General features: G+C 37.6%; 7 protein-coding genes, 2 long non-coding RNA genes and 1 pseudogene across 9 annotated transcripts; 2 read left to right on the plus strand and 8 right to left on the minus strand.

Annotated features, from left to right (window-relative positions):
- LOC126611842 (uncharacterized) overlaps window positions 1-924 on the minus strand; it is a 3,121-nt pseudogene extending 2,197 nt beyond the window's left edge.
- A 22,285-nt stretch (window positions 925-23,209) lies between these two features.
- Window positions 23,210-24,504, minus strand: LOC126611843 (uncharacterized). The gene is made up of 2 exons (XM_050280180.1): window positions 24,315-24,504; window positions 23,210-23,856 (listed from the first exon to the last, which is right to left on the minus strand). The coding sequence occupies exons 1-2, from the start codon at window positions 24,502-24,504 to the stop codon at window positions 23,210-23,212; spliced, it is 837 nt and encodes a 278-aa protein (XP_050136137.1).
- Window positions 24,505-38,806: 14,302 nt separating this feature from the next.
- LOC126610200 (uncharacterized) lies at window positions 38,807-40,383 on the minus strand. The gene is made up of 2 exons (XM_050278193.1): window positions 39,854-40,383; window positions 38,807-39,649 (listed from the first exon to the last, which is right to left on the minus strand). The coding sequence occupies exons 1-2, from the start codon at window positions 40,091-40,093 to the stop codon at window positions 38,969-38,971; spliced, it is 921 nt and encodes a 306-aa protein (XP_050134150.1). The 5' UTR covers window positions 40,094-40,383; the 3' UTR covers window positions 38,807-38,968.
- Window positions 40,384-41,269: 886 nt separating this feature from the next.
- Window positions 41,270-42,390, minus strand: LOC126610201 (jasmonate ZIM domain-containing protein 1-like). Its single transcript, XM_050278194.1, has 2 exons — window positions 41,671-42,390; window positions 41,270-41,557 (listed from the first exon to the last, which is right to left on the minus strand). Exons 1-2 carry the CDS (start codon window positions 42,318-42,320, stop codon window positions 41,434-41,436), a joined length of 774 nt encoding a protein of 257 aa, XP_050134151.1. The 5' UTR covers window positions 42,321-42,390; the 3' UTR covers window positions 41,270-41,433.
- Window positions 42,391-55,023: 12,633 nt separating this feature from the next.
- Window positions 55,024-56,878, plus strand: LOC126611844 (uncharacterized). Its single transcript, XM_050280181.1, has 3 exons — window positions 55,024-55,350; window positions 56,563-56,581; window positions 56,811-56,878. Exons 1-3 carry the CDS (start codon window positions 55,024-55,026, stop codon window positions 56,876-56,878), a joined length of 414 nt encoding a protein of 137 aa, XP_050136138.1.
- Window positions 56,879-74,466: 17,588 nt separating this feature from the next.
- On the plus strand, window positions 74,467-77,619 carry LOC126610199 (exocyst complex component EXO70A1-like). Its single transcript, XM_050278192.1, has 2 exons — window positions 74,467-76,835; window positions 77,313-77,619. The coding sequence occupies exon 1, from the start codon at window positions 74,711-74,713 to the stop codon at window positions 76,592-76,594; it is 1,884 nt and encodes a 627-aa protein (XP_050134149.1). The 5' UTR covers window positions 74,467-74,710; the 3' UTR covers window positions 76,595-76,835; window positions 77,313-77,619.
- Window positions 77,620-77,627: 8 nt separating this feature from the next.
- On the minus strand, window positions 77,628-80,941 carry LOC126611845 (uncharacterized). The gene is made up of 6 exons (XM_050280182.1): window positions 80,936-80,941; window positions 80,608-80,815; window positions 79,467-80,326; window positions 78,510-78,605; window positions 78,230-78,366; window positions 77,628-78,076 (listed from the first exon to the last, which is right to left on the minus strand). The coding sequence occupies exons 1-6, from the start codon at window positions 80,939-80,941 to the stop codon at window positions 77,905-77,907; spliced, it is 1,479 nt and encodes a 492-aa protein (XP_050136139.1). The 3' UTR covers window positions 77,628-77,904.
- A 1,239-nt stretch (window positions 80,942-82,180) lies between these two features.
- Window positions 82,181-89,394, minus strand: LOC126610202 (sm-like protein LSM1B). Its single transcript, XM_050278195.1, has 5 exons — window positions 88,989-89,394; window positions 88,506-88,574; window positions 88,301-88,416; window positions 88,152-88,214; window positions 82,181-82,591 (listed from the first exon to the last, which is right to left on the minus strand). Exons 1-5 carry the CDS (start codon window positions 89,047-89,049, stop codon window positions 82,514-82,516), a joined length of 387 nt encoding a protein of 128 aa, XP_050134152.1. The 5' UTR covers window positions 89,050-89,394; the 3' UTR covers window positions 82,181-82,513.
- Window positions 89,395-112,547: 23,153 nt separating this feature from the next.
- LOC126610126 (uncharacterized) lies at window positions 112,548-114,151 on the minus strand. Its single transcript, XR_007618375.1, has 2 exons — window positions 113,807-114,151; window positions 112,548-113,717 (listed from the first exon to the last, which is right to left on the minus strand). It is a non-coding gene; the product is annotated as an uncharacterized LOC126610126 (long non-coding RNA).
- Window positions 114,152-120,745: 6,594 nt separating this feature from the next.
- LOC126612117 (uncharacterized) lies at window positions 120,746-122,260 on the minus strand. Its single transcript, XR_007618967.1, has 2 exons — window positions 121,884-122,260; window positions 120,746-120,955 (listed from the first exon to the last, which is right to left on the minus strand). It is a non-coding gene; the product is annotated as an uncharacterized LOC126612117 (long non-coding RNA).
- Window positions 122,261-144,179: the final 21,919 nt, after the last annotated feature.

Below are 144,179 nucleotides of genomic sequence, written 5' to 3' on the forward strand. Positions count from 1 at the left end.
TAAAGCTAGTAATTTGTAGAGTTTTAATCAGTCATTGTGGTTCGACACCCTTACTTGTGCCATTATACTATCCTTACATTTGCACTTGAAAGGAATACAACATTATGTATTCACCATATTGAACTTCTTATGTATTTCACTTTTCCTTATTTTTGCTCCAGAATACGAGAGTTCTATACAATAAATACATGCCCCTATATGAGGGGTGCCCTATATATATTCATGCCGTTTTGTGTGTGTGTGTGTGTGTGTATGTATGTAAATATAGGGAATTGTTATTAGCACTACAAAAATCTCATTCTACACTCCAAACTTTCTATATTTGGAAAGAAAAATACACTTGCAAGGAGTATAGAATGAGATTTTTAGAGTGGCAATAACACTTCCCGTAAATATATACATACACAATATACATACTTCTGCACTAGTTCTTCAAACGACTTCCAGTTTCCTTGATCCACCAGGAGTATTGGAGTGATACGGGACTTTGACTGCCCTTGGCAATCTCCATCATGTCGTTCCTGAATTCGGAAGCTTTTCTTGCCAGCTCTAATTCCTTATTGGTCAGAACATCATCCAGGTGAGCAGGAAGGCCATCGACATGCTCTCCAATACTGTTTACGTAGTCCATTCACACATGAAAGTTGCGCACGAACTGGAGTGGATGGTTGGCAGCGTTTACAATAGAAGCCCGATCTTGTCGTCGTTATTATACCAAGGCTCCAACTTAGTGTCATTATCCATAAGCCTTATCACCGATTCGTAACAAGCTTTGCAATGCCGGAGGTATTTCACGAGTTTGGCTTCGTATTCGAACTGGATATTCTTAATGGCCTCAGCTTCTTGGTAGTAAAGTATACGAGCAATTTTGCGCAATTGCTCAGGACTGAGATAGGTAGAGTAATTAAAGTCCACCTGAGCCATAATGATAGTGGAGGAGGAGGAAGATGTACAACGACGGTGTGGTGGTGGTGGTGGTAGTCGATGTAGGGCGACATAAGTACATACTTTTTAGCTTCTTACAAATACATTCGTGTTTAATAATGTTTGTTATTTTTGTTTGATTTATTCGATTTAATGACCATAACTAAAGAGAAGCATGTGAGAAGCTTAATATTTGTTTCTTGCTTTTGTGGATGCCAACGTTAAGGAGGCTTAATTAGCTATATGGGGAAGGGAAGTTTTATTTGAACCCATCTAACCTATCTTTACACCCAACTTAAATTTTAAATGTGATTTGTGTTTTTATTCTATTGCATAATTACCATTAAGTACAAAATGAAATTAACAATAAAACAAAAGTTTATCAACAAACCCATACCCAATCATCAAACCTATTCTCACCGATTCTTCATCCTCTGTTCATTCTAGCTAAATCTCAAAGACATTCTCATAGAGAAAGACAAGCTTTTTTTGAACGATGGATAATGATTTTGAAGTTTTGAATCCTCCAACTAAGGTATGAATCGATTTATGCAAAATTTTTTTCATGTGATTTCACAATCAACCCTTTTTTCAAAGCATAATTACTTGCAGAAACATATATGGGATTTAAAATTTTAAAGTTTAGCTACTTGTGTGAATGTCACGCTTTCTTTTCATTTCATTCGTGAAGAGCGGAGGCTATACTTTGCTTGTAATTTTGATGGCAGTGCATAGCAGCAATATAGCAACTATCCTTAAATTTGAAGTTGTTGAGTTCCTTCTATATGGTTAAGCAAATGTATGTTAGTATGTAATCTCCAAAAGCTTCCTCGTCTTCCTCTTGTTTGAATCAGTCATAATTTAATTCGGTTGTTGGATGTCAAAAATGTTTCAATTTCATGAAAATATAGGGATGTGAGGTTCAAGTAGGTTCGTAGAATAGAAAAACATGCCTTCAATTTCATAGGTGAATTTTTTATCTTGATTATGATAACTAAAATATAATCTTGGTTTAGTTACAAGATTATTACGTACCCTTATCGTCATGTGATGGGAAGATGGCGTGCCTCTACTTCTCTGCAAATTCATGTAGGCCTTGCAAGGCTCTTACTTCTCAGATGGTGAGACTTTATGAAATGCTTTGAGTGGAAGGGCAAAGAGTTTGAGATAATTTTTTTCTCCTTCGACTGTTATGAGGAAAAATTCAATGAACACTTCAAGTGCATGTCGTGGCTGACAGTGCCGTTCAATGCTAATCTTCATAAAAGATTAAGTGACATGTACTGTGATAGTCCGTCCCTAATTTTAAGAATTTTTAAAGTTTTAATAAAGAATTTTATAAAAATGCATGTTGAGGTACGTGCATTATTCGAGGTTAATCGTTGTGTCGTGCCATCTAAGATTTGTTTTCTTGACATATCCTCATAGTACTCGTCACTACGGAAGCATGGGCGCAGACGGTTCGTGATTTGGAGTTATAACGAAAAAGATTTTAAAGTTTGAAGTTTGGGCATTTTATAAATTTTATTATTAAAATTTGGATGGCCCAGATTAAAGGAATTTGAAATGGATGGTTGGGATGAGAGAAAGAAAGTTTTGTATGTGTGTGTGCGTGAGAGGAAAAAGAAAACAGAGAGAATGAGAGATTGGGCAAAGCTGCCCAATCGGAGAAGAAGAAGGAGAGGCCGAATGGGGAGAGGAGAGAAGAAGCTGACTGGCCAACCAGAGGAAGGAAAGGAGGAAAGGAGAGAGGGCGAGAAGCGGAGGAGAGAAGGAAGAAACGGGTATTCCCCAACCCGTGTACCCGCGCGACCCGCCGGTGTTCTTCACCCATTTCCGTCGAAATTTCGTCATTTTTCCTGTGAGTTACATCAATCCATCACTTGGAAAACCCTCTATGATCTTCCCTCTTCCTATTACACCCCAAAAATCAAGGAGTTTGACCTTGAAATTTGATTAAAACCGTGAGGGGTGTGCGGTAGCTTAGTGTAAAATTTCTTCAAAACTTGAAACGTTTTCTTTCAATTTCTAACACCCATAGCATCCCCTTAGGACCTGGAACACAGCCCAAGCATTGAAGTGGACGGTGGAGTTGATTTGAAGGTCGAATTGAAAACACCCAATTCTAGGGTTCTTCACGGTTTTGGTGAAATTGAAGTGCTTCCAAGCCAAATTGGCCTTGGCTTCAGGTATAAAGTTTACTCTACTCATTGAGATCTTCAATTCTGTATTTTTTGAGAATTTTTGGAAATAGTTGGATTTTCCGGCGAGCCGGGGCGGCCAACCGCCACCCGCAGCGGCCCGTGCGGCGGCGCGTGGCCAATGGACTGCCAATGTCATTCTTAGCATGTTTTTAAGGTTCTAGGTTCAGTTTTGATAATTGATGGACGTAAATTGAGTAATTGAACCTAAGTTCGTCTCTATTCGTGGTTAGGTGAAAATGTGAATTGACGATCCGACCGTTGGATCGTCACCAAACTTTGATACATTGTAATACGTAATATTTGAGGATTATAGGAACTTACGGATCGGGAATCCAATTTACGGATCTTTCAGAATTGGAGTTGTAAGTTCATAAAATAGAATGTTATCCGTCACTTGGTTTTGGAAATTGACGGAGATCCGACCGTTGGATGGTAATGAAATTTTAGGATGATGTCCTAGAGGTATATTGTGGACCTCTGGAAGTTATGGATTTGAAATTTGAGTTGCAGATCTCCCGGATTGAACTACGTAGGGACGTGTTTTATATAAGTTATATATTCTATCGATATGATTTCTGAGGTTGGATTTGATTATTGTTCTAGGCGGCGATCGTCATGACGCCTTGATGTGTTGTGCTAGGGAGTTGTAGGGCGAACTCAAGGTGAGTGGGCAGTATTTTCTGTTTATACCTATATGCTATTGAAATTCCCAGAAATTGAGTTTTAATGAAAGTATGTTTCTAAAATGCCATGCATGCATGATATGAATGATATGAGTTATATGAATTGATAATTGATGCATATATATATATATGTGAATTGGTGCTGTGGACGCACAGGTAAGTATCAGGTGAGTTTTATATTATTCATGTGAATCATTGATGATGTATATTATGTTGATAGCTCATAACCTGCAATCATGGTATTAGTGCTTATATTATTCACCTCGCACCACACGCTCACCTTGGATCCAAGTAGGTGCATGTCGTACAGACCATGAGAGGGTTCCGACATGTCGTATAGACCATGAGAGGGTTCCGACTGATAGGTGACCTTAGATTATGTGCACAGATGATTGATTAGAGAAGCACTAGAGCGTATTATTACACCATTCATGTCGTACAGACTACTTTAGGTAGTTCCGACTTATATGCAGTGTAGTGCCGTACAGGTCACCGAGGTGACTCCGGTTGGATGTTGAGCTATAGAATTAACCGTACAAGACCAACTGCAGGTCTCCGGTTAATTTACCATTTCACCTGTTACATTGATGCATCATTCATTCTGTTTTTGAAATTATAACATGGCATACTTTCTGGTTTTTGAGAAAAATTGATGATTTGAGATTTATGAAAAGTATTATGCTGTTATGCTATTTTCTGGGAAAGTATACAGGTTTTATAGCGAGGGGTTAGAAATGTTTTAAATGAAAAGTTTTCGAAAAACTTTGTTTTACTGACCCACTCAATTTTGTTTTGCGCCCCTCCAGGTTCTAATTAGCAGAGCTTTGATGGCCACGAGGAATCCAGCGGTGTTCTGACAGAATTCACAAAAGTAGGACTCACCCTCGGGTGTTTCATCTTGGTAATTGTATTTTTTTAAAGCTTCCGAACTGTGTAAATGGTTACGTTACACTCACGTGACGGCCAGCATGCCCTCCTTCGGGATGGGGTGCGTCATGTACCGTATAGAATGAGCTTTGATACATTGATTTTGAGTTTTTATTTTCTAAATGGGTGTAAAGATAAACTTATATATTAGATTGGGTTTGTGAGGATAGTTTAGGTCGTAAATTGGGTTTAAAAGATATTAAGAATTCAATTAAAAGTAATATGGGTGTGGAGAGTAAGTTGGGTATAGAAAGAAATTATATGGGTTCAAATAAAATTTTCATATGGGGAATCCTGAGTATCTACATTTACTTGTCATGCATTTACTTGTATTTTGCTATATCTAAATTATTTTAATGGTGATAAATTAGGTTCATATCTCTCATTTTACTTTCTCATTAATTGAAACCTTATTTCTTTTTCATTTTTTTAATCAAGGTCTTTTGACTTTTCTTCACATCATTATTTCACTATTAAATAATTTATGACACACCCCGACCCGGAATGTCCATAGGACTCCGAATCAAGCTTTGCTGACCGTCACCAAGAGGGTGACGAAGCCATTAAGTGTAGTGATGTGGAAAATGTAAATAAATTTAAACCTAAAAGTGCCTAAATATAAGAGTGCGCTTGTGAGTGAGAATGAACTCATTTCACATGTGATGTCAGAGTATAAGTAAAGTACAGTCAAGTAGGATGAGAATTATAACATCGATGATAACCACCTATACCAAGATTTGCCAAGAATCATCGTCGACACGAAAGCTTAGCACTAAAACCTGGAATGGCGAAAAACAAGGGTGAGTGGGTCTGAAAATAAAGCTTTGTAAAACCTTTTCGAAAAGATAATAACCACTCGCCGTAAAAACAAGTATAGTTTCCACATAACATACTAGGTATAGTATGAAAATACTTACTATAGCCAGCAATACCTTGAAAATGCAATACTTCACAGTAATTCGTAAATAAGCATAATACTTCCGGTAATCACAATATCTCGCAGAAATAAACATATCATATTGAGTGCTTATCGACATATGCTGACACACGAGTTCATGCAGAGATATTATGACATGAACATGAATGTGGTTAATAATGATTTACTCTGTAGTACTACAATCGCGTGAAGACTGGTTCTATGAGCTTTACATATGAGTCCTAATTGCCTATCGCAATCTAGGACATGACTAACACCTACAATGGATCCAAAGTGAGCGTACGATTCGATGTGAACATATATGTAAAGCCTCTGGCCCTAGCCCAGGTGAGTACTAACACCTAAAGGTGGGCATGGGTTGGGCTGGGCCTAAATTTCGAGGAACCGGACCTAACCCATTTTAAACTGCAATAGGGTGGGTCGGGATGGGTACAAATATTTTGAGTTTTGGAACCGGACATAACCCAACCCATTTGAAATGGGCCGGTTTGGGGCGGGTCCACGGGTCCAATTACTCTTTTTTTGAACAGATTATTTGGAAACATAGAAAGAAGGCAAAACTCAGAACTTTTTCGACCTCCCTTTTTTTGCTTCGCTGCACTCAAGCACTAAGGCACACCACCACAACGAACCTCACTGTTCTTGTGAGGCATATCAATATATATATATATATATATATATATATATATATATATATATAGTTATGGACTAGTTTTCTTTTTCGATGAACTGAATGGTTTAATAATAAGTTTGATAAGAATTAAACAGCGAGACTACAAACAAATGGAAACTGTGGACCAAAATGGTAAGACAACAGCTAAAGAGTGATGGTGCTGACCATGATTCTCAGGCAAGCTTTGACTTCCAAAACTCAACCTACCTTTGCCAATGTTTTCAATACACATAATGTTTATTATAGGCTTCCATAGACAACAAATTTATAGAGACCAAAATTATTCATACACATAAATCATGGCATCGTTGATTTAACATCATGGCATCAATGATTCAAAATCAACAAAGGGATATGGGTTTATACCTTTCCAATTTTAGACTCAAAATCAACGAGTATTGCTATACAGTTCCATCTGTCGTTGGTCGAGTTACCCTCTGACTCCAAAATCAATAAAAGGATCTGGGTTTATAGCCTTCGATTGCAAGATCCCTACACAGATAACAACTTGCATGAGACTGAAATTTAGCTTTGGGAAGTGAGTGGAGAGATTTTGTGGCATGTGAGAGTGTTTGAAGGACATAGAATTTTAAAAATTTGTGAGAAATGGTCGACGCTGCGTGTTGTTTTAGCAAACGGGTTAGTTTGGGGGCTCGTGAAACTAAAGTTTTGAAACCGCCCCCCGTAAATATCCATGGCCCACTCTGCCACGCCCGTTCCTTCTCTACTAAAATCAGACCCGCCCCGTACCTGTCCCGAACCGACTGTACCTGGGCCGCCTTCGGGTTCTATACCCGTTTGCCCTCCCTTACTACCACCAGTGTAGTACACGACGAGCAGATAGTGTAAATATGTTCATATGATGGTAAATTGATAATTCTAATCAATAATACTATTTATGACCGTAAATATATTTAAGGCATTCCATTATAGTACGCTTACCCGTGCGTCCCATAGAATGTAGAACAATTTCATGAATTTTGTTGATGCATTAATTTTTATAAACGTTAACCTAATCTAGATGTGCATAGGAAATTCGTTATAAAATATATAAGCGGAAACTAAATAAATATATAATATTTAAAAGCAAAGACTCACACACAAATCATGTTGTCGGGTCGATCTTGCCTATGATCCTTGCAATGCGTTTCACCTAGAAAGGAAATCACTTGCGTAAATACGTATGGCTAATAAAGAAACTATTTTAAAAAGATTGAATTTCAAAAAATGGAAGGCGGATTCAGGTACGGCACATCGAGAAACCTATGGAGGGACCTCAGGCTCCTCCATGCCCCGGAGCATACACCGAGCATAGTAGCGCCACCCACGTGCGCCCACGTGCCGCGAGTACCACAATACTTGCCTTCTTCTCGAAGACCTACGTTTTGTAGGTTGAACAGCCTACTTCCAAAGCTCATTTCGAGCTCGATTCTCAACCAAATTCAGTGATTCAAGCACCCATTTAAAGTTAGGAATATATGGAATTGATCTATACCCATTTGAGGCTATGCCATAATCGGAGTTTGCCGAAAAAGTGGTCTGAAATTGGCTCGACGACCACAGTTCATTCCTTAAAAAAATCTGGAGAAATCTGCCCCGACTTGTTTTCTGCACTAAATCACCCCCAATCATAATTTTAAGGTTAAAAAAAAACAATATAAGGCTTCGAAATAAGAAGGATGTGAAGGTCTTGAGGCTCACCATGGTTGGGAAAGAGAATGAACAATGATACGGCCATTGTACATTGCAGATTCCATGGTTGGGTTGTGTTCATAGCTTAAAGTTCTAGTTTTTGGGTTGATAAGCTCACAGATTTCGTCAGGGTATAAAGTTAGCAGTGGTGATGGTATTGCTGGACCACCCAATCAGTGTTTGTAGAGAAAAATGAGGAGTGAGAGATGAAGGGGTAAGGTTAGAAAGGTTGAACTCACCTGGGTTGATGTCAAGTGGTGTATGGCGGGGGTGTGCATCTTGGCCTCTTAATGTTGTACACATATAGAAGAGAGTTTGAGAAGGATGACGAATCTACGAGTGACAGAGAATAGAGAAGAAAAATAATGAGAGAGTCAGAAATATGAAAGAGTTAGAAGAATAGAGGTCCGAGAAAGTTTGAGAGAAACTGAGAGGAGACACAGGAGTGAGGGGATGAGTGGTGTGGGCCCCACTTGGTAGACAGCTCAAAGTCACCAATGAAGAAACATAAAAATGTCTCCCGTAACGTGAATTTACCAAAACACCCATCACGCTCCTTAGTTTGTGAAATCTTCATGGTAACTCTAAATTTAGTTCCGCTTGCCCCTATGTATTCGTGCCATCGAGTGCTTCGAGAATACGGTAAAATAATAGCTCACACGCGCCACGAAGAGACGGTTATAGAAAGTTAACAATCTCTCTTCTAAGGACATTTTGGTTAACTCACACTTTTAAAATTTATAAAATCGTAAAATTAGGGATGGGTTGTTACAGTCTACCCATAAGTTTCTATACTTAAAATAGTGAAAAGATAGAAGAAAAATATACATAAAGAATATATCAAGTTTGAGTGGTTTCATAAAAGAGAATGTCAATCTGCTGTGATCGGATTGCAATGATTTTTCTTTCATGCCTCCAAACTCATATTTTCCTTCTCATTTAGTACAAAACTGTAATACAATACTTTTATAAAACAGAAAGTCAAAATAGGTATATAATAACATAATGCCAAAATACGTATATAATAACGTAAGATCTAAAATACTTGTACTTAAATCAAAACTGAACATAGAAATGATTTTTCACCTACGCACTCGTAGCGTCATGTACTTCGAAGATAAGTGTGTAGTATCTTTGGGTCAAGCCTAACCAATGAATAACTAATTAAATAAACAAATACAAATGTTAATGTACACAACCTATTTGTCCACTTGCTTAACGAATCAAACAAATAAGTTATCAATATTACGGTCTACAGCCCGTAATACCGACAATGCAATGTCGTCTCGATAACTAAGTAACAGATTCCCCAGGGTGCAATATTACCATCATGCCCCTCATTGGCAAAATACACTTAAATCATCCGATTAACCCCTCGATCGTGCTCACGGACTACTTTCTCGGGCAACGTTATCAATATTATACAATTTCCTATATCATAATCTCGATCATTCAAATACATGTTCGCAATACTCTTCTGTCAATCATTTACTGTGTGTAAAAGCTCTATACATTGCCTCAAATAGTACCATAGCCAAACCGAAATTGAAACTGTAGTTACATTCAACTGTAACAAAAATAAGTGTCAATTACAACCAAACTAAAACTGTAGAACAGATAAAACGCAACACGTCCACTAAGGTTTGGATAGTTCATTTAGACTAGTCGTTAGTCTGAAGGTGAAATGTGGTATTGGAAAAAAACTTAGTATTCATAGCCTTCAAGAAAGTTTCCAAAGTCTTGGGAGTAAAGCGCGCATCATAGTGAGATACAGTAGTGACATGCACACCATGTAGGCGAACAATGTATTTCATAGCGCCTTAGGGAGCAGATTCATATTGAATTTCTCCTGGATTTCGCGAAAACTAATCAAGAAGGCTAAAAGAACACTCAAGAATTTGAGAGTCAAAACAAGTCCATCGAATCTAGAATACAAGGTAACCAGATTAAATGTATAACATCTCGCTATAACGGTAACTTCCAAAATATTCACTCATCAATGATAATGATTCGTTCAGCAGAGTATTTGTTGGGTGATTGAAGAATTAATGATCACAACTAAAATTTCAAGGTCCGATCGATTACTCCTAGACAATCTGTCTGCTTAAAAAATAATTAGAAGTCCAGTAGGGTAGACACGTACCCATGGTTGATTGAAATGCTTTCCAGCACAAGAAGATGAATGTGGAGCCACAGTCAAAGTAGATGTTGATCAAAAATGAGAAATTTTACCAAGTGGTCTAAAATGTGGTCTCTCTGGACCAATGAAAAGTGAGCTGACTTGTTAAGTCGGTCAATAATTACTGAAACATCATCATAATCTCCACATGTACAAGATAACTTGTACATGGAGCTTATGGTGCTATTTCCCCATCTCTATTTGAATACAAGAAATGATTATAACACTCGAACGATTTCTTGATGATTGTAAGTAACATCATATCAATACTCGTGAATTCCAATTGAAATGGAATAGAACATGCTGAAAATGTTCAAGGGCATATATGTCTTTTGGTGTGGTAAACAGTAATTACGTTTACATAATCGGGAAATACACGATAGTGCATTCGTAGACATTGATTTAGATCTTCCATTGTCGCTGTCATAAATTAAACTCGTTTCAAATGAAGATGTATTTAAGAAGTCTAAGGTTGGTAAAGATTCAGGACACGTTTCTCCACAGAAAGTATCATCTGGTTTTCAAGTAAGGATGATAATTGTTGACTCTAAGTCATGATTAAGATGGTTCATTTCATACGGTTCCAAATGCGGGGGAACAAATGCGATACTCCATCATGTTGCATCTACACAGCCAAAACATCCAAAGAAAACGTCATCGTGGATTTCCAAAATTATTGACGTCATCAAAATGTATAAGAATAAAGCTCGAGAAGAGACAACACTTCAGTTGACAAAAATTTTATTCATAATCAACATCACAATTTCAACTAACTTTCTTCAGTCAACTTGGAAGGAAAATGCTACAGCTGAAAAATCGCTAACAAACTGCCGATAAAAATCGATAAGGTTAAAGATATCTCGCATATCACAACACTTGGTGAGAATTTCAACTTTTTTCCGCTACAACATTTTGGGAAAAAGAAAAGAATATCGTCCACTGAGATGACATGTCCAAGGAAAAGTACCCATTTAAACAAAGCTAACATTTGAGGAATTTGGTATAAAGCTAACTGTCAGTCTTTAGAGAATTCGTCAAGCTATGAAATAAAACTAGGGCTCAAGAAGTTTATCAGAAAGACCAACAATTCAAAGTATGGGTTAACGGTTTTAATCATCACCCGATTGTGTAGCTAAAATCTAGGTACGATCCTAAGATTCAGTCTTTCGCCTTCGCGGATAGGTTTGAGGTTCCCTAGATATGGTGTTTGGTTGGATAAATTCCTAATCTGTAAGCTTTTGTAACTAGGTTCTCTCAATGATGTAGGAGTTGTTCAAAAAGAAGCAAGGAAAACTGGTGTAGTACGAGAAAGTAAATCAATGGTGTACTTCACTTCACCATTTGGTGATATCCCAGGTAAAATTTTGAGAAATGATGCCAAAGGTATACGTCCTCGAAACGTACTATACTACTTCCTTTCTCTATTACACGTACTAATAGGTCTTCACTACTTTGTCGATACTCAATTCGCTCTTACAGCAGGAATTAACTTGTGCCCCAATTCTAATGTTTGTATGTGAAAGTGACCTCAGAGATAATTGGTCAAGAATGTTCGGGTTACCTAAATGGGTAATGTGGTTAAAACAACTACGAGTTTACTATCCTCCTACAAGGCTTGCCCTTAAGTTTCCACGATTTTAATTTCTTCGGCTTAGATAGTCACTGTTAACCGATCTATCAATCGCGTCGCTAATTAATGCACATATGATATTTTGATATTGTTTGCTACCCTGAAAATGTGAACCGGCATTCAAGCATAAAGGTATTTGTAGACATCGAAATTTCACTGAAATAAATGTATCAATGCATTAAAATTACAACCTCTACTCATTTCACCTACATCATCCACTTATTTCACCTACAAACTCCACTCATTTCACCTACACCATCCACTTACTTCACACAAAAAATGATGGTGGTGATTCATTTTCAAAGCCTATAAATAGGCTTCTCCATCAAGGGATCAAGAGACCAATTCACATATACATTTCTCTATTAAAGCTATGAAACTCTAAAGCTTTCAAGCATCCAACCTCCCAAATTCCCAAGAATCCTGTAGGATCAAGAAAGCTCTATTCGTTATTCGTCAAATCCTTGAAGAAATCCACACAACTGTTCATCAAGATCAAGCCCAAATGCCCTTGAAGATCCGTTCATCCTCGTTCATCAAGATCAAGCCCAAAAACCATTGAAGATTTGTTCATCCTCATTCATCAAGATTAAGCCCAAAGGCCCTCGAAGATCCTTTCATCCTTGTTCATCAAGGTCAAGCCCAACGGCCCCTTGAAGAAATCCACGCAACTGTTCATCAAGATCAAGCCCTAACAGCCTTTTGGATCAACAACATTAACAAATTCGCACCACTGTTCGTCCCTAGACCAAGCCCCGACGACCCTTTGGATCAACAACCCCTCCATAGATCTACACCTTACGAAGATAGAATCAGATGATCAAATTGTAAAAGAGATTGTAACCTCAAAATTAATACAAAATATTATTTTGTACACGTGTTATTGTCTCATTCATCGCAAGAAAATTCGTATTTACAGCATCACTCCCAGATACTAGTACCTGTGTCCGGTATCAGAAATCATATCGCCTGAATACTGGTTGATAGTTCATGGATATTAGACAGTATCGTCAATTAGTAGCGCCACCGTAGGCTTCTTACAGGTTAGAGTCCGCTCGAGTAGATGATTTCAAATGATTGGTAAGAAACTAATCATGGGCTTGTACTCACATGCCAATACTTATCAAGATGACGAGTACATCATTGAAAGAAATGCTAGGAACTAGTGTTGGTTGAAATATCCTAAGGCCAAAAAAAGAATTTGCTAATAATCTACTTTGAAATGGGATTTAACGAAAAAGAATCTTACCCTGAAGATCTGGAATTATAACTAGTGCATTTGAGAAGATTAGTGCTATCAGGGACCAAATGTGATTGTCCGCCCAAATGTTCTTCCGTTGAGTGCTACCACTTTAGCACCACATTGTCACTTGAGACATTTTTGGAAATTTCGACGAAAGGAAGAATAGTAATGGGATTGATTGGTAAATCTCTGATGATATACAACTATCGATACACTAGTCGGGCTTCAGGGCCAAAAATTCATTCTAAACCGGGATTTTCCTTGCTAAGGAGGTTCTTCATTTAAAGTCTAGCAACGTTCACCAAAATGATCATCTAGAATGTTGAAAAGTTGTCTAAATTGTCCAAAATGCTTACATCATGCATGTGATGAATGAAATATTGCCCAAACTTATGCTCTAATACCAAACTAACACACCCCAACCTGGAATGTCCACCTGGACTCCAAATCAAGTTGTGCTGGCCGTCACCAGAAGGGTGACGAAGCTATAAAGTGTAGTGATGTGAAAAATGTAAATAAATTTAAACCTAAAAGTGCCTAAATATAAGAGTACACTTGTGAGCAGGAATGAACCCATTTACACGTGATGTCAGAGCATAAGTAAAGTATAGTAAAGTAGAATGAGAATTATACCATCGAATGTAACCATCTATACCAAGATTTTCCAAGAATCCTCATCGACACGAAAGCTTAGCACTAAAACTGGGAGGGGAAAAAACAAGGATGTGTGGGCTTGAAAATAAAGCTTTGTAAAACCTTTTTGAAAACATAATAACCCCTCGCCATAAAACAAATATAGTTTCCACATAACATACTACGTATAGTATACCATAGCCAGCAATACCTTGAAAATGCAATACTTCACAGTAATTAGTAAATAAGCATAATACTTCCGGTAATCACAATATCTCACAGAAATAAACATATCATATCGAGTGCTCATCAACATATCCTGACACACGAGTTTATGTAGAGATATTCTGACATAAACAGGACTGGGTGTAATAATGATTTAAGCTCTAGTATTACAATCGCGTGAAGACAGGCGCTATGCGCATCATATACGAGTCCTAATTGCTTATCGCAATCTAGGATAAGGAATGGCACCTACAATGGATCCAAAGTGAGCATACGGTGGGATGTGAACATGCACGGGAAGCCTGGCCCTAGCCCGGGTGAGTACTAACACCAGTGTAGCACACGATGAACAGATAGTGTAAGTATGGTCATATGGCGGTAAATAGATAATTCTAATCAACAATACTATTCATGATCGTAAATATATTTAAGGCATCCCATTGTAGTATGCTTACCGATACATCTCGTAGAATGTAAAACAATGTCATGAATTCCGTCGATGCATTAATTTTTATAAATGTTAACCTAATCTAAATGTGCATAGGAAATTCATTATAAAATATATAAGTGGAAACTAAATAAATATATAATATTTAAAAGCAAAGACACACTCACAAATCATGTTGTCGGGTCAACTCGCCTCGCGGGCATCGATGATCCTTGCAATGCGTTTCACCTAGAAACGAAATCACTTAATATATAGCGTATTAACGTATTTTTCGTACAAAGTATGGCTAATAAAGAAACTATTTTAAAACGGTCAAATTTCCAAAAACGAATGGCGGATTCGGGTTCGGCATGTCGAAAAACCTAAGGGGGGACTTTGAGCTCATCCACGTGCCACCACAATGTGGCTGCACAGGCAGCCAAGCTCCCACACACTGAGCATAATGGCGCCATGTGACAGCCCATCCCTAATTATACAACTTTATAAATTTTAAATGAGTTAATTGACGAAAATGCCCTAGAGGGGAGATTAGTTGACTGTTAGTTTGTAATGCATATGGGCCATTACTTTACCGTATCCTCGAAGTACTCGATGCTACAAACGCGTTGGCGCAAATGGAATCAAAATTGGAGCTATGACAAAGATTTTACAGAACTGCAAATTCGAAAAGTACTTTTGTAAAGATTACTAATTATTATTTTATATATCTCTCAAAATTATTATATTATTATTTTAATATTATTTTGTTATTATATTATTATTCTAATATTATTTGAGAGATATTTCCACATTTTGGACCACACTTGCGTTGACACGTGGCAAGTTCTCCCCCTATTTCTCGAGTGTCCCCTTATTTCCTGAGCTCTCCCATGCTCTCTTGCCTATCATCCCTCACATCCCTCTCTCTGAGAACTACTCACAGTGACCATCATCATCGGCGAGCACTTTACTCTTGTCCCTTATCCCTCACATCCCTTTCTCCGAGAACTACTCACCGTGACCATCATCACTGGTAGAGGTCATCACCTCTTCTCTTTACCTGCACAGTGGCACTGCCATTGTTCGAAAAGATCTCCGGTGAATTCTCGTCGTTACCAACAAAGGTAAGCTTCTAAAACCCTTCAAACCTTCATAGATCATGTTTTCGAGTATGGTTAGAGCAATTTACAAAGTTTATGGTGATGTTTGAACAGTGAACCATATCGGGGGAGAACTCCCCAGTTTTCTGGCGGGATTTCAAAGTTTTGCAGGCCATTCCCAGCCAACTCTGGCCACGGCTCCATGCCTCCTTGGTATATATCGAACCCTTACCTCTTAAGCTTCATTTTGGCTTTTGAATTTCTAATTTTAGTTGAGAAATGAACTAGTTATGGCGTTTAGAATTTTCTCGGCCACCATCGGAGAAGAAAAAGAAAAGAAAAAAGGCCTTAGGCCCAAAACCTGATCCAACTCAACATGCCCAATCCTTTGGGCCCTTATAACCAGTTGGCCCGGTCTAATTCTAATTGGGTTGGGTTTGGAATATTCTTGGAATATCCTTTAGAATATTCTTTGGAATGCTTAGAATATTCCTTATGTTGGCTTTTTGGAATTTTCTCGAGAACACTCCTAGGCTAATTTCGACGCCCCGAGTTCGTTTTTGATGTCTATTTAGTGGAATTCCAAAGTTTTATTATAGTTGACCATCGGGGTGTCTCGGTTGACTTTTAGGGTTGACCGTTGACTTTTTACTAAATTTTCTGGGGACCCTCCTTAGCATATTTCAACGCCTTGATTTCAAATTTGTCATATGTTTTTCGAAATTCAACCATTTTAAGATAGTTCCTTTATTAGCCGCACTTTGTATGAAAAACACGTTTATTTGTAATACGTTATACATAATTACATAATGGTTTCGATTCTAGGTGAAATGCATTGCAAGGATCTTCGAAGCCCGTGAGGCGGGTTCGATTCGATGACATGTTATGTAAGTGGGTCTTTTCTTTGATATATATATATATATATATATGTATATATGTTTGTTTAGTTTCCGTATATGCATCAAATGATGAATTTGTTATATGAATGCCATGGTTAAATAACGTTATAAGAAATATTATACTGTTACTAAATATGCTACATCCTACGAGAAGCACAGGTAAGTTTATTATGTTGACTAGAATTATTGAATCGGTATGGCATGCTTATATTTATATAGTCTGCTCATCATTACTGCACTCTGGTATTAGAGCTCACCTAGGGCCAGGGCTAGTCTTTCACGTGTATGTTTACCTCCGCACTGCATGCTTTCCTTGGATCCAAGTAGGTGCCAGTCATGTTGTACAGGTTGCATTAGGCAACTCCGACTCATAGGTGACAGCGAATAGCGCTAGTCTTCATATGATTGTAGCACTAGAGCGTATATTATGATTACACCCAATCCTGTCGTACAGGTTACATTAGGTAACTCTGACTTGTGTGCTAGCATAGATTGATGAGAATCAATTTAGTTGTACATGTCGCATTAGGCGACTCCGACTTGTGTGCTAGTATAGATTGATTGAACATTTGATTTTACTGATATTGCTGTTGAGATATTGTGATGTGGCATACTTCTGGATTTATTGTTGTTTTGCATTTGATTTCATACCTATACGTAGTATGATTTTCGGGAAACTATACTTGTTTTACGGCGAGGGGTTATAACGTTTTCAAAAGGTTTTTATTAAAACTTTATTTTCAAGCCTAATCACCCTTGTTTTTTGCCCCTCCATGTTTTAGTAGCTGAGCATTCTTATTGACGATGATTCTTGGCAAATCTTGGTGCAAACGAATACCTTTGATGGTATAATTCTCACCCTATTTTATTGTACTATACTTATGCTCTGACATCACATGTGAAATGGGTTCATTCTCGCTCACAGCGCACTCTTGTATTTAGGCACTTTTAGGTTTAAATTTATTCACATTTTCCACATCACTACACTTTATGGCTTCGTCACCTTCCAAGTGTCGGCCAGCACAGCTCAATTTGGAGTCTTAGTGGAAATTTCGGGTCGGGGTGTGTCACATCACCCACGTGCTGCGAGTACCATGGTATTCGCCTTTCTTGCAACCTATATTTTGCAAGTTGAATTGCTAACTTCCAGAGCTCATTTCGAGCTCAATTCTCAACCAAATTCAGTGATTCAAACACCCATGTAAAGTTATGAACATAGGGAATCGATCTGTACCAATTTGAGGCTGTGCCATAATCAGAGTTCGTTGAAAAAGTGATATGAAAGTAGCTCGACGACCACAATTAATTCCTTCTAAAAATCTAGAGAAATCTCCCCTGACTTGTTTTCTGCACTAAATCACCCCCAATCATAATTAAGGTTCAAAGAACAATATAAGGCTTTGAAAGAAGAAGGATGTGAAGGTCTTGAGGCTCACCACAGAAAATGAACAGTGATACGACCACTGTACAGTGCAGATTCCATGGTTGGGTTGCGTTCATAGCTTAAAGTCCTAGGTTTTGGGCTGCGAAGCTCACAGATTTCGTTGGGGTACAAAGTTCGCCGTGGTGATGGTATTGTTGGACCACTCAATCGATGTTTGCAGAGAAAAATGAGGAATGAGATATGAGGGAGTGAAGTTGCAGAGGTCGAACTCACTTAGGTTGATGTCAAGTGGTGTATGGTGGAGGTGTGCATCTCAGCCTCATAGTGTTGTACACATATAGAAGAGAGTTTAAGAGGGATGGAGAGTCTGCGAGTGACAGAGAATAGAGAAGAAAAATAATGAGAGAGTTAGAGGGATAGAGGTCCGAGAGAGTTGGAGAGAAACTGAGATGAGACATAAGAGTGAAGGAGGAGTGGTGAGGGACACACTTGGCACACAGCTCAAAGTCACCAATGATGAAACAGAAAAATGTCTCCCGTAACGTGAATTTACCAAACGGCCCATCACGCTCCGTAGTTTGTAAAATCTTCGTTGTAACTCCAAATTCAATTTCGCATACGCCTATGCGTTTGTACCATCAAGTACTTCAAGAATACAATAAAATAATAGCTCATACATGTCACGAAGAGACGGTCAAAGAAACTCAACAATCTCTCTTCTAAGGGTATTTTGGTCAACTCACACATTTAAAATTTATAAAATCGTGAAATTAGGGACGGATTGTTACAATTTACATTACAACATATTTCAATTTTAAAATTAAATACTTATTTAATCATTTCTAAATATACTCTTTTAGTATTTTTCATGTATTTCTTTTTTAATTTGTACCCATTTTTTTATTTTTTACCAATTTCCCTTTAATTTTAATTACTACCCATATGTTTTAATTTTTTTTGTGCCCGTATTTTTTTATTTAAATGTTGATTTGTACCCCATAATTTTAATTTTTAATATGTTTTTTTTTAATTTAATTTGTAACCATATATATTTGGGAACTTTAACGAAAAGCACCCGGTACTGTTCACTTTAACGAAAAACCACATTTTTACACTAAAAAGTCAATCTTGGTACTATTCACTTTACCCTTTATTTTGTCATTATCATTAAAACTCAAAGTTTTCAAACCCTTTCCATTAGTTTTCCTTATATATTTTTGCCGAATGTATCCATGCTAACGTAGATTATTAAAATGGTTATTTTGGTTCCAGTCTTTAGTCAACCCATTTGTTACACTGAAAGTATGTTTGTTTAAAATGTTTTAGTCGAAGTCCTTAGCATCATTGTAACTCTTGCATTTATGAATTCGATATCTCACAAATTATGATATTTTAAAAAATTCAAATAAGAGTAAATAATAGTGTTATATAAGAATTACTTAAAATCAATAATAGAGTAATGTTCTTCTTCTCATAGTTGCAAAAATTAATAATAATAATAATGTACCATGCAATTATTAATATTAAAAAATAACTATTGGTATATTTTAAAATATAAAATAAAAATAACCATTTTAATAGTCTAACGATTTAAAACATACATACACGTAACTACATAGTGTACTGCTTGGGCTGTAGTCCAACCTAGCTTAGTCAGTCATCTGCGGTATTCCACCACCACCACCCCCACCTTCTTCATCTCCTCCTCCCCCATTTATTTTCATATTTTAGATTGATGGCTATGTTGAGTTTTCTTCTTCTTATTCGGTTTGAAATGATTGATTGGGGAGAAATATGTTTAAATAATACTAGGTACACTAAATGATGCGACACCAAATGTGAGTTTGTCAGTTATCATGAATTTGGTGTAGAAGCGTAATTTGATAGATTCCACTGCCAAATGTGGGCTTTTCCTTTTTATTTTAGGGAAAGAGATCCTCTCCGGATGTTTTCCTCCAAAGCCCACGGATCAAGTGATCTGGGCCTTTAAAATTTGATCTAACGGCTAAAAATAGAGAAATTAGAAAAAACTTTTATAAGTCATAATAATTTTTGGCCGTTGGATCAAATTTCAAGAGCCCGAATCACTTGATCCGTGGGCTTTGGAAGAATAGATCCGGAGAGGATCTCTTTCCTTATTTTAGAACTACCTTAGGACTTAGGAGTGAGATTAACATAGAATTTCGTTTTAAGGTGACAAATGTTTGATGACTCACTTCCTCCTAATGTATTATTTAGAGAATCTAATGCCTCTGAAATGCTCCTACTCAATTTATTCTAATAAGAAGTCAATAGTGTGCATTACTATTTCAGCAGTGCAACATTTTTCACTTAGATAATAAGTGGATTTTAACAATAAGAGTTTGGGTTAGCTCCTGTTTACTTTTGGTAAGCTAGATGCTAATTATTTTAGGACCTTTGGTTGACGCTTAAACAGAAAAATGAAGATCACTTGTTTGGGTATTTAGAGGCAATAAAGTTCATTAAGAAAAACGTTAACCAGTGCTATTTAGGTAGTAACTTGACCTGCTTTTGATATGAATATTTAAGGTTAGAAGCCACCTGTTGGTGGCAAAGATTTCTCTGGAGAATGATCTTCGGACCTTAGCACAGCTCCCCAAGGGATTGGCACTTTGGATGTGTAGTCGAGCTCTTACTTGTTGATGTGATACAAGAAGAGGACAAAGTTACTTCTAAAATGTGCCTTTGTGGGGCCTTAGGTGTAGGCTTTGAGGCTCTTAATCAAAACAAACTAAGTGTTAGGTGTGCCACTGCTATCTCAGTATAGCTGATGTAGAACAAGTGTATTTTAAGTCGATTATGCACCCCAAGTTACTCAGGCTTCTTGTAATCAAAGGATTGGTAAGTCCACATTAAGTTCTTTTCTTGCCTTGTGAATAAGAAATTTTAGTTCATAGTCTTGTATGTTCGAATGAAGGGAGTCCAGATCCTCTTAAGTCATTTGTTTGGTCCTAGATTACTTTTAACGAAAACATATCCATGAAACTAACCGAATCCAGATGCAAATATGACTCTTAAAATAGGAAAACAAATGGAAATAACTTGAATACATGCTGGAGAATGTATTAAGCAATAAATTTACTAATTAAGCAAACAAACAAAGAGTTTCGGGCAAGATTTCACCTTGTCTGTCAAGGTTGAACTTTCTTGCGGTCACTTCTCTTTGAATTTACAAGGTTTATATGCTAAAAGGGGATTGATGGTAAACAAGTTTTACATAAGGGAATCGATACTACACCACTAAGGGAAATAACAGAGCTTTTAAACTAGACAAAATATAGCTTTTGTAAGGAATTATCCTGAAAATGACTGGGATTAAGGCTGATTACAGCTTTTGCTAAAAGATCTGAGATCTAGGATGATTACAGCTTTTTGGTTGCAAATCAGGCTTGAAAGCAAAGTTTGTATGTTTGTTGGTTTGATTGGTTGAGTGTCCTTGTCTCTAGGGCCTCTTATTCCTTTTATAGGCCAATTAGCCGAACTGTTGTGACTTTGCTTTTGCCCGAAAACATCTGAAGGGTAGTGAGCCATCAACTTTTTACTTGGAATGCCATTAGAAAGTGTTTTTTGGCTGGTAGTAGGTTAGTCTTCATTACTTGTCACTCAATGGTAAACACGTGGCTTGTATCTTGGCTGAAAAGGCTTCACTTTGCCTTTGGGTTTGGTTCTGGGCTTCGGGCAAGTCCCCTCTTAGTTGACATCCTTGGGATTTCTTTCATCTAGGTCCAATGTTCAAATATTAACCCAAATAGTGCCCTTTTTAATCATTATTGAGTCTGCAACCCAAAATGCTAATAATGATTAAATAGTCGTCGCAATCATTTACACGAGACTTATACCATTTAAAACAATCGTTGGTTAACTAAAACTCTTGCACTGACCCATGAATTCCATCGTTAATTAACCACTTACTATATAATCCTCAATTAAACTCCTCGGCAAAGTACCTTAGCCATTTCGTGCCTTCAAATTCCCAGAACTCTCAGAACTTTCATAAACTTCTCTTATTCTTCAGTTCTTGCCCCCTAATTCCAACTTTCTTCCCATTTTTTCCTCAAAATCATCCAATGGCACACAAAGTTGCTCGAACTCAATCCCTCTGTGAGACTGGTGAGGGAATTACTATCATGTGCCTCTTACTTAACGACCTTCATCGCCCTCGGGCAGGCCTGCATACTGAACTTTTCTTCGAAGAGGAAGAAGTACATTTCTTGGGGCCTGCATGGACTTCTCAGGTCCCTGTAATAGTAGAAAGCAACATACCCAAGGAGAAATGGTTCACTCCCAACCCATTTCAGGCTAAGTTGGGCATTTCGTCTTCTAAATGGTCAAACCACCATCGTGGCTTCCCAGTCATGAAAGATGAGGCATGGACACAATGGGTTAACAAGCTCAAGCCCACTTTCAAGTGGAAGTGGATGAACAACAGAATTTAAGAGCTGATAATGCTTTCCAAGACCACGGTTATTGCCAAGCCTGAGCTACTGACAACTGCACTTCTCTTATGGAACTCGAGCACCAACACTTTTGACTTTAGGATGGGCTCCATGTCTCCTACCATCCTTAACATGGTGCAAGTCTTCGGGCAGGTTGTAGATGTTACTTATGATTGGTCATTGGCTTTTACAGTATCCTCAGAAAGGCACACTGCGTCCAGCTTCTGTTTCAAGACTTCTTTGGCATTAAGGAGTAGCCAAGTAGCTTTAATCGCACCGGTAAATTCCACTTGTGAATATAAAGCTATCTTCCCTTGCATTGATATCAACAAGCCCAAACTTCCCCATAGCTTCTGCTTTCTTGATCATTTCATCATCATAGGTGTATGCTTCGAGATCCAATACCACGACCTTGTTGGTTTTGGGATCAATGTCAAAAACTTTGGTAGGACGTGTAGAAGAATGCTCTACTATGGAGGTAAGGATTACAGAGGTGTCTTCTGAAATTAAGAGGTTAAATGAGCAACTATATGTACTTAAGGCTAAACAAGTAACCTTAACCGACCAGCCTCACCAGAGGATTGAAAAGGTCAAGAAAGTAAATGTTGAAGTTGAAGATGTTGAAGCACAGTTAGCTAATATTAACATTGCTTTGGAGGAGCCGGGTATAATCTTCACTGTCATGCAGACATACCATTCTATGATAGCTGCCCTAGCTAAGGATGTAAAACTATTGAGATGATTCTTATGTAACTTCAACATTCAATGAAATATAAATGACTTCTTTAATCCACTTTAGCTTGCATTTCCTCCTTGAAACTCAACTATGATGAGCATATAAGTTGACTTTTGGGATCTCTTACAATGTCTAAACTTCTTCAATGTAACAATCCTTAACATCCCACAAGGTTGGGTGATATTTCTTCAAAAACTAAGCATTAATTGGATGCCTCTGTAAGCTTCCTTCCATAACGGCTAAGTAATATCCTCCCTTATCCAGTGCTTGGTTGATAATGAAATGACCATCCCAAGTCAGACTCCACTTCCCAAAGCCTCTGATTTGAGCTCCCAAAGGTAGCACTGCTTTCCATACTAATTCCCCCTCCTTGAAGGTTTTTATTTTTACTTTTTTTGTTGTATGCTCGGGCAACAACCCTCTTCCCATCTTGAATTTTATCTAGAGCTTCAATTCGGGCTACATCTAGATTTTCAACTCTTTGACACATAGCCTGAATGTATTCTTCACTATGCAACCCAAACTGGTTTTGAATCCTAACATAACTCACATTAATCTCCATGAGGAATATAACATCATGCCCAAAGGTTAAGGCATAAGGAGTAGTTCCAGTTCTTGCCCTTTTGGAAGTTCTGTAAGCCCACAAAGTCTCTCCTAATTTCTCATGCCACTCCTCTGGATTATTTGTCACCATATTTTTAATGATGTTCACCAAGATCGTGTTGCTGGCTTCTGCTTGACCATTTGATTGGGGGTAGCAAGGACTAGATTGAATTATCTTTATCTTGAACTTACTTGCAAACTTATCTACTTCCCTTGAAATAAAAGATGGCCCGCAGTCTGTGACAATTGTCTCGGGCACCCTAAATCTGTGTAACATTTTGGTTTCAATGAACTTCTTGACTGCAGTTGAAGTAATGGTCTTCCTAGTTGAAACTTTTACCCACTTAGTGAAGTAATATGTTGCCACGATTAGAATGTATGTCCCTTGCTAGAAGCTGGATAAATTTTCCCAATGAAGTCCATTGCCCACCTTTTAAAGGGCCAAAGCTTGACAACAGGGTTCAAGGGTACTGAGGGCATATGTTGGAGAGGTCCATGTCTTTGGCATTCTTCATACCCTCGGGTATAAGCTTTGCAGTCTTTCTCTATCTCAGGCCAGAAATAGCCATATCTTCTAAGCAACCATCTCATCTTAGTTCCAGCTTAATGTGCCCCACAGATTCCTTCATGTACTTCGGCCATTACCCTCATTGATTCTTCCTGGCCGAAGCACTTCAGCAGAAGTCCATCTGGAGTCTTTCTTAACATAGCTTTATTCCACAAAACATACTTAGTTGCTTGTCATCTATTTTTCTTACTTGTAGGGCAGGATGGATCTTTCAAATACTGAACAATAGGTGTCATCCAATCCTCTATCTCCATTTCTTCAGTCATCGCATCTAGGCTGAATCCCCTTTCAAAGATAGAAGGGAGATTTCTTTTCTGAACTTCTATATCCCCTTCAAACCTCATTTCTTGGATCTGTGCTCCAGAAGACAATTGTGCCATCTCATTGGCAATTGCGTTTGACTTTTTAGGGATATGGCTTACTGATATTTCAGTGCCTAAATAGCTCAATAGTTGTATGCCAAATAGTAACTTGCCATGGTGATGTGTCTGCACTTTTATGGGTAAATTACATAGTAGCCCCTCAGGTTTGAGGTCTATTGCAATCTTATACAACATCTTTAAAACATTTCACTTTCATACCTCAAGTACTATTTTATTTCAATTTCATACAACCGTTACATTTTCCATCCATGGATCTGTTAAATGCTGACGTGGCTGCCACATATATACCACGTGGTTGCCAAATGTCTGCCACGTGGCAAATAAAATAATTTTTTAATTTTTTTTTAAAACCTGAATTTTCTCAACCAAAAAAAAAATTGAAACCCACTGCAAGAAGAAGAAGAGGAAGAAGAGATTGGGGTGGGGGGAGGGTTGCTGGGTGCGGGGGGGGGGGGACGGGAGGAGGGTCGTCGGATGAAGAAAAAAAAAAAAAAACCCAGATCTGCAAGAAGAAGAAGAAGAAGGAGAAGAGGGAGGAAGGGAGCTGGGTCGAGGTGGGGGGCGGGGGGGGGACGGGAGGAGGGTCGTCGGATGAAGAAAAAAAATAAAAAAAAAAGAAACCAGATCTGCAAGAAGAAGAAGAGGGAGGAAGGGAGCTGGGCGCGGGGGGAAGAAGAAGAGGGAGGAAGGAAGCTGGGTCGGGGTGGGGGCATGGGGAGACGGGAGGAGGGTCGTCGGAGGAAGAAAATCAAAAAAAAAAAAAAAAAAAGAAACCCAGATCTGCAAGAAAAAGAAGAAGAAAAAGAAGAAGAGGGAGGAAATGAGCTGGGTCGGGGTGGGGGGAGGGTCGGTTGGGGGGGGACGGGAGGGGGGAGGGAGCTGGGTCGGGGTGGGGGGAGGGTCGCTGGGCGCGGGGGGGGGGGGGGGGGGACGGGACGGGAGGAAGGAAGCTGGGGTCGGGGTGGAGGGAGGGCCGCTGGGCGCAGGGGGGACGGGAAGGGGTTCTTCTTCTTCTTGTCGCTGGGGAGGGACTTTTTCTTTCTTTTCTTCCTTTTCCTCTTTCTTCTTCTCCTTCTTTTCCTCATTCTGATCGCTGGTTGCAGATGTGGGTTTCTTTTTTTTTTTTTTTTGGTTGAGAAAATTCAGGTTTTTAAAAAAAAATTAAAAAATTATTTTATTTCCATGTGGCAGACATTTGGCAGCCACGTGGCATATATGTGGCAGCCACGTCAGCATTTAACAGATCCATGGATGGAAAATGTAACGGTTGTATGAAATTGAAATAAAATAGTACTTGAGGTATGAAAATGAAATGTTTTAAAGATGTTGTATAATATTGCAATAGACCTCAAACCTGAGGGGCTACTATGTAATTTACTCCACTTTTATTCTCCATTTAACTGATTGATCACCAAATCTGAATCACCAAACACCTCAACTTCAATTGCCCCCAACTCTATTAAGATTTCTAGGCCAATTATCAATGTCTCATACTCTGCCCGATTGTTAGTAGTCTCTTGATAATCCAGGAGGAATGAATAACAATGGTGAGTACCTTTAAGATCAATGATGACAATCCCAGCTTGAACAGCATTTTGAGTGCAAGAACCATCAAAATACAATCTCTAAGGAGTGATCTAGAGGCTAGTTATTCTTTTTATCTCTTGCTGGATCCATTCTTCTTTGCCTGAGAAGGCTTTGCTTGGTGGGATCCACACACTGGCCACTTCTAGAGTTCTTGGGATGTTTATAATCTCCTATTGAGACTATTGGTGCTCAGCTACAAAGTCTGTAATTTCTTGTCCCTTGATCGCTCTTTGAAGCACATATTGAAAGCTGAACTCTGATAGTGCTAGAATCCACTTTCCAATTCTCCCAGTTAGCATTAGTTTTGACATCACATCAGTCGTGGCAATAATGTGGATGTGGTAAGGCAACATATAATGCCTTAGCTTGTAGGCAATGAAGTATAGAGCTAAACACAACCTTTCTACTGGAGTATATCTTGTTTCTACCTCAGTAAGGATTCTACTGAGGTAGTAAATTGCTTGTTCCTTCCCACCTTCATTATTTTGGGCCAGAAAGCTTCCCATTGACTTTTCAATGGCATAAATATAAAGCTTTAAAAGCTTCCCTCTCTGAGGTGGCTTGAGCACTGGTGGAGAGGCTAAGTAAGCCTTTATTCTGTCAAAAGCTTCTTGGTATGGTGGGCCTCACTCAAATTCTTCCTTGTTTTTCAATCTTAACAAAGGAGTTAGTGGCTGAATCTTGCCCGCCAAGTTAGTAATGAATCTCCTTAAGAAGTTGATCTTCCTCAGCAGCCTTTATAATTGCACTTTATTGGTGGAAAGAGGTGATTCCATTATTGCCTGAGCTTTATTTTGTCGACTTCGACCCCTCTTTGATGAGTAAGGAATCCCAAAAAGTTGCCCGACCTTACCCCAAAAGCATATTTCTTAGTGTTCATTCTCAGCTTATGGCCTTTAACACAGGTACAATGTTGGCCAACCACTCAACATATTTGGCAGGCCTAATAAATTTAGCCTCTCAATCTCTTATTTGACTTTTTCTTCAATTTCTTTTGACATCCTCCTTGGTGCTTGCTTCACACATTTATATCCTTCCTTAATAAGCATTATGTGCTCTATTAAGGTTGAATCTAAACCTGGCATCTCAGTGCAATGCCAAGCAAAATAGTCTTTAAACTCATGTAGAAGACCGACTATCTTTGCCCGAACTTTAACTTCCAACAGGCCACTGATCTGTATAGGCCTTGGATCTTCCTTAGTCCCAAAATCAATGGTTTCTAAGGGGTCTTGAACCTCTGGTGGTGGCTTGTCAAGCTCTATAAAAATTTGACTAACTTTGGACTCTCGGGTAAGTTTTCTGGCCCATCCAAGTCATCTATACATTCAGCCATTAGATAGTTGCTTCCAACTCCTTTCCAAAAAACTCTTTTTCACTTTTGTTCTGGTTGCTTAAAGCTTCTTCCTCTTGTTCTTCTGCCAAGTTCTCCCTTACCTGCTTCATCTCTCTTCCATACACCAACAGTCTTTTGATTAAGAATCTGATTGCAACTACTTAGTCATTTCTTCTTTGTTTTGACATCACTGGTGTTGGGGAGTTAGGACAATATGGGGCCTATCCCATTCTTCCTTAGTGAGGAATAATCCTTATTCCAGAAGCTTTTGGCCATCACCTTAGTCGGGCGGCTGTTCTAATCAGCTCTTAAGCATTAGAGAATCCCAATACTAGGATTATAAAAGCTAGCTTCTGGCACATCAGTAATGGGGATGAATGGTCGTGACTTGGCCTCTACCATTTCCCAAAATCCTAGTCATACGACTCATTCCTCATAGTAAACTACTACTTGTTGGTGTAGGGTGGAAGGTACAGAGAGACTCTGATGAATCCAATCTCGGCCTAGTAAAGCTCTATAGGTAGAAGTACTATCCACAATGAAGAAGGCTAGCATGATTTGCTTGGAGCCCAAGTCAACCACCAGGGGCAATTTCCCATAAGTTCTAGTGATAGCTCCAGATAAACTGGAAACTGTTAGATTCGTGGGGATGATATCCCCCTCATTTCTACACACCCTTTTCATAGACTTATATGGTAACACATTGACCGCAACCCCTCTATCAATCAACTTGAAGGGCACTCCCTCTAGATGAGCAATTACATTAATAGGCTTGAGATAATTGGCTAGGGTCAAACTCGGGTGACTGAAGACCATTCTGTCTAAGTACACTCTATCAGGCTCTTTTTTTGTGAGCTTGGGTAAACCTATTATGGCCGATTCCTCTTTTCCCGCTTCTTCAACACTAACATATGTCATCATAGGTTCTTTTGCCAAGTAATCATCCTCCATTATGGCAGTTTGAGCGTGCTTGGGACAAAACTTGGCAGATAGAACAAATGTCATGTTTATATGGAAGCTGCTAGGTTTAGGTAAGTCCTCATTCTTGCCCCCAATGTGGTCCATAAATTCATCTAACCAGACATGTGCTTCTTTTGGCAACATCAGCTCGGGGAACCTTTGTTTCGAAGTTATGCCAAAGTTTTGTGCTTGCACTAGGTTCTCACAAAGAGTATCAACCAGCAACGGTGGGGCCATTCTTTTCTCAGGAGAGATAGTTCCAAAACATATTGGCTTCGGGCTCCATCTTGGTGTTGGTATCATTATTATGTCCTCTTGAGCTCTCCTTAGGATTCTGTACTTCCCAGGGTGAGGGCTTTGTGGCACATGGTCTCCTTCTCCCTCAGTCTTGCTATTTGCCTTTTCTACTTCCTTTTTGCTTCTCCAATGAAGTCGATTTGTTCCCCCATGAGGTATTTTCTCAAACTTCACATTTTCAAAGGTTTCTGAGGCAGTAGGGACTTTTATTGAGTTCATGTGGGCTTTGTGCTACTCCTGAACTCTTCTGATCATAGAGGTTCCCATTTCTTTGACAGGCCTCCCATATTTTCCTACTACGTACCATTTCCGCACGAGTCGGGCAAAATCTTTCTTAGTGAATGGGGATATAATGCTCTTTGTTCTTCCATTCATTCTGACATCATTATAACTTGGTTAGGGAAGCCTTACATCCACCTATTTTGGTATTTTGGCTTCTCTGTCCTCCACCTCTTCAGAGGCTTCATAATTTCTGATAATTTCTGAATGCCTCTGATAAGCCCTTTGGTTAAGAATCTTTTCCCAACTTTTGGAAAACATTTTTGGAGGTCTCTTTCTTAACTGCCTGCATAATACTTCTGCGGGCTTCTTGTTCATTTTTCTCCTTTCTTTTGATCAATAATGGCTCTTGGTGCTGGTACTTCTAACTCACATTCGCCATGGCACATACTACACAACACTAGTCCTTTAATTATGGTTGCTTTGGGTTTCTCAGGTAGCTTAATAATTTCTTCTATTGGTTTGTCAACTTGCCTCTTTTCTGCTTTCACTTCCCAAGTAGCTTTCCCTTTCCCTTTTTCCGCCCAAGTCCAGTTGATCATGTTTATTGGGGCTTTTGGGAAGGGATCTATGTCAATCATCATATTGGCTTATGGTTTTTCCAACAACAAGTTTCCCTTCACTATGAGGTCTTGTATCCAATCCCTAAACTGGACACAGTTGGTTATGGAGTGATTGAAGGTATAGTGCAGCTTGCAATACTTCTTTCCTGTTAGCACTTCTGGCTTAGGCATCTTTTTGGTGATATCGGGCACGATCACTCTTGCGCGCACCAACGCTTCAAAAACCTCTGAGGCCTTAGTTAAATCAAAAGAATAACTTTGGTATTTAGAGGGTTTCATAGGGACAAATCCACCATCATTCATCACCACTTTCTGATCCTTGATTAGTTGGACTAACCCCTTCACTATTAAAGGTTTAAAAAGGGTAGTCATCTCTACCGCACACATGTCTATCCATTCTCTTCCATGGCCATCATTATGTTCTGGCTCAAGCAACATCTTTTCGTACTTTGTGGCAGCAATTACCAACTCTTATAACTCATTAAATTGTACATCATAAAACTTTTTCTTCAAAGGTAGCCTCAAAGCCTTCTGAGCAATAGATATGAGTTGGGCATGATTGATAGGGAATTGGCACCTCATTCTTATCCTTCTGAACCTCATCATGAAGTCTTCTGTAAACTCATGTTCGTATTGCTTTACCTTCACTAAATCATTTATAGACATCTTGAGCTCCATCTTATAGAACTGCTCATGGAAAACCATCTCTAGTTGCCCCTAGTTAGCAATAGAATTTTTTTTTGGGGAGGGGGGACAGAGAATACCATTGAGATGCTAGGCCAACCAATGAGTTCCCAAACAATCTTAACTTATAATTAGGATTGTCTTCGAATGCCACGCAATGGTTGGAGAACTTGAATATGTGATCTCTAGAGGATACATTGCCATCATCCCCATTAAAAGTAGGAAACGCGGGCATCTTGAAGTTGAGTGGAAAAGGATTTTGCTCATCAATATACTTCGGGTAGGGCTTCTGGTAGGTGATCTTGAATAACGGGCGAGCTTGAAGTTGAGCATTCTGGGCCACCATCATTCTTAACTAAGCTAACTCATCTTTGAGCTACTAGTTAGTTGTATTGTTGTATGGGGTAAGTGGGGCTCCTTATTTCGGGCTGCAATCATTGCCTGATAAGGTTTCCTTCTTTGGGTCGGGCTGTCTCAACTTGGCATCCCCTCCCTTACTGGCCAATAGTAGGGGCTCTATAAGAAGGAGGCTTATCTGCCTTGGTAGGCTCGCCTTTTCCACTAGATTCTCCTATTAACTGGGGCATCCCATATTTCTTTCTTTCTTGCCCGCTCTGCCCTCTACTATCTAGTGAAAATAATAGGGGGTCGGGTAACTCCGTTTCTAGGATCTCCTTCAACACTGGTTGACTAGCTCCAGATCATTCCTTGTTTTTTCCTTTATCCCTCTTTTCCTCAAGCAAAGGAAATAGGGGGGATAACTGGTTCTTTCTCAAGACTAGCCTCTCTCATCACTTCCCAGGCATAACCATTTTTTGAAGTAGAGTACTCTAAATCTAATCTTATTTTCAAACTCCCTATTAAAGAACAAAGTCTGCTTACTTCTTTTCTAGTTTCCAGAGTGATATTCTTCATACTTTTCAGCACTTCTACCATGGTGGCTTGCAAATCTTCATTGGTCACCTTTCCTTTTGACTTCTCAGATGAAGTTGGGCTCTCTAGAATAGCTGGTCCTTGCAGTGAAGGAAAATCTTCTGGATGATTTGTCATGCTCGATCTTGGTAGACACTAGGGTGGCCCGTATTATATGTTCCGCCTGAAGGTTTTCTCCTTTCTCCTTTTTCTTGGCATACAAGACTAATGAATATCCCACCGGGCATGCTAAAAACCATGTTGGTGGCAAAGATTTCTCTAGAGAAGGATCCTTGGATCTCAGCATAGCTCCCTAAGGGATTGGCACTTTGGATGTGTAGTCGGCTCTTACTTGTTGATGTGTTACAAGAAGTGGACAAAGTTAGTTCTTAAATATGCCTTTATAAGGCCTTAGGGCCTAAGTGCTAGGCATGCCATTGCTATCTCAGTATAGCAGATGTAGAACAAGTGTGTTTTAAGTCGATTACTTATGCCCTAAGTTTCTCGGACTTCTTGTGGACGGTTAAGTCCACATTAAGTTCTTTTCTTGCCTTTTGAACAAGGACTTTTAGTTCATAGTCTTGTATGTTCGAATGAAGGGAGTCCAGATCCTCTTAAGTCATTTGTTTGGTCTTAGATTGCTTTTATTGAAAATATATCCATTAAACTAATGGGATCCAGATCAAATGAGACTCTTAATATAGGAAAACAGATGGAAATAACTTGAATACACGATGAAGAATGCATTAAGCAATAGATCTACTAATTTAGCAAACAAACAAAGAGCTTTGGGCAAGATTTCACCTTGTCTATCAAGGTTGAACTTTCTTGCAGTCACTTCTCTTTGAATTTACAAGGTTTATATGCTAAAAAGGGATGGGTGGTAAACAAGTTTTACACAAGGGAATCGATACTACACCACTAAAGGAAATAGCAGAGCTTTTAAACTAGACAAAAGATAGCTTTTGTAGGGAATTATCCTGAAAATGACTGGGATCGGGGTTGATTACAGCTTTTTGGTTGCAAATCTGGCTTTAGAGCAGAGTTTGTATGTTTGTTTGTTTGATTAGTTGAGTGTCCTTGTCTCTGGGGCCTCTTCTTCCTTTTATAGGCCAATTAGCCCGACTGCTGTGACTTTGCTCTTACCCGAAAGCATCTGAAGGGTAGTGAGTCATCAACTTTTTGCTTGGAATGCCACTAAAAAGTGTTCTTTGGCTGGTAGTAGGTTAGTCTTCATCACTTGTCACTTCAATGGTAAGCACGTGGCTTGTATCTTGGCTGAGAAGGCTTCACTTTGCCTTTGGGCTTGGTGCTGGGCTTCAGGCAAGTCCCCTTTTAGTTGGCATCCTTGAACTTTCCTTCATCTAGGTCCAATGTTCAAATATTAACTCAAACACCACAATTGGCAAATAAGCCACAACTTCTTTACAGCCGTCATAATCTATAATCCACCACTGGCCATGTATAAAAATTGTTGCCAAATAAGCCACATCTATAAACACAATCCTAATATTGCTAGATCCATGTACACAATTAAATATCATTCAAGGGGAAAACAGTAAACCCTAAGCCTAATTAGTCATATTGATTGATACACCCTCACCTTCACAGCTGTCATAATCCATTTTGTCATAATTTTACAAGCCTTCATCAAAATCCCCTAAACCATCATTGTAGTCTTCAATCATGACCGTTGTGCTCTCCACCGTAACCAAAATCATCACGTTGGAGTATTCTTCGATGTTAGCCATGTCACAAAACAAAATTAGAACGAGATGTGAAGAGAAAGATGATCTAAAGAGCACAATTGCAGACCAAGAAGAACAAACGCATGCACGTACGACAAAATCTGGAGAAGTTGGCATCAAATGTGGGAACTCGATTTGGAGATGAAGAAACAATTTATTGGTTATAACTGGTGAATTTGACGCACAAAAAAAAAAACGGACATAAAATGCCACATAGGTATCTCGTCTATAAAAAATAAAAAAATTAAACAATGATATAAGATAATTCATTGAGCTTAATCTTTGGTCTAAGATAATTGTTAACGTTTAATGTTTACGGTTTACGTAATTTCTTTAACCTAATCAATCGTCTGAGATAATCTTCAAATTTTTATTAGGCTTTTTATCCAAAATGGCCTCTAAGATTGGTACAACTCTTCACTTTGGTCCCTAAGAAATGGAAATGGTTCCTGAGTTTGTACATTATCAATCATTTCGGTCATTCCTTGAAAATCTCCATTAAACAAGGATAGAATGACAAAATACCCTCAATTTGGTCATTGTTTATTGAGGGTATTGTGGATGCAAATTTCTTCCTCCTTGATCTTGGACGATTTTGCACCTACAAAACAATTAACACCTTAGGTTAAGGCCAAGAGCCTCACGCGCCCACGATGAATGGGGGGGGGCTTTGGCCGAAGAACCTCCGATGCCAAAGTTAGAATTTAAAGAGAAATAGTGTTTAGAGAATTTTGGGATTTTTGCCAAAGTGTTGGAATTAGCTTTTTGGTGAGAATGGGAGTATATTTATAGGGATAGAAGGTGGCTAGGGTTTTTAGGTTTAATTAGCCAATTTATTTGGCTATTAAACATAAAATGAATGTTTTGGTGGTTTTTTGTATAATTGGCTAATAAAAAGGAAGAAATGGTGGGAAAAGGTAGAAAAAAGGTAATGGATTAGGTTTTGAATGGGATAGCCGGCCCTCTTGTGTTTTTAGGTTTGAGTGGATGTTTCAAATTGACAATTAAGGGATTGATTAGGTAATTAATCCCTTAATTAGTCAATTATTATGATTTTATGAAATATGAAAGGAATAAGTATATTATTTAGCTAATTGATTAGCTAAATAATGAAATGGGAAATATATGAATAAATTAGGTTTTAAGTTGATACCTATTTTGGGCACTTTTGACTTGGTTGAAAAAATGATTCTCTACTGCTCGCGTGTAGGAAACCCGGTATGCCTCGAGGGTATTTTTGTCCTCTTTTGTCCAAAAGTCCACGTGTCGCCTAGTGAATATTTTTGGCTCCACAAATGCCCCCACACCTGTTGGGCTGCTCGCAAAAAAGGGCAGCAGGTGTAGAGATCTTCTTGCTTTAGGAAACTTAAGACTGCTTCCTATTTTGATGTTGATTCTCTCTTTAATAGGAAATTAGATCCTTCTAGGAAAGGGAAATAAATTTCTCTCAAAGCCTATTTAAGTCCACCTTAAGTGGGTTATTAAATCAACTTTGGAGAGCGATTTATTCTACCCTACAAGAGAGAGATAGCTTAGAGGATATTTGTTCCCCCTCCTCTAGCAATCTTCTACATCTTGCCCGTGCAAAGGACCGTCTTTCGTTGCTTTCTTCGTCTTCTTCGTGCCGCACCGATGTAAGAAAAATTTAATTTTTCTTGCCTTATTCTTGGATAGTGCTATTGCGGGGCAGCCGTCGAGGTGGTGCGGCACATCGGCTGGCAGGGGCCAGGAGTTGGCTCGGCATGGGCCGAGGAGATGTTGTGGCAGGGACCACTGCTTGGGCATCTTGGCTTGGCTTGAGCCAAAAGGCAGCTTGTGCAACTAGGGTCGCGGATTGTGGCGCTGGGGCGCAGTGCTAGGCGAGCCGCATGGCTCATGTCCTTTGGGCTCTTGGACCTGACTCGGGCCAGGCTGGTGATTGGGAGAAATAAGGAGATTGCGGGTCTCATGGGCTGCTGGAATGTTGGGCATGCAGGCCTCCTGCCTGCTGGAATGCTGGGTTGAGCTCCCCTGCTGAGTACCATGAATGTCGTTGGCTACTTAGTCCTCTTTGCTGAAAGAAAGGTGGGCTGCTCCAGAAAGAGGAGGTAAAGAGGATCAAGGCGGATGCATTGGCTCGTCTGATCGCTGTCGTGGAGCTTACTATGAATGAAGATGGAAAGAAGAGATCTTCCCCGCCTGCTCATGAGATGCCAGTTAAGAAAAAAAAACTGAAGACTTCTTCTGCTGCTCATGAGGGTCCGCTTGCTACCGAGAGGTATGTGATTGACATGATTTTCCAATGGGAAGAAATGTAAGGCTGCTAGATCTGAGCATGTGGCGTCTTCCATGTTGAGAATGGCTAGTACAATTGTGGATAAGATTACTCAGCGTAAAGGTTTTATCATGCCCCCAGTGCCGAAGTCTGTACCAGGACGTTCTTTGGGAGCCAAGTCCGGTTCACCTTTGTAGAGACTTGCTATTATGAAGAGTGGTAAGGTGGACTCTGCTGCTAAAGTGGCGCCAAAGCCTGCTCCCTTTGCTTCTGAGATTGATTCGCCTCAGATTCAAGATCTTAAGCTTGCAATTTCTGAGCTTCGTTTCGCTACTTATGCTAAGAAGAGAGTGGATAAGCTTCTCTATTTCTCCGGAAGACTTGCTTGCTTTTACTTTTAAGGCTTCCATTGGTGAAGTAGTTGGAGAAGTTAGTGCCCAGACTGGGGCAGCCAGGGGTGAAGCGTCGGATGATGCCGCTGCTAAGAGCGTTACGGCTGTTGAAGGTGTGGCAACCGAGTAGTCGTGGGATGTCCAAGCTGCTGTAATGTAGTATTTTAGGTAGCCTTTAGGATTTTCTTTGTTTTTCCTTGTAGCTTTTGTTTTGCTTGAATTCTTTCGGCCTTTGCTAGTTGTTTATAAACATGTTTTCCTTCGTTTTTCTTCATCTTCACTTCTTTTGTTCATGCCCTAACCTTTAGACTTGATAGACCAGTGGCAGGCATGCTACTTTTTTATAAGCAGACAAACTCGCGTAGCCTATGCAGCCGTAGGTGTTGGTGTAGAACTTTGCAAAGTTGTTAGCCATAGGGTTGGCAGCCGGATGCCTTACTTACAGAAGCAGACAAGTCAGCGTAACCACTAGGCTGTTAACCTTGACTTTCTTCAATTCCGTAGGTTGCGTAGCAAGTATCACAACACTTTAGGACTTGGTGTAGGTTGTTCCGCGCTTGGCAGAGGTGAAGCTTATCGACTACGTAGCATGTCGGCAGTGGATAAAACTTCGTATATGCGCGCTAGCTTGTTTAACCTTTCACAAGAATGTGCGGTTGTATAAGTCTAGTGCGGCTTCACTGCTCGAAGGGCAAGCCGTAGGCAGTCTTCCGGAATCCGTAGGCTACCTTAGTGCACTCGGTAGCAGCTTTAGGATTCCAGGGCAGCCGTCCATTGGATGTACTGCGTAATGTGCCCTCTCCGTCTCTAGGGCCCGGTTCCCCACGAATTAGGCCAAGAGACCCAAAATCCTTCAGTTAGCTAAGCCTTGAAAAAGACCATTGCGGCTACTTCTAGGAATCCCGGCGCAAGCCATCGTGCATCTAGTTATACTAGGGCAGCCAGGCTCATCCACGTCTGGATATTCGGAGTGTAAAGTTTATCCTCCCGTCTTGGAGAGCTGACCCATATGGGTGTCGGAGAATTGGTTTACCCTCTCGCACTGGAGAGCATGGTTGGTCCCTCGGGGGGCGCAATTCCTGCGATGAGTCTCTAAGAAGGGCGCAATCTTCTTTTGAAGTGCAGGAGTGATTAGTTGTTGTAAGCATGCAGCCAAGCCAAGTTGTGATTACTTCTAAATTCCTCATTGAAAAACGAGTGAAACGAACGAGAACTTTAGCTGTAAGGTAGGAACTGCATAACAACTGGATAGTCCTCAGCTTGTGAGGTGGTGCCCGTCGAGCTTATTGAGTCTTCGGGTTTTGATGTAGCGGGAGGTCACACATGGTACTTCTTCAGATTGTAGGCCATCCATTTCTTTTCAATCTTTTTTCCGCTTCATGGTGGTGATGGTGTAATTACTCTTACTCCCTACTCTGCTGATCTTGTACGGACCTTCCCAGATGGGATCCATCTTTTTGGAGCCTTCTCTGCCGGCAGTGATGAAGGCTTTTCTGCGTCGTCGACATGCAAATGCCAGAAGTCTCCATCGGGTGGAGTAGGCGCAGCTAGAGTGTGCTCGGCTACTTCTGAGGCATCGTTGGGCCGCTCTGTTGCGTCACCTAGGCTCGGCGTGAAGACGCAGTAGGGAGCTGTGGAGATGTGGCCATGTCATACGCAACAGGAGATGCTCAACTGCCGGTATTGGGCCACTCTAGAGTTGAATCATTGAGCAAGGGTCGGCTAGGGCCGTGTGATGCGCAGCAAGAAATGGTACTCAACTGCCGGTACATGTTGCTCCTATGTAGAATCTTTCAGGGTGACGAGGACAAAACTTGCTTTCGAGTGTGTCATTCCAGTGTTGCGTTCGTCAGAAAACTTTACATTCGCCAGGGTCTACGCCTTTATCGTCGCGCGTCTGGATTGGGCAGAATAGTACGTCATTAGGATGATTGCATGCGTTTGAAAGTAAAACTTGTGCTTCTGGGTTGCAACAACTATCGCCAAAGTTAGCTTTTGAATTTTTAATAACATCGAGGAGAGCTTTTGAACTGTAGAATACAGGTAACTATGGAATACAGGTAGTCGGGCCCCCATTTCTTCTCGCATGATGGTAGAGCTTATTGCTACTTTAGATACCGTCAAACATGTGAATAAGTCATCTGCTGCTTCTAGGGAGGTGATGTCGGGTACTTCTTCAAGTCCTTGAATGTGCATTGGCGAGCCTCATCCCAAAGTGCATACTTCTCTGCCAAAGCAAAAGAGTCTGCCAGAGTTAGATCATCTTTCATGATCAATTTTCCGAATAGCGGGTGGTCTGCTGGAAGTCCTTTTTGGAAGGCTGCTCTAGCTATCGAGTCGTTGCATCCGACTATTTTTGCCTTCTCTACTTTGAACCTCCTCACATAGTCGCGAAATGACTCATTTGGGTTCTTCTTGACGTTGAACAAATGATCAGATTTCTTTTTGATCGAGCGATAGGATGAATATTCTTTGGTGAAAACCAAAGAAAGTTCGTAGAAATTCCGGATGGATTGTGGCGGCAGGGTGTAGAACCAATCTTGCGCCTCGCCTTGTAGAGTGGTGGTGAATATCTTGCACATAAGCTCATCGTTGTTTCGATAAAGGATCATTGCTCTTCGGTAGCGCTTTAAGTGTCTCTCCGGGTCTTCATCCCCTTTGAAAGATGTGAAATGTGGGATGCTGAACTCTCGTGGAGGCTCTGCCTCCTCGATCTCCTCCGTGAAGGGTGACCTGCTTATGTTGATTATGTTCCGTCGTAGTGCCTCGTCGGTGACCTCGTTGCGTTGGAAATCATGCAATCGCTTGGTCAAGAGTCTCTCTACTTCTTCCTGAATTTGCCTTTGTTGGGGTAGCGGAGCTCTCGGCTGCCCCCAGTCATGACTTGCTGGTCTAGGCTGCTCTTCCATGTGTTTGGCTCGTCTATGCCGCGGATGCAGTGCATGTGGTGCGTTCCTAGTAGGCGAGCGAGTTCTTTGCAGACTGCTGGTTGAACTTGAGCTGGATTGAGTGACTGCTTCTCTCTGTCCGTCGTGCTGCCTACTCTGATGTGAGGTGGATGACACTCCTTGTGGGCTTAGCTGCGAATAGACACTTTGCCCGGAAGGTTGCTCATGTTGACTATCGGAGTATGACCCCAACCGTGAATGTATGCTTATCTGTGGGCCTAGTCGATAGTGCATGCTCCTTCGCACTCTAAGACGGGAATGTACACTGCCAAAACGTTCGGCTCATGGCTGGTCGAGTGACTGCTTACCGGGACGCTGCTGGAAATGTTCGTCTGCCCTTGTCCTACTTCGGGATACCTCGTTCGGGGCACGTTGGATCCCGATACGTTGCAAAAGTTGATTCACCAAGGTTTTCTGTTGTGCAAGGGCGCTCGTCAACTCTATGACTTGTCGAGACAAGTGTTGTTCGCCATTTGGATTGGAAGAGCTTGGAAGGAATGCGCCTCATTGGGCAGTGGAAAGGTGGTAGACTCCGGGCGCGAGATTTGAGTTGGGAAATGTCAAATCCGCGAAAAAATGTGGTGAGAATGCCCCCGGCTCGATGGTAGGTCCGGATGGTTGAGATAGTCTTGGGCCGACTTGGGTTGCTTGGAAAGCCACGGGAGCAGGCTGGGCCGTGAGAGTGGGCTGCTCGAAAGAAGCAGGCTGGACCACGGGAGTGGGTTGCTCGTCGGGAGCAGGCTGGGTCACGAGAGCAGGCTGCTTGGCAGGAGCAGGCTGGGCCACGGGAGTGGGCTGCTTGGCAGGAGCAGGCTGGGCCACCGGAGTGGGCTGCTCGACGAAAGCAGGCTGGGCCACGGGAGTAGGTTGCTCGTCGGGAGCAGGCTGGGTCACGAGAGCAGGCTGCTTGGCAGGAGCAGGCTGGGCCACGGGAGTGGGCTGCTCGTCGGGAGCAGGCTGGGTCACGAGAGCAGGCTGCTCGGCAGGAGCAGGTTGGGCCGTGAGAGTGGGTTGCTTGACGGAAGCAGGCTGGATCACGGAAGCAGGCTGCTCAATGCGCGGTGCATGTGAATGCGAGGCTTGGGCTTGGGTCCACGTAAACTTGGATGGCACGGCTTGGATCGTGGTCTTGGTACCGTGAGCCTTGGATGGCACGGCTCGGGCCGTGGTGAAGGCTCCATGGACCTCGCCACGAGTGGCTACCTAAGTAGCCACCGTGGTGGTTCCCATGGTGGCCGTGGTGAATGCACCATGGACCTCGCCGTGGGTGGCTACCGAGGTAGCCACCGCGGTGGTTCCCATGGTGGAAACTCGTGGTGGTGATGCCGCTCCCCTTATTGTCGCATTTTGCCTCACGGATCTCCGGGCCGTGGTGAAGGCTCCATGGACCTCGCCACGAGTGGCTACCGAAGTAGCCACCGCGGTGGTTCCCATGGTGGCCGTGGTGGAGGCACCATGGACCTCGCCGCGGGTGGCTACCGAGGTAGCCACCACGGTGGTTCCCATGGTGGAAGCTCGTGATGATGATGCCGCTCCCCTTATTGTCGCATTTAGCCTCACGGATCTCCGCAATCCCATTTCTTGAACATTAGAATTTTCACTTGTGGAATTTTCTAAATTTCTAGCCATTATATTTTGCTTATACGTTTTATCAAAGAACCTTTGCAAGTAAAAAATTCTAATAATAAGAACGTATGAAAAATATTCAAATGGACTAGAAAATAAAGAAAAAACCTTTTTGTGCGAGAGTCTTCTACGAGTATGGATTTCAACTCTCAATAAAAGCACCAATTTGTGGATGCAAATTTCTTCCTCCTTGATCTTGGACGATTTTGCACCTACAAAACAATTAACACCTTAGGTTAAGGCCAAGAGCCTCACGCGCCCACGATGAATGGGGGGGGCTTTGGCCGAAGAACCTCCGATGCCAAAGTTAGAATTTAAAGAGAAATAGTGTTTAGAGAATTTTGGGATTTTTGCCAAAGTGTTGGAATTAGCTTTTTGGTGAGAATGGGAGTATATTTATAGGGATAGAAGGTGGCTAGGGTTTTTAGGTTTAATTAGCCAATTTATTTGGCTATTAAACATAAAATGAATGTTTTGGTGGTTTTTTGTATAATTGGCTAATAAAAAGGAAGAAATGGTGGGAAAAGGTAGAAAAAAGGTAATGGATTAGGTTTTGAATGGGATAGCCGGCCCTCTTGTGTTTTTAGGTTTGAGTGGATGTTTCAAATTGACAATTAAGGGATTGATTAGGTAATTAATCCCTTAATTAGTCAATTATTATGATTTTATGAAATATGAAAGGAATAAGTATATTATTTAGCTAATTGATTAGCTAAATAATGAAATGGGAAATATATGAATAAATTAGGTTTTAGTTGATACCTATTTTGGGCACTTTTGACTTGGTTGAAAAAATGATTCTCTACTGCTCGCGTGTAGGAAACCCGGTATGCCTCGAGGGTATTTTTGTCCTCTTTTGTCCAAAAGTCCACGTGTCGCCTAGTGAATATTTTTGGCTCCACAGGTATTTTTGTCATTTTGATCATTATTTAACAATTTGTTTTGAAGAATGACCAAAATAATTAACAATAGACAAACTCAGAAATCAATATGATAGAATCTCAAGAATCATTTTAACTAGAAGCCTTTTTATTAATAAAAAAATTGTATCTAACCGTCAAGATCATTCATCGAACTTAATCAATAATTTAAGATAATTTTAAAAAATTATTAAAGGCTATCGATACATTATTTTTTAACACGGTACCGTAGAATCCTCCTTACTGATTACTGGCAATATGCAGAAATGGATTATGGATCCAAATCTCATTGATAGAAATAATAATTACAAAATTTAAGATGGAAGAATAAGTTTTGCGCATAAGGACAGGAAATCATAAGCCTCCACCCTATATATAATAGTAAACTCAAAATCTAATAAAAACTGCGAGCCAATTATATCTCTATAGCCTGAGCTCAAGCTGCTTTGAACTTTGGTCTTCTGCCCTCGAACTCGTTTGCTCGTCACTTTTGGCAGGAGATGATGCTCTCTGGTTGTTCAGTTGATATGGTGCTATTGCTGCCACCCTGAAAAATTAAAATAACCTAATTAGGTAAATATTCAACCATGCATGCATGATTTGATTCGCTTTTTGCTCAAAAATTTTCAGAAAATAAATAATTTTGGAAAGTAGCTTCACCTTTCTTTTCTCTTAGCCAAGAACTTGTGAAGCGAAGCTCTTCTAGCAATAGGCAAATCTGACGCAGCTGCTTGGGGTTGCACCTTCTGAATTTCCTGGTAATTATTTTTAGCGACAACATTCGACTGATTCCCAGAAGCCAATTTCTCCACAAACCGACCAGAACTCTTGGAGCTTCCAATTGTAGCCAAATCCATAATCTCTTTTGCCTTCTCAGCCTGCAGATCATTGAAAACCAGCACCTGCCCACCGAAAAAAATAGTCATCGGGGCAGCAGATCCAGGCTGCTGATCTCCCAAAACCGCTTCTGGGCCTTTGGTGAAGTGCTGAAACAATTCCATATTGGGTTTTGATGATGGAGTCTGAGCCGCCTGATGGGCTGGGTTCGAATCAGCAGCCTCCATGGTCGTCAGCAAGTTCATTGTTGTGGGAGGGACGACTTGCAGGGTTCTCTTCTCCCTCAAGAATTGGCTCAGCAGGTTGCATGTCTGTGAAAAATTCAACTTTTCAGCTGCCATATCTGATATCTTTTGCGACGGAAATTTTCGATGAAAAAAATTGAGAGCGAGATTTGATGAAACACCTTGGTGATCGTTGCTTAATGGTGGGATTAGAGGGGTGGGAGGAGGAGAGGAATATATATCATACATGGGGAAGTCAAGTAAGGCTGCCTCACAATTTTCTTTGAATCTTTACAACCACCATTGTCTTTGAATATAATAAGGATTTAATTGGCTAATGGGTTTCGTTTTGGTTTTTTTTATTGGGGGTTTTTCAAGCACGTTTTTTAGGCATTACAAAATTTGGAGGAAAGAACATGGTAAAAGGATAGGATGATAGTAGACAGGATTCAAACACGTGGAATAGGCGGTCAGACCTTCTATATGTTTTTTTTACGAAAAAGCCCTTTAAACTATATTTCATAATAAAAATAAGGGTATATATTTACAACTTCGACTCTGAGTCGTGCAATAAACTCATACCTCATCTTTGGACATTGTAATGTTATATATTAATTTATGAATTCGTTACAATGTCAGACCTCCCTCTCAAGTTGTTAGTTTTCTGTTATCTGCCTACATGGACATTGCGAAACCACAATATTAGTGCCACGTGAATAAATATCAAAACTAAAAATATCCATTTAAAAAAAAGTGTGGATAATAATAAAAATAAATTTAAAAGATTTTTAAAATTTTACAAACCAAAAGATTTAAAAAAAAAAGGATTTCTGTTTGGCAACGACCTCACCGTTGAAGTGGGTCACCACTCTGTCATCTAATACGAGCTCCGCACCACTCAGAAACACTATTTTCGCTGTCTTTACTCCAATGATCCTCTTGCCCTAAAATGACCTAACCTAATAAGAAAATCTCAATTCATTGGGTCTTTTTAGGGGTGGGTTCAGAAAACCGAAAACCGAAAAAAACCGAAAACCAAACCGAACCGAAACCGAAAAAACCGAACCGAATTGAAAAAACTGAACCGAACCGAATTCTTTTGGTTCGGTTCGGTTTTAGTGATCTAGAAACCGAACCAAACCGAACCGAACCGAATTAATTAAATTAATTTTTTTATTTAATTATTTGTTTTGGATATTATTTTCTAAACCCAATTTGTAAGTTAAAATATGCTAAACCCAATGTGTTGCCAAACTTTAAGCTCAAAATATTAAAAAAAAGTCCTATAAAAACTTTAAACCCTAACCTATTATTTATCCCCCATATAAGGTTCCGGAGCCAAACCTCATCCTGAAGTACTTACATCCATCTCCATAGCACTGTCTACTTTTGTCTCAGCTTTCTTTTCCAAATCTACTCTCATATAACATGTAACAGAATCTATAAACATTTATTTCGGGTAGATTACTTAGGGAATTTGTGATGGAAAAGAATCCAACACACACTAAATAAATCCACCCACGCATTTCTTTTACTAATCAAGTTGTCAACATGCAGTTACAAGCAACACAACCCTGATCTTTGAACAACATCATACAATTTAACTTTTCTAAATCATTTGTACGATTTTTGTGTTGTGATGTTGTTAGTTTGGACTTTGGAAGACTTGATTGATGATTTTAGTTCAACTTTAAATGTTTATTTTCATTGTCTTTGATTATAGTTAGAATGCTTGTGTTATGATTGTGTTGGATACGTTAAAATTTAAAATTTCAATGTTTTTCATTTTTTGAAAGAAAAAAAAAACAAAAAACCGAAACCGAACCGAAAAAAACCGAACCGAAAAAAAACCGAACCGAAAAAAACCGAAAAAAAAATGAACCGAACCGAACCGAACCGAAATTTCGGTTTGGTTTCGGTTTTGGCAAAAAACCGAACCGAATTAAACCGAACCCACCCCTAGGTATTTTGATACATTCAAATAGAAAGCTCAAGGGCGCAATATGCTTGGAGCAAAAACTATATGATCAAATAAATTATCCTCTCTCTCTTTCCTTTTTTATGCCCTCACATCACCACACGGAAGCGACATGAGAACGTAAAAAATAGGATCCTATCAACTTGTTCAAACTTAGGATAATAAGCTCATGAGCTTAGTCTTACTTCACCGTCGAGAAACGAAATAAGACTTCCATCTCCAATTTAACTCAAATGTGTGATTTGATCAAAATTTTGTTTTTATTGATTTTGATTGAGAAATTGTCGTCCCATTCAATCAAATTGGGATTCCCTAGATCTAACATGTATCTTAGTAGGAGGAAAAGTAACATGAAACTCATAATTCTTGACATATTTAGTTATTCCAGCCAATATCGAGTCAACAGCTACCATCCCAGCCCACCCCACCCACGACCTCGACTTCTTCGTCACCCTAGCCAAATGCAACTATCAGGTCGAATATGTGACCCAACTTAGTATGCATCTCCTCCTAGACTCGATTTTGAATCGAAATCCCATCTTATTCTTCATCCATTGAATCTCTGATTCAAAAGTTTTAGTTTTGTTAGAAGAAAGAACATATTATTTTGCATCAGAGGCGCTTTCATTCTTAAATCGGTTGAAATCTGATTTTGAGGAGGTTAGTAGAAGTAGGCCGATCTTGATTCGGGATAATTTGCCTCCAGCTGCTTGTGAGTTCAGTTTGATTCGCTTATTATAAAGTAATGGCCTTGGACTTGCCCAATTTGCTTGCAGCAAGGAATCTACGCTTGGGTGCGAGTAAAAGGAAGAAAATGGTGCTGAAACAGCTGCTTGGGAAGAAGTCGAGCGAAGGGTTGAAAAGCCACTAGTACAACAGTTTGGTGATATACTTATGCACTTGTAAGTAAGACATGTTAAGTCAAAATCATAATTCCATTTTATTATAGCTAGCTAATTGTGCAATTTAGCCTAAATTCATCTCTAGGTAGTAAAATAATATCGTTTTACCAAAAAAAGTACAAGACTAGGTTGTTATTGCGCTACAAATGAATGATTTATTTTCTAATTATAAGTACGGATAATGATAGGTAAACTAAAATTTTAAATCAAATTTTGTAACCAAATGATGTAATTGCTGATAATTGGAATATTACTTAAGAATTGATTAACGTGCTTATTCCTTATTTGTGATACGTCATTTGATTTGCAAATTTAGTTTGAAAATTTGATGTACATAGCATTATCCTTCTAAGTATATTGAGAAGTGGTTCCACTGAAATAAAATTAAATTTAGTTAATCAAAAGCATTTTTAATTATTTAAAAGAGATAAATCCAGAGTAAATAAATTTTACTTCAACACTAGGACCAATTCAATTACAATATAACGGTCTAGTGCGGTTCAAACCAAACCACATATAGATAACAAAAGGAATTTAAAAAAACAATGGCAATTTTTGTAGCTCTAGGAAAATGTGGGGTATATCGGTCATTTCATCACAAACAAGGGTTTGGTGGAGACGGAGAGTTCGGTTCCTCGTTTCTGTGCCGACAGCGACCGACATGTTGGGGGGACCACGCGTGACAACTGAGCGCTGGGGCTGTTCCTCTTCCTCGAGATTCGAGACTTAGGCTCTCCTCCAGCAGCACGTGATGCAAAGACAGTTTTAAATTCAATTCGGGTTTTTGCGCAGTTTAGTCAGGTTACCATAGTGGCGCATCGCGGTTGCCACGTGTCGAAATAGGACAACATTCGGCGGATGGTCGCAACCTAGTTGGTAGTGGTCCTGCTTTCACGTCGTCGCAGATTTTTCAGTGTGACCGGTACACGGGATAATACATCACATGTTACTATATAAATGGTGTGATATATGTGTAAAAAAGTTAATAACTTAAAAAATAAAATTTTTCATTACTTCTATTAAAGCACATGGTGTACCACTTATGTTCCCATCATAATGAAAAATTTCTCTACAATATGAAATTGTGATTATAATAAGATAGAAATTGCTACTTGCAATGAAAGACGACCCCGATTCTGTTTTGTCTACGAAAGCTACATGAAGAGTTCAATTTTGGCTCAAGATAAATGTTGGCAGCATTACCTAACACATGCAAGTTGGACAGAAAATGGTGTCTTCAGTGGCAAACGGGTGAGTAATGCGTAAGAACCTGCCATTGGAAAGGACAACATTAGGAAACACGTAAAATAGTTTAGAAAAAAATTTATTTAAACCCATGTAACCTTTTTTTACACTCAACTTAAATTTTAAATGTAAATTATCTTTTTTGTCCTATTGCATAATTACCATCAAGTACAAAATGAAATTTATAATAAAATTAAAATTTATCAATAAACCCACACTATAATTAAATTTTACTATCACTCATTGTTTATCCTGTGTTCATTATGACTAAAACCCTAATAGCTTTTATAGAGAAAAATAAGTTTTTGTTTTATTAATGGATGGTGATTTTTAAATTTTAAATTCTCCAAAAAAGATATGACTCGATTTATGGAAATTTTTGCTCATCTTATTTCAATTTTTTTTAGAACGTAGAAAATGAATATTTGGGTTTCAATTCTTTTTTCGTCAACAGGGCTGCACATAACTTGTTAAACTTTCTACAATAGTCGTAGTGAAAGTATTGATATACAAGACCTTTTTGTATCAAAAGTAGAATTATTTGTAATTTGTTTGGGAAATTTGGAAAAGTAACCAAATTTTGGACCTTAAATAGAATTCTAGCCCCTTTTTAAATTTATGATAATTATAACCAGAGTTGATATGAAAGTACTAATACACCATTCAAATAAAGTTTTCTCAAAAAAAAAAAAAAAGTCATCCATGGAAATTAAACAAAGCAAGATTCAATTAAGATCAGGAGATTCGAATTAGAATTGAATAAGTTCAAAGCCACCTGTGCTCCTTGAAGTTCCTTAAACAACCCAAAACCTCAATTCAATCGTACAAGAAAACAAAATCCAAAGTTCAACCTTTGGAGAAAATGAGAGAAAAAGAGAAGGGACCATCGCATTTTGGGCTTTTCACCAACGATTTGGTTTTGGAGCTGATCTTAGAAGTGGAGGTCCTAATTGAGGGGCTGAGATGTTGAAGAAGGGCAGTGGACACTGAAGTGAGTGAATACCTCGTTGTAAGCTTGGTGGTGCAAGTGCTCGAACTCAAGGATTACATCGTCATAGTTGAAAATTAGAAATTGAAGAGCAGAGGAGGAAGCTGACCGAGATTGAGAGTGGAGTCGTCTTCATGTGGAGGAGGTCGAAAAAATTTTGGGGATTTGGAACTAAACGAAGGTTGTGTGGGAGAGTATAAAAGAGGAAGAGAAGAAGGAAGATAGAGGGATCGTGTTGCATGCCATGGCTGGTTGTGCTTGGGTTGGATTTATGTGGTTTTGGATTATCGTCTAGAAATGACAAAGATGATGGTAAAAGATAGTCGAACCTTTTGTTTTTTGGTTTTTTTTTTAGAAAACTTTATTTTAAGGGTGTATTAGTATTTTCATATCAACTTTTAGTTATAATTATTAAAAATTTAAAATGATGGTTAGAATTCTATTTGGGATCCGAAATTTGGTTATTTTTCCAAATTTCCCAATTTGTTTGGCTTTGGCATATCAGAAAGCGAAAGTTGTTGCCATGCTAGTCTGTCCTCCTATACAAAACCCTTCACTTCAACTTCATATTACAATTTGTTGTCGTTCTGGTTAACATTTGTTATCCTTCTAATAAATTGCTTGGGATATTGCATGTTAGTGAGTGCAGGTTTGATGAATTTCTTTCATCAAATAAAATTCAATAATTGCAGCAGAAAAACAAACACACAAACACCGAAACACACATAAACAAAAACAGCAGCCATGAAAAAATGATATAATGCTATACGCGGCTCCAGTAGAAATTTGAAACTTTACCAAAAAATCAAGTAAAATGCAGTGAAGCAAAAAATTGCAGAGAGACATTTGAAAAACAAAAAGCTCAGTTTCTAAAGAGCTCAAGGGGGAGACAAAGGACTCAAAAGTTCTTTTACTTTCAAGTTTCTTCGAGATTTTATTTTATAATGGGTGTAAAGATAAATATACTTTTTAATTGGGTTTGATAGGATACTTTATGTAATAAGGTTTAAAGAGATATTAATTCTTTAGTTAAAAATAATATAAGTATAGAGAGTAAGTTGGATGTAGAAAGATGTTAGATGGGTTCAAATAAAATTTCCCAATAGTTTATATCTTTTATTTTTGTCCAACACGTAAAATAGTTTAATTAAATGTTTATTTGTTTGCTTCTTTGTAACCACAATACATTTAATTAAACCTATATAACCACACAACATTTCATTAAAATAGTTATATAGGTTTGTCTTTTTGTACAAACGGTAGTACCTACGCTATGGGGATGGAGACTGAGTTAAATCTTACAATGGGATTGGTTCAACTTCGCTTTTAGTGAGAATTATACCTAAAACTTCTTACTTACATGTAAAGAGGAATGTCACTAGACCATAATACTAAGTTACAGATTTACCTTTTTCTACGTAAATTACAATGTTCATTTCATGTTTTATTTGTTGGATTTGGTGTTCACGAAATTTGGTTTAACCACATAGTAGAAATACGTATTTTTATTCTCTCTTGAAAAGTCAATCATCCTAATACTCATTTGTTTTGAGTTATATGATTTCAAGAGAAACTTAAAGCATTATTCTCTAGATTTTGGTCTATTGGGAACTTTGGTTGTAAACTAAAACTTAGTAAGTATTGGTCATGACTTTGTTACAATGTTGAGAGTAATGGTAATTTTAAGCAACGCCATTACAAATTTCAATCAAAGTAAAGTAATTAAAGGAACAAAAAAAATGAAAGAAAATTCCAACAGAATTAGTTATAAGGATCATTACTACACATTGTAATAAGTTGAAAGAATTAATACTTAATGATGTTTAGTTCAGGGACCAAAACATTCAGAGACTATTGCTCCATTAACACTTCAATTAACCATTTCATACAACTTTTCTTTTTATTATTTAAAAAAGACGATGAGTTAGTGGCTTCATCATGGTAGTCCACCATTTCGGGGGTCATGATGACTCAAATAGGCATTTCAGCCTCTTCCTGACCATCATCGTGCGATTCACTGTTACCAAGAATCGAACCCAAGATGTGTTGTGTGTAATAGTGACTTGGACTTCGTTCTCAACTACTAAACCATCCCGTGGTGGTAAGAATTTCATACAATTTAACAACGGAAAAAACACAAACACAATAAAACATGACGTGTGTACATATTTACTTTGTCTTTTGTACATTTTAGTCCATTGGGTCTATCCGGTTGATTATCTTTGAAGTTTCTTCGAATATTCATCACCAACCATTTCTTCCTAAGAGGAAGTTTCCCGTATGCTTAGACTTAATCACTTAATCAAAAGCCTATTTCAATTTTCTAACCACACCATTTGACTGGTTTAAAGTATGATTTTTAAATTAACTCACCTTATTTTCTTCATGCATATTAAAAAAATGGATTATCCACACCATTGGACTGGTTTGAGGTATGATTTTCAATCAAAATCCTATTTCAATTTTCTAAACCCTATATATTGTGATTATTTCTTAACAAATCACATCAAAATAATGGTAACTCTACTAATGGTTGTCCACAAGCTCCTGTTTCATACAACTTCATATCCTTTCACTACAACCAAAAGAGTAAATCAAGCAATTACATTGACTACTGAATGTGGATAGAGAAAATATTTTGAGAGCTTGAAGCAAAACAATCTAATCATTGTTCTAAAAATCGGCTTAGGCGGACATCTAGACCGTGAACGAACGATGAGGTTTTGGCTAAAACGTGTAGAAAGACTAGGCCTGACTACGCATCCTAGGCAGTAGCTAGGTGGTTCATTGTTTAGGGGACTTGGATTCTCTGCCCTCCCAATTCGGTGCCCTCTCTGTGCCCTCCTGTTTTTGTGGTCACGGTTAAGCCACGTCAATATTTTATATTACTATTTTTTTTTTGTCTTATTATTTTTATAAAAAACAATATAAAATGTTAGCATGGATTAACTGTGACCACACAAAACAGGAGGGCACGAGGAGGGCACCGAAATGGGAGGGCAGAGAATCCAAGTCCTTGTTTAGGGTTCCATTGGTTTTTATTGTTTTAGTTTAATTAAGTTATGAGTTTTTTAGGAACCTACCCAAAAAGAAACCATATTTCTCTCGCCATTTCGTATTTCTTTTCTCCATTCTCTCCGCATGATTCCATTTACATATATTGATTCATTGAATCATTGATTAATATGTGATGCAAGATTATCTCAATTTAGATTATGAATTATTGAATTATTGAATTTTGTTTTGGGTTTTGGTTTTTATCTTACTTTGTGTTGCATAGTCTCTGATAATGCCAATGTGAGGTGTATTAAAAACATAATTTTCTTTTTAAAATATTATGTGGCATAAATAGTCATTATATATTTGGGTACATAAGTTATTTAACAATACAATATGTGAAGGAAACTGTTATTAGCACTTCCTAAATCTCATTTTATACTCCTCACAAATGTATTTTTCTTTCTAATTATGAAAATTTTGTGTCAAATGAGATTTTTAAAGTGACTATAATCTCTATGTGAAACCTCTAATAAAACCCAAAAAAACAAAATTATCTAAAACTTGCAACGTAGTATGTTGTTGGATTTGGATCCCATCCAGATTCAAATTGTGAGGATTCTAAGGATCTTCACATCTTAATCATTTATCATATATAGTGCAATCAGAAATCATTTAATTTTTTTATTTAAAATTAAATACATATAATATTTAACGAAAACTACATATACGTTATACGATAAAAGATTAGAGTCTAGAGATTCTTAGAATCCCCGTAAAGTAAATTCGGAGAGAATCCTCTCACCAGTCTTTTAATTAAATGGCCTAATTTCCATGTTCATGCATGTTGATCGACATTGACAATTCGGGCCAAAGAAAAAAGAGAATATAAAACTTAAAACGTCACGTAATTCCACAGTTTTCTCTTTGCCGAGTAATTGGAATATTATGGACAGGTATTGTTATAATTCATTTGAATTATAAAACATGTATTTATGATTTTGTTGTTATAAATAAATAATATTATCTATATTACTGAGAGATGGATGTAGTCTCGTAATTGACTAATAATAATATGATTTAAATTTATCTTTGTCAAGAATCAAGTTAAAGACCTCTTACTTACAACTGAGAAGAAATACCGCTAAACCGTAATACAAAATGATTATTTTTAAAAACACATTAATTTACATATATTTATTCTTTTATTTATTAGATTTTAAAAAGACACATTAATTTTAATGTTTATTTATCTTATAACCCGAAAAGTTATCAGGCATTCTAAATACATGCAATTTTTTTTCTAAATACATAAAAAAGTTTCACCTCCTGAACGTTTGTACGTATTATTATTAAGTAGTATTATTTGGACACATATTTTTTCTTTTTGTATATTCTTCTTAATTTTTAACGTCAAATCAAACGAATTAAATAATACTAATGCTTAACAAAAAAATATAAAAAGTAAAATTTAGCAACAAAGTAGCAGCCATGCATATTATAAACGTGGTACCTTTCATATCATTGTTTAGTCTTTGTTGGAAGGTCAGGTCACCCATCACCATAAATAATGCTGAAAAGGTAAAGAAATATGTTAATTTTTTAGTTGGGAGAATGTGGTGGTAGGACAGAGAAGGATGGACTAATGGTAACGGGGAATCATTCAATTTAGAGTAGACAGGTCAAAAAAGTTGAGAGTTTGACTGTTTGAGGGCCCATGATAAATGTTTCCTTGTTTGTCTTTGTACTAGTGTTATTTATTTATTTACTTATTGGCAATTATTTAGTGCCCGTATCAGCCAGCAGGCATGAATAATTGGATACTGGTATGGTTGGTTAGTGGGAACTTGCCCGAAATTTACGTCGTCGTATATTATAGGGGTGGACTTGGTATGATTCGGTGTGATTTCGAGTAAAATTGTAACAGAAATTGAATTTTTTTTTGCAATGCAGTCCGGTGCAGTTTTGAAACCAAAACCGAAATGAAACAAAACTGCTCGGTGCGGTTTCAAATGGTTTCGATTTGGTTTTTGAGAAAAAAAATGTACAATTGAAACTATACACTTATTTACACATAAGAGGGTCATATTTTCTTCATATATTAATTAATAAACCTGCAGCAAAAACAACAACAATAATGCAGCAAAACTGCAGCAAAAACAGCTGCAAAATTGCAACAAAAAATAGCATCAAAACAACATAAAAAATGCAGCAAAACTATAGAAAAATAGCAGCAAATGACAACTACTAAAATTAAGACAACATCCAATACATCAATTAGTTTAAATCCTTACGCATCACATCTACTAAAATTCAACTTGATCACCAATCACAATACTTTACTACAACTCAATTGAAAAGTTAAGTTTGCTATAATACAACTAAAGTTCAAACTTCAAAGTTTCAAACAAAGTTCAATGTCAAAATGTCTTATGGCATTAGTACAACAAAAAAATAAATAAATGATTCATGGAATTCAACAAAGTCTTGGTTTTCAACTTACTTTGCATCGTTCAAGTTTCAAATTTTTGCCTTTCATTTTCCTTTTGGACACTTATTCTTCGAAGATTTATGAGGCATTTGAGCTTGTAAACGGCCTTGAGAAGGCACTACTTGTGAAGTTGCACCTTGTAAACGCAAAAAATGGAGGTTTTTGTGAACTAGAACCTTGAGATTGCTTTGGAGCTTGTTGTGGTTGCGGATCAAGAGTAAGAGAGGCAATGCTTGAAGTCGAATTGGCCAACTCTACAAAATACAAAACACAAAAAATATAATTGATGTTTAGTTGAAAAAAAAAGAAAACGAAGAAAGTTCTTTTACTTCAAATGATATACTTACCTGATTCAACACTTTCATAGAATTCAATGTGGTCAATCGAAGGTGCATCATCCTTCAAAGTAATAATGTTATCGCCCCTCAACCAATTTTGCATGCATATCAAGGCCTCCACCGATTTAGGAGTTAAAGAACTCCTAAAATCCGAAATCACTCGACCACCGGTGCTAAAAGCACTCTCTGATGCCACGGTCGAAACTTGAATTGCAAGAATATCTTTTGCAATTGCGGCCAAGATAGGATACTTGTTACCATTCACCTTCCACCATACGATTCAATACTTACCCAATTTGTCTAACCATATGCAACAGTAGCACCAATCTACAACACAAGCATTAAAGAAAGTATATATGTATACATCTTTCATAATGCACAATTTGTTTAAGTTATATATCAAGATAAGCATTGTTAAGCTCCTAGCACATCTATTTCCTTAAATTATTGACAGGTCATGCACTCATACAGATTCTATCATGTGTTTAAGAATACTTGCAGATTTTAAATATACTACATTTTAATTACGATACTTGGCAAACTCCAAAGAAGACAATTTTGAACCACATCAAGGCAATATAGTACAATACGAACTGGTATGAGGATGTGAATAAATAAAGAAAACAAAATCCAAAAAGAAGCAGTTGAAGACAGTGGAGGGTGGTTCCTAAAAAAAATTAATAATTTAGAACTTAAATTGATACTTGGGTGGTTCCTAATCTAGTTCCCCTTTTGATTCACAAACCCTATCCCTAAAATTAATTATAAACCCTAACCCAGTTCCCCTTTTGAATCTTTGATTCAAACGAACCCTAACTCTAAAATTAATTTAATTAAAATTTATTAACTAAACTAACTGATACAAGTTCTAAGTTCTTACCATATTAGTTGGAATGAAGAGTGGGTGAATGATTTGCCAAGTCTGTTTTGCAAAGCTTTTGATTTGCAGAGTTCAGGGCTTAAGGGGATCTGAGGATGCAATGTCACATCCTAGCCTGGGGTCCACCACATCCTGGGCCCACTCCACCACCGTAGCACGATATTGTCCGCTTTGGGCCCTGACTACACCCTCACGGTTTTGTTTATGGGAACTCATACGACAACTTCCCAGTGTGTCACCTATCATGGGATTGCTCTCGCGCACTACTCGCTTAACTTCGGAGTTCCGATGGAACCCGAAGCCAGTGAGCTCCTAAAATGCCTTATGCTAGGTAGGGATGAGAATATACATATAAGGATCACTCCCCTGGGCGATGTGGGATCTTACAATCCACCCCCCTTAAGGGGCCCGACGACCTCGTAGGCACACCATGGCCAGGGTTAGGCTCTGATATCAATCTGACATGTCCCGACCCAGATATTCCCCGAATACCCGGATAGGCACATGTTGGCCAACACCTGAGGGTGACGAAAGCCATTTGTTGAATACAAGAGTAATGATTAGGAGGAAAATACACATGAATGATCATTAGAATCTAAAGGTAATAAACATAGTTTAAGGAAATGTCTAGAGTGCACATAATATGTTCAAATTTAAGATCACAAAAGGAAAGATCATTATAAGATATCACACAAATGAGTGATAGACGGTTACTGGTAGGGGAATACCTCGTATGTCGTGTCGTAGTCCTCATTTCTAAGACCTGAATGAGGGCACAAAACAAAGGTGAGTGGACCAAGTTCATAAATAAAATAATAATAAAACAGTTATCAAGATACTAATCCCCACAGTTTATATAAAAAAAACTACTAGCATAATAAGTGATAGTTTTACTGAAAACTCTAGCATGCCAAAAATATCTCAACAGACATATCATGGAAAACAAAATATCAAACGTCTCACAGATTGTCTCGTAGCGTGATGTACTGCTAGTAACATCACTGAATAAATATAACTCCCGGCCCTATGCCAGCATCGTGGTCTCTACGCCCGTAGCCAGAGATTACCAACTCCCGGCCCAAGACAGACATAAAAGAATTGCAGACAAACACTCCAAGGATCGTGAGTTTACAATGGGCGACTTTGTATTCTTGAAGTTGTCTCCCTGGAAGGGTGTTATTCATTTTGGTAAGAGAAGGAAGCTGAGTCCTCGATATGTCGGTCCCTATCAGATTATTGAGAGAATTTGTGCAGTTGCTTATAGGTTAGAGTTACCATCGGAGTTGTCACTGATCCATAACGTTTTCCATGTTTCCATGCTTCGAAAATATGTACCAGATCCTTCTCATATCATTCAGTTAGAGCCATTGGAAGTAAATCTGGATGCTAGCTATGTAGAAGAACCAGTGGCTATCCTTGAGAGACAGGATAAGGTGTTGCGGAACAAAGTTATTCCTTTGGTAAAGTTACTGTGGAGGCCATGCGGTTGAAGAAATTTCTGTAAGGGGGTAAATTGTTACACCCACCCCTACATTTTAATTATATTTCTATTTCCTCCTTGAAACTTGTTTAAATCTATTAATTTAATCCCTTATCTCATTTAATCCTAGCCGTTGATCTAGATTCCTCATTTATCCTAAACTGCGAAGTGGCAACTCTCTAACTCTTTTCTCTTTTCTCTCTTGTCGAACCCTCCATCTCAGACGTCTCTCTCTCTCTCCTCTAACATCTGCAACTCACCCTCACTATTTCTAACTTACCGAGAACATCTCCCTTACCACCCTTAAATTCAACCAAATTAGAACTCTAATATTAAGAAATCTTTCTTCACCATGACTTGGGAAACCCAATGGTGATCTTGCATGTCGGGTTTGGAGTTAGGATGATACTGCATGGAGAACACCATGGTTTCCAGTGAGCTGGGGATGGAACTTGATGTTCCAGTCCTTATTTCAACCTATCAACCCTTCCATTCAATCTCTAGTAACGTTTTCATGCCCTGCATGTTAAAGTTCAGGTCGAATTTGAGGGTTGTAATCTCTATACTATTTATGCTCTCTGTACCAGCTCTGGCAAGGAAATCAGGTGAAGTTTAACGAAATCTGAGATGGGTTCGACTTGAGTTCGCCCATTTGGTGTGCTGGTGAGCTATCTAAAACTTATGATGTGATTTTTGGGTTAAGTTTCAAAGTCAAATTGAGGCTCTAACCTCTACTGGTGCTCTGTGCGTTTTTTCCCAGAAAAAGCCATGACCTTTGAGGGTTTTTTCGAACACTCACGGTTGTTCACGGTGAAGCTAGGGTATGAAAATACTCCATTCTCTTCTCTCTTCATTTTAGTACATGGTTTCGGTGTTGGATTACGTGTTCACCGTTGACCGGAGCTATAGCAGCTCCTGTGTTTTTCCCCGACACCCCACATGCCATCAGGCCATTTCAAAACACCCACGGGCCTTAGCCCATATTTGGACCAGCCCAGTTTTCTTTCTTGGTTAATTGACCTGCGGGCCGTGCCTTCCATGGCCTGATTGTATGTGTGGTGTGTGTGTGTTATGTCGTGCGTGTGTGTGGGTGTGTGCGTGTACGTGTATATGTGTATTGTGCTGTGTGTGAATGTGTGTGGTGCACATGTGTGTGTGTGTGTTTGTGATGTGTGTCCATATGTGTGTGCAGGTGTATGCTGTGCAAGCATGTGTGTATGTGTGCTGACGTGTGTGTGTGTGTGTTATGGGGGTTTGGGCTCAAGCCTAAACCACCCCTTTTGTTCCTAAATTATTCAAACCCTAAAACCCAATAGGTCCTAACCCTATTTAACCTAAACCTTAATCCGGATCCAAACCCAAGACCCATTTCCATTTCTTGAAATTCTATAGTTGGGTTGTTGTTGGGTTGTTTGATAAACTGTACATTTTTGTGTTTAGGTGCAGTTGCTAGTGGGGATTTCTTTAATCCTTTTCCGCATAACTCTGCTGCTACGGAGTATCTGTGAGTGGACCCCTTCTAAAATTTGCATAATGTTATAGTTTATTTGCATAAATGAAATGCATGCCTTACGAGTTTATGAATTGATTTTATGTTAAGCATGTTTACTGAAATGTTGATTATCGTCTCGTTATTTTGTAAAGAATTTATTGTTGGCCTATATTGAGCTATATTTTAATATATATCGTATTTTCTATCAAAACCATGAACTGGTAAACTATCTAATGGATGACGATAGGATGCTAGAACATGTTTTAGAAACCCTTCTTTATAGTATAGATGATGGATGACTTTATACTATGTAGTGGTTATTTATGAGAGGCGTACCTATTTGTGCGTACCTAGTGGACACTATGCTGCCTAGGGCGAGGATCTGATGTTGGCAAATAGGCAGGGAGAAATAATACCTAGCTACAGACTGAGGGACACGGAGCAGGCATTGGGCCCGGAGTTGGTAATCTCTGGCTACAGGCGCAGAGACCACGGTGCTGGCATAGGGCCGAAAGTTATATTTATTCAATGATGTTATTAGCAGTACATCGCGCTACGAGACGATCTGTGAGACGTTCGATAGTTTGTTTTCCATGATATGTCTTTTGAGATATTTTTGGCATGCTAGGGTTTTTAGTAAAACTATCACTTATTACGCTAGTAGTTTTCTTTATATAAACTATGGGGGTTAGTATCTTGATAACTGTTTTATTATTATTGTATTTATGAACTTGGTCCACTCACCTTTGTTTTGCGCCCCCATTCAGGTCTTAGAAACGAGGACTGCGACATGACGTACGAGGCATTCCCCTACCAGTAACCGTCTATCACTCATTTGTGTGATATCTTGTAATGATCTTTCCTTTTGTGATCTTAAATTTGAACGTATTCTGTGCACTCTAGACATTTCCTTAAACTTTGTTTATTACCTTTAGATTCTAATGATCATTCATGTGTATTTTCCTCTTAATCATTACTCTTGTATTCAACAAATGGCTTTCGTCACCCTCAAGTGTCGGCCAACACGTGCCTATCTGGGTATTCAGGGAATATCGGGGTCGAGACATGTCATGCAAGCACCGAGGGTACTGATGTCGATTGTGGAAGAGATGAAGATGAGTTTTGAGAAAGAGAGAGACAGGCTGATGTATCATGTATGGACTCAAATAATGGTGCAAAATTGGATTACTAGTGTAGTTGAACTAATTAAAACATAACATTCAATATATGGTGCGGATTCTACGGCTCCAATGCTATTAAGACTACTTGAGGTGTCGCCGATTGTCAACCACAGTGTTGTTAAGACTAACTGAAGATGTGCTTGACGAAGTTAGAAAGGTCAGTGGTTTCTTAAAAATGAGAGGGTTTCGCGTAGAACGAGAGTTTGTGCAAGGCAGAGATAGAATCCTACTAGGACTAGATTTCCTAGGCATATTTTTCTTCATACAGATTGAACTCGACTACTCCTACTAGTCTGGGTATTCTGAACTGTCTGTCTTCCAATATCCAATCCATTTCTTTATTTTTACCAAACTCTCGAGAATTCAAAGAATATTATCAATTGTCTTGCTTATCGAGGACTCCTAGTGGAATCAAACCTTGATCGAACCCATCTAGAAAATCCAAGTATCCTTTATTAACTCGGACTCGACCATAATATTCTGGACTAGGCTGAGATATCTAATCATGGGCCGAGCATATAACTCACTCAGCCCAAATTTATTAATTTGGGCCCAAACAAAAGCTAAATATAAACAAAACCATTCTTTAGTCTAGAAATGCATTCTGGCTTATGGGACTGTTGTCTTTAAGGGTGGGCACTTGAAACCGAAACACAAATCAAATTGGACCGCATAAAATAGTTTGGTTTTATGGTTTTGAAACAGTTCGGTTAGGAAAACGATTTGGTTTCGGTTTGGCTTTTGAAAACTGCACCAAAGCTGAACTGCACTGCAAATATAATAAACATTTAATTAAATATCCATATTAGATGTCATGTTTTAATTAGTTGTTTGTTAGGTCCATACATTTAGGTGGACTCAACCACACTAGCATATTATAATTAATCATTTGCTGCAAGTTTGCTATTGTCCTAATTTTAGATGAAAAATAATTATCAAAATATCCTCACTCAACGCACTAATTGTTGACATGGGTTCATTAACTAATGTATTGTGTAGAAAATGAGACCGTCTTGTGCTTAGATAAGTGTATAGTGTCAACTGTACAATTTTTCTTAAGAACCGAACCACAAACCTTAGCCAATATACGAAAACGATAGATTCAGCCTTCGATCGCCGCAGCAATCCAAGAGCTCTATTGCCTGGCTGAGCTCCTCGAGCATTGCCAACAACATGGAATTAATGAAGTCACCGAGAATGATGTGGCTTAGTGGACAATTTTTCTATTCGGTGAGTTCTCATTCTGGTCAAAAGTCATAATTGAGTTCTTCAAGTTACAGTCATGTGACATCAAAGGCAGTCAAAGGCATTAAATTTTGGACCGTGATCGAAGCTCACCCATTAAAATATCCAAAGTCCAAAGCTTATGTCTCGATTTTATGAATGCTACTATGGTGGATCCATTGAAGGGTTATAAGGCATAATTTCCTCAACCATTCGGCTTACGGGCCGAAGTTCAAGAAAATTGGGGGCAATGTTTGGATCCGATTTTTTTTTTATCGGCCCAAGCAATCGAGATCGTTGAGTGAGTAGAGTTCTAGAGGATGAAAAATTAAGATAATCTTGTTATTTTAAGAGACAATATTATGGTTTTTTAATCATAAATTATCTTTTAATATTAATTATCTTGACATTTTCTTCTACAAGATAAGTGGGATGCAAAATATATATCTAACTGGGAAGCAAGCAGTATAGGGTTGTGTTTCCACGTTTATATGCCTATGGTGCATATTTTTTAAGAAAAACTAATAAAAAGAACTTTAAAACTTTGCATTTTAACCAAAAACCACCTAATTACTTTATTTAATGATAAGTGTGACGACCTGTCCCTAATTTTCCTATGTAATTTCTCCCCTAGTATGTGTATTGACGGTAATACCCTTATTGGCAAGTGACATGGACATATTCATATCGCTTTTATTTTATTTCTTGCTATCGCATTTAAATTGTACACGTTGTTATGAGTGTACGTAAACTTTATCAGTGTGAAAACACTATTCTGGATAGATTTTCGATACTTTTTTCTGTACAAAATCCAAAACCCTATCCCTAGCTTTTATTTAGCCCATCCCGTGCACCCTCCTCCATTATTTTACTTTCTCACCAATCCCATCCATTCCTTCATTTCTGTCCCCCAATCAGAAAAAGAGAAAATGAACTCTTTCTCTCTCTTCTTTCTCTCTCTCCCGTATACTCTCTTCTTCTCTGCAAACCCTCAAACGAGCTTCAAAGCTCGCAGATTGAACCCAATAATCTCATTTTCATGTTCATCTCATCCTCACGAACATAACCATGTTCTTGAAACCTGAAATGGATGAGTTTTCAATGTCGAACTTGTGAGGTCCGAACTCGGGCAAACTGAGTTCAACGTGTTTTTGAGCGAGTTAGGAAGTTTTGAAGCTTGGGGAAGCTTCTACGCAACTCCTCGAGGCTCCTACAACAATTTAGGAGAAATTTGGAAGTGAAACGACCGAGTTTCGAAGAGTTCATTTTTGGCCAGAACTTTCGAGGCTTTTTTTCAGTGATCTTCGTCCACTTTTTGGACTCCAAACAGGTATAACGCGATTCTACTCTTCATGAGCTTAAAATCCATATAAAGTGCGTAAAAAATGGTTGAGAAATGAATGAGAATAGTGAGTTTGAAAATTTTCCAAAAATCCAGCGAAAAACCAAGTTTCAGATGGCGGTGGACGGCGGCGACGGCGAGGAGAACCGGAGAAGGAGACAGAATATTCCGTCAGAGTTGATGGAATCCTGACGGCTTCAGGTAACGCCGTTAACTTCTGTTAACTTTTATCGAAATATTCCTGGCAGCGTCAGGCTAACTGACGGCACTGGCCAGCTCGTAGGGGCACGTTGGCCGTGCCATTACTGGTGTGTGGGGTGTGTGAGCCGTCCAAAAATTAATTTAAAATTTTGATGATGTTCATGACGTCGAGTAGGTCACGATGGTATATTTAAACCCTAGGTTTGAGCAAACTATGGGGGTTTTATTTAGGTTTTCGTATATGTGCTTTAATTAATTATATTTTAGTTATTTCACATATAGGGGAAACGTATCGCGAGGACGTTCGAGGCCAAGCTAGACTTGAGGGTTACGACCCAGCGACGTACTTGTGAGTGGGCAGTTTGTTTTTATACCTATACATAATTATAGTTTCCATAAATGCGTATCTACTTCACTTTTACACTTATATTGCCAAAAAATGATAACTGCAATATAATTGTGATAAATGCTACTATATAGTTGAGATATTACTGTCATGACATTCATACATATTTGTACATGCTCATATTGCTGCATCGGTGTTAGTAATCGCCCTAGGGCCAGAGTCAGTCCTTCACGTGTATGTTCACATCGCACCGTTTGCTCTCCTTGGATCCAAGTTCGGTGCCAGTCCTGTCGGGTAGATTGCATTAGGCAATTCGACTTGTATGTGACATGCCTTTGCACCAGTCTTCACATGATCGCAGTACTATAGCATATTGATTACACCCAGTCATGTTCGTGTCAGAAATTATCTGTTTGAACTCGTGTGTCAGCTTAGATGGATGAGCACTTAGTTATGCTTGTTTATCACATGATTATATTATTGTGGCATTCGATACATCATAACTTGACATATTTCTGGTTATAATATTATTACAATGCTGTTGATTTATTGTTTACATACCTACGTAGTATGTTTTAAGGAAACTATACCTGTTTTAAGGCGAGGGGTTAGTATATTCGAAAATAAAGGATTTCGTAGAAGCATTGTTTTGTTGACCCACTCAACTTTGTTTTTCGCCCCTCCAAGACCTAGATAGCTGTACTCTTTGTGGCACTCGAGGAATCACGGTAGTTCTGACATTCTCTTCTGTTTAAACGTACGAACTTATCACAGTTATGTAACAAGTGTACTTAGTTGTTTTGACTACTCTTATGTAGTCTCAATATCTATTACGCTCTGAATAATTGTAGTAGGTTCTTCCCACGATTGCGCACTCTTTCACCATTTAGTATAATTAGTTTCCATTAGTCTTGAAATTATTTACTTTTACATCACTTACCCTTATGGTTACGTCACCTCACGGTGATGGCCAGCATGCTTCGACCTACCTAGGTCAGGGTGTGCCAATAAGGACTAGAGAATTTAAAATTGAAAAAAAAAAAAAAAAACATTGGCCCAGCACCTCCCACCAATGCACCCCCTTCCCCTTCCCCCCCCCCCCCCCACCAAACCAAAAACCTTCCTTCCTCGTCATTGCAGTGATCAAATCTTTGATAAAAATCAAATATGATTAGTAAAGATGATACTCCCCACCACAAATGATGATCAAATATCTACATCAATCTCTAAGAAATTGGCTTGCTTCACATATTACAGGATACAAACTTCCTCAGTGGGCAAGCTTTTATTCCAACATCATGGGCGCTTGACCATCTAATATCCTTCAACAATACTTGGAATTAACTTTAATCTTGCATTGCCAAACATGTCACTTCCATTCACAAACTTAGCCTTTGACAAAGCAAATAACACAAACACACGTCTAGTACTATAATCTCGTAAGGTGTATTTTCATGTGTATAATAAATAATATATATATATATGTAGATTTCACTCGTACCTACTTAAGGCAAAAGAAATAATATATGTATATACATAGTGTAGTACCGTTAAGTTTCATAAACAGTGCAGTACTGTTAAGGTTCATAAACAGTGTCGTTAAGTTTCATAAACAGTATAGTACCGTTAAGTTTTATAAACAATGAAGTAAATTTCATAAACATCAGTTTTTTTTTATAAATTTTTTTATTAAAATAAACTTAGCCCAATCCTTTTTCATGAAGTTTCCCTATTTTGTATGGAGCTGAAAGATAGGTTTGTGTAGAATTATTAGAGAGATGGGCCAAATGCCAACTTCCAACAACACCGATATTGTCTCCAACTTGGTGGTAAGATATGTTTGTGTAGAATTATCAGAGAAATAGGCCAAAGGCCTACTTCCAACAACGCCGATATTGTCTTCAACTTGGTAATTACCACTTGTACAATCCTTTAGGTGTAGGGTTTTATCACAAAATGTCTCAGTATTAGTTAGAGCGAGATTAATATATTTAAACTCTTCTTTTCTCAAATCTACGGTCGATGTGGGACATTTCAACAATTTGTTCCCTCTTTGGCTTTGTCATTTGACAAAGATGGCAAGTGATTGGATTGAAGAAATCATGGAATTAGTGCATGCATAAATGTAGGGCTGGGCACGGGCCGGGCCGGGCCCATTTTTGAAGGGACCGGACCGGACCCGGAATTAAAGGAGACGGGGCGGGCCGGGCCGGGCATTACAATTCTGAAAATAGGAACCGGACCTTACCCGGCCCAGTTGAAACGGGCCGGTTCGGTCCGGGTACACCGGTCCTTTTTTATTTTTATTTATTTTTCCTGTTTAAAAATGTTTGCTGCACACAGATTGCAGTTTGAAAAAACTGCACAGATTGCAGTTTTTTACACATAATAGATTTCACATATTGCAGTTTGAAAAAACTGCACAGATTGCAGTTTGAAAAACCGCACAGATTGCAGTTTCTCAAACTGCACAGATTGCAATTAAAAACTGCACAAATTGCAGTTTGCATTTTGCAGTGCACAGATTGCACAGATTGAAAAAAACTGCACAAATTCCACAAATTTCACAGATTCCACATTCCACAGATTGCAGTTTGAAAAAGCTGCACAGATTCCACAAATTGCAGTTTGAAAAAACTGCACAAATTGCAGTTTGCATTTTGCAGTGCACAGATTACACAGTTTGAAAAAAAATACGAGCAAAGAAGCTACAGAAACCATTATAGTTAAGTATAGTAATTCTTTAGTAGCCCAGACGGGTAAACAATCATATCATAGAAACTTGCTAATAAACAACACAATGAATCAAAACCATTGATACAACTCACAAATGTAATCTTTAATGTTCACTCTAAATACACTAAAAAATTCTGCTCTTTATACAGAAATCAAATTTGTCAATGTTGTGGAATTGTAACAAACAATTAGTTATGCAATCTAAACTTGCCAATTAATTAAAAATCGCAGATTAGGCAAGGGAAAATGTAATAATCAGCCAATTCGATAACGGTATTTAACCGGCTTGAAACTGTTTACCAATCAACACCAGAAACCCCACAATTATGCTTCTGGATAGATGCTGCAAATCACTAACATTTTACGGTTCTCATATCCCAAAAACCGAAAAGGCTAATTCCGATTCTTTTTCCGTTCTCTCATTTTCCTGCATTTTCTCATCAACCAAACACTGCCTAACGGCATTCCAAAAATTACACAAAAACAATTTGATATTTCTCAAGTTGCACAATCCCAATTTTGCCCAAATGAGAAATCAGATGAATTTTCGATAGAAAATGACGAAACAGAGAGAGATACTTACATGCTAGAACAGCAAAGATGATGGCCCAAGGTTTGTGCAGGGGAAACGACGCCGTATTGTGGTTCTCTGACTCGCTAGGATTTCGAAGTGTGAGGAGTGGGGAAGGTGTGCACAGAGAGACTTCCAGTTCCTACTTCCTAGAGGTTTATGGCGCGCTTGATTTCCTCAATTTTACGGCGGAGGTGGTGATGGAGGGTGATGATGTTGGTCGCGACTCACAACAGCGCTGTGAGAGTGGTGAGGTGAGCACTGTGAGTCGGAGTCGAGGGAAGGGATAGGGAGAGGGATAGGGAGAGGGACTCAGGGAGATGGAGTCGAGGGAGAGTCTGAGTCTCTGAGAATCCGAGAGACTGAGGTCTGAGGCTGCTGAGGCTGAGGATGCTTCTGGAACTCGGGACTCGGGGAAGGTTGGCTAGGGTTGAAAGTTGAAAACTTGAACTGACGGTTGAGATTGGATGGAGAGATGATATTAAATCTCGTCCGTCCAATCTAACACAAACGGGTCGGTCCGGGTACCCGCGGATCCTATAATTTTGGAACCGGCCCACCCCTAAAACTTCAATTACCCGCCCCGCCCCGCCCCGCCCCGATCTATTTTTACAAAACTAAGAACCGGCCCGTACCCGCCCCGTACCCGTATTACCCGCCCCTACCCGCGGGTCCAAGACCCATTTGCCCAGCCCTACATAAGTGTATGCAAATAGGATCAACGACAACAATAAATTGGATAGGACAGGATTTGCAACGTGTAAGGCATATGGGCATTGAAGAAAAAAAGCAAGTGATTGTTTTGGAAATGAAAAGGGTTGTGTATGACTATCAGAAATGGATCATCTCCGGATCTCTTTCTTCTAATTCATTAAGTTCGGAGATTCGAACCGTTGAAATTTGATTAAACGGCTACAAACAAGGGTCACTTCAAAAGAGCGTTGGATCAAATTTCAACATTCCGGATCCCCGAACTTAGTTGATTAGGAGGAAGGGATCCGGAAAGGATCCCTATCCCTAACTATCCAACCAATTTGGTTATGGGATAAAGTCTATAAGTCAGTCAGGAAGAGATGGATTAGCATGCAGAGTTATCACGTGGGCTCCAATTGCATGAAAGTGTCAAAGCACCTACATATCAAAAGAAAGGAGGAACAAAGTGAAGAAACAAAACCCATTTTCTCTTTTCTACATGTTTTATACAGTTTCAAAACCCTCAAGTTATATACAGTTTCAAAACCCTCAATACCGCTCGGGCACTCTTTGTAGTAATCCCTACTTGTTATCCAAATATGCATGTGGTCGGTGCTTTTCTCAGAATATTTCCATTACAAAGTCTCCAGGTACAATCAAAATTGTTCTGCTTATCATCCAAGCCGTGCCTTGCCTATCAATAAGAGATGCTTGGCAAACAGTGAACCTCTTCAAATCAACACATAAATTTACTCTGCGCAAACTCTCGCACTATGAATCCTCTCAAACCCTCCTCCCTATTTCAAACGCAGAACAAACAGCTGACCGTAAAAGGAAAAGGTAAAAAACAGAAACTACAACCTACAAGAAGAAGCCTAAGTCTACAGCAGTGACACTAAGATTCAATTTAAATAGATTTCCATGCGAACCCAGTAGCTTTATCTAGGAACAACAGGAAGGCAAAGCATGCACCATAATAATTTCGTTGTCCCTCACAATATAAACGACATCGTTTTAAGGGTTTACAGGTTTGGTTCGGTTTCATTTCCGAATCACTTAAACCAAATCAATAGATTTCAGTTCAATTCGGTTTTCCTACTTTGATTTAGTTTTCTCAGTTCGATTTTTTTTTCGATTTGGTTCAATGTTTGGTTTGATTTTTTCGGTTTTTGGTTTTTTCAAAAATGAGGCAATATGATTAATTGTTTTGTGGGTCCAAAAATGAGGCAACTAAATTGTACAGATTTTGATGGGCTTAGAAGATTTCCATGTATAGTTGTTGGGCAAGCAAAGAAAAGTGAAATCAAACCCAACTCAACGTTTGGGTGGTCCACCCAAATTTTGTTTCCAACCTCTCAATGTCTTGGATCATCAGTACTCAATAGTGGGCTAGCGTTTCCTAAGATAAAAAAACAAAAAGTTGAAAACTTGTTTAATAACTTGTTCAATTTTCAAACAACATGAGATCAAAATTGACAACAAAATAATTATCAAACGATCTCTAAGTAAAACGCAACTTTAGAATATTGTCATTTATTTATCTGAACTATCATCTAATTGCCAATTTATGTCTCTAAACTAATTTTTCAATGAATTTATACCCACAACTATATAAAAAAAACAAAAAAAACAAAAAAAAACTTCAACCTTATTGTAAAAAAATACGGTTTAACAGTATTTATTTTCACTTATAAATAAGATATTTTAGATTCGATTCTTGTTAATAACAAGTTTGAACCAAATTATTATATCAATACCTATTGTCGAATTTTATACTAATCACAATTAATAATTACTTGATATACAAAACGATAATGAGGAAGTAGGATTCAGAGTTGAGAATTGTATTCTAACACATTCGTAGTGACCACTAAGATGGTACGATCACCCAGAGTTATATTAGCAATAACCAATTCTGTGCTAATTTGAAGCTAGATTCCATATGCTTATGTTAAACTTTATCTTCCAAAATTGAATCATAGTTTACTCAAATATAAACAAATATTTTCATATTTCCACTTAAGTCAACCCTTCTCTTGCAAAACAACAAAAAATAAATAAATAATAAAATGAACGTCACACAGCTGGAAATATAGGTTTGCCAAATAAAACCCACAGTCCAATTAAATATCTGTACTATTACTATAATTTTTGTACTCTAATTGACATTTTTCAATGCTAATACATTGAACCAAGATCGTAATTTGCCGCTGGAATTATATAACAATCCGAGGTTTATTATTAAATATAACATTAATTAATAAAACTGTATAGGAATTGTCACCATGACAGTTGTAAGATCAGAATTTAGTCATTCTATGACATAAATATTAATTTTTATGTTCATACACGAAGGCCCAATAGTTTATAATCAATCAAGGTCCTAAATCCGGTTGGCCCAATTTCAACTGGGTGGGGTGGGGTGGGGTGGGGTGAAGGACAGTAAGTTACACGGTTTATTTGTATCATCTCTCCAATAGAGGCAAAACCTACGAATACATGTTGGTTCATCTCTGCTAGAGTTATAGTACAAATTATAGTACAAATATGTGGTGATGAAATACATGTGTCAAGACAATTTTGATTGCAAAAGAAAATCTCGACATTGTTATTATTATTTTTTTTAACAAACGATATTGTCTACTCTAAGAGGGTGGGGGAGTGGGCTAAATCTCACATTAAGCTAATAACATGGTTCAAATTTGTCTTTGACGAGAATTGAACGTAAAACCTTTCACTTACAAGCTAAGAGGAATACCATTAGATTATAATACTAAATGGCAAAATCTCCACAATATTAGAGTAACATTATGAAGTGACTAACTATTCATTATTTGCAGTCAAATTTAACTAAACTTAACCACCCTTCCAGATTGTTCCTAGCAAATTATAAGGGATAGTGTGCTGTACTTGTAACCTACCTTAGCCACATGCCATACACCATATTATTATTTTTTGCACTCCTCCTAAAAGTAAAAGGATCTGTCAAAGATCATTTTCCTAGGGATCTTGTGATCTTACCCGTTCATCGTATATCGTGCGGTCAGTTTTTATTAGGTACTATTCATAGTTAATTTTAAATTTTAAATTTTAAAATAATTTCTAACCATACGATTTACGATGAACGAGTGAGATCACGAGATTCCTATGACCCCTAGAAAAAGGATCCGGCGATGATCCTTTTCCCTCATAAAATACTAAATTAATTAATTATATTATTTTTTTAAGAGACAAAACTGCACAAAAATATGCTCGCATGATCTTGTTACAGCATAAAGTATTGTGTTATGCTCCCTACCAATTCATTAGTTTTTATTATATTATATTAAGATTAATAAGATAATACCAACCAGTACCACATTCAAGTGATATTGATCTTTATTTGTAAGTGAAAGATCTCATATTTGACTCACATAGACTGATGACGAAGTATGTTGAGATCGATACTTAATCAGTAATAGACACATTAGAGCATCTCCAAATAAGATGTCAAAAAGTTCAATCAACAATAACGGTGAAAAAAGACATCAATGGTGTTTTCCAACCAAAATGTAAATTCCTATGTGGCATGACATGGAATGGTAGCAAAGGGAGTTGCTGCCATATTTGACAGCAACTTCAAATCTATTCTTAGTGAGCAATAAATGTTTTTTATAATTTTAATTGTTATCTTTTGTTTTAAGAATACTAATTACAATTAAGATAAGTAAATAAGGTAATAAATAATAATTTAAATTTGACATATCTAGTGGAGAACGAAATTGGAAAGAAAAAAAAAATCAATTTGCCACATAAACTCTCAAATTTAAATTTTATGTAAAATTTGACATCTTTAAAGATAATCTAATATGATGATGTTCAAGTTCTCTCATTTAGAATAGAATATGGTTGTATAGAAAAAAATTAAATTAATATGATTTAATGCGTTTATACGAGTAATATTCTCAAAAGAGGTGCAAAATGTTGCATGTGTGCGTGCAAAGCATGCATGCACGTGAATGTCGGCCTATTTTGGCAGTAGATTAGTTGACTTCATGAATTTCATAATTAAATTCTTTAGTAGTTTAATTGGGTGTTGTATGTGGCCGAGGCAACAGAAATCTTAGGAAGATTAATAATAATTGGCTAAATAATGCTAATTAGTATACTAATTGTCTATATTAATTTTAGACAACAGAAAGCATAGGCCAGCCAGGAAATCATGTTCTCTTTCGCTGGCATAGCACCGTACCATATCATGAAGGGCTTGCTATGTCTTGTGGTTACAAAGCCTTTGGGCCGTCCAAGCCCAAATTGTACTTTGGGAATCAAGAATATTCCAAGTATTTTGATTTGGGGTCTAAAACAACCTTTCCGTCATGCAGTTGCGAGTTTGTCACTGATACCTGGTGTGATACCTCCTTATCTTCAAAAACATAAAAAACGAAGGGGTTTCTCCATTTTAATCCTTGATAAAGATTGAAATTCAATTAAAACCTTATGTTAGATTATATATTCATTATAGTCCTTTGACTAAATTTCCATGTCAGCATAAATATTAAAATTTATATTTTCTTGTTTTTAAATATTTAATGCGTTTTTTTGGTTCCTATAATGCCCCTATTAAATATTTGATTTTAATTTGCTCCATATTTTTTGGCATTGATTATTGTCTGACTTTCTAAAATGATAAACATAATTCAAAAAAATATTAGTGATACGTTACAAGAATTAACAAATACCTAATTCAAATTATTCATTATCACCATTCAAAGCCTAGAGGAAATATAAATAGCCAAATCATATATTTTACATAATCGAATGCACTTAAACCATGTCCTAATGTGCTTAAATCATATAACCTAGTCGAATGCACCTAAACCATGGTACTTATATGAATGCACCTAAATCATGGTACTTATGGGTGCGTTTGGTACGCAGACGGAACGGAACGGGACGGGACGGGATGGGACGGAACGGGACGGGACGGGACGGGACGGAACGAAGGTGTAATTTTTGAAAAAGACATGGGGTATATTTGTCTTAAAATGGTAAAACATTGCGTTCCACAAACGTGGAACAAACCCGTTCCAGGGGGGGAGGTGGAACGCAAAAACACTCAAAATCTGTCCTGTGGAACAACCCGTTCCACCCATTTTTGGCGCACCAAACGCGGGACGGAACGTCCCGTCCCGTCCCACGTACCAAACGCACCCTATATGAATGCACCTAAACCATGGTACCTATATGAATGCACCTAAATCATGGTACCTATATGAATGCACCTAAATCATAGTACCTATATGAATGCACCTTAATCATTTAGGTACTATCAATTAGGTCTTATCCATTCGGTATGGTCGGTTAGGTACTATATAGTGTATGTCCGATTAATTTGGTACGGTCAATTAAGTTGTGATTTCACATTCTATTTTCTCAATTTGTATTTTTTTTTCATTTATCTCTGGATTCACCGTCAATTTGGCATCTAAAAGCCCATTTTTCTTCTTTCTTCCGAATACAACGAGATTTTTGGTTTGTAAGTTTTATGGCTTTTTTTGTTTGATCATGGTTTCTGAGTTTTCTGGGTTCTTTGATTGGAATAACACATGGAGATTTATGTTATAACAAACATGTTAATTATGGATCTAGTTAATTAAGCATTCTTGATAAATTAATTATATATTTGTTTCTCTAATTGGTTTTAAGAGAGTAATAAGGGTAAATAGGGAAACTAAAAATGCAATAAATTTATTAAAAAATGATTGAATGTGACATGGAATACTATAATCTGACATGGAGGACTATTTTTAGTTTTTAATCTTACATACGGTATTATTGAAAAAGTAATCTTATTTAGGGATTAAAATGAAGTTTTCTAAAAAACGAATATTATGAGTATAGCACTGTAGGAGAGGATTCAAGTGACTAAATATTAATAACCAGTACTAGAGAAACTAGTTTTTAATATACTAGTTGCTGTTGTAGTGTTTATCATATATAAGAAATTGTCACATTAATTGGTAACTAAAATGTAGTCGCGGAGGAAGTGATCTAGACCAATGTTCTAAAAGATGGTAGGCGTTAGTTGGACGGCAGGCTAGAGCCTAGCGGCTAGGCGGAGTCCTAGATGTACTAGACGGGTTTAAGAAAATTTATTATACATCGTATAAACAAGTGTATGCTGATACATAAAAAATACATAAGTTCATTAGGATATATAAACTGCAAAATAGAGTAATATATATCAAGTATTAGAGCATAATGATTAATGAAAATAAGGGCAATAAGCATGTAATGTGTGATCACCTAAGTATTTAACAAGCCTTACAATTTATTAAAAATAAAATAAAATGCAAGATGATATCTATTTTTTGTCTATCGGGAGTTACGACCTAGGCAAGTGCCTAGGCGGGTTTGGGTGGGTTAGGATAGGCGTGTGCCTAAGCAGGTCTAGACGGCCTTTCTTAATTTTTTTTTAATTGCCTAGGATTAATCAGGGTGGTGGCCAGTCGCCTAGCACCTAGACAGGGCCTAGGCGGTGCTAGGTGGAGCATAAACGGCGCTAGGTAGGGATTTTTAAAACAGTGATCTAGACTAAACCTTCACTTCTTATCGCTCCCTTTCTCTTCTTCCCCTATGCCCTGTGTCAATCCCTGGATGACGTCTTCTAAATTTTCAGTTGTTTTCTCTAATGTAATGTAGAGTTTAATTGTTTTTCGACCTTCCTTCTCCTTTAATATTTTTTTTCTCATACAAGCGATGTTTTACATTAGTTGATCGATAAGTATCAAAACATGAAGCGAAGCATTTCCAAACTGCAGGTTGAAAACGGAAGAGCAATTTTTGTTTGATTGCTTTGAAGGGGATGGTCAAAATTCAATCCCAATCGGCTCCTAAGTCTAAAATAACGACACATCACATCCTATATATACCATCATCCTTTTTCCTTTCTTTCTTCTTCACTCTTTCTTTCTTGTCTTTTTGGGTAACGTCTTAGCATGACCTTCTCATGTTGGCCCTTCCCCTCTCCCCAACCCAACACAAACATTTCCCCCATCTTCACATCGGTCAATCGATTCCCATCTTCACTAGTCCGTGTTCTCCCGACGCTTTGGCATTGGTTGCAGCGTCCTTCCTTCTTGTATTCCCTTAAGCTTTATTTCTAGGGAGTTTTAACGAAAAACCCACGGTACTGTTCACTTTAACGAAAAACTATATTTTTACACTAAAAAGTCAAACCTGGTACTATTCACTTTACCCTTTATTTTGTCCTTATCATTAAAACTCAAAGTTTTCAAGCCCTTTTCGTTAGTTTTCCTTTATTTTTATTACTTAGTTTGATGCATGCTTCTAAGTAGGCATTCATTGTATGTTTGACATCTCTATCTTGGTAATGAAATTTCCAGTTCACCAAAAATAAATAAATAAATTCCCTTCCCAATTTTACAATAATAGTTGGGAGGATTACATAATGGATCGAAAATATGATATCAAATTCTTTATTTACAAGGATCAAATTTCAATGGTCTCATTTACAATTAATGATGACTACCACTCAATTATACTACTCGTGACATTCAATAATTTAATTATTTAGCAAAGAATAAAAAAAAAAAAATTGATCATGTATTATACATCTCCTTAATACAACTAAAATTCACGCCGTTCTTAAGTAAGTCCTACCTCTCTTAAAAAGTGAAATATTTACTATTAGTCGCGTGAGCAAATGATCGATTTCTAACTGTAAATTCATGTAGGTGCACTAGCGGATGCAGTGGGGATCAACCCCTTTGATGTTTAATCTTTATCGTGGAAGCTGTATATTGACTCCTTGGAATTTCAACTGGTTGATATTATATATATGGAGTTTTATTTTGGGTTTCCGCTAGGTGGATGGTCACTATTCAGACTAATTCGTTGGTGTTTGAAAATTAAGAAATGACGTTTAGACTTGCCTAGGTTGTAACTTTCATTTAGACAAAAAATCGATAACTTTATTTTGAATATTTTTTGTTCAATAAATTGTAAGAGACTTGTTGAATACTTGGATGAACACTCATTACATGCTTGTTCTCCATATTTTCAATATATTCTAATACTTTAATTTCCAATACAATTATGTATTTTTATACGTATAAATAGATTTACTTAAATCTGCCCAGTCCGCCTAGCCGCTCCAGCGCTAGGCTCCAGCTTACCACCTGACTAGCACCTAACGTATTTTAGAACTTTAGTTTTGATTAATTGGTTGCGCTTTATTTTGGTTACTTGGTATAAGGTTTGTGTCTTCATTTTGGTTACCTTTTAAAAAAATAATTTTAGCTTGTAATCTTATTTTTAAAACTTTTTTTAAGTAGCTTAGAAAATGACGATGAAGATTGACCCTAACAAATTAATGGATGTCTCTAAGAAATCGAATGGTGAGAATTGTTTTAAAAGTCAGAGTAGTACATGATAGTTTGAACTACCGAAGACAAACCTATATTTTCAGAACTTTTACACTGTGTAGGCGGGTTCATTAAGCCCATGCACATTTACAATCAGTAATCGATCATGAATCAATTATGTACGACTAACTGTAACAAAATTCCCAGTTTGTACAAGGAGAACTTATATGCACACCTTAGACGACGCCATTTCGAGGTCTTAACAAATAATGCAATCACACGTGCCACTCTCTCTCTCTCTACTTAAACATAACGCAGATTTACTTGTAAGATAAGGGATAATGCGAGTAAAATCAAAATTTTCATATAAATTTACAAACTAAATCATGTATTACTAATAAAAAATAAGCACATCAATCGGTAATTAGTTGATAATACAATTATCAACAACCACATCATTTAGTTTAAGCATTTGGTCTCCTTAACATTACTTTAACATTCTGTTTGGATGAAGAATTTTAAGATTACTAAGAAATTTTAAAAGAATTTGTGAATTTTCTTGTTCGGTTAACCTAAAAGAAGAATAGAATTTGAATACATAATTTTTTTATTTTAAACTTTCAATCATAGAAAGTTGGAATGAAACATATTTACATGAAATATAAACTTAGGAATTGAAGATTCCAAATTCTAATTTTTTTTCTACATGAAAATTATAAATTTCTATATTTATGATTCTAGAAATTGATGCATATCAATTTATAAATTTTAACTTTGATCAAAATTTTAGGTTTATTTATCTCGTCCAAATATAATGTAACTTTTAAGTGATACATAGATGATTATTCATGGTATGCGATCGAAATAATCAATACATATCGATCTGCCAAACGAGGCCAAGTGTCTCCGACAGTCACACTACAAAGTAACGAAAAGTCCCGAAGTGTCAAAAACAAAGTCCAGCTTGCATTGTTGCTTCCGTTTTACCCTCCTTCCATTTCTTTTCATTTTTCCATTTTCCACCAGAACTGACAAAAATCTTGGAACCAAAAATTTAGCAAAATCCCACAGCTGCCTTTTTTGAAAGACCATCACCCTATTTCCCTCAACTTCCCCATTCTTTCCCCAAAATTTCAACTCCCCCCACCACCACCAGCGCAACCTCTTAACGCAGCGTTTCATTTCATGGAATCTCCACCGCCGCCGCCTTCGCTTCAAGAGCTAGACGCGGCGGAGAAGATTATTCTCCTCTGGGACTCCACGGCTTCCGAGGAGGCCCGGGAACGAATGATATTTGACGGCCAACGCGACGAAGTCGATCGCTACTTACAGGCCGTCGATGAAATCCAACGCTCCTTGTCCTCCGCCACGCTTGCCTCCGAGGATGACCAGTCCAAGCTCAACTCCGCCATCCAGATCGCCATGGCTCGGTTGGAGGACGAGTTCCGCAACATCCTCCTCAACCACACCACTCCCATCGAGCCCGACTCTCTTTCCTCAGCCGATCCGAGCTCGTCAACTCACTCCGGCATCGCTGATTCGAGCCCCGAGTTCGAGGACTACTCGGCTGAAGATGACGGCGGTTTGACCACACCTAAAGCCTCCTCCGTCACCGCCGTTGACGTCGACGAGCTTCTCCAGCGCGGCGATTCGTCGAACACTAGCAGCTACAGGTCCACCAGCAGCATCCGCGAGCTCGATCTCATCCCCTCCGATGCGGTCTTCGATCTCCGCAACATCGCCGAGCGGGTGATCGCCGCCGGCTACTTACGCGAGTGTATCCAGGTGTACGGCAGCGTAAGAAAGGGGGCGGTGGACTCCAGTTTCCGGAAGCTAGGGATTGAGAAGCTGAGCATCGGAGACGTTCAGAGACTTCAGTGGGAGCAGCTGGAGACCAAGATCCGACGGTGGATACGCGCCGCCAAGGCCTGCGTGAGGACCGTCTTCGCCTCCGAGAAAAAGCTCTGCGAGCAAATCTTCAACGGCATCGGCACCGCCATTGACGATGCTTGCTTTATGGAGACAGTCAAGGGCCCCGCGATTCAGCTGTTCAACTTCGCCGAGGCCATCAGCATAAGCCGGAGGTCTCCCGAGAAGCTCTTCAAGATTCTTGACTTGCACGATGCTCTGATGGACTTGATGCCAGATATTGAATCCGTTTTCGATTCAAAATCATCGGAGTCGATTCGGATTCAGGCGGTGGAGATACTGTCGAGGCTGGCGGAGGCGGCGAGGGGGATTCTATCGGAGTTTGAGAACGCTGTGCTTCGTGAACCCTCTAGGGTTCCAGTCCCGGGCGGAACGATTCACCCATTGACTCGGTACGTGATGAATTACATCAGTTTGATATCGGATTATAAGCAGACTTTGAATGAGCTTATTGTGTCGAAGCCGTCTACAGGGTCGCGGTACTCCAGCGACCCCACGACTCCGGATATGGAGTTCGCAGAGCTAGAGGGGAAAACCCCTCTGGCTCTGCATTTGATTTGGATTATTGTGATTTTGCAATTTAATTTGGATGGCAAGTCTAAGCACTATAAGGATGCTTCAATAGCTCACTTGTTTATGATGAACAATGTTCATTACATTGTTCAAAAGGTCAAGGGGTCCCCGGAATTGAGGGAGATGATTGGAGATGATTACTTGAGGAAGTTGACCGGGAAGTTCCGCCAGGCAGCCACTAGTTACCAGAGAGCTACTTGGGTCGGGGTGTTGTATTGTTTGAGAGACGAAGGGTTACATGTGAGTGGGAGTTTTTCTTCGGGGGTGTCGAAGAGTGCATTGAGAGATAGGTTCAAGTCTTTCAATGCTATGTTTGAGGAGGTTCATAGGACTCAAGCTACTTGGTTGATACCAGATACTCAGCTTAGGGAGGAGCTAAGGATATCTATTTCAGAGAAGTTGATCCCAGCATACAGGTCGTTCCTTGGGCGGTTTAGGAGCCATATAGAAAGTGGGAAGCATCCAGAAAATTACATCAAGTATACGACCGAGGATTTGGAGACCGCTGTATTGGATTTCTTTGAGGGGTACTCAGTATCCCAGCACTTGAGGAGGAGATCTCAGTGAATGTGATCAATTGAAGTTAAGTTTTGCAAGTTTAGAAACTAGGACACATTCTTTGAATTTTTTGGGAGTGTTTGGGTGATGACGGTGCTGGTCGGTCTGGGATTCATTGAGCTTTCCATTTCATTAAAAACCCTATATAGTTCAATATTCTGTTGATTGGGGGAGGTCAGAATGTTTTATGAAGATCGCGGTTGGAGCACTACAGAGTGGCCAAGTCTACACGCCCGAATGCTCCTGCCCTGTAAGCATGTTATTTATTATTACTACCACGGTCTAGATTGTGTTTCATTTGTTCATACTCGAATTGTCTTGTGTGTGCTTAGTTCCACTCTTTTTTTAGTATCAAGAAGCCGTTTCTTATAGTAGCTCCAGGTTACTTGTATACCATGTCATATTTTTTTAGCCTTTGATAAGCAAATTGGAAAATTGAATTTTAGATAAGTTTTGCAAAATATTAGCAATTTCTGAAACGCACTTGTGATTATGTCGTTACCATATGATTGTTTCTAAATTTAGCAAGTTGAATACCGCGTATTTAGAATCACGTTCAATAAAAGTTCGTGTAAAGTCACTCAAATTTCCAGAAATGAATGGGTGAGTTTTATGTTAACCGAGAGCTGTTTGTCGTATAGATAGTTGCAAGCACTGCATACGCATACATTAAACTAAAAGTTCATATTAAGGTTATTGACATCTCGGTAAAAATGCGTATTTACAGTTACTTGGTCCATTTATCCCTTCTTCAGAGAGACATGCTTTTGTAACAAAGGTGCCTGTGCTGTCTCCCTCTTTCAGTTTTCGGTATGTTAAACGAGCCAGCTTTGTTTATATTGGTTTTGTTTCTCATGTAATTAGGAATCGTATGTTGATATGTTCGCTTGATGTATCTCTGTACCGTACAAAACTGACGATTACAGATTGAACTTCTCTCCGTAAATGTATTTTATAGCGGAGAGTCGTCTGCGATTAACTTATGCTGTAGCTGGATTTAGAGTTTGTTTGGAATCATGGGTCAGGTCATTCTATCTGCTGCTTTTACCATCAACTAGCTCTTAGTATAGCAATATTCGTCTTGAAACAGCTGCCAATGGATAGTGTTCAGGCAATGATCCATTATCCGGGAATATATCTCATGGCGAGGACCCCGTACCTGCAAACACCAGCAAATCTAACTAATTTTATAACCTCAACAACATACTATTTTATATGCCATGATCCTTGCTCCTCTGTGTATCATATGTTCCCTGTGTCGTGTTGGAGCAGCTGGATATTGTTGCAATGCCAACAAATATTCCAGCAGGGTTCTGTTCTTACTCTATCTTGTCTTCTTCATCGCCGCCATTTGACGCCCCATTACTGCCTTGAAGCGGTCTAGTTTCAAGAGCACTACCGGCATCCTTAGCACGTGTTAGGGCCGGTTTTACGAGTGTTAAAGTCGTATCGTCCTTGTCAAACTCTTCGCTATCTCCGGAGTACGCATATCTAATAAAAACAAGAAAAACAGGGCGGGGATATGGTCACTAGAGTTCAAGTAAACTATGGGAGATGTCCCGTGTATTTACCTTTTTAAACACGAACAAAGTTTTGTAAGTGAGGAGGATGAAAGAAGAAGAATCATGGAAGCCAGGTGTTTACCTTTTTGAGGTCTGCGATGGCGCCCAAAGAATGCAGACGACAAATAGAAGAGTGAAAGATAAAACTTGCCAGAAGGCAGGGATGATCCATGCGTTCTGCCACTGCTCATTGTAAACATCATTTGATTTGAAATACAGCTGCAAGTACAAAGTCGAAAAACATCAATGTGAAATAACTGACTTCAACAAATTAAAAACAAAGAGAGTTGCACAAAAACGCATTCAACATACACAAATCATTTTGCGCAAGTAAAAAGTATCCCGAGGATGCACGAGATTACCTCATAGCATATCCAACCCACAGATACAATAACAGTTACTGCCAAAGCGTTCGTAAACTTTCTGTAAATGTCTAGTTTAACCATCATTCGCCTAGCCTGTCACAACACACAAGCAAGAAAAAAGTTATCAATAAGGTCTTCGCATCACATTATTTATGCCCTTCCGTAAGCCACACACACGAAAATTACAGGATCAACTGTTGGGGCCTGATGGCAAATGATCGGATAAATCAGAATCAAGTACATGTAGTTGGCATATACCACATCTCGAGATGAATAGTTCAGGTTGGTTCTCATATTCCTACATATTCAAGCACCTTTATTCTTCATTTTGGTGAAATGGAATACACAAATTGAGAAGATTTTATTTTATATCCTCATACCCTAAGAGCCCGTTTGGCTGGCTGGTTGGGATAGGTTGTAACCAATTAAAATGGACTTGAGTCCAGTTCATTGTTTGTTGTGTCAAAATGTGAAATTGACAAGACTGGACATGGACATGAAGGGTTATGAATCCACAATAAAGTGGGTATCTAACCTACCCTTATACTTGGATTTCAAGTCATGTCTTGCTTATCCTTGTCAATCCAATCCTATGCCTAAGGCCCAATACCATCCAGTCCACCAAATAGGCCTTGGAATAGGTTGTGACCAATTATAATGAACTTGAGTCCAACCCTTTGTTTGTTGTGTCAAATGTGAGATAGACAGGACTTGACATGGTGGGTTATGAATCCATAAACGTGTGGATTATCTAATTTATCAGTAACATGGGTTACAAGTCCGGTCTTACATGTCCCTACCATTTTAATGGTACTCTTAGGTAATTTACTACATAGAGAAATAACATTTCAAAGATCTGCACATTCAATAAGAAGCAACTAGTGTGAAACTAGTAAACAAAGCTCTTAAATGAAAATTAATTCACCAAAATCCTTGGGACGAAAACCAAAGTACCTGAAGCTTATTTAAAGTTGCGGAGAGGGAAGTAAATATCCAAAGAATGAAGAACGCGTCCAATATTGCCACAGGAAGAACCAAGAACAATCTAGCCTTTCCGGAAAGATCACTTACTGCACCAACATTTTCTACCATCTCAAGAACTTCTGATGCCAAGAAGAAGGTCAATCCAAGCAAAATCACCTTTGATGTAAGCCCACCAAGGGAAGGCCTCACAACACCATAACGCATGGAGACCATTAAGAGTACCACCCGTGCTACCGTATGTTTAACTGTCCCAAACGTTACTGCCCATGCAGTTATCCCAGTTGGCCTAACCCCCGTCTCATTGAATTCAGCAGACTCAAAATACCAGAGAGCCATCTCAAACATACCGAGGGTTATTCCCAGAGTGATGCAATTCTGCAATGGGAATACTTCTCTCCAAAATCTTGCATACTGCGAGAACCAACTGACCCCAAGTATGACAGAGGCAAGGGACATAAACCCATAGAAATTCATAAATGGAGCCATTCTACCAGGTAAATACCCACTAGGATTTTTCCATATAGTTTTCCCCTCCACAACCACATCCTTAATACTCGGATCACAATGAATGAAATACAAATTGTACATCCCGGTTTTCATAATCTGTATCGATTTGGACGGCAATGTGGCAACTTCCTCATTTTCTTCAAATGATACACCAAAAACCTGGGGCCAACCTGGATTCTCAGTCGACGGGCGGTGAATGATCTCTCCTTGTGCACACACCCCGAGTTTTGCGAGATCCCCCGAGCAACATACTGCTCTTTGACCACTGTAAGCTGAACCGCCAATGGTCTCTCTATCTTCTCCGAAACGTAACCTTTTCGAAGCTGGTTCCAAATTACAATAGCAAACAAGATACTTTTTGTACAAACAGGGTTTAACATATGTAAAAGAAAGACACAAGAAATGGGCTAATCACTTTCAATTTCAAATGTTGCAGTAAAACAGCTTTCGGCTTTTTAGTTTTTACCAAGCAAGCAATTTATCAACCAGAATTCATGAACCCCATAAATCAAATATTCAAACGAACACAAATGTGCATCAGATCTTAGCCAAATGCAAGTTAAAACTGCAAAATGGGGAAATGGAATTCAATGATGTACTTTACCGTATGTAGAGTCGCCGCTGGCGGAGACGGAGGCGGACTGGGTAGATGCGGAAGAGTAAATTCCCTCGCTTCCGCCGTGGACGGCGAAGGCGCTGCCTTTGGTGGCGAATCTCTCGGCGGCGTACTCGTGGACCGAGGCTTCCGAGCTCAAAACGCAGAGCAGAAGAGCAAGTAGAGCAGGAGCTGAGAGACAAGTGGATGCTTCTCTCTCTTAGTCTCTGTGGTCGGTGAAATGAAGTCTGACCGTTTTTGTCTCTACCTACACTCACGAATCCAGATCCTGGTCGAATTTTTTTGTAATGATCTCAGAAATTTGTGTATTGTGTACGTGCATAGTACAATTAGAAATTATTTTAAATATTTTTATTTAAAATTAAATATAATGATACCTGATAAAAATTGATCACACAATACACGATAAACGGACAAAATTCTCGAATCTTCAAGATCCTCACCAAATAAATCCGGAAGATATTGTTGGTACACTCACAGACACTCTGTTAGGATTATGTTAATATGTTTAATTAATTACTATTTTAATATTATCATTCAGTACAACTATCTAATGATATTGCTCTTAATTATAATTGAAAAGTCTTATTGATTTTCTCTTTCTCATTCCGTGCATGGTTTATGACCCTCAGAAATGCTTTTCGAACTGAGGTTGAGAGTTATAAACTTTTGCTCCTTTTTCTAAACCGACCCTAGAACATGCATGATTGATCTGTTTTTATACAAACATGATTATTAATTTGTTTGTTTTGGACGGTTATGTGACGAATGCCATGAAAGTCAATGCGGTTGGTGTCTTGGTGATTATATTTTTCATTAATTTTTGGACACTCTAACTAAACTTCAGAAAGTATAAATTAGAACCTAAATTATCATATGAGTGAAAATTAGGTTTTTAAATTATTTTTTAGAAAAATCAGACATTGAATTATAAAAATTTACCAATTACAACCCTACTATTAGATTCAAAACTACTATATTTAATTTTCCGTCAATTTAAGTTACGATACTATCATGTGATACATATTGGAGGGTAGAATGATAATTTTTCATAAAGAAATAATGTATAGTGTTAACTTTAGAGGGTAAATTAGACGTGAGATTTGCAACTATATGAAATTTTAAGGGCTTATATGCGAGAAAATGACGGTATTACACTCTAAAGTGTGTCAAGTGACTTAAGTTGACGAAAAGTTAGATAAAATAGTTTTAAATATAATATTATTGATCAAATTAGCAATTTTTAATGAATTTAAGGACTTATTTTACAGAACAAATAATTCAAGAACCTAACGTTCACTTAGGTAATAATTCAAGAACTAAATAAACACGTCACCCATTAAAAAAAATGCATTATGTGTTGTAGTATAAAAAAAATTGCTATCATCGTATCCTCTATGCATTATTGCCAGTACACTCGGCCTGGACTCGTAAAAGCAGCTAGATTGAGTCTATATTTCCAGCATCAGTGATCAATCTCTGAAGGGTCCAGGCCGAAAACACAAGCATTTTTCATCTTAGAAGGTTTCCTGTAAAGTGACACCAAATCAAATCTTCGATGTGTCAAAAGACAAATATTCTTGCTGTCTTGTAGACTTCTTTGATGGTCTTTATTTCGTCAAATGGTCTATGAACAAGCTATATTAGGGTTCCCTAGAACTTTTGAATCCACAAAAAATAGTGAAACTTTTAAAGCAAAGGGATACTTCTATCAATTCAGCCAAATATTACAGAAAGAAATTTGAATTGCTGTTCGTTGAAATTCTAATTTCTGGAGATTTGACATCTACCATGCACGAACATCAGCTAACTACCGGAAGAAGAGAATGAAAAGCACTGCCATAATATTTGCAGAATGGGCAGCGAGTAAGTCCACGAACTTGGCAAAACTCCGTTAATCCATATCAAGGAACTCCATTCTTTTTCTCATTGTACCTTTAAGATCAGAAGCTTCCCTTTCTGCTTTCTGTGCCTGCCCAATTACAAAGCAAATCATCACTGCAGGTTTCCCAACAAATAGTAAAGCGACGTACATCCAAATATAACAAAGTGCGAGCCAAATGTCACAAAAACACTGTCAAAGAACAAATGACAAACATGCAAACCGAAAAAGAAATGACACACTCAAATTACATAAAATCTTGACTGAAGTTAAACCACCAATTGCTGTGCCCCAGCATCAAAAAAGCCCTAATTCTGTTGAAATATCCCACATCAACCGTATCTCTAAGAAAAGAAAAGTTTACATATCCTAAACCCACCCCTAACGGATTGTATAAGTGGTAATTCCCAAATTTGGGACAATATCGGTGTTGTTGGAAACTTGGAAGTGGGCCTTTGGCCCGTCTCCCTCTGATAATTTCACCAAATTCAAACCCGCTAGGAACCAACCCATTGAAGAAATTCTGCCTCAACTTCAAATAATTACTAAACCGCAGTTTTGGTTGACCTAAAAACAATTTTCTGTTTCACCTAGTGATTCCAATCAATGTATTAAAAGCATGAGGCGTGGGCGAGGTGAAACCCGGCCTAGGCGTGAGGCATGAGGCGAAGCCTTACGGGATTAATTTTTTTTTTATATATATGTTTTATATATTAGAGGTCGCATTTGGTGTGATGACAAGTGTCTTCGCCCATGAGCGGTAGGTCTCGGGTTCGAGACTTGGGAGCAGCCTCTCCATAAATGGGGGTAAGGCTAGCCGACATTCACCTCTCCCAGACCCTGCGTAAAGCGGGAGCCTTGTGCACTGGGTACGACCTTTTTATATATGTTTTATATATTATACATATAATTGTATAAAAAATAATACTATGTAAAATAAGCATCCATTCTCAATTATTCATTCAAATCCATAGTCATTCAAAAGATAATATCATCTAACTTCATCATTCAAAGGTAATATCACCCAAATTCATCATTCAAAAGGTAATACAAACAAAAAAAAAACAATCATTCATCCAAATCCTCTTCATATAAATCAAAATACAAACAAAGATATACTTTTCTGTCTATTAACCCCTCTACACTTTCTGACCTACTAGCACCTTCCATTATTATCCCCTTATCTACACTTTCTGTTTTCTATCTAATACCAACTATTCAAACATTTCTACAAACAAGGCAGCACGCAGAGGTAGAGCTCTTCCCCAGAAAACTAAATCCCTAACTTTTTCAGAATTTTAAAAACCCTAACCTTTGGGATCTTGCTAACGACGCTGGGCTGACGGTGCTGCTCCAAGCGGTGACGTGGCGACCGATGCTACTCCAATCGGCAGCTGTGTTCTTTGTTTTGGGCTTTTAGCACGCAGGAGAAGAAGCAAGAAGGCGAAGAAGGCAGAGGCAGACAAAGGTGATCGAAGGTATGGTATGAAGAGGATGTTTAAAACTGAAAATCCTTACCCAAACGGCATCGTTTTGGGTTTGGATGGTTTTAAACAAAAAAAAAAAAAAAAAAAAACAAGGGCAGAGAAGGCGCCTGGACGCCTTGAGGCGCGCCTCCGCCACCTCGGTGTCGCCGGCAAAGCATTTCGCCTACTCCAGCAAAACAGAAGCGTTTGCCTCACCGCCCATCCTCAAGGGCGCCCTAGGTGCGCCTTGAGGTGAGTTCTTTAAAACATTGATTCCAATACATAAGAAAGAAAAAAGGAAAGGAAACATTTTTCCAAAAACCATTTTGAAGAATTCGTATTTTCCTTAACAGTATTTAGAATTATCCCTACCAACACAAACTTTGGGCTAATAATCACCGTAGCCTTACTCTGGTACCGTTGGATATTACTTTTACCGCTGGAAATGCGTGCTTTTTTATATTTATTTTGTATTTTACGTATACTTAACTCTGCCTGTATAAGTTTATCTTACATTGCCGGTCTCAAGCTCGGATAGAGGAGGGAGAGGGCGTCAGGTAGTCTACAGTCGGCACTCCTAAGTTACGTCGAATCCTTATGAAAATGAATCCAGAACGAAATCGTGCTAAAGCTAGGGCGTCACCCGTAAATGGCGCGCTGTGTGGCACAAGCACAATGATAAATGAGCAAGGGTCGTTGTATCTTGATCGGCACCCGGATGCAGTGTTAAATGAGCAAGGGGGTCATGGAAACTTCTTTTTGAATGACTCCACTCAAAGTTGTTTGGAAGTATATGCTCTTATCAACTTTACACAGGACACACAAAAGAAGTACTTTGATCCTATTAGATGGGGGAGGGTGAAAAAGCTAGGACAGAAGGGTAGAGTTCAAGAGAGTAGAATGCGTTTAGGAACATGGAATGTAAGAATCTTAACTGGAAAATCTATGGCAGTAGTGGAAGTTATAATGAGGAGAAGGATAAGTATTATGTGCCTACAAGAAACTAAGTGAGTTGGTCTTAAGGCAAAGGATCTAGAAAACTCAAGTTCTAAACTTTGGTATTCGGGCACAAATAGAATGAGAAACAGTGTTGGCATCATCGTGAACAAGACATTGACACAAGATGTTGTAGATGTCAAAAGGGTAGGAGATAAAATTATGACAATCAAGATTGTAATAGGACGAGAACTCATCAATGTGATTAGTGCGTACGCACCTCAAGTAGAGTTGGATATGAGTTTAAATTTTGGGAAGATCTTGGAGACTTGGTGCAAGGAATTGCTCAAACGGAGAAGGTATTTATAGGAGGAGATTTAAATGGACACGTGGGTAAGGAGACATATAACTATGGAGGTTTTCATGGTGGCCATGGTTTTGGGGAGAGAAACAAGGATGGGGAAGCCATCTTGGATTTTGCAATGGCATATGATCTCTTCTTAGCCAACACCTTCTTTAAGAAGAGAGAAGAACATGTGATCACCTACAAGAGTTGGTCGGCAAAAACACATAGATTTTCTTCTAATGAGGAAAGGGGATTGTATAATTTGCAAGGATTGCAAAGTTATACCGGAAAAAAGCTTGGCTAATCAACATCGCTTGTTGGTGATGGATGTACATATCAAAAGAGAAAAAAGAACAAGACCTAGAAGTGCCCAATGACTAAATGGTGGAATCTAAAAGGAAAAAAATAAGTCATTTTCAAAGAGAAAGTAATCACCCAATGCGTGTGGGATAGAGGGGGAAGCTAGCTAAATCTGGGATTCCATGGCTAGTTGTATCCAGAAAGTAGCAAAAGAGGTATTAGGAGAGTCCAAGGGCTTTGCTCCACACCAAAAGGAATCTTGGTGGTGGAATGAGGAGGTACAAATAAAGGTGAAGGTCAAGAAGGAATGTTGTAAAGTCTTATACAAGGATATGACCGATGAAAATGGTGAAAGGTATAGAATAGCGAAGCAGGAGGCGAAGAAAGCTGTGAGAGAAACTAAGCTAGCGGCTTATGACGATATGTATAAGTGACTAGATACCAAAAAATAAGAGTTGGATATCTATAAACTAACTAGATCAAGGGAAAAGAAGACAAGGGACCTAAACCAAGTGAGGTGCATCAAGGATGAGGATGAAAAAGTTCTTGCTACAGAGAACACGGTCAAAGACAGATAGAGAAGTTATTTTCATAATCTTTTCAATGAATGACATGAAAGGAGTACTTCTTTGGGGGAGTTGAGTAACTTAGAAGAGTGTAGAAACTACTCATTTTACTGTCGAATCAGGAAGGAAGAAGTGGTTGTAGCTTTGAAAAAGATTATTCATAGAAAAGCTGTGGGTCCAGATAATATATCAATCGAAGTGTGGAAAGTCTTGGGAGAGATGGGTATAGCATGGCTCACAAACCTTTTCAATAGGATTTTGAAAACGAAAAAGATGCCAAATGAGTGGCGAAAGAGCACTTTGGTGCCTATCTACAAGAATAAGAGCGACGTACAAAATTGCATGAACTATAAAGGTATTAAGCTAATGAGTCATACAATGAAGCTCTGGGAGAGTCATTAAGCATAGACTGAGGCAAAAGACACGGGTTTCGAACAACCAATTCGAGTTCATACCAGGACGCTCAACCATGGAGGCAATCTATCTCTTACGAAAATTGATGGAAAAATATAGAGATAGAAAAAAAGATTTATGGTCTTTATAGATTTGGAAAAAGCATATGATAGGGTCCTAAGAGACATTCTTTGGAGGATTTTAGAGAAGAAAGGAATACGAGTAGCATATATCCAAGCTATAAATGATATGTATGATGGAGCAAAAACTACCGTAAAAACTCATGAAGGACAAACCGAAAGCTTCCCCATAACTGTTAGGTTACATCAAGGCTCATCCTTAAGGCCTTACCTTTTTGCATTGGTAATAAATGAGTTAACATGACATATTTAAGATGATATTCCTTGATATATGCTTTTCGCGGACGATATAGTGTTGATAGATGAAACTCAGGAAAGGGTAAATGCTAAGCTTAACCTTTGGAGAGAAGTGTTGGAATCTAAAGGTCTTCGCCCAAGCCGATCAAAGACAAAATATATGGAGTGCAAGTTCAGTGCAAATGGAGGCCAAAATGAGTTAGGGGTGAGGATCGAAGATCAGGAAGTACCAAAGAGCGACCACTGTCGCTACCTAGGATCTATCTTGCAAAAGAACGAAGAATTAGATGGAGACTCAACCATAGAATACAAGTTGGATGGATGAAGTGGATGAGTGCGTCTGGCGTGTTGTGTGACCGTCGTATGCCATTGAAGCTTAAGGGAAAATTTTATAGGACGACAATAAGGCCGGCGATGCTATATGGCACGGAATGTTGGACGGTGAAGCATCAGCACGTACATAAAATGGGTGTAGCGGAGATGAGGATGCTTCGTTGGATGTGTGGGCACACAAGAAATGATAAGATTAGGAATGAGGATATCCGAGGTAAAATAGGAGTAGTCGAAACTGAAGGCAAGATGAGAGAAAATCGGTTACGGTGGTTTGGACATGTGCAAAGAAGGCCTACTGACGCTCCGGTTAGAAGATGCGACTACGGGACAGAGGTTCAGGACCGAAGGGGTAGAGGAAGACCTAGGAGAATTTTGAAAGAGACTCTAAGAAAAGACTTAGAGTACTTTGATCTGACGGAGGACATGACACAGAACTGGGCGCAATGGCGTTCTAGGATTCATATAGCCGACCCCACTTAGTGGGAAAAGGCTTTGTTGTTGTTGTTGTTGTATTTTACCTATACTTAAGTTAATACCAATATAACAAGTGACACTCTTATCCCGCCACTCATCAGTACGCTTACCTTTGAACATAATGCTGAAGCCACAACTAAGTTGGCCGATTAAATCATCCTATAAGTTATAGAATCAACCTTCCTAAATTGTGATGAAGCTATGCTTCAAACTGCACCATTAACCTACTAATTTTCATTGCAGATTTTCGTCTCAAATCTTCATAATATTTGTGTTCAAACCAGGTGCTTTTAAACTACACAACATAACACTAGAGTTACAAACTCAATCTAAAACAACTCAGTAACTTGAACAATTGGAGACCAAAACAGATATTAATTCAACAAAGGAAAAAGAACGAAATCGAGATAGTTTATATCAACACACCATTTATAAAGATTATGAGCTGATAACACTTACCCTTTTAATTTCTGCAGCTGAAACACGAGTCATGTGCGGTGGAAGTTCCTCCCTCTCTGAATCCTAAGACATCAAGTGCAGATATAAACATTATTCAAAGATGCATATTTTGAGTTATAGATGACAAAGCAACAAATAACGTATCATACCAGCTCGCCGATTAGAACAACATTCTCCCCACGGATTACGTACAGACCCAAAGGGATATCACAGTAAAGATCGCCAACAATGACTCTCTCACAAGCACCCTCAAGAACAGCATTGGCTGCAAATCAGAAACAATTATTACTTCAGAATCTTCAGCGAAATTACAGTATCTTTTGCCCTCAACAACAGAGGAAATAATGTTAGTACCGAATTGATCAAACGATCGAAGTATCCCCAAAAGTTTTCGACCATCTCGGAGCAGCACAAGAAGTTTCTCTGCAGCATGAAAGCATATGACCACCACACCTTTAGCAGTAAGAAATGAATGGTTGACCCACCATTACAAAACTCCAGACTCTTTTCACTAGTACTCAACTCAAAAATTCAACATTGAAACCGAGATTTAAAGGAATACTCAGACAGCAAAACTTCAATACAAGAAAACAATTTATTCTGCAGGACCCTACCTGCAAATTATCTGAAATTAATCAACAAATACGAGAAAAATACTCAAATGGTAAAAAGACCAAATGTTTCAACTATGCAAGAACACAATTAGTAAAAACAACTAGAAACTAGAAAGAATTACCATTAACTTCATGTAACTAATGAAAATTCATAACCCCAGAAAGAAAAAAAGTATAAATTAGAGAGAGGGAAGAGAGAGAAAGAGAGAGAGAGAGAGAATACTGTCAAGATAGCTGGCCAGAGAAGTGGAAAGGTAGACATCTTCTGGGCCTGCCCAAGACATTGATGCTGCTTCTTCTCAACTCTAAAAACTCAAACTTTTTCGGTTTCTCAAAAATCACCGAAAAATTCACCAATTTCCAAACCAACAATGGCATTGGAAGCTCAGCCTTCTCCGTGTTGCCTGCCCAAAACCCTCCAATTTTTTTGGAGAAAAAAGATCCTAACTTTGACGAACTGAGCAAGAAAATCCTAGCCTTTTCAGATCCAAAAACCCTAGAATTTGAGGAGAGACAGAGGATTAGAGGCCTCTCTTCCGGATTGATGGGAACGGATAGAGTTTTAATAAAAAATACTCAGATCCAATCGCCCCGGAAGAGTTTGAGAGGGGGATTTAGTCTCATACCCTTCTTATATTCTCCTATTTTATACGATCACAATTAAACCACGTTAATATTTGATTTTTATCTTATTATTTTTATAAAAAAATTAATATAAATATTGACGTGACTTAACCACCACACAAAATAGGAAAGCATAAAAAGGGTATAAAAAAGGGACGGCAGACAATACATCTCCTAGAAAAAAACAGAAGTTCATTGTACATAGGCCTGGCAATTCCTGACACGATCCGATAACCCGACACGACACGACATGAAATTAACAGGTGTTCGGGTCGACACGATAACGAAACAGGTCGTTATCGGGTAACCCGATAAGCACCTGTTAATAGTAAATCGGTTCGGTTTTTTGCCAAAACCGAAACCAAACCGAAATTTTGGTTCGGTTCGGTTCGGTTCAATTTTTTTTCGGTTCGGTTTTTTCTGGTTCGGTTTCGGTTTTTTGTTTTTATTTTTTTTTCAAAAAATGAAAAACATTGAAATTTTAAATTTTAACATATCCAACACAATCATAACATAAACATTCTAACTAGAATCAAAGACAATGAAAATAAACATTTAAAGTTGAACTAAAAGCATCAATCAAGTCTTCCAAAGTCCAAACTAACAACCTCACAACACAAAAATCACACAAAAATCGTACAAATGACTTAGAAAAGTTAAATTGTATGATGTTGTTGAAAGATCAGTGTTGTTTGCTTGTAACTAGGGGTGGGTTCAAAAAACCGAAAACCGAAAAAAACCGAAAACCAAACCGAACCGAAACCGAAAAAACCGAACCAAACAAAAAAACCGAACCAAATTGAAAAAACCGAACCGAACCGAATTCTTTTGGTTCGGTTCGGTTTTAGTGATCTAGAAACCGAACCAAACCGAACCGAACCGAATTAATTAAATTAATTTTTTTATTTAATTATTTGTTTTGGATATTATTTTCTAAACCCAATTTGTAAGTTAAAATATGCTAAACCCAATGTGTTGCCAAACTTTAAGCTCAAAATATTAAAAAAAAGTCCTATAAAAACTTTAAACCCTAACCTATTATTTATCCCCCATATAAGGTTCCGGAGCCAAACATCATCCTGAAGTACCTACATCCATCTCCATAGCACTATCTACTTTTGTCTCAGCTTTCTTTTCCAAATCTACTCTCATATAACATGTAACAGAATCTATAAACATTTATTTCGGGTAGATTACTTAGGGAATTTGTGATGGAAAAGAATCCAACACACACTAAATAAATCCACCCACGCATTTCTTTTACTAATCAAGTTGTCAACATGCAGTTACAAGCAAACAACCCTGATCTTTGAACAACATCATACAATTTAACTTTTCTAAGTCATTTGTACGATTTTTGTGTTGTGATGTTGTTAGTTTGGACTTTGGAAGACTTGATTGATGATTTTAGTTCAACTTTAAATGTTTATTTTCATTGTCTTTGATTATAGTTAGAATGCTTGTGTTATGATTGTGTTGGATACGTTAAAATTTAAAATTTCAATGTTTTTCATTTTTTGAAAGAAAAAAAAAACAAAAAACCGAAACCGAACCGAAAAAAACCGAACCGAAAAAAAACCGAACCGAAAAAAAATGAACCGAACCGAACCGAACCGAAATTTCGGTTTGGTTTCGGTTTTGGCAAAAAACCGAACCGAATTAAACCGAACCCACCCCTACTTGTAACTGCATGTTGACAACTTGATTAGTAAAGGTAATGCGTGGGTGGATTTATTTAGTGTGTGTTGGATTCTTTTCCATCACAAATTACCCAAGTAATCTACCCGAAATAAATGTTTATGGATTATGTTACATGTTATATGAGAGTAGATTTGGAAAAGAAAGCTGGCACAGAAGTAGACAGTGCTATAGAGATGGATGTAGGTACCTCGAGAAGAGGTTTGGTTCCGGAACCTTATATGGGGGAGAAATAATAGGTTAGGGTTTAGAGTTTTTATAGGCTTTTTTTTTATATTTTGAGCTTAAAGTTTGGCAACACATTGGGTTTAGCACATTTTAACTTACAAATTGGGTTTAGAAAATAATACCCGAAACAAATAATTAAATAAAAAAATTAATTTAATTAATTCGGTTCGGTTCAGTTCGGTTTGGTTCGGTTTCTAGATCACTCAAACCGAACCAAACCAAAAGAATTCGGTTCGGTTCGGTTTTTTCAATTCAGTTCGATTTTTTCGTTCGGTTCGATTTTTTCGGTTTCGGTTCGGTTTGGTTTTCGGTTTTTTTCGGTTTTCGGTTTTTTGAACCCACCCCTACCTGTTAAGATAACGGATTTGTTCAGTATACACGTGGGTAACACGATACACGATAAGCAGAATATTAATTTAATAATTTATAACCCTAAAAAAATACTAAAATAATTATATATATATATATATTAATTTAACAATTTTATACCCCTAACTCCGCCGTGTAAGTTTATCTTACATTGCCGGTCCCAAGCCCAGATAAAGGAGGAGGGGGAGGGCGTCAGGTAGTCGACAGCCGGCACTCCATGATCACGTCGAATCCTTATGAAAATGAATCCAGAACGAAATCGCGCTAAAGCTAGGGCGTCACCCGTAAGTGGCGCGCTGTGTGGCCCGAGCACAGTGATAAGTGAGCAAGGGTCGCTGTATCTCCATCGGCACCCGGATGCAGTGTTAAATGAGCAAGGGGGCTATAGAAACTTCTTTTCGAACGACTCCACTCAAAGTTGTTTGGGAGCATATGCTCCTATCAACTTTACACGGGACACACAAAAGAAGTACTTTGATCCTATTAGACAGGGAAGGGTGAAGAAGCTAGGACAGAAGGGTAGAGTTCAAGAGAGCAAAATGCGTTTAGGAACGTGGAATATAGGAACCTTGACGGGAAAATCTATGGAAGTAGTAGAACTTATGGTGAGGAGAAGGATAAATATTATGTGCCTACAAGAAACTAAGTGGGTTGGGCGTAAGGCAAAGGATCTAGAAAACTCAGGGTTTAAACTATGGTATTCGGGCACAAATAGAACGAGAAACGGTGTTGGCATTATCGTGGACAAGACCTTGACACAAGATGTTGTAGATGTCAAGATGGTAGGAGATAGAATCATGGCAATCAAGATTGTAATAGGACAAGAACTTATCAAAGTGATTAGTGCGTACGCACCTCAAGTAGGGTTGGATACGAGTTCGAAGGAGAAATTTTGGGAAGACCTTGGAGACTTGGTGCAAGGAATTGCTCAGACAGAGAAGTTATTTATAGGAGGAGATTTAAATGGACACGTGGGCAGGGAGACAGGCAACTATGGAGGTTTTCATGGTGGCCATGGTTTTGGGGAGAGAAACGAGGATGGGGAAGCTATCTTGGATTTTGCAATGGCATATGATCTCTTCTTAGCCAACACCTTCTTTAAGAAGCGGGAAGAACATGTGATCACCTACAAGAGTGGGTCGTCAAAAACACAAATAGATTTTCTTCTAATGAGGAAAAGGGATCGTATAACTTGTAAGGATTGCAAAGTTATACCAGGAGAGAGCGTGGCTAATCAACATCGCTTGTTGGTGATGGATGTACATATCAAAAGAGTGAGAAAAAAGAACAAGACTTGGAAGTGCCCAAGGACTAGATGGTGGAATCTAAAAGAAGAAAAACAAGCCATTTTTAAAGAGAAAATAATCACCCAGTGTGTGTGGGATAGAGAGGGGGAAGCTAACCAAATGTGGGATTCCATGGCTAGTTGTATTCGAAAAGTAGCAAAAGAGGTATTAGGAGAGTCCAAGGGCTTTGCCCCACACCAAAAGGAATCTTGGTGGTGGAATGAGGAGGTACAAACAAAGGTGAAGGCTAAGAAGGAATGTTGTAAAGCCTTATACAAGGATAGGACCGATGAAAATGGTGAAAGGTATAGAAAAGCGAAGCAAGAGGCGAAGAAAGCTGTGAGAGAAGCTAAGTTAGCGGCTTATGACGATATGTATAAACGACTAGATACCAAAGAAGGAGAGTTGGATATCTATAAACTAGCTAGAGCAAGGGAAAAGAAGACAAGGGACCTAAACCAAGTGAGGTGCATCAAGGATGAGGATGGAAAGGTTCTTGCTACAGAGAACGCGGTTAAAGACAGATGGAAAGGTTATTTTCATAATCTTTTCAATGAAGGACATGAAAGGAGTGCTTCTTTAGGGGAGTTGAGTAACTCAAAAGAGTGTAGAAACTACTCTTTTTATCGTAGAATCCGGAAGGAAGAAGTGGTTGTAGCTTTGAAGAAGATGAAGCATAGAAAAGCAGTAGGCCCAGACGATATACCAATCGAAGTGTGGAAAGTTTTGGGAGAGACAGGTATAACATGGCTCACTGACCTTTTCAATAGGATTTTGAAAACGAAGAAGATGCCAAATGAGTGGCGAACGAGCACTTTGGTGCCTATCTACAAGAATAAGGGCGATGTACAAAATTGCATGAACTATAGGGGTATTAAGCTAATGAGTCATACAATGAAGCTCTGGGAGAGAGTCATTGAGCATAGATTGAGGCAAGAGACACGGGTTTCGGACAACCAATTCGGGTTCATGCCAGGGCGCTCAACCATGGAGGCAATCTATCTCTTACGAAGATTGATGGAAAGATATAGAGATGGGAAAAAGGATTTACACATGGTCTTTATAGATTTGGAAAAAGCGTATGATAGGGTCCCAAGAGACATTCTTTGGAGGATTTTAGAGAAGAAAGGAGTACGAGTAGCATATATCCAAGCTATACAGGATATGTATGAAGGAGCAAAGACTACCGTAAGAACTCATGAAGGACAAACCGAAAGCTTTCCCATAACTGTAGGATTACATCAAGGCTCATCCTTAAGTCCTTACCTTTTTGCGTTGGTAATGGATGAGTTAACAGGACATATTCAAGATGATATTCCTTGGTGTATGCTTTTCGCAGACGATATAGTGTTGATAGATGAAACTCAAGAAGGGGTAAATGCAAAGCTTAACCTTTGGAGAGAAGTGTTGGAATCTAAAGGTCTTCGCCTAAGCCGATCAAAGACAGAATATATGGAGTGCAAGTTCAGTGCAAATGGAGGCCAAAACGAGTTAGGGGTGAGGATCGGAGATCAAGAAATACCAAAGAGCGACCGTTTTCGTTACCTAGGATCTATCTTGCAAAAGAACGGAGAATTAGATGGAGATCTCAACCATAGAATACAAGCTGGATGGATGAAGTGGAAGAGTGCATCCGGCGTGTTGTGTGACCGCCGTATGCCACTGAAGCTCAAGGGAAAATTTTATAGGACGGCAATAAGGTCGGCGATGCTGTATGGCACAGAATGTTGGGCGGTGAAGCATCAACACGTACACAAAATGGGTGTAGCGGAGATGAGGATGCTTCGTTGGATGTGTGGGCACACGAGAAAGGATAAGATTAGGAATGAGGATATCCGGGGTAAAGTAGGAGTAGCCGAAATTGAAGGAAAGATGAGAGAAAATCGGTTACGGTGGTTTGGACATGTGCAAAGAAGGCCTACTGACGCTCCGATTAGAAGATGCGACTATGGGACAGAGGTTCAGGGCCGAAGGGGTAGAGGAAGACCCAGGAAAACTTTGAGAGAGACCCTAAGAAAAGACTTAGAGTACTTGGATCTAACGGAGGACATGACACAGGACATAACACAATGGCGTTCTAAGATTCATATAGCCGATCCCACACAGTGACTTGGATTTTCCAAGTCTCCAACCGAGAAGTTGTCCTCGCTCGGGAAATTAAGGGAACACTACCTCAACCTACATGCTCCACTCACAAAGCTCCAACATACAAGCTTCAACAAAAGAAAATTCAAAGAACTTAGCGAATAAGGCTTTGGTGATTTAACACAATACGTTGAAATAAAGGAAAGCTTATTTATTGATATCCCCGATAAATTACAAATATGTACATATACTTGAGTCAAAATAAACAAACAAGAGGGAGTCTTCACAAAGGTTGCTTAGGAGAAGTCTCGGCAGTCGGTAGAGCCCCAGAAAGAGAAGGCACCGGAGGGGGATCATTCAGAGCCTCAGTACTGGACAGAACCCTAGAAGGAGGAGGCATCAGAGGTTGATCATTTGGAGCTTCATTACGCGGTACAGCCCCAGAAGACGAAGGCAATAAATGCCTTTGGAACAAACCCACAAATCTCTGATGATCAAGTAAAACCTGACCATCAGATTCCTTCATCTGGTCAAGCTTCCTCTTCATGTTTGTAGCATAGTCATGTGCGAGCCGGTGCAACTGTTTATTCTCATGCTTGAGCCCTTTAATCTCCTGTTTGAGACTCATCACTTCAGCCGCCAATGATTCAACTTAGCGGGTTCGAGCAAATAGGCGTTGGGCCATATTAGACACAGAACCTGCACACTGAACACTAAGAGCCAGAGAATCCTTAACAGCCAACTCATCAGATCGTTTGGAAAGTAGTCTGTTATCTTTGGGAGTGAGAAGGTTCCTGGCCACTACCGCAGCGGTCATATCATTCTTCATCACGGAATCCCCAACGGTAAGAGGACCAGTAGGGGAGACGAAGGATGGGCGCCATATGTTGTCTGGAGAAGGCGGGGCTGCCTCTTCAACAAGGTTCAAGTCAAAACGACGGTCGGAGGGGCCAGACATTTTCAAAGGTGTAGAAGAGAGAAGAGGTCGGACAAATCAAGATCTTATAAGTGCAAGAATGGAGCTTCTACTGGTGGATATTCAAGTGTGCTTTGGAACTTAATGTCAGCCTCTATAAAAATCTGCACTCGACGAAGCTTCAGAAATCGAAGAGGCGTTTGCTTTCTCAAAAGCTGGGCTGCTCAGAGACCATGAGGGTCGATCTCAGAAATCGAAGAGGCGTTTGCTTTCTCAAAAGCTGGGCTACTCAAAGACCACGAAGGCCGATCTCAGAAATCGAAGAGGTTTGCTTTCTCAAAAGCTGGGCTGCTCAGAGACCACGAGGGCTGATCTCAGAAATCGAAGAGGTTTGCTTTCTCAAAAGCTGGGCTGCTCAGAGACCACGAGGGCCGATCTCAGAAATCGAAGAGGCACCTACTTTTCCAGCCTTGTCAGCACCTGTCACACGCACACTCAGCTTTGCGGAAATTATGGGCATTCTGTCGAAGATTTCTGGCGAAGTAGAAAGCACATGAATCGTACTGTTCAATCACCCACTTCCCACACGCAACAGTAGCTCATGGGTACCACATATATCTTTGCCAAAGTTCTCTGACAAAGTTGAGACTACTTTTCCAGCCTTGTCAGCACCTGTCACACGCACACTCAGCTTTGCGGAAATTATGGGCATTCTGTCGAAGATGTCTGGCGAAGTAGAAAGCACATGAATCGTACTGTTCAATCACCCACTTCCCACACGCAACAGTAGCTCATGGGTACCACATATAACTTTGCCAAAGTTCTCTGACAAAGTCGAGACACGTGAAGCTTGCAACTCTCACTACATCGCTCTGACCAAGAAGGGTAAAAGAATAGCAAAGAAACAATACTAACAAAGTTTAGACACATAAATTTTGAAGGCCTAGCTACCATATTATTACCCACAAGGGTAAAGGAACAGTACCACTGCTGGATAATTGGAAAGTCCCGGTGTGTCAACCTCTGTGCTTCATGGCAAGGTAGACTAGCAAACATGCCCAACCTTTACTCACATTCGAGAAAACACTCCCAACAAGATTGCTTGCCCCAAAATCGAAGAGGCATCGCCATTCGAATCTCGAGAGCCAGACTCCCAACATGATTACTTTCTAAAAAATCGAAGCGATGGTAAAGGAACAATACCACTGCTGGATAATTTGAAAGTCCCTGTGTGTCAACCTCTATGCTTCGTGGCAAGGTAGACTAGCAAACATGCCCAACCTTTACTCACATTCGAGAAAACACCCCCAACAAGATTGCTTGCTCCAAAATCGAAGAGGCACCGCCCTCCGAATCTCGAGAGCCAGACTCCTAACATGATTACTTTCTCAAAAATCGAAGAGAGGGTAAAGGAACAGTACCACTGCTGGATAATTGGAAAGTCCCTGTGTGTCAACCTCTGTGCTTCGTGGCAAGGTAGACTAGCAAACATGCCCAACCTTTACTCATATTCGAGAAAACACTCCCGACAAGATTGCTTGCTCCAAAATCGAAGAGGCACCGCCCTCCGAATCTCGAGAGCCAGACTCCTAACATGATTACTTTCTCAAAAATCGAAGACACCGCTCTCCGAATCTCGAGAGCCAGACCCCCAGAATGATTGCTTTCTCAAAAATCGAAGAGGCATCGTTCTTCGAATCTCGAGAGCCAAATCCCCGACAGGATTGCTTGTTCGAAAACCGAAGAGGCACCACTTTCCCAACTTCAAGAGCCGGATCTCCTTGGATAAAGCTTGTCTGTAATCTTCACACGCAACATCAGCTTTCCAGATACCACAGACCACTTTTTCAAAGTGCTCTGACAGAGTTAAAACTTGTGAAGCTGGCAGCTCCCACTACCGTGCTATGACCAAGCAGGGTAAAGGAATAGCATTATTACTTGATGTTAGGGAGACTCCTATATATGTCGACCTCCATCCCCAACGGACAAGCAGACCTGCAAAAATGCTCAACCCTTCCTCTTATCTGAGAGGGCACTCCCAACGAAGCCTTTCGAAATATTCAGCTTTCTTTCCCCCCGATAATACCTCTGTAAACAAGCTATACTAGAGCAAGAATATCTCATATCATCAGGGTTAAAAGCAAGAGTATCCCATATCATGCTTTTTCCCTGTCTTTTCCTTTGGCCTTGTTCTTACCTGCAAGACAAGGAGAAAGAGAGCAATCAGTCAGCACTTGGAATCAAGCTTCCAGCCAGGAACTGACTGCCTGGAACCCCTTACCCTGGCATTGCTCTCGAGTACTCATCTTCAACATCTTATGCTTCCAGGGAAGATACCGCATCTGCCTGAGGAACATATAGGGCAAGTGAGAAGGATACAAGGAAGCATGTGGAGACAAGCGTAACAGCACACGTGCCGATACATCCACTACTCTGTCAAAAGCAAAAGTATCCCATATCAGCAGGGTCGAACGTACTCTAGATTTGATGGACTTGTTTTAACCCTCAAATTCTTCAGTCGGCCTTATACTTTGGAGGAAACCAGAAAACCCTCCAGCCCAGTTCAAGAATAAGCCTGTGGAAAGTTACTTCTTCAAAAGCAAAAGTATCCCATATCATCTCTTCTCATTTTTCTTCTCTTTATCCTTCATGCTGCCTGCAAGATAGGGAGAATGTGAACAATCAGCCGGAGCTCTGATTGCTTACCTTGTCTGTTACCTCTTTCAGCAGATCCCCTAGCTCGGCGACTTGGGGGACTCCTACTACATGGTTTGTATCGCGTTTGACCAAGCCTGAAACTACAAGTAAGCTTCAAGTGACATTGATACATTACCTTGTGCATCTCCACCAGTTACAGATACCACCCCTGGATGGAGGAAGAGTACTTCCAGAGAAGATTCCACATCTACCTATGAGACAGATAAGGAAAGTCAAGACGATACCACACTCCGGTACTTAGAAGTTTCGTGGTTACGAGATCATTCTCTCACAATATTTCCTAATGTCATTTGTACTAAATCATTCACTTGTACTCCCTAAAGGAGAGCTTGAACCTATGTACTTGTGTAAACCCTTCACAATTAATGAGAACTCCTCTATTCCGTGGACATAGCCAATCTGGGTGAACCACGTACATCTTGTGTTTGCTTTCCTATCTCTATCCATTTATATACTTATCCACACTAATGACCGGAGCAATCTAGCGAAGATCACAAAAAGTGACCGTTTTCGCTACCTAGGATCTATCTTGCAAGAGAACGGAGAATTAGATGGAGATCTCAACCATAGAATACAAGCTGGATGGATGAAGTGTAAGAGTGTATCCGGCGTGTTGTGTGATCGTCGTAGGCCACTGAAGCTCAAGGGAAAATTTTATAGGACGGCAATAAGGTCAACGATGTGGTATGGCACAGAATGTTGGGCGGTAAAGCATCAACACGTACACAAAATGGGTGTAGCGGAGATGAGGATGCTTCGTGGGATGTATGGGCACACGAGAAAGGATAAGATTGGGAATGAGGATATCCAAGGTAAAGTAGGAGTAGCCAAAATTGAAGGAAATATGAGAGAAAATCGGTTCCGGTGGTTTGGACATGTGCAAAGAAGGCCTACTGACGCTCCGGTTCGAAAATGTGACTACGGGACAGAAGTTCAGGGCCGAAGGGGTAGAGGAAGACCTAGGAAAACTTTGGAAGAGACCCTAAGAAAAGACTTGATTACTTGGATCTAACGGAGGACATGACACAAAACCGAGCGCAATGGCGTTCTAGGATTCATATAGCCGACCCCACTTAGTGGGAAAAGGCTTTGTTGTTGTTGTTGTTGTTGTAACAATTTTATACCCCTAAAAACTATAATAATTATATATATATATATATATATATATTAAATTAACTATAATAATTATATATACTATAATAATTATACCCAAAATATTAACTATAATAATTATATATATATATATATATATATTAAATTTTATACCCCTAAAAACTATAATAATTATACATACAAAATAAATAGATTTAAATCTACTTAATAAATATATATATATACACACACACACCATTGAACTTCATGGGATACAAATTATACGAAACTAATTTCAACGATCCAACCGTCAAACATGTTTGTATATACTTCGAGATCGCATACGCCAAAAATTGCAAAAAAAAAACATTCAGAGAGCAAGTAACGGGACAAAACTTTTTGACGGTTATAAACAAAAAATCACGATTTAACGGTCATTTTAACTCCGATTTTGATGATTTTTTACAACCACACTCCTTGACCCTATATGAATACAATGATTGAATTCGATCTTCAATTTAAAATATTTACACTAGTGGATACCACAAAATCTTATGTTATACTTAATAAAAGTATGAATAAACTCTTAAGTATTAGTAAATCTATTGTTTTGATGGGATACTCATTCTACAAAACTAGTTTCAATGATCCAACCGTCAAACATGTTTGTATATACTTCGAGATCGCATACGCCAAAAATTGCAAAAAACAAACATTCAGAGATCAAGTAATGGGACAAAAGTTTTCGACGGTTATAAACGAAAAATCACGATTTAATGGTTATTTTAACTCCGATTTTGATGGTTTTTTACAACTACACTCCTTGACCCTATATGAATACAAGTAATGAATTCGATCTTCAATTTAAAATATTTACACTAGTGGATACCACAAAATCTTATATTATACTTAATAAAAGTATGAATAAACTATTAAGTATTAGTGAATCTATTGTTTTGATGGGATACTCATTCTACGAAACTAGTTTCAAAGATCCAACTGTCAAACATGTTTGTATATACTTCGAGATCGCATACGTCAAAAATTACAAAAAACAAACATTCAGAGATCAATTAACGGGATAAAACTTTTCGACGGTTATAAAAAGAAAAATCACGATTTAACGGTCATTTTAACTCTGATTTTGATGATTTTTTGCAGCTACACTCCTTGACCTTATATGAATACAATGATTGAATTCGATCTTCAATTTAAAATATTTACACTAGTGGATACCACAAAATCTTATATTATACTTAATAAAAGTATGAATAAACTATTAAGTATTAGTGAATCTATTGTTTTGATGGGATACTCATTCTACGAAACTAGTTTCAAAGATCCAACTGTCAAACATGTTTGTATATACTTCGAGATCGCATACGTCAAAAATTACAAAAAACAAACATTCAGAGATCAATTAACGGGATAAAACTTTTCGACGGTTATAAAAAGAAAAATCACGATTTAACGGTCATTTTAACTCTGATTTTGATGATTTTTTGCAGCTACACTCCTTGACCTTATATGAATACAATGATTGAATTCGATCTTCAATTTAAAATATTTACACTAGTGGATACCACAAAATCTTATATTATACTTAATAAAAGTATGAATAAACTATTAAGTATTAGTGAATCTATTGTTTTGATGGGATACTCATTCTACGAAACTAGTTTTAATGATCCAACCGTCGAACATGTTTATATATACTTCAAGATCGCATACGCCAAAAATTTCAAAAAACAAACATTCAGAGATCAAGTAACGGGACAAAACATTTCGACGGTTATAAACGAAAAAGCACGATTTAACGATCATTTTAACTCCGATTTTGATGATTTTTTACAACTACACTCCTTGACCCTATATGAATACAATGATTGAATTCGATCTTCAATTTAAAATATTTACACTAGTGGATACCACAAAATCTTATGTTATACTTAATAAAAGTATGAATAAACTCTTAAGTATTAGTGAATCTATTGTTTTGATGGGATACTCATTCTACGAAACTAGTTTCAATGATCCAACCGTCAAACATATTTTTATATATTTCGAGATCGCATACGCCAAAAATTGCAAAAAACAAACATTCAGAGAGCAAGTAAAGGGACAAAACGTTTCGACGGTTATAAACGAAAAATCACGATTTAACGGTTAATTTAACTCCGATTTTGATGATTTTTTACAACTACACTCCTTGACCTTATATGAATACAATGATTGAATTCGATCTTCAATTTAAAATATTTACACTAGTGGATACCACAAAATCTTATGTTATACTTAATAAAAGTATGAATAAACTATTAAGTATTATGAATCTATTGTTTTGATGGGATACTCATTCTACGAAACTAGTTTCAAAGATCCAACCGTCAAACATGTTTGTGTATACTTCGAGATCGCATACGTCAAAAATTACAAAAAACAAACATTCAGAGATCAATTAACGGGACAAAACTTTTCGACGGTTATAAAAAGAAAAATCACGATTTAACGGTCATTTTAACTCTGATTTTGATGATTTTTTGCAGCTACACTCCTTGACCTTATATGAATACAATGATTGAATTTGATCTTCAATTTTAAATATTTGCACTAGTGGAAACCACAAAATCTTATATTATACTTAATAAAAGTATGAATAAACTATTACGTATTAGTGAATCTATTGTTTTGATGGGATACTCATTCTACGAAACTAGTTTCAAAGATCCAACCGTCAAACATGTTTGTATATACTTCAAGATCGCATACGTCAAAAATTACAAAAAACAAACATTCAGAGATCAAGTAACGGGACAAAACTTTTCGACGGTTATAAACGAAAAATCACGATTTAACAGTCATTTTAACTCCGATTTTGATGTTTTTTACAACCACACTCCTTGACCCTATATGAATACAATGATTGAATTCAATCTTCAATTTAAAATATTTACACTAGTGGATACCACAAAATCTTATATTATACTTAATAAAAGTATGAATAAACTATTAAGTATTAGTGAATCTATTGTTTTGATGGGATACTCATTCTACGAAACTAGTTTCAAAGATCCAACCGTCAAAAATGTTTATATATACTTTGAGATTGCGTACGCCAAAAATTGCAAAAAACAAACATTCAGAGATCAAGTAACGGGACAAAACTTTTCGACGGTTATAAACGAAAAATCACGATTTAACGGTCATTTTAACTCCGATTTTGATGATTTTTTACAACTACACTCCTTGACCCTAGATGAATACAATGATTGAATTCGATCTTCAATTTAAAGTATTTACACTAGTGGAAACCACAAAATCTTATGTTATACTTAATAAAAGTATGAATAAACTCTTAAGTATTAGTGAATCTATTGTTTTGATGGGATACTCATTCTACGAAACTAGTTTCAATAATCCAACCGTCAAACATGTTTGTATATATTTTGAGATCGCATACGCCAAAAATTGCAAAAAACAAACATTCAGAGAGCACGTAACGAGACAAAACTTTTCGACGGTTATAAACGAAAAATCACGATTTAACGGTTAATTTAACTCCGATTTTGATGATTTTTTACAACTACAGTCCTTGACCTTATATGAATACAATGATTGAATTCGATCTTCAATTTAAAATATTTACACTAGTGGATACCACAAAATTTTATGTTTATACTTAATAAAAGTATGGTATAGTACTATTGTTTTATTTTTTTTCATAATTATTTTGGTAAACTTCTCATAATTTGAATGATTTTTAATATTTGGTTTTTCTATGCTTAGTTTATGCAGAAGATAGTTATGACGTGGAAAACCTTACTGAAAACATCATCAACATAACTCTTGAAGGCAATAGATCAAGCCAAAGTTCCAATGCAATTTCATGATGATCGATGTAAATCGAGGATTTTGTAAATTGAGGTTTAAACTTTTGAGAAAGATTTCACAACCTTGAAAACAAAAACTGTTTCATTTTGCATATCCTTGCACATTTAAAATTTGTAATAGATTAGTAGTGTATGTATTATTTTTTTATTAGGCTCTTATTTTCGAGTGTAGATGTAGTACTTAAACGGCAAATGTATTTTAATGTTTTGAAGTAATATTTATGTGGCAATGTGTGGTATGTGCAAATTTAAGAAAAAAAAAATATTTTTCTTAACGGGTCATAACGGGTCATAACGGGTCGGGTCACTTTACCCGTTGGGTAAAGTGACACGACCTGTTAAGGACCCGTTAAGATAACGGGTGTGACACGACACGACCCGTTAAGATAACAGGTGTTACACGAAAACGACACGAACACGACTGACACGATCCGTTTGCGAGGCCTAATTGTACATCATGATGTGAAGTAAATAGAGGCAGGGTGATTTTATTTGTTGGGTGGAGAATTACCATTCTAGGGTTTGGACTTTGGAGGGTGACATGGTGGGAGGATCCTTTTTACGGGGATTCTAGAAATTTCGTGATCATGATTGTTCATTGTACATCGTACGGTCATAAATTATTTTAAAATTTAAAATTAAATATAAATAGTACCTAACAAAAAATGATTGCACGATATATGATGAACGGTCATGATCGCGGGACCCCTAAAATCTCTAGGAAAGGGATCTGGCGAGGATCCTGTTCCAGAAATTAGGAGTGTGTAGTTCCTCTATTGGTTTTATTTTGCCTAATTTTATTATTTGAAGTTCCAATTAAAAAAATTGATTTATGATACGAAATTTTTTGTAAATCAACACTTTGGATAAGATATTTTCTCTTCAACTTACTTAGTTTGGAGTTTAAAACGTCCTCCCCATCGTTTTTTTTTTTTTTGGAAACAAAGGCATATATTAATGAGAGTGATCATGGTCACAACAAGTTCTCATACAATCAAATAAATAGGTCGTGTGTGCCACAATAGGAACGATTATCCCACACATGTAGATCATTAAAATGAAACCCGACATTAGTAATCGCATCTGCTAAAAATTTGCTTCTCTTAAATGGTTTGAGCCTAAATCCAATTCTTATAAAAGTATGCATTTTCTTTTCAACTTTGTTAGGTCAATTACGAAAAATACTGTATAATTTGCTATATATTTTTCATTTCTCAACATATGTGACCATGGGAGGATATAGCTAACAATCTCTTCCTCCCATGTCACCCTTTTTTTTTTACTTCCATCATTCTTGGTGTCGAAAAAAAGAGTTCTCCTATTTTGGAGAATTGTTCAAGCATCCAAGTCCAAAAATCCAATGAGGCAACATGATGAAGATGAAGTCCATGGAGTTTAAACTCATGGAGAGAAATGAGAGCCTTCTCGTGAGTGATTAGCCTTTGCTCATGGAAATAAAAACTTGAAAGGTACAAATAAATCTCAACTCTCTCCGAATTTGAGTTGAGTCTTAGTTCACAACTACTTTGCTTTGAGTTTAATGGGTAAAGTTTTGTTTTTGAGTGCATATGCTTTAGCTTCTTCATTTTAATTGTTAAATGCTATATGTATATTGCTCAAATGAACTTATTATAAATCAAAATTTTCCTTCATATCAAATAGAAATTAATAATTTTGTAATACATTATAAAAATTTCATGTTGGTCCCATTGTTGTTGTATGATGTGTTGTGTTACTATGACTTTTGTTTATTTAAATAGAGTTTTTGCTTCGCTAAATGTTCGTAAGATGGAATAATATAGCATTGTTTATACCTAATTTTGCACCATTGACTAGACCTGACAATTTCTTACACGACATGTTAACATGATACGTAAACATCACAAAAATAACGGGTTTCGGATCAACACGATAACTAATCGGGTCATTATCAGGTCACATGATAAGAACCTGTTAATAACGGGTCCTTAACAGGTTTACACGAAGGTGACACGTGGGTAACCTATTTCGACATATTAAGAAAAAAGTTATTTTGGTGATTTTAATTTTTCTAAAAAAAACTTACTATAAAATACAATAGCCATAGTGTATATGTATATATTGTATATTAAATATGTATTGTTGTATTATTATTCTATACAAATTTAAAAAAAATTAAGTTTTATTTATTTATTTATTTTTATAGTATACTATAATTAAAGAGTGAGATTAACAAAATTATAAAACACATTAAAATTAAAGTATCAAATAATTTTAAAATACCAAATACATTAAAAAAATATAATAATTAATTTACAAGTGCAAAAGATGTGAAAAAATATGTAGAGGCTCGTGAACGCATCCTCTACGCTTTGAGTATGGATACATCATCGTTTGAATTTTTTAAAACCATACAAACCCTCATAAATAGTATTTTTAAGGGGGTTCAAAATAAATAAAATTCATAATCATTAAAGTTAAGTCTAAAAAATGTGAAAGCATATATAAATGTGCAAGGTTCCTCAACCTTGAAACGCAACTCTTTTCATTTTGCATATTCTTAAACATTTGGTATTTTATAGTAATGTACTAATGTTTTTTCATTAGGCTCTAATTTTCGAGTATGTAATACTTGAAAGACAATTTTTTTTTACTGTTTTGAAGTAATATTTATATGACAAATGGTATGCATATATTTTTGGTCAAACTATGTTTTTCATTTTCATTATTTATTGATTTAAAATATATTTTCTTTAGCGAGTAATGAGTCGGGTCATATTACCTAATAATATTAACATGTCGATTTCGGGTCGGGTTATATTATCCGTTTACTTTAACGAGTGTTACACAACACGACCCGTTAAGATATTGGGTATAACACGAAAAAGATACGAACACAGAAAACATGACACGAATGCCAGGTCTACCATGGGCCCATGTAATTGAGATTCTTGTATGAATTAATATATTTTTTACTAAATATTACTACCGGTCTTAGGGGGGTGTATTCAATTGGGATTTTAAGGGATTTTAATTCTTTTAATGAATCTAGGGGTATTCAATCAGGATTTCAAGTGATTCTCTGAAATTTTAGGTGTATTCAATTAGAATTTTAAGATAGTTTATTAAAATCCTTAGAAATCTGGGTGTATTCAATTAGAATTTTAAAGAAGTTTATAACATTCCAGGTGTATTCAATTAGAAATTGATTTTAAAGAATTTGAGAAAGTTGAGGAATTGGAGAGAATTAGAGAGATTTAGTAGTGTATTTTAAGCATCTACAAATCTCACCTCTTCCTATGAGATTTCAAGGGAATTGAATCAAAATTTTATATGGAATATCTACAAATCAATTAAACTCCATAAAAATCCATTAAAATCTCTCACATTCTCAATTGAATACACCCCCCTTAATTATCGTAGTAATTATCTTGGATCTAATTTAGCCGAGAATTAACCAAGAAGGGATGAAGTATCCCATATGGGATAAAAGATGTGATAATGTCCATATTATCTCCATATTCCTCATCCATTTCACGTAGTTATGATTAACAGGTGGTCATCTCCGGATAACAATGGACAAAGTTCTAGTAGCATGGTGGAATACGAATTGGTTCAGGAACTTATCAACGAAGGCATACCCCTTATATAAATACAGCGGGATTTGCAACGCATAGAGAACCTTCAACTAAACACACAAATCAGCGCTTTATGTGGAATCTCTCATACCTTTTGAGAAAACTAACTTGTTTCTAACTATCAGCATAAATTTTGACTGGATAGACAAGTTTGGGTTGGCTGCCGATGGACGACAATTGACTGGATATACGGAGTTTTCCAAAAGTAACCACCAAAGGCGACCGACTGGAGAAACAAGGCCGGAGTTGTAGAGTCAATTTGCGTTAGGAGTCTGGCTGTCTGGTTTGACGGGGACTCTCTCAAGTTTGACTGCATGTTTAACTCAAGTCTCTGCAGGCAAAGAGTCTGATTTTGTCGTCGAAAGAGGTCACTTCAGCAGCCTTCTTGGCGAAGTGAGTTGTTCTATGATTGGTTACTCTCAGGTGAAATTCAGAGTTCGGCATACAAACGACTAAACCATTTTGAAGATTAAGACGCTCATCTCCTTTGAGTATCTTTATCAGTATAGTTTGATTCTGATTCGGTGAACCTATATCTTCACCAATAAGTTGAATATGCTGAACCTACTACAGAAAACCTAGAACTTCACAATGATTGGCATAACCTTGTCTTCAAGTTATAGAATCCAAGGTCGAGAGTGTTCTTCATCGATCAAAGTCACTCTGTTTAGGATTCAATAGCGCATTTTACCACATCACTGCATCAAGAGTAATTCGCCCGAGCGAGTTTGGTAGTGAGTTGGCATGCCCGTATCAGCATTCATGCCACCGAATGACATAGTTAGATCTTAGTTACTCCGGCTTGCGCGCCAGCTATGTAATTTTTAGGGTCAACAAGTACATTGAACAATGTACAATTTATTTTTAGGAAAATAGATTCACAAATTTTACTTGGTTAAACAAATAAATAGAATTGTTAGTTTGCAAAACGAGAAACTAAATACAATATTTAAAAAAAAAAAAAAAGAGGGTTTAGGATCCCATAAATCTGAATTTATTGCATCAGCTACTCCGTATGAGGATGCTTAGAACCATCGTGGAAGATTATTGAAAATTTCTTCACGGAGATCAACTTGGCCACAACTTAATCAAAAGTTTTTGGCTTAATTGATTAATAGTTCCCATGGTGATAGGATCGTTGGAAGATAACACGTGAGCCTCATGTACTAATAATTAACAGAAGTTGACCGAAATTTCACTTTTGGGTCTAAAAGACCATATCTATGAGAATTAAAAGTTTAAATACCCTAATTCAACTCCAACTAATATCAGTTAGGAACAATATCGATGTTGTTAGAGTGGACCTTCGACCCGTCTTTCTGATAATTCCACAATACATTCGTTGGCCAACTTAAATAATGTCTTAATTAGAAGTTACTAAGAACATGAGATAAGACAACAGAAGCTATATGACGCGTTTCAGCTGTCATTACCAATTATTGATCAGTCTTTTAATAAATAAGTTTATTAGTTAAAATCATAATAGCAACAGCTTTTTCACAACAACAGAAAAACAATTAGGGTTCCTTGGCCTCAGGAATTAACCTTGTATCTGCAAAAGAAACTGTCAGAATCAGAAGCCAAAAATGATTGTTCTCGATCGACTTGGGTGGTTAGACTGATCCTTTGATGTTCAGTAGGTGAAACCTATGTGATTAGTTTGATGGAGTTTATTAGTGGAAGATAGCATGTGAGCCTCATGTGCTAATAATTAACCGAAGGCGACCGAATTTTCACTTTTGGGAGGATTTCACCACATGAGCTTAAATTCTAATTTTTTTGTATCACATGGGCTATCTTCCAACACTTCACCACATGAGCTTAAATTCTAATTTTTTTGTATCACATGAGCTATCTTCCAACTACCTTATCACCATGAAAACTATTAATCCAATTAGGCCAAAGTTATTTAATCTTTTAAATGGTGTTAATGGTAGTATATGAAGAAAGTTGAGGTTCCATCATAAAACCAATTGACAATATGAGGAGTAGCCCAACCTCTTATAAGCTCATGCAAGGTCTTTCCTTTCATCAATGTGAGACTCATTCTCAACACATCCCCTCACGTGTGGCGAATTTTCAAGCCTAACACGTGGATAACACAACGGGTGCCGTGGAGCGCGTGTGGCAGTTTGGCTTCACACGTGGGACAACTTGCTCTGATACCATGAATAAAGTTAATTAAGGTTCTACTTTAAAACTTATTGGCAATATGGGGTGTAACCCAACCTCTTATAAGCCTATGCAAGGTTCCTCCTTTCATCAATATGAAACTCATTATCAACCGTACACAAGTCTCGAAATCACTGGCTTTTTCTAATGCCGTAGAGCTCTTTAAGCTTGTTTTCAACAGCACCAGAAGTGCTAAATCTACTCACAAAAGTTATAGGGCGTTACTCAGAGTGTGATCTGTTTGCAGCTTTCAACTATCTAAGAGAGAGAAAAATTATGGTAGATCCTAAAGTTTTGTTAATTTTGCATGCTCATCTTATTCTTGTAGTATTAGGGAAAGAACGTGAAGGTTTACGAAAATTCCTTTTTATTTACTACAATATTTTCATTTCTGTCGTGTTTCCTATCGAATTTTTTTATGTTCCCATATATCTCCTGTATTTCTAATTTATGTAGGATAATATTTCTCTGTCACCCTTTCCTACTAATTCTGAGAAGAGAGCTAATAAATTCGCGCATTGGTTCCATGAAAGAGAAAAAGATCTTATGGGATGGGGATTGATCTCCCTATATATTTACAGTGTAGGGACATAGTCTATTTGTTTGCTCTAGTTTCTTTTGGAGAATATTCAATTTCTCCATGCTTGCCAGATGAAGGCATGGGAGGGGCTCAAGATTTGAGAAGCTCAAAACGTAAAATTGATAGCAATGAATTTTTAGATGGTGATAAGACTAGAAAGCTAAAATCATTTGTGGCGGCCGAAGGTGAAATGATTTCCCGTCGAGAGAAAGGTTTCTCCAATGTCAAGCTATCTGTATATCGTGCAACATTTTCTACAGCCAACGCTGTAGATTTGTTCAAAGACGATACTCCTGTCGGAAAAGATTTTGATGGAAGTTATCAACTAGTTAGAGTTTTCTACAGCCAACGCTGTAGATTTGTTCAAAGACGATACTCCTGTCGGAAAAGATTTTGATGGAAGTTATCAACTAGTTAGAGTGCGTTGTCCCAGTCTGACCATATTAAATAAATCTTATATTCATTCAGTACTGTCTCTGTATTAGATCGTGAGGCTACTTGGGAAGGTATGGTGCATTATGATGAACACTTACTACCATCGTTGAATATCAGAGTGCGCAACGAACAAGACTAACAAAATAATAGAAATATTATTAAACAACCGAGAATGCCGGAACGGCTACAAAACCCTAAGATACTACATTGTGAATAACTTAATATTCTACGAGCTACAAAGCACCATATATATAGAGAACTAACATAACTCTAATAAGCAAGAAAACGAAACCCTAATACTAATGGGCTAAGCCCAAATTCAAACAATAAATTAAATAACTATTTTCCAACACCCCCCGTCAAACTCATGGCGGTATACGACATGGGTTTGCAAACAAGCAGATGCGGACTGGCTCCGTTAGGCGGACTGGCAGACATGCAAACTTGACTGGACTTGACTTAACTTAACTTGACTTGACTTGTGAACTGGCAAACTTGACTTGATTCTTGACTTGACTTGACTGGCAAACTAGTTCTTTATTCTTGACTTGACTTGATTCTTGATTCTAGCTGGCAAACTGGTTCAGGTTCAAACTGGCTAGTGTTGAGAGTATGGAAAGAACCCGTCACTAAACGGACGAGATTTTCATATCTCAATTGTAGCAACGAACAAACAAACACAAATACCATCACTCGAGTGGTCACAATTCCAAGTACTCAAATGACCGTCATAAACACAATTCCAAATAGCCAACAACTCGTGTGGACCTAAAACAAACTTAACCATTTTTTGTCTTTGCCTGAGTGGGCCTAAAGCAACAGCAAACAACCAATTTATATATTTTTTTCCTTCACTTCCTTTGCTTTTATTTTCCTTTCTTTTATTTTCTTTTTTTTTTCTTACTCCCTTTCAGGAGGTCTGGTCTTCTTCATACCTGCAAAACAAGCACAGGAGACGATGGGATGGTGCAGAAGATTAGTGAGGCCGAGAGAGTGCAGTGAGCAGCGACTCGATCGTGGTTTGGTGCGGCGGTGGGAGACTGTAGGGGATTTGGTTGGGTTTGTGCAAGCGTGCAGGGCGAGTCGAACTGGTGCAGATGTAGTGGATCTGCAGCGGGTGGTTCCAGTGGTAGCATGGTGGTGATCTGATGAGGCAGAGAGGGGATGTAGTGGCGGTGCGAAGACAGGGCGAGGACAAACTCAATTCGAGTTTGTGGTTATCGGGTCGAGCAGTAGCGATGCAGGGAATGAAGCATCTGGAGTCGGGGATGGCAACGGCAACCAAAAAACTGGTGTGGGTCGATCTAGTAGTGGACAGGCTGGTGCGGGTTGAGCAGCACCGATGGTACTAGCAGGGGCGGAGCCACCAAGGGACTAGGGTAGTCCCGGCCCATCCTAACTTCATCTTAGGTGTAAACCCCATGGAAGAAGATGAAGCAAACGACGTCGTTAAGCTATTTTGATTTTAAATTTTTTTGGCTGTCTAATGAAACAATAAGTTTGGCATGAGAGTTTTAAAAGAGATGTGCAATTTTAAATGGAAAAAGCAACCTCACTTCTGGTTCGATTCTCTCACCTAACAGTAATATATACACTATAATTTTCTAAAGCAACCCACCTTCTTTATTTGCAGACCTCTCCCCCTTTTCCTTCTTTTTCTACTTCTTTGTATTTTCTTTAGCCTTCCACAACCTACCTCTTACTTGGTTGTCTGGGTTTTTACATTTTTCTTCTTCTTAGTATTGAATTTAAGAGAATTTTTTTTCAATTTTGTGAGGATTACACAAATTGCATATATCAACATGTTATGAATTCAACTTTTTACACACTCATATATATATATATATACACATATTTGTGAAATGCCCCTCCTCATTCAGAATTCTGGCTCCGCCACTGGGTACTAGCAGGCTGGGCAAATAGACGCAAACCTTTTTCTAAAAACAAAACCTTATCAAAACTAATACCGAGCAAACTAGAAAACAAACAAGCTACCAAGAACAGATTCAATCCCGAAGAATAAAACCTGCTCTGATACTAAGTTAAATATCAGAGTGCGCAACGAATAAGACTAACAAAATAATAGAAATATTATTAAACAACCGAGAATGCCGGAACGGCTACAAAACCCTAAGAGATTACATTGTGAATAACTTAATATTCTACGAGCTACAAAGCACCATATATATAGAGAACTAACATAATCCTAATAAGCAAGAAAACGAAACCCTAATACTAATGGGCTAAGCCCAAATTCAAACAATAAAATAAATAACTATTTTCCAACACAAATTATGCTCATGATCAATAAAGTCTCATCCGTCCCGAGGTATTTGGGTCTGCTTACAATGCTACATGGATATAGCAAATCTCACTTGGGTTGCTTTAATGGTAGTCTGGTGAAGGAGTGGACTCTATTTAGGCAGAACGCTCCCCTACCAATGCATTTTAACATCCCACAGCTTCGGTAGATTGCTTAGCCTCGTTCATCTTCAATGCAAGAGCGTTCGATCAGTGAGTTATCACGCACTCTTTCAAGGGTGGCTGCTTATAAGCAAACTTCCTGGTTGTTTCTGCACCCCTACATCCTTTATCACTGAATGGTCATTTAAGACCTTAGCTGGTGATCCGAGCTATTTTTCTCTTGAAAGGATTAAATAGAGGACTCTCGAACATTTGACGATCTCAGATGTGTCGATATCAATGGTGATTCATTATTGATGAATCATTTCTTTAAACGATTGTTGACCACTAGATCCGTTGGTCTACAATATTCACCCTAGCCCACAAGCACAAATCCTCGGCGCGGAATATAATCCCAAAGTACTCCAAAGACTCAATTATAGTAAATCAAGAAGGTGGTAGGACCCTTGCAGAGTCCTCCAACAACATACAACATGGATTCTGGCAATGCAATGTAATTGGACTCTCACGTCGATCCGAATGAATTATCCTTTCCACGAAGGTAAATCCTTGCCTGCTAGGTAAGATAATAGAAAGTTACAAATTTTGTCTCGGTAGGACATGTATTCTATTATTATGAAATTCATAAATTCTGCCTCGATATCCTATACCCCGTTCTTTTTTCATTTTTAATCATTGATTGCTTGTGGTGATTGTTGTTTCTTTGTTTGTTCCGCAATACGACCCCAACATCGTGCGCAAGCATGTGTGCGACTCCCTCTCAGATCCCCCGAAATCATTATAGTTGATTCGCCCATACATTATCTTGTTTTTTTTCTCTATGGAAAAATTAAAATCTTCATAATTAAACTAATTAATCCAATAAATTAAAAAATATATATTAAATCCACTCAAAATTTGGTATTACCTTTCCAAAATCCTTCTCTTTCACATCCCTTACTTGGAGCTCCAGTGGAATCGGCCATCATGCAGACAAATAAAACAAGAATTGGGATATGAGAGGTTTGGGAAAGAAGAAAATGTGGGGAACTTGAGGGTTTTGGGGGAAATTATGTGAGAAAAAAGGAGAATGAATTTGTGATTTTATAGAACCATGAGACCTTTGCGTGACAAAGCTTCTGTCGCCCAAAGCTTGCAGTAATTACTTCACCTTAAAGTCTCACCAACCATTTCAGATCACTTCCGCGACAGACACCTCGTGGCACAAGGTTTTCGCAAGAAAATGTTTGTCTCGCGAGATGTTTGTGCCAAAGTTCTCCCTCCCTGCGTTTTTTCTCAGTCTTTGTGCGACACACATTTTGTTTTGTCATGCAAATGCCTTTTGAGGGATGAAACTCTTCATCACATAAGGTTTTTATTATTATTTTTTGTCAAGATGTTTTTGCGCAACGATTCCCTTATTTTGTTGCGCGACAAAATTATGTGTGTCGTGTAAACTTTCGTCATTCAAATAATTTTTTGTACTAGTGAACGTTGCCAAGTTTGGTTAAATTTGACCTCAAATTGCTATTGAACTAATGTTTTTATTTTTTTTATTTTTTTAGTACAACGATATATTTTATACTAAGATGAGGGAAAAGTTCGGCTAAGCCACACAATGGTGAATGGGCAACCTAACTATTGAACTAATGTTAACATCACAGTTTTTATAAAACTAGCAACATAGCTGAACCAATCAAATTTCCTACCTTTCAGAGAGAGAGAGAGACGTCAAATTCGAAGGGCGAGGTAGTCAGTTCTTACTTCTATGTTGCAATCTTCCTTTTTCAATGAAGCTTAAATTTTCCCAGAAAGAAAACAAGTTTTCTTTGCGGCCAATTTCTAGGCAAATGCCGAGTGTTCTCACTCAGTCATCAACAATTTGACAATCTCAATTATTTTTCATTTGATGTATCTAATTGCCGGAGATTATCTGTTTAGTCACTGAAGTGAGTTTCTTGTGTCTACAATACTTGTCATGTGTAAATTCAAGTATATGTGAAGACTGTAGACAAAAGGATTATATCCCGATTGATTGTCTTGTAGATTCTATCACTTCAAAGGTGTCATTCGAATGCAAGGATGCCTACTCAACAAATATGTCATATCTGCACCCTACTGATGGGAAAATCCTAGTATTTTTTTTAACAAAGAAAATCATAGCAATTTGTATGGATAATGTAAAGAAAGCATTACAACTAACAGTCTATATATTCATGCATGGATTTTTTTTCATCCATATTAGCAGAACACAAAAAACTCAGTCCTTGCATATGTTGTTCAATGTTTTAAAAAACTCGCCCTAAGGCGTGTCTATGCGGTTTGGAGGCAGGGTGGGGTAAAATCGCCTCTGTTTTGTGAGAGTTAGCGAAAAACTCGCCTAAACTTCGTCGGGGGCACCTTATGGCTGAGGCGCATCTAAAGTGTTCAGTAGGTGTTTTTTTTTTTTTTGAGCTGCCCAGATGTGAAATTTTCTAATTTCAAGGGCGTCTGTCTTCCCAGTGAAGAAAATGACTCGCGAGGGCTTTTTGTTGCAACTTTTTCTTTATATATATATATATATATTTTTTTTTTCTCTTTAAAATTTAAAATGACCCCACTTTGCTGACATTAATTTTCCCCATTATCTTCCTTTATGTTCACTTTTTGATTTGTATATTATTTTGTTCTCATATACAAGATAGATAAACATATTTTATTTTTAATTTTAGTTTTCATTATTTTTTTAAGATAAAGAAGCATATTTTCCTGACTATTCTGCTAGCAAGAAAAGAAGATAAACTTCTTTTAGTTTTTATTTTAACATTATATTATTTGCTTAAAAGAAACATTATATTATCCTTATTTATTTTGTTTAAGACTACTTAACTCACTCAAATATAACTCAAAACTCTCATATACATACAAATATGCACTTCCTCAAGACTCAAGACACTACTTGAAAAAATAACTCAAGAGACGAACAAGAATAGTTCCCCAAAGCTAACACTCGTCACGAAATATGCAACCCGATGAACTTCCGTCGGGAAGAATTGTCGTGTCAATACTGTCGTAAATGATTTTTCCCGACGAAGATAAGCTTTTTTCGGTTAAAAATATTTAGCCCGACGAATATTATAATGACATTCAGGAGGGAAAAATTGAGTTGATCATCGTTTGGCCGACGAAACACTTTTCAATCGACGAAAGGTCGGTGGTCGTGCAAAACCTAAATGTGAAGTCTAGACTTTTAGGTTTGACTTTCCTTGTCAACATTGTTAATTGTACCACATGCTCAATCTTAGCTTAGGCTTTCTCTGTTTATGAGCTTTGTATGGCAGAAAGAAATGTTCAAGGATGTGGCACATCTCACTTCAAAAGGTTTGTTCATGCATGTGCATTTGATGTCTACATTCATGTTACATTCTGATTAGCATAGTTGTTTAGTCAGTCGTGCATGCAGATTTCTAGCAAGTTGTGCACATAATTTAAGACATGCCCACATGGGCTAACTAACAACTTTTTGCGGAATGTTTGTTTTTCACCCTTGATATTTTCAAATCGTTTTGAAGCCTAACAAGTGTCCTTTGTGGGTTGAAAAACGAACCAAAGCTTATGGCGTTAAGATCCCTAGTTGGGTTAATTTTAATTTTTTCTGGGGTTTCACCTTCCTCTTTTTTCTTCTTTTATGAAACCCTAGTTGCAAAACCATTTTTTCATGCATTAAACACCCAATCATTGAAGAATAGGGTTGCATTGTCTTTGTTGTTTTGCATTAAATTTGTGGTCAAGTTATTTAAGTTTAAAATCCTTAAACTGACCCATTTTTGTATTCTTGCTAGTTTCTTCCTTCAACAGTTTGACTGGAGAAACTGACTGAACATTTGAATCCAGATCTGCATATCAGGCCATCTCCAATTGACAAGGCCAAAAGGACATAGGCTAAAATATAGTCTATTTTGACATGAACATCTTCTCCAACTGAGGGTTATGCCAAAAGATTTGTAGGCGCCATCCGACCAAAAATTAGACACCAGGCCAGCAGTCTGGCTTAAATGAACCAGCCAGCCAACCTGATGCAGCGGCCCATAAACCAGACAAGTTCCATGCTTAATCACATTGCAGCAGAACCTCTTCTTAAGTGATGCATCAACTTAATTAATTAAAGCAGATTTAGCAAAGAGTTAATTAATTAATTATCTCTTCTTTTCGTACACAAAATAAACATTTTAGTTGCATATTTTGCAAGTAATCCCATCCCCAGTATTGCCTATTAAAATATCATATATATATATATATTTATTATTATTTTTTTATATTATTTACTTTTTTTAGTATATTATCTTATGTACTTTTTGCAAAAAGAATTATACCATGCATGTCGACGGACTAACAATTAAACCTTAAGTTGGGCTTAAAAAAAAAATTAATAATGCAACCAAGAGCCAAAATATCGTTGGGGTTGGTCCAGTGGAATGTTGCATATATACGTAATTAAGTTTAATTTATTTGATAAACCTAACATTAAACTATTTAGTTACATTGATTTTGGTACAATCAGTGGCGGATCAAGAAAAAAAATATTTGGAGGGTCACATGTAAAACTTCACAAATATTTCTTAGACATATAACCTTAAAATTAAACTATGTTTCCATCATTCGTAATTTATGCAACAAATAACAATACAAGTTATAATTATCCTTCATTATCAATGGAAGAAAAAACATTGCTCTCGATATAAACCATTATGATTCAACCACTGATCTTCCATTCGATATCGCAATGGACTTTCAAAATATTCATAGCGAAAAATGCTTTCTCCATTGAAGGCTGAAGCAGTAGCAACAAGTATAACCAAAACCAATGTAATTAGCAAATACGCATGATTATAAATTCATACAAACCAACTCCTCACACAAAACTCAACTCATTCAGATAAAAACTTTCATCAATTTATCAACACAAATTGAAATGGAGCTACAAAACATAAAGTCAAGCAACTAAAAAAACATAGTGTATATTATTTGTTGAAATATAATTACAAAAAGGATGAATATTATTATTCTTTCTACATAAAAAAGGAAAAAAAGAAAGAGTAATTGCATTCAAGGCCTAATAGGATAAATGGTCCCTGTGGTGACAAGGTAATCGGAAGATAGCCCTCGTAGTAAAAAACTTAGGATTTAAACCCTTGTGGTGCTAGTTTGTTAGCAAATTTAGTCCAAAAATAATCTTTCCATTAAATGTCTGTTGATTAAAGGGTAAACATGTACTTTAACTTGTGCACCTTCTTCTTCCTCACCTCTCTAGTTTCTCTGTTACATGCGGGATCAAACATTTACATTTCTTCACGCACCACCCAAGAGAGAGAGAGAGACATTACTGCTCAAACCAAAACCTTGAAATCTGAATCGTTTCTTCCCCAGGAGAGAGAGGTTTTGATTAGGGACCCAGATCTTGCTCTTGCTCACAAATTCTACAAAACCCAGAATAAGTGATTCTTCTCCAATCACTTTTGAAAGAAGCAAGAAAGCTTCATCTCTGATCTAGGTTTTCAACATCCTCTGTTTCTTGAGCTTTTTTCTGATATTTGTTTTTCTGGAATGTGGTGGAAAGATTCAAACTTTCTCGGAAAATTGGAGTCCTTGGTTTTGGGATTTGGGTTCGTTTGCTTTTCTGGTTAGGACGATGGAGCATGTGTGCAAGCTTTGCAAAAAGGGCTTCTTGAGCGGCAGAGTCTGGGGAGGTCACATGAGGTGCCATGGAGCAAAGAAATCGGCTAAAACTGAGAAAAATATCAAAATGTGCAGAGCACATTCTGAGGTTGAAAACGATGATTACGCTGGTTATGGATTACGAGTCAACCCGAAAAAGTCCTGGAAAATTTCAGGGCACTCGAAGTTTGTGGTAAAGGGTTCGAAATGTTGAGAGCTTTAGGTACTCATAGCAGATGCCACTCGAAAAGTATTAGGGGAAGTGACGGATTGGAGACTGTTTCTTCAGTAAGGTCTCTCTCTCTTGGGTGGTGCTTGAAGAAATGTAAATGTGGAAGAAACAATGTATGTTTGATCCCGCAGAGTGTATGTAACAGAGAGACTAGAGAGGCGAGAAAGAAAAAGGAGCACAAGTTAAATTACATGTTTACCCTTTAATTAACAAACATTTATCGGACAAATTACTTTTGGACTAAATTTGCTAACAGACTAGCACCACGAGGGTTTAAATAAGGGCTATCTTCCGATTATCTTGTCACTACAGGGACTATTTATCCGATTAGGCCTTGCATTCAATGTGCTGATAGGATTCTAGACTCAACAGATTATGCCACGTATCAAAATAATACAAGATGACGTCCTTCCCAAAATAGAAAAATAGGGTTTCAGGTTGTCCTTTTCGAATCGCACAAGGCCTCATACTCTGCAAGACTGCAACCCAGTAACTGACGGTGATCTCAGTGAAATACAAGAAATTTTTTTTTTCCAATTTTAGACTTTGGATTATGTTTTGGCCGATAAATTGCCAATTTTGTCGAATGTGTGAAAGGTAATTCCAACCTTCAAAAGGGAAGCACCCAAGTTATCTATAGAGATTCACAAGAGTTCGGAGGGTCAGCTGACCCTCCTTGCCCCTTAATGCATCCACCCCTGGGTACAACCTTTTTTTATTATTGGTTGGTTATTGTTCAAAGGTCTTTTCATTATAGAACATATTAAAAAATAGTCCCATTCGGTTGGAGATGAGTTTTTTTGTCAAAAGGCTATATTTTGGCCTATAACCCTTTGGCCTCCTCGGTTCAAAATGGTATAAAATATGGTCTGACACTGTTCATTAAAAAAAAAAAAAATCTTGCAGGGCTATAGGGCTAAAAATGGCCCTTCGGCTCCCTTTTGGTTGGAGATGGCCTCATTGTCATATCATCATATGCATAGTTTGTGTGTTGGTCTAGGTGCCACAAGAAAAAAGTTCAAGAGGAGCTGTCATCTTGTGAAGATTGGAAACAACACATTTTCGGTGCCACAAGGTGAATAGCTCAGGAGAAGCTACCACTTCGTGAAGACCGAAGGAATCTATCTCATGTAAGGCAAGGTTGTATAAAGGTAAAGCTACTCCGTAGACTAGGTCTAAGAATTGAGCTATGTGTGGTACTTTGTAAGAATCTTGTTTATACTAGTTGATTGGACTCAATGGAGAGTCCCCAGTTTTTTTAACCAAAAGGTGGGTTTTTCCGGCCAAAAATATCTTGTGCCCAAAGTAATATATATTGTGTCAAATATCTCACATACGTATACATGCGACATGTATCACTTGAATATTTAATTAGTATGTGCTCACAATCATACTCACTTGACACATTAATAACTTGGAACGAACTGAAGCCTTGCTGACTAGGATAATTTTTGGTATTTGAAATTGGTTATTAAATCTTTGATTTATTAACTAATAAATATATTTTAATTGACTAGCGGACTTGACTAGTCAATCCAGCCGATTATATTTTTTTTTTATACAAGATATTTCTCCTAATGCCAATTTCACTGATCTTAAATTTCAATAAATTATGTAAGAATTGGCCGACAACATGTTCATCGGTTAAGTTAGTCCCCGGCGGCCACTCTCGTTGGATATAAAAAATTAACATTTAATACGTTGCTTCCATTTTCGTCGATTTAGCACAATTATAGCCAATGGAACGGTTCGTAGGGCAATATTTTATTAAAATATTTTAAAAAATAAACAAATTAATTAATCCAACATTAATATATTAATGTTGGATTAATTAATTTGTTTATTTTTTTAATCTCCATTTAATGAGACATTATTATATTAATTTGAAAAAAAAATTATATTAATATTAAAATACCAATGACATTTATTTAATTGAAGTAATAATCCTCAAAAATTTTTCATAAAAGTAATAAAAAAACTACACTTATAAATCTGAAGTTCATTAGGCAGATGATTTAGAGCTTCTTCATGACATCCGTATTCAAAATAGTAGGTGTGTAGCTCGAACAACCACTCTTTAAATTTTATTGTCCATAGCCAATCAACATAGTCAGAGGTAAGCGGTATACTCATGTTAATTTTAAACTCGGTCTGAAATAGACAAAAAAACAAATGTTAGTTATAAGAAAATAATAAATTAGTAATTATATACATAATAATTAAAATTAATAAAAATATTATATGAAAAAATAAAGGGGTTTTTGAACTTTAATCCCTCAAGAAAATTAAAATTTAAAAAAAGCATGGTGTTAGATTAAATATTGATTTTAGTCCCTAATGTGTCCTTAATTGAAAATAATTAGTGTGCATTTTATTTAATGTCTCCCATTAAATATTTAAATTTATTAATACACAAATTTTAATTTATTTTTTGACCAAAAAAGAGTTTTTTAATTTATTAATTTTATTTAACATTCTTCAAACTTGAAAGACTCAATTAATGTATCTAAATGTTAGTACCGAAATATATTATATTAAACTAATATATTTAAATGTTAGTACTGAAATGTATGTACCTAAATATATGCACCGAAATGTAATAATATTAAATGAATGTACCTAAATGTATGTACCGAAATGTATGCACTGAAATGTTAGTACCGAAAATGTATTATATTGAATTAATGTACCTAAATGTTTGTATCGAAATGTATGTACCAAAATGTGTGTACCTAAATGTATGCACCGGAATATATTATAATGAATTTAATATACCTAAATGAAGAAGATAAAGTACATCAAAATATATTGTATGACAAAAATTAGTTTATCTAAAGGTTCACAACAAAATATATTACGATGAATGAAATGAAAATAAAAATTATAATGAAATAAAATTAATACATTAAAAATTAGAAAGAAAAAGATAAATAATTAAAAAATAAAAATATAATTAATAAATGAGGTTATTAATGTATCAAGGGACTAAAATTAGATTTTGATCTTACTCATGGTTTTAATCAAAAAGTCATCTTTGCCAAGGATTAAAATGAAGTTTTCTAAAAAATAAAACACTGACCGAGAGTTCTTCCATTAGGTCGGGTGTTGTATTGTGGGTGACGTACTTCCATTTGTGGGTAGTCATAGGGCACTTAGTACAAATGAGTACACCTATCGAGTGATTCAACAATGCCTGAACTCAAGGGGATGCCGGACACCCACATCGTTCGTCATATTCAACACTTACTCGTTGATTAGAGCGAGTGTTGTGCCTAGGCATCTATTTTAAAAAATAAAAAAAATTTGTACTTTTCTAAATATACCTCCTATGTCTAGAAAAATTTATAATATACACAACAAATTATAATAAAACAAAAACATAAGATTATAACAACAATTTTTCGTTAATCCTGAAGAATAATTTAAGGTTCCCTTCCCCGTACCCATACCCGTCACCTTCCCCCTCCCCACCGCCCCCTCCCAAAACCCTTCCCCTTCCCCCTTCCCAACCCACCCCTCCCCAAACCCATCCCTCTCCTCTTCCCCGTTTGCGTCCCCACCCACCCCTCCCAATTGTACTCCTCCCTAAACCTGTCACGCCCTAGACCCGGGGTTGGTGGAAAAACATGACCTCACGCCCGGCGCGCGAGTAAAAGTAAAAGTAAAAACGAAAAACAAAAAGATAAACTTATCTTATAAAAATATACTCCAAAATCCTTAAATCTCTCCTCTAACACAACCTTAGCTCGTCTAGCACCCTTCTTTAATCTTGTATTGAACCTGCAAGGTTTAAAATGTATAGGGTGAGCAAAACTACATTCAAGATAGTAGGCTAGATGAGATCGGATTAGATTGGAGAATAGAAAGTTTATTCATCTATTTATTGTAGGTTGTAAAGAATTCTTGATTTGTTTAAGAATCATGAGTTATTTTTATAAGAGGAATTTATTTTCCAACCTGTTTCAATTTCCTTTTAATTATTTAGTTTTTAACTCACGTTTCAGATTCGAGTTCGAGTTCGAGTTTTTATTTTCTACCCGGGTCCAGGGTGTGACAAAACCTGCCCCCTCCCCTTCCCTTTCTGCCTCCCCATCCATTCCCTCCCCCTTCTACCTCCCCACCCATCCCCTCCCAGCTGTACCCCTCCCCACACCTATCCTCCTCTCTTCCTCGTCTGTACCTACCCATCTCACACCCACCCACACCCATTACATCAAAATCTCTCAAGTAGTAAAACAAAATTATCAGAAAACGTAGTAACAAATTTACAATGTATATTAAATTGAGAATATAAAATAAGTTCGAACAATGCAATTCCAAAGTATAACAACTCTAAAATTATTGAAAATAAATGTCATGTACCTTTTTGGGCCATTGAGAGATGAAGAGATTTGGGAAGAGAAAGATGATTTTGGAGAGAGTGAGACTGAAATTTCCAAGGAATTGCAAAAATAGAGGGCCCTCGGTCTAATAAAGGAGAAGCAGGATTGAATCGACGTAAGTTTCGTCCGCTAAAACCATATATTTTTTACATGTGTCTGCTTGTGATGTTTACCCGACGGAAGCGGACACTTCCGTTGGTTAAATAAAAGCATTAAAATTATCGAATTGAAACGTTTTGACTAGGTTCGACCAAAAAAACAAAAAAAAAAAAACGTTTTGACTAGTAAAAAACGTGTGAAAAAATCTTGGCCGACGGAACACATCAACAGCCGTCGGGTAAAACCAAATTTTGGAGGGACGTTTGAATTTTTGGGAAATCAATGGGGGAATTTTGAATGTTTGACCAACAAAAAAAGTAGCGTTAGACGACGGAAGGAGTAAGTTCACCCTACGAATTTCTATTCCGTCAGTAAACCCAATTTTTTTTTAAATCTATTATGGTTACCGTTAATCGATTTCTAAGATCAGGTGGTTGAACGTGTGTTTCAACCCGCAAATAGTATATTTTGGAAAAAATAACCGAAATCAAGAGTAATGTAGTTGTTTGATCGGGATGCTAAGTATGTAACCGTCCAACATTTTGAATTGATCCCTAGTCCATGCAAGATTATTTGTCATAATTTTCAATGTATACGAACTTGTGCTATGTTCAAACAAGTTTGAAGGTTGGATCGGTCGAAAAAATGTTTGTGGAGTTTGACTCCCCACAACACAATTGATTTAACCAACACTTGGTGTTTTCATCATTAACACTATTAGGTGTAATGTATCATTTTGTTCTAATCAATATTGTAAGTATTTTTATTTCATGATTGGGTCCGTTCATTGTATTATTTTGGGGTTGGGTATTGTTTTTGTAAAAAATGGGAAAGTTCGGAGACAAAATGACCATTGAAAATTACATTTAAGTTTGTAACTGTTGAATAATTTCGTCACGTTACCTAATGTCGAAATCATTTTTGTTTAATTTTTGGCGTATATGATGTCATAGTTTATATGAATAATATTGATGGTTGGATTGTCAAAATGAATTTTATGGATTCCAAAAATCGTACATGGATTTGGATATGTTAAATAAGGCTGTATACTTATACGATGGAATCTCCATCGCGAAAAGACTACAAATGCATGCTCAACAAATACCCTAAACCCTAAACCCTAAACCCTAACACTAATGGGATTCTTTCGATGAATATTCCGTCGGGTAATCTTTGATTAACATACGAAATCACGTCCGTCGCGTAAACATATGAATTTTTTTTTAAAAACAGTTACATTAAGTTTATTACAGCAATTGTACATTGATAAACTCTCAATCACTGTCGGTCTACCTATGTGCTTCCATCGTGTCCCTCTCTCAATGTCGCTTTTAATGCTTGAATCATCGCTGCTTTCTTGTACCAAGGAATTTCGCTGAGTTGATGGTGGGCGTCCAAGGTAAATAGATAATGCATTTGTTTCAAATTCGAGGACACCTTCTAGCTGGAATGGTTGTTCAACAATGTGGTTGCTCTATACTTGAGAACGATTTCAGGTGATTCAAAAAGAACCCTCGTCGTGAACATCTTCAAAATCGTCATCCTGAACTTGCCAGTTCCAAATGTTTATATTTAATAAAAATTGGACTGCTTTCTAACCACCCTTAAGCTTTGGATCATCCAAGTAGAGTACTAGTTTCGCCGTATTGGCGAGAATGTAGGGATCACTTTCAAACCACCGGGTGTTGTGTTAACGGATAACAAAAACATCTTCAATGACACTATTTGGTTTGTTAGGGTTCGTATAATACCAATGACACTTGAGCAATATGACTTTCTTACGGTTTGTGTATAACAATTGAACCACACTTAATAGTTTACTGAAAAACAAAGTTTTCTCATTTACCTTTGGGACATAAATGCCAATGTTTTGAGTGCACAATTTATTGTCTCGTGCTGCTGTAAAAAATTTAATTCCATTCACGTGACAACCAGCTTATGTTTCGGCACTAACATGCTAGCTAGAATAATTCTTCGTCAAACATAGATGATTTGACTTCTTTTAACTGTCTCATCTAGTATAGTACAAACACCCTTAATACATAATTTTTTTTTCCACAATACAAACAATTTCAATTTAAGCAAAATGAAAACTTTGCAGGTTCTTCAAACCAATTTGGAAATAACTGTCTGTGCATTTCAAGCAAGTTGATGGACAACGGGTCTTCATAAATACTTGTCGTTCAATGAATGGCTCGACTTCATCGCAATTATTTAATATGAACCAGTGAGCCACCTCTAAGTCGGATTCAGTGACAAGCTCAAATGAAGGTCATTTGCCGAATGGGCATGCAAGTTGTGCAAAGATAGTTAACTTTTCCATCCGCTCACCCCTATAAAAAATGCCCGAACGCTTGTTGTACGAAGTTTCAACATTTTGCAAGTACCTCGATCAAAAAGTGAAGGATTCTTGTACATTGACCGCCTCTACAATGGATCATTCAGGTTGTGCCCTGGTGTAAATGAACCGCTTGTAACCACCCAGCAGTCTAAAAAATTATAAAGTAGTGTGAAAATTACAATTTGAAGCACTTGATAAATAATATTAACAAATTAACGTATTGACAAGATTGCCTCTCAATTAACGATTATGCACCGGGCCAGCAAGCTTGGCCTCATTTGACAAATGTATCATTACGTGAACCATATTCTTGAAAAATGCTGGTTGATATATTTGCTCTAGTCAACATAGGATGTACATAATTTCTTCGTCCATATTAGCTACATCAAACTTGCGCAAAGTTGTACAACATATTTGCTAAAAGAATTAACACAAATATGTTATCGTCTTAACAACCTCGCTGTTCAAGTATGGCGGAATACCAATTGGAAGTAGCCGTTGGAGTAAGACATGACAATCATGACTTTTCAAACCCAACAGTGTTTCAGTGTCCATTTTAACATGTCATGCTATACTGCTAGTGCACTCGTTTGGAAGTTTCACACCTTGTAGCTACTTGAAGAATTCCTTCCTGGCAACCGATTTGTAAGTAAAATTGACGTTTTGTATTTACCATTTTCCAATATAGGCCACATGTTGGGCCTTATCCCCATTTCTTGCATGCCAATACGAGTCTTCATTGTGTCATTTGATTTTTCCTTAATATTTAGAGTCGTACCCAACACATTGTTGCATACATTTTTCTCAATATGCATGGGATCCCAATATGTCTGGTTTTCAAATTCGACCAATATTCCAAGTCAAAGAATGTACTCGTTTTGGTCCAATTAAGATGTTCCACTAGTCTTGAGTCTTCCTCAAATTGCAGCATATTCGACTTGGCCAACATTTCATCTCCAGATAATTCTCTTGGTCTAGTTCGATACTTTGTTATCCCATCAAATATTTTAGGCTTGTCATGCCACTCGTGATTTTAGAGGAGCCATCTTCGGTGACCCAAGTAGCATACATTTTCAATGTGCCAAAAGGATGATGTGTCCTCGCCACATGTTGGGCATTGTCGTATACCCTTTAGGGCTCCAACCTGACAACGTCCCATAAGTAGGGAAATCATAAATTGTCCACATTACTAAAACTCTCAAAGTGAACCCGTGCATTTTTATGCCACCTCATATCACGTGCAGTATGGGTCACGTGTACAATTTCTGTAATCTTGGTGTAAAGGAAAGTAACGCAACTACTTATTTGGAATCTTGTTCTTTCAATATCAAGGGTTATTGCACTTATGACATTTGTCTAACTTCTCGAACTAATGGTAGAAAAATATATAATTGTTCGTGCATGTATAGATCTTGTCATATTACATTTTTTGTTGAAGCATACGTTTAAAAATTTCCATCATCATATCGTAGTTCTGATTGGTCATATTACATTGTTTTGTGCATCAGCTCTACAACGGATGTTAGAACGGAAAAATCTTCACAACTAGGGTACAATTCTCGCTCAGTTTCCTTCAACAATTTATCATACTTCTCGGGGTCCATGAACCGCTTCTCTTCCATATTAAGTGAAGCATTAGGAAAAGCATCATTTAATATGTCCATCACTTGGCCATCATCAACACGACCAGATGTAGAAGGTTTATGTGAAACTGTCCCACCATCAGAAGACGTTGACATTGTAATGTTTGATTCCCCATGATAAGTCCAATTGCAGTAAGTGTGTACCATCCTATTTGAATACAAGTGATATTGGGTTGCGTCCATTGTCATCCACACACTGACATGATTCTTTGCAAAATTAATAAAATTGTTGATCCCATCCATATATCAGGCAGAACTTCGATTTTGTAATTTGATCCACTTCTTGTTCGTTACTCTTGTATTAAAAGGTTTGCATGAACAAAATGATTTAAAATACGCTTCATCGCCCCCTTATGCCTCTGGTGATGATCCTATCACATTTGAAAGTGTACTTTTTATGTTGCGGCTTACAAATCACCAAACTATTTTCGGTTGTAAACAATTTGGCAGCATCTCCCCAAGGTTCCCCAAGTGCACAACGTAGATATTACAGACAAATATCCACTATGCACTCGAAGAACAATAGGAGGATAGAACCAAATTTTCCACAAACAAAACTTAGCCAAATTCATCGCAAACCCTAAACATATACTAGTGCACTTCCAAAGAGTCAGAACTGGACAATTCAACATTATGTTAGATCACGGAGCCACATACTGCGTCTACACGCGTGTCCAACATTGTCTCAAACGAGTCTAAGGTAGTTTTTGATTTTATTATATGAATTTAATCAGCGTAATTAACTTCCTATAAACGGTTATAAAATTTTAACATATTTCACATCACGAATTCCTACACTCATGCTGCATAAATTAAATTCGCATAATCTACATATATTTCTAAAACAAAAACTAAAAATTCCACATTATACACAATTCAACATATACAAATATCACAAGTAAATAAATTCATGCTTCATACTAAAAACTAATCAGGAATAACACATTCGAAGGAAAAATTAATAACTAACTAAAAATAAACCTTCAAATAATTGGGGGAGGAAGAGATGGAGGAGAGTGCCTGTGAGACACACTCCGACACGGAATGTCCACTTGGACTTCAAGTCGAGTTGCACATGGCTTCGTCACCCAAACCCGTTTCCAAACCGGCCTAAACCCAAATCCAACCTGGATTCGACCCAGACCCATTTAGGAATCTGGAAGGAATATTCTCTTAGAATATTTTGTTAACTCCCAATTAACCTTAACATAATATTCCGTTAAAGTTAACTGTTGACTGTTAGTTGACATTTTTGAAATTTTCTCAAAAACCCTCATAGGCTAATTTCAACATCCTGAGTTTGTTTTTGGCATCCATTTAGTGAAATTCCAAAGTTTTAATATAATTGATTGTCGGGGAAGCTCGGTTGACTTTTTAGGGTTGACTATTGACTTTTTACAAAAATTGTCTAGGACCCTTCTTAACGTATTTCGACACCCTGATTCCAAATTTGCACTATGTTTCCCCAAATTTAATCACTTTAGTTGAGTTTTACTACTGAGTCCCAATATTATGCTTAGGTGTGACTACTATCGGAGACTCTGGCTTCCCTCGTTTAAAATGCTATGACTTCACAAGTATCTGTGAGTAGGTCTTTTCTTTTATATAGTATATTTATTATTTGACTTTCCATACATATATTAACAACGCATTTTCTATGTGATGCCATAATTAAATTAATGTTTATATGAAATATCGTAATGATGAGAATTAGAAAATCATTATAAATTCTACGAGATGCCTTAATTAGATTTACAACTATGAATAGTATTATGTTGACTAGAATTATCGAATCACTGTGGCATGACTATATTTACATTATCTGCTCATCGTGTACTACATTGGTGTTTGTACTTACCCGGGCCATGGCCAGTCTTCACGTGTATGTTCACATCGTACTGTACGCTCACTTTGGATCTATGTAGGTGCCAGTCCTGTCCTAGATTGCTATAGGAAATTAGGACTCGTATGTGATGCACATAGCACTAGTCTTAACGTGATTGTAGTACTAGAGCTTAAATCATGATTACACCTAGTTATGTTCATATCAGAATATCTCTGTATGAACTCGTGTGTCAGCATATGTCAATGAGCACTTGATATGATATATTCGTTTATGCAAGATGTTGTGATTATCAGATGTTATGTGCTTATTTATGAGATATTGTGAAATATTGCATGCTCGAGATATTACGGTTTACGGTAAGTATTTTCTTACTATTTTTAGTATGGTATTTTGGAAACTATACTTGTTTTACGGCGATGAGTTATTATATTTTTGAAAAGGTTTTTATGAAGCTTTATTTTTAGGGTCACTCACCCTTGTTTTTTGCCACTGCAGGTTTTAGTAGTAGAGCTTTCATGTTGGCGATGATTGTTGGCAAATGTGGGTATAGAAGAGTACATTCGATGGTATAATTCTTATCCTAATTTTATTGTATTGTACTTATACTTTGACATTACGTGTGAATTAGGTTCAATCCTTCTCACATGCGCACTCTTACATTTAATTATAGGTTTAAATTTATTCACATTTTCCACCTCGCTACACTTTATGGCTTCGTCACCTTCCAGGTGTTGGCCAATACAGCTCGATTTGGAGTCCAAGTGGACATTCCGGGTCGGGGTGTGTCACTGTGTGTAACAAAGAGAGATGTAGGGAGAAGCAATAGGGGATGGGGAGGGAGAACTGCAAGAAGCAGAGAAACGAAAAAGGAAATTAGGGGGAAAATGGGGGAGATGGCAGCATGCACTGAGCTAAAATGTTACATATTGATTACACGACATAAGCATTCTTCGCAATAACTTAAAAACCTTGTCCCCTAACTTTGTTTTCCCTTCTTTTTTCACACGTTAGTGTTGAATTTTTCTAGATGACCTGATGCTTCTGTCCGACAGAACAATCCATCAGGAAATTACTATTTACTTGACGAATGACCCATCTGCTTCGTGAAACTCATTAAATTGCACGCCAAATTATTCCCTTGGCGCCAATTTTTTCCTGACTCTTGGTTACTAACCTTACGAAACATTGCCGTCTCACAAAGATTTTGAGTAAACAAAAAATGTTGACTAGATTAACCCAACAAACAAACGATTTCATCGGGTAAATAAGATTTAGGTGCCAGATTTTTTTCCATTTGGCAACATTTCGAAGGGCAACCCCAAACTTCTCGTAGTGAGATGTCTGATTTCCACTCTATTTGTTTGATTAATTTGATTGCTTGGTTAAACTTGTTCGTGATGTGATTACTTAAGACTCTACAATGTATTATATAGTTTTTATATATTATAAATAATTGTTTATTATATATATATAAATTCAGGTCTCGTGAGGCGAGCCTCAAGGCTTTCGCCTAGGCAGGCTATCTGTGAAATGGCTTGCCCATGCCTTTGCCTTTTAAAACATTGATGTTGTTTGATAATGAACAAAATCTTAATATAAGTTCTTGTCAATCTAATATTTATTCACCTTGATGAGTCGATTTTATATTATATATTTTTCCTACTCTTGGTATGTTTTGGTTATTGTTTTGGTGAAATTTTGATGATTTGTCATGTATTTTCAATGTAGGACATGCAAGTCTATTTTGGGCATCAAGTAGTCAAATGGTGAAATTTTTGAGTGATTCTTATTGGACCGGGTTCGTGAGTATGTCAAGAAGGTTGTATCAAAATTTCATAATTTTATCCAAAAGCATCTGACCATGGCGAATTAATTTACGCCCAGCGCACAGTACTGGCAGATTGGGTTGCAGAATTTATTCGTGATTTTTGGGCTTGAAGATGATGGATTTTGGACTTGGGCTCTTCTTAAAACTTGAAGAGGAGGGCCTAATCTTTAATTCAAGTTATTTTGGGCCTGTTTTGGGGTCCTGAAGGTCAAGAAACTTGGCTAATTCTCGGCTGGGCAAATTTTCCATGTTTGGTTAGGATTATGTTTCCTTGTTTCTCTTAACTTATTACATTTCCTAATTTTTAGAAAAACTTTTCTAGGAAGGATTTTATTTTTTAGTAATATAAATAAGGCTATTTAGCCATTAGGGTTTGCCACGCATTGTTTTGGAGAATTTGGCTTAGAGAGCCTTTGATGATTCAAGTTTATTTACAAGATGTTTTCTATCCATGTTTTTAATAATATTTTTCTTTATGATTATACGTAACTAGTCCTTTTGCTAGGGTGAGGTCACGAGCCTTAGCATGAATATGTGATTTTATTAATTTGCTTATGAAGGGATGCATGCTTGTTTTGAATTATTGGTCACCGTATTTAAACTATCTAATTGTCTTAATGATTCACAATCATTAGGGTATTTAGACAAATAATATGATGCTTGGAATTGAGAAAGTTTCATGAAGTTCATTATTGCATAAAAGGAGTCAAAGTAGTGGCTGCGGTGTGTTGAGGCACTTCTTTGACGGTCCCCATCCACCCTGCATGCTGGCCCGATCTGAAGAATTCATGGGCCCACAGGCGGACAAGACATAATGGGTGGGCACTACTAACCAAGCCTAGTTCTCGCTGATAGGCGCTGGTAGCTTGCTTCTAAGCCCTGCCTTATATAATTTTTTTTTGTTGGAATATCACCCTAAAATTGAGTAGGGTTTCTTGTGATTAGTAATTGTAAGTTCACTTAAGGTGAACATCACGCTCTTAAGGGTTGCATAGTTTTTCAAAGGGTTTTCATAAAGCTTAATGAGTCTTGCATGTTTATATTTGATCTGGACATCACATACAGATTGCATGTTAGATATATGTTTTCGCTTGAACATCATGAGGAAACTATACATTAGGAAAATCTAACCTTCAAAGCATGTATGTGGATATTCATAAGTAATTGGTAAATTGCATAAGATTGTTAATGGCGACGGCGAAACCTTAGTGTTTAAATTGATTTTCAAAACCGTTTTCTTTTAATTTATTTTTCTTATTGACCTTTTAAAATTGTTTTTATTAGTTTAAATTTCAAAAATAGTTAATTAAGAATTTATTTAAATACAAATTATTCATTCAATCTCCGTGGAGAACAACATTGCTTAAGTCGTTTATACTACAACTACCTTGTTCTCTTATAAGTATTTTTATCCCTACTTTTACAAGTGGTAAAAATCCTATCATACCTCAAGTTATATTACAAAGAAAGCAATTCAGCCAAAAAAAGAAAAGAAAAGACAGATTATTGGAAGAACCAGGAAGCAGCTAAGGCTTGGAGGTCAAACTGCAGCAAATCAATCAAGTCATATCTTTTGTTCAATATGGAACTCTCGGCTAAGGCTAGGGTTTTATTCAAGATATTGTTTCTAGCTTGCTTTAGCCTAGAATTAAGGGATTGTGTTTCCTTGATTATTGTAAATAGTTGGTAGCCTTTTTAAGGGGTGATTTAAGGACTGATTGGGTGTTGCTTTCCAGCTGCTCCCTTTCCCTTTTCGTCCCTTTCTTATATTTATGCTTCAACCTTGTAAATGATACACATGATATATACATCCAAAATTCAACATGGTATTAGAGCAGGAATTCTAAAATCCTGACTCTGAATTTTTTTCCGTTGCATTTTTTTCTTCACGCTACGATGGCAGAAGACAATTCCTTTGAAGCTAAAAGTTCTTTGGCTATTGTAGCAGGTTCAGACGTTGAGGTTAATCTAAACCAACATCTCAATTCTGTCTTGTTGAATGAATTCAACTATCTTCCATGGGCTAGAGCCGTATCTCTTGCACTGGGAAGAAGATCTAAGCTTGGGTATGTCAATGGTGCTATACAGGCGCTTGCAGCCACGTCTCCTACATTTGAGTCATGGCTATGTAAAGATCAACTAGTTATGTTCTGGTTACTTAATTTTATGGAGCGTAGAACTGTTGAAATTTTTAGTTATTCAGAATCATCCATGCATATATGGGATCAAGTTAAGGAAATGTATGAGAATCAAAACAACGCTGCTAGTGTTTTTCAGCTTAAGAAAGACATTGCAAATCTACAACAAAAAGGCAAGTCGTTTGTTCAACACCTTGGTAGCTTGACGAGTATGTGGAATGAACTTGATGTTTATTGACCTCATACCACTGATGCTTTTGTCCTAATAAAGAGAGTTGAGGAGGATAAGATCTTTCAACTTTTGGCAAGCTTGGGCCCAGAGTTTGAAGATCTTAGAAGTCATGTACTTATGAATTCCGAGCTGCCATCTTTCACAGGTGTATGTGCTATCATTTAAAGAGAAGAAGTAAAGAAGAAAGTGATGAACTTGGAGACCAAGTTAAATATGCCTAAAACTAGGGCTTATGTTTCTAATCATAGTCGCATTGAAGGAAGGCCTTATAAAGGTAAAAGGCCTGACTTGAAATGCAACTATTGTGATGTTGTGAGGCACACTCGAGATAGATGCTGGATTCTTCATCCAAAGCTGAAGCCAAGCTCATTAAAGGATAATAAGGGCCCTAAAAAAGCTTGAATCATTCCTCTCACCGGGCCAACCATGCATTTGGTTCTTCAACTGAGGGAATGATAAACTTTACAACAAATTTCGTCGTATTGATCAACGAGTTCGCAACCTATCTTCACAAGAAACAGTTGCACAATGACTGTTTGGAAACCTCTATGTTTGAAAGCAAAAATCACACTGCTTTATTGGGAAAGTTTGCTAGATTTCTTGCAGAGACTGACTGTGTTCCACAAAGTGATATTCCAGGTATCTTAAGTTCTTTCTCAACTGCTCTTAATGCTAGTCGTGTGCATGATTATTGGATTATAGATTCAGGAGCTACATATCATATGACAAATCAACTCACCAAACTGCATGATTTTAAAATAATGTCCATTCCATCTCAAGTGTCAGTGGCCAATGGGAAAGGAGCCTCAGTTGTAGGAAAAGGAAAAATCAATCTTCTTTCAGATCACATAGAGTCAGTAGCACTTTATGTTCTTTCATTTCCTTGTCAACTGTTATCCTTTGGAACCCTCACAAAATCTTTAAATTGCCTAGCCATTTTCTCCCCTCACAATGTTGTTTTTCAAGATATCATCACCAAGAAGACAATTGGTGAAGGTTTCATTTTAAATGGACTTTATTACCTAGCCAAAGATTTCAAGACTTCCAAGGTTTTTCAAGCTAGCTCCAGTATACTACAAGACCAACATCTTTGGCACTAACGGTTGGCTCACCCCTTTGAAAAAGTGATGTCTTTTTTGTTTCCAAACCTGTGTAAGGACAAGATTCAATGTGATATTTGTCACTTGTCGAAATCTGTCAGATTACCCCTTGATTCATCCTTGTCTAGGGCTAGTAATCTTTTTGAAATCATTCATTCAGATATTTGAGGGCCAGTTGTCAAGTCATTTGATGGATATAGGTATTTTGTAACCTTTATGGATGATTTTACAAGGACCTCTTGGTTGTACCTTTTCAAGTTTAAAAGTGAATTTGCAAGTGTGTTTCAAGATTTCCATAAACTTGTTAGCACTCAATTCTCATCCAATATTCATATATTAAGATCCGATAATGGCACTGAATATATGTCCAATAATATGTCACAATATCTGAGCAACCATGACATTCTTCACTAAACAAGTTGTGTCGGTACTCCCCAACAAAACGGGGTTGCCGAGAGAAAAAATTGAGACCTTCTTGAGAAGACAAGAGCTCTCATGATTCATATGCATGTACCTAAGAAGTTTTGGTCACAAGGGGTACTTACAGCTACATACCTCATCAACCGACTCCCTAGTAAAGTGTTAGGTTTCAAATCTCCTTATGAAGTGTTGAAGGAGAGAAAGATTGATCTATCTCACTTAAAGGTCTTTAGGTGTGTATGCTTTGTTCACACTCAACCTACTCATCGTGACAAACTTGATCCTCGGGCTAATACGTGCGTGTTCATGGGTTATTCATCTACACAAAAAGGTTATAAGTGTTATGATCCAGTCACTAAGAAGCTTGTAGTCTTTAGAGATGTTAGATTCGATGAGTCAACTCCCAACTTTACACATAAATTGGTTGATACAAATCAGGGGGAGTCTCTGCATGATTTCTTTCCATTACCTAACATCCCTTCTTATCAAGAAAAAGAAACAGGGAATGACACTCTTGAAGGAATTATTTTGAAAAACATGTTCATTTGAGCAACATCATATAGCATGCAATTAACAATTAAAGGCGGAATCATGCTTACATGCACTCAAATACAAAACATTTACCCATGAAATTCAAAGCCTAGTAGATTGGTGAACCAATAATCAACTCAAAACAAAGTGAGTTGAAATTAATACCTTTGTAGATTCCTCTTTGCATAAGCAAAGGCTAATCACCCAAAGAGATAGGGCCTTCATTCCTTGCTTCTTAGATCCATGGATTTGGATGGAAGAATAGGTTCTCCAAGTTCCCAAAATTGAGAACCTCTAAGTCTCTACACCAAGGAGAGATTGGATGATGAATGAGTGACCTTGGAGGATTAGATGACTAGCTAATCACCTCCAAGGTGTTGGCCTCTTTAGAGAGAAAATGGAGAGACAATTCTCACCCATTTTCCCCAAAAATAAACCCTTATTTCACTTAATGAATATTTAGTTATAAAGTCATTTATATAGTCACTTCTTTAAGTGACCTAAATAACCAAACAACCCTAATTCATCTAATATGGCCGGCCACCTAGGGATTTTTGGGCTTTTGGGCTTTAATGAATCTTTATTCATTAAATTGTCATACAACTTAAGTTAATGGGCTTGACGTTCGAAGCCCATTGGGCCTTAAGGTCCAAAACTATCCCGTGGTCTTTAACGAACTTATTCGTTTGATTAATTAACATATTAATTAATCCTTGCCATAAATAATTAAACCATTCAATTAATCTTACTCATTTCATTTATTTCGTCCATCTCTACCTTACACGGTGTACGATCCATTAGGTTCCTTTTAGCGAGGTAGTGGGCGATTAAAACCATTTTACATCGATTGTGAATTGAAACTATTTTCAATTCTCCCTTTAGTGATTACACACGTTTAGGGCTTCCACAAACCATGAGTGACACCTAGCCGTATGTCATGGTTACCCAAGCTAATCAGAAGAGGTGGAGAACCTATTCAGTCTGGGATTACAAATGCAATACGGTCCTTCTCTAATCTAATACTCTTGACCACATTGTTTGGTTTGATAGTTTATTTTCTCATGTCTACTATCCAATGTGTGTCTTGTGCTTATATGATTACCTTGAATGTGATTAGGAACGCATTCCCAAATCTCATTCATACTCTGGCCAGAGATTCAAATCATATCAGAGAGTATTCTCCTTCAAACGGTTTGAAGGTTAGAAATCCCTTGTTGCGCATTCACTTGTCTCCATAGCTAAGCGGCTTGACCCCAACGATGCCGTGGACACCCTCCTGGTGGGATGACTTTGACATAATCAAAGATCAAGGTCTTAACCACAAGACAACTATGATGCCTCAGGTCAAAGGACTACTTTGCATTATCCCAACCATGAGTTCTCATGTGACATGGAATATGAGAACTCTTCGTTGATCGCGTTCAGTGAACTCATTCTCTATTGAGCACCTACCGTACTTGTCTTGATGTCACACACACCAATGACTAGAGACTAATCACTCTCCCTGAGAGAAGACATAGTACGTACCGATCTTGACGGACTGTCAATGCCCAATTGGCAATCCTATGATCAGGAACGTTTAGGATGTGTCTACGAAAGAATGGTCTCAAGAATCTAACTTCATTAGATTACATTCTCCCAATCACATATTCCTTGGACTTTATTGTTTAAGCATATAACATTTATATGAGACGGCTCAAACAATAATGTATGCCCTTTATATGTTAAACTGGATTAGTTTAACATGTGAAATGTCCGTAAAGTATCATCACATGATTGGCTTTAGGGCACATTTCCAACAATCTCCCACTTGCACTAGAGCCAATCAGCTTGATCATCAATGATGATATCTCTTCTGTAGTCATTTCATAAATGGCTGAATAGTAGGCCTAGGCAGTGGATATCTATATGTGTTATCCACAGAAGCAACCTTGAGAATAACGATGTCACCATTATACATGATTCTCAATCATGTGGTTCAGTCTCTCATTTGTGTTCGGATCTTGATGAGACCTTGATTCCCAGGCTTGAGCTATCGCCCCATTAGTGTCATACACTTTCTGGTTGGAATCGAATAGAGAGTTCATAAATGAACTTTCCCATCCAAACAACATTGTTGTAAACTTCTATATGGCAATATATCTTGCATTCATAATGGAACACACTAAAGTCATTACTTTAATATTTCCATCCAAATATCTCTTTAGTCATAATAAAGAGATATTCGTTTATCTCTTCATTCATAATGAAGAAACATCCAATGATGGATTAGATTCATAATCTAATACATTTACGCTTCCCTTACGTTACTCTAATTCTTCCTCATTCTTTGAGGAATTTATCCTTTAGTATTTCTTAAATACTTAAGGACTCACTTGACAGTTGCCATGGTTCTGATCCTGGGCTTGCACTGATATCGTCTTGTACCGTTCTAGGTACAACTCATATCAATGTTTTTCATACAATATGAAATACATAAATCACCTTTCTGCGTATGCATAAAGGATTATATTTACGCATTATTTCTTTGGGAGTCAAAGGGTACGTTCCCTTTGAGAAGGGCAACTTGCTAGTCTCACTAGAATCGTCCTTCTTATTGAAGTTTATCATCATATGAGAAACTTCCTAGCATCCATTGTCTATTATTAGGGATTGATATAATCCAATTATATCATGAAATATATCATTATAGATTTCCATCCCTTGTATATAGACTTTATCTCCCATATACATTCTATCTTCATATAATGTATTAAAGTCATAACTTTAACGAATAAGTATTCTTTTCATTTCCAAAATTAATATATCATATATATTTAAATTTTAGGAACATGATTAACTCCCACTAATCTTTTGTAAAACTAGTAAACAAAAGATTCATTTACATCTATATGAGAAATCAAACGATTTGATCCTTTTTCTCATAAAATGCAAATAGCTCCCACTAACTTGCTAAGATCCATGATGGATGGATCTCTACAACTTACATGTCTTGTGATTTATAGTTTTAGACATATATTATCAAGACTATCTTAATAATGGTTTCGGAAACCCAGATTATGTCCAAACATTGAATCACCATTTAGTTGTAGCTAGCAATCTTCGAATTTATTGAAACTAAGACTACGTCAAAAATGGTTTCTTCAAAGTCAACCATTCTTTTTTATTGTAGTCACCTTAAGCTACCAATTAGCTTTGAAGGTTTCATTATTTCGAGTCAAATGGTACTTTACCATTTCCTTGAGTATATATCGTATATGCACTCAATGTAGTCATAAAGTTCAAAACCATTCAACTGAGACGGTTTATAAATCCTTATCGACTACCTTGGAGCTTGTGGTATAGGAACTAGGTTGTTATATTTGTTGATTACTTTCTTGTCTCTCAAAGAACCTATTCTTCGAGTTCTATCTTTCGTTCATTTGCTTTTAGGCAAATCACATTGTAGAATTACAATGAACTACCCAACAAAACAACATTTGTTAGTTGGTTTATAGAAGCGATATCCAAAAGTTATTTTAAGGATATCCTACAAGATTGTTATCAAACAAATATTGCTTGTTAGCACACAACCCTAAATCTTTAACATGCTTAAGATTTGTCTTTCTTTCCAACTACATCTTATGGAGTCATGAAAATATTGGAAGATCTTCTCAATCACAATCATATTGTTTTAGAAGTATATATCCTATATATGGGTAATAGATAACATCTAACGAACTAAATCTTATTCGAGTTCGTTCTTCTCCTAATGGAGAAATACATTATCTTATGATGCTTATTTCCTTGAACTCTTTCAAGGAAACTGTTCTAAAGTGTTACCTTATCTTGGATCAAATCTAAGGAGGTAAATACTTTAGACGTCTTACTCATCAACTTACATTACTTGAATTCTTTGAAACATTTTGCAAAGTATTCGGACTTGTGTTTATTCAAAATAAACTATAGTCCAACCGAGAGTGATCTTCGGTGAATGTTATCCAACATGAGTAGTATTATGTTTGTGGACAATTGTCACTAACATCTAAGTGAATTAACCTCAACAACTTTGTGATTCTTTCTTCTTTCCAAAAGAATAAAGATTCGAACATTTCACCTCTATACAATTTTAACAAGAAGGTATTGGATCCGGATCTAACGATCCAAAGCGTCCATCTATTACCAACTCGTAATTTATGTTTTGGAGGTATCACAACTTTAGTTGGGATTAGTCACTACCTTGCAACCTTTTGGGTTTTAAGCATCATTTTTTTTTCTAAACAGTTAACACTACCATATTATCTCTACTATAGAGATAATTAATTAGATTACCATAATCCAATCATTGATTAATAAAGAACATTGTTTTGTCAAACAAAACATTTATCCATTTCACATAGTGACGGAATTTAGTTCCTTAAAATTGGAATATAAAGACAATCTATGTTTTTCCAATTTCTTTGGTAGTTCATATGAGGAAGTAAGTACCATCTGCTTTCGCAGAGATCTACATTTGATTCACGTTTCGAATGTGAAGTACTTTCTCTTCTCTCATATATCTTCTACTTCTTATTAGTCACACTTTTACAACGATTGTAAAACTTTGTTACTAATACGGAATCATGCATTCAAGTAGAAGAACCAACTGTTTTGAACTATTCAAGAACAATTTACAACACCTTCGAAAGGTGTGTCCTTGACACTTGCAAGACATTTCTTGCAAATACTCCTTCCAATGTCCATCCTTTCATAAAGAAAGTTTGTTCCCTTGGAGTTATTTATCTTCTTTATTTGACTTTCACCTTTGACTACATTAGTCATGGTCCCTAAACTCCCACTATCTCTCTTGAAACCTTTTTCAATTGTGTTATACACATCAAACATTTTGGAGAGCATGTGGTTATTTTTCACTACATAGTTTACAATAAACTTAGTGAACGATTAGGATAGGGAAACAAAGGTGAAGTCCTTGCCTAGTTTCCGTCTCGTTAAGTGGTTTATCACTTCAACATTCAATGATTCAAAATCATCATAAGTCCATGTTAATGGACTATTTTTGTCAACCAACCATTATGTTCTAAACATAATTACAAACCTTCAAGAGTTGTACAAGGCAACTCTCATTTCTTCATACAACAATTGTAAATGAAGAATCATGGCACATTAAGTGTCCATGCCTTTGTGCTTTCTTCTCAAGTTCTTTGTTCATTTAACAAAGAAACAAGCACTAGTGTTTGCATTGACTAAGAGTTGTTCAAAGCAACTCCTATTTCTTCATACAACAATTTGTAATTGAAGAATTATGACATTAAAAGTGTTGTCCTCTTTATGATAGACCTTTTCTAACATATTCTTCTAATGATACATTATCAATAGGAAGATTGTGAGGATGAGACTACTTTGGTACTTTTACAAGCCATTAAAGACAATCTATGGTTTTGTAGTACCAAGTCCGTAAACTAAACGTTCGGTTTTGTCAAGTGTTGGATAGCGTTTGCAAATATATTGGTAATCAAATACATAACGAATATAGATTGATTGATTTTAAGCCATTTGATTCGGGTCTTTAAATCAAAATAGCACCACCCACTATTTTTGGCAAATTCCATATCCCTCATAGGAATTCGAGAGTTTTGGATGAAACTCCTAGTAGGTTATGGGAGGCTCACTATTACCAAGCCCACCTCACGATGATACGATATATGGCTAGCAACAATAATAATGAGAGAGTACGCTTACTCATTTGCAACTCATGCAAGTACCCATCTTATTTGGCCTCTAGAGAATGTAACCTCACAATGATATGATATTGGTTCCATTGCACTTAGTTAAGTTCTTCCCACCATGCTTAGTGTGTGAAGGGGTTCAAGAATAGCCTCACGATGATACGATATATAGCTATCCTCGTTGCCTACATTCACCTCATCATATGTATATGGATTCCTCCTGAGTATAAGCATGCACTGTGTACTCCCCCATGATAGGGTGAAGCCGGTGTACAAGTCATAAACGATTGGATCCCACCACGGTGGAAGGCCACGAAGAGATATTCTAAACATCTCTCGCTTATCAACTTAATATTGGTTTGGTTGAGGGTTTTAGGTCTCATCACATATAAACATACATTTTAATCTCTATTAAAACTATTTTGGTCCTATTACAACTATTGTTCCATCCCTTTGTTTTAGTTGTACATAATACTCCCACTATGCTTTTAAAACGATTTTTAAAGCAAGAGTATATTATACTACTAACATAAACTTTACATTCATTTGATGGACTACATAGTTGCCTTAGGGCCTAAGGATGATTATGAACCTTTGTTTAGATTCAACACGAGCCTTGTGTTGAACCTCGGTCTAGGAATGAAGATTGATTTTAGTTACGCGTTTAATCACATTAAGGCGTGTTGTCTTATGGGCGTTGGACCCAACTACTTCATTTTCATGCATATCGTATAAAGCAAGAAAGAAGTACTTCAAAGTAAAGGTGAGCTTATGCTCATTACAACATTTGCATATAACAAATTACTTTAAAGTAAAGAAGAGCTTAAGCCCTTTTACAACATTTGATCAAATCAAATTACAACCAAAATCTAATCTACACATTCCCATGGTTCAAACAAATTTGAAACGCCTTTCACATAGCTCAATTATATTAGGCTTAGGTTCATAATCACCCTTTAATTAATTAACACTTTAACTAATTAATGAATGCAACATTTTCATTTGGTTTTTGTATCCATAAAATTGATTTAAATGGAGCTAAACAAAATGAAAATCCAATTCTCATTTAAAGAGACAAAACAATTTTGTTCTCATCCTATTTGGGCCATCATGCAATTAACCTCAACTTTTGGGCCATATTGCAATAACAAAAACTTTTGGGGTCACTTTGTATAATACACAAAAGTCACAACTTCATGTAAATACAACTAGAACCCAAACTTTTAATAATGCAAAAACATCATTAAAGGATCAAAACAATTTGTCCTTTAGCGTTTTTGGACCTAAACGTAAAAACGTAAACTTTTGGGCCAAAGTGCAAATACACAAAAGTATCAAAACTTTATGTAATTGCATAAAAGCCCCAAAAGTACTCCCTTTGAGGGAGTGGCCGGTTTTAGGGGAAGATAAGGTGGGAGTGTGTGTTGATTTGTGAGTTTTGTCAAAAACAATCATGCAAGTATATGTAAGATAAGTTTTTGAAATAATTCAATCACAATTATTTCAATCATCATTTATACAAATATCTAACACTTTAAATACATAATAAATCATTTAAAAACATATCACATATACTTTATGAAATAAATCAAAACTTTGAATCAATACACCAAACCTTTTTGTTCTTGACAAGAACATCAAGAACAATGAAGAACATCCATGAAAAACCCAAATTTTTCCATGAACTTTTTCCACCCAAAAACATTCCAAAACCATTCTTACTTAAGGGAAATAACATCTAACCAAACTAGGGTACTTAGGGGTTCCAAAGAACACATTAAAACACTTTTAACAAGTCAAACAAGAACCCAAAAATTCACCCTTTGATTTTGGCCGAATTTTCCCAAAAGCATGGCACCAAATTTTAGCTCCAATATTCATGCTCATATGAACAACATCTACAACATTTGAGATAGCAAATTTTCCAACAAAATTTACTTTCAAAGAAGCAAGAATAAAGCTTGTAACAATTACAACTTTTAGATCACAAACTTATGAACTACAAAACACAAAAGGATTCACCAACTACTAGACCTAGGCTCTGATACCACTTGAAGGAATTATTTTGAAAAACATGTTCATTTGAGCAACATCATATAGCATGCAATTAACAATTAAAGGCGGAATCATGCTTACATGCACTCAAATACAAAACATTTACCCATGAAATTCAAAGCCTAGTAGATTGGTGAACCAATAATCAACTCAAAACAAAGTGAGTTGAAATTAATACCTTTGTAGATTCCTCTTTGCATAAGCAAAGGCTAATCACCCAAAGAGATAGGGCCTTCATTCCTTGCTTCTTAGATCCATGGATTTGGATGGAAGAATAGGTTCTCCAAGTTCCCAAAATTGAGAACCTCTAAGTCTCTACACCAAGGAGAGATTGGATGATGAATGAGTGACCTTGGAGGATTAGATGACTAGCTAATCACCTCCAAGGTGTTGGCCTCTTTAGAGAGAAAATGGAGAGACAATTCTCACCCATTTTCCCCAAAAATAAACCCTTATTTCACTTAATGAATATTTAGTTATAAAGTCATTTATATAGTCACTTCTTTAAGTGACCTAAATAACCAAACAACCCTAATTCATCTAATATGGCCGGCCACCTAGGGATTTTTGGGCTTTTGGGCTTTAATGAATCTTTATTCATTAAATTGTCATACAACTTAAGTTAATGGGCTTGACGTTCGAAGCCCATTGGGCCTTAAGGTCCAAAACTATCCCGTGGTCTTTAACGAACTTATTCGTTTGATTAATTAACATATTAATTAATCCTTGCCATAAATAATTAAACCATTCAATTAATCTTACTCATTTCATTTATTTCGTCCATCTCTACCTTACACGGTGTACGATCCATTAGGTTCCTTTTAGCGAGGTAGTGGGCGATTAAAACCATTTTACATCGATTGTGAATTGAAACTATTTTCAATTCTCCCTTTAGTGATTACACACGTTTAGGGCTTCCACAAACCATGAGTGACACCTAGCCGTATGTCATGGTTACCCAAGCTAATCAGAAGAGGTGGAGAACCTATTCAGTCTGGGATTACAAATGCAATACGGTCCTTCTCTAATCTAATACTCTTGACCACATTGTTTGG

The sequence above is a fragment of the Malus sylvestris genome, chromosome 17 (assembly GCF_916048215.2).
Source record: "Malus sylvestris chromosome 17, drMalSylv7.2, whole genome shotgun sequence".
NCBI lineage: Eukaryota > Viridiplantae > Streptophyta > Magnoliopsida > Rosales > Rosaceae > Malus > Malus sylvestris.

What these genes read in the sequence shown, in the direction of transcription:
- LOC126611843 (XM_050280180.1), bottom strand. Translation starts at nt 24,504, where the DNA reads ATGGCACAATTGTCTTCTGGAGCACAGATCCAAGAAATGAGGTTTGAA. An exon ending in AGATCCATCCTGCCCTACAA is followed by an intron (nt 23,857 to 24,314) that starts GTAAGAAAAATA and finishes CTTCAACTGCAG; the next exon opens with TCAAGAAGTTCATTGAAACC.
- LOC126610200 (XM_050278193.1), bottom strand. Translation starts at nt 40,093, where the DNA reads ATGGCTAGAAATTTAGAAAATTCCACAAGTGAAAATTCTAATGTTCAA. An exon ending in CGGTAGCCACTCGTGGCGAG is followed by an intron (nt 39,650 to 39,853) that starts GTCCATGGAGCC and finishes ACTCGTGGCGAG; the next exon opens with GTCCATGGAGCCTTCACCAC.
- LOC126610201 (XM_050278194.1), bottom strand. Translation starts at nt 42,320, where the DNA reads ATGTATGATATATATTCCTCTCCTCCTCCCACCCCTCTAATCCCACCA. An exon ending in TTGGCTAAGAGAAAAGAAAG is followed by an intron (nt 41,558 to 41,670) that starts GTGAAGCTACTT and finishes TTAATTTTTCAG; the next exon opens with GGTGGCAGCAATAGCACCAT.
- LOC126611844 (XM_050280181.1), top strand. Translation starts at nt 55,024, where the DNA reads ATGGGCGACTTTGTATTCTTGAAGTTGTCTCCCTGGAAGGGTGTTATT.
- LOC126610199 (XM_050278192.1), top strand. Translation starts at nt 74,711, where the DNA reads ATGGAATCTCCACCGCCGCCGCCTTCGCTTCAAGAGCTAGACGCGGCG.
- LOC126611845 (XM_050280182.1), bottom strand. An exon ending in CAACTTTAAATAAGCTTCAG is followed by an intron (nt 78,606 to 79,466) that starts GTACTTTGGTTT and finishes GTGTTGTGACAG; the next exon opens with GCTAGGCGAATGATGGTTAA. An exon ending in TGGGTTGGATATGCTATGAG is followed by an intron (nt 78,367 to 78,509) that starts GTAATCTCGTGC and finishes TTGTACTTGCAG; the next exon opens with CTGTATTTCAAATCAAATGA.
- LOC126610202 (XM_050278195.1), bottom strand. Translation starts at nt 89,049, where the DNA reads ATGTCTTGGGCAGGCCCAGAAGATGTCTACCTTTCCACTTCTCTGGCC. An exon ending in TCGATCGTTTGATCAATTCG is followed by an intron (nt 88,417 to 88,505) that starts GTACTAACATTA and finishes TCTGATTTGCAG; the next exon opens with CCAATGCTGTTCTTGAGGGT. An exon ending in CAGCTGCAGAAATTAAAAGG is followed by an intron (nt 82,592 to 88,151) that starts GTAAGTGTTATC and finishes GTAATTGGGCAG; the next exon opens with GCACAGAAAGCAGAAAGGGA.